General features: G+C 42.8%; 5 protein-coding genes and 1 pseudogene across 5 annotated transcripts in view; 3 read left to right on the top strand and 3 right to left on the bottom strand.

The window, feature by feature from the left end:
• LOC117393399 (rho guanine nucleotide exchange factor 2-like) overlaps positions 1–13,309 on the bottom strand; it is a 64,310-nt gene extending 51,001 nt beyond the window's left edge. Inside the window, exons 1-2 of the mRNA XM_033991522.2 lie at positions 13,163–13,309; positions 10,936–11,095 (exon numbers count right to left, since the gene is read on the bottom strand). Coding sequence (XP_033847413.1) covers positions 10,936–11,095; positions 13,163–13,225 — 223 coding nt within the window. The 5' untranslated portion in view covers positions 13,226–13,309. The remainder of the gene's footprint in view (positions 1–10,935; positions 11,096–13,162) is intronic.
• A 21,817-nt stretch (positions 13,310–35,126) lies between these two features.
• On the top strand, positions 35,127–36,040 carry LOC117393370 (uncharacterized; annotated as a pseudogene).
• Positions 36,041–73,755: 37,715 nt separating this feature from the next.
• bet1 (Bet1 golgi vesicular membrane trafficking protein) lies at positions 73,756–80,305 on the top strand. The gene is made up of 4 exons (XM_033991535.2): positions 73,756–73,974; positions 77,559–77,665; positions 77,754–77,810; positions 80,136–80,305. Exons 1-4 carry the CDS (start codon positions 73,956–73,958, stop codon positions 80,289–80,291), a joined length of 339 nt encoding a protein of 112 aa, XP_033847426.1. The 5' UTR covers positions 73,756–73,955; the 3' UTR covers positions 80,292–80,305.
• Positions 80,306–82,226: 1,921 nt separating this feature from the next.
• zgc:85777 (uncharacterized protein LOC405871 homolog) lies at positions 82,227–117,024 on the bottom strand. Its single transcript, XM_033991529.2, has 9 exons — positions 116,780–117,024; positions 112,406–112,526; positions 103,338–103,467; positions 102,627–102,733; positions 98,008–98,175; positions 91,352–91,525; positions 90,382–90,543; positions 85,894–86,044; positions 82,227–85,291 (listed from the first exon to the last, which is right to left on the bottom strand). Exons 1-9 carry the CDS (start codon positions 116,984–116,986, stop codon positions 85,201–85,203), a joined length of 1,311 nt encoding a protein of 436 aa, XP_033847420.1. The 5' UTR covers positions 116,987–117,024; the 3' UTR covers positions 82,227–85,200.
• A 7,968-nt stretch (positions 117,025–124,992) lies between these two features.
• On the bottom strand, positions 124,993–125,827 carry gngt1 (guanine nucleotide binding protein (G protein), gamma transducing activity polypeptide 1). Its single transcript, XM_033991539.2, has 2 exons — positions 125,732–125,827; positions 124,993–125,120 (listed from the first exon to the last, which is right to left on the bottom strand). The coding sequence occupies exons 1-2, from the start codon at positions 125,825–125,827 to the stop codon at positions 124,995–124,997; spliced, it is 222 nt and encodes a 73-aa protein (XP_033847430.1). The 3' UTR covers positions 124,993–124,994.
• A 7,666-nt stretch (positions 125,828–133,493) lies between these two features.
• Positions 133,494–143,161, top strand: tfpi2 (tissue factor pathway inhibitor 2). The gene is made up of 5 exons (XM_033991533.2): positions 133,494–133,718; positions 133,989–134,165; positions 135,762–135,941; positions 139,973–140,155; positions 141,426–143,161. The coding sequence occupies exons 1-5, from the start codon at positions 133,646–133,648 to the stop codon at positions 141,515–141,517; spliced, it is 705 nt and encodes a 234-aa protein (XP_033847424.1). The 5' UTR covers positions 133,494–133,645; the 3' UTR covers positions 141,518–143,161.
• The last annotated feature ends 1,018 nt before the right edge of the window (positions 143,162–144,179 follow it).

The raw sequence follows: 144,179 nt of genomic DNA, 5'->3' as shown, positions 1-144,179 counted from the left end.
TCTCTCAGTACCACCTTTCCAGTGATGCATTGCATTGGGTAAAATCATACCTCTCTGACCGGGTACAGTATGTAAGAATAAACAATTCAATGTCGTCTTTGCAGCCCTGCACAACAGGGGTCCCACAAGGGTCCATTTTGGGGCCCCTGTTGTTCAGCCTTTATATCAATGACCTCCCAGACGTGTGCAAAGATGTAGACATCATCATGTATGCAGATGATGCTGTCATCTACGTACATGGAAGGGATGCGCAGAAAGTGGCCACCACATTATCCTCAGCTATGGACAAAATCGATAATTGGCTCCAATCTTCATGTCTGACATTAAATATTAATAAAACAGTTGGTATGTATTTTTTCAAAACTAATAGAATTAAAGACAGGCCTAACATCTTTGTTAACGGAATAAAACTAAACATTGTAACAGAGACAAAGTATCTGGGGGTTCATTTGGACCAGACTTTGTCTTTCAAAAAGCATATAAAAAAAGTACGCAATTCAATCCGCTACAACATCTCTTCCCTTAGACACATGAGGAACAGCCTGACAGTAGAGGCCACTTTTACATATTTTAATGCCATGATTATTCCACACCTGACCTACTGTGTCTCCTGCTGGTTTCAGGCCAATGAGAGCGCTTTAAAATCTCTCAGATCCACCTATAATCAGGCAGTAAAGGCACTCGATAAAAAAAACCTCCATTATCACCACTGTAACGTCTTAAGTAAATATAAAATGTTCAGTTTCAGTAATTTAATTTTGTATTCAAATCTAAGAAAATTATTCAAAATTATTAATAATGAAGCTTCACCTACATTAAAAAAATTTACTATCCTTTGTTCTGAACAAACTACCCGATTCACTCGTTCCTCCGTAAACCGAAATTGCATAGTTCCAAAAAGATCCTCGGCCTTTGCTCAATCGGCTTTTTCTTATCAAACCATTAGGCAGTGGAATCAGCTTCCAGACAGTCTGAAATTGTCTGTGGATTTTAATAGTTTTACTAGAAATTTGAAAAAGTACATTTTAAATAATCAAACGTGTCCACATCAGTCTAGTTAGTTGGTGCTGCTCTGTGCTCACTGTCTAAACCTGCACATAATGATTTTTATATTAGTTTGGACTGGGGGGGACATATGTATGGCAGATCGGTAGTCGTATATTGTAATTGTCAATTGATATGTGTTTTTTAATGTGTGTTCACCTGCTCAGGGACTGCAGATGGAAAGTAGCAGTAGCTAAATCTGGTGCAAATCATCTTTTCTTTGTAAGATTAATGAATTTGTACATGGTCCCTGTCAAATAAAGAATAAAGAAAGAAAGACATCTGTGGATGTATCTGTGCAAACCCTCAGTCGTCCTGGTCTGATCCAGAGCAAAAGAAATCTATCAACTGGACAAATCTTGTAGGAGTGAAGACGTTTTGCTGCTCATCCAAGCAGCTTCTTCAGTTCTGGTCAGAATGCAGGTGGCCCCTGCCTTATATCTATCTGAGGGGAGGGGCTAACCACACTGAAAAGGTAAACATCTATTATCGCCAGTTTCAGCTGAAACTACCCTATTCAGCCCTTAACGACCCTGCTATTGTTCTCATTGTTCTGGGTCTGAGGATGGAGTTGTAGATGGGGGAGAGATTATGTCTCAGGCCCCCATTTCTGTTTAAGGAAGGATTCTCTTTCCTAACAAAAATAGCTTCTTTAACTCCTCTCTCAAACCATGTCTTTTCTCTGGCTAAGATCTGAACTTCACTATCTTCAAAGGAGTGGTTAGTGTCTTTGAGATGGAGATGTACGGCAGGCTGGGGTCCAGAGGAACTCTCCCGCCGGTGTTGGTACATCCTCTTATGGAGTAGCTGTTTAGTTTCTCCAATGTAACGCTCACTGCACTCTTCACTACACTGAATGGAGTAGACTACATGACTTTGTTTATGGCTCAGGGTTTTGTCCTTAGGGTGAACCAGTTTTTGTAGGTTTGAAAAAGACTCATCTCATACTGTGTTTTTCAGACACACCCGCAGTGTTAGTAACACCTTTCCTTCTGGGTTCAGATTCTCTGTTGTTCTGTTTTTTAGCTCTTAGATCTATTGAAGGCCCTCTTTGGTGTCGTAATGTTAGGCACGAGGGACCAAAAAGACAGATTTTGGGGAAGTTTTAACAGTGTTTATTTACAAAAGTGCAAAAAGGTAAGTGATGGCAGATCAGACTGTGCATCGGGCGCGAGGAGTTTGCCGTGGTCCAAGGGAAAAGCGTGAGTAGCTGAGTCAGAGACGGGGAGAACGGTACCAGTACAGGGAAGCAGGGTCGAAGACGGGAGAGCTGAGCTGGTCCAAGGAGCAGGATCTGGTGAGGAGCAAAAAGTATCCGGGAAATAAGGTAAAAAGCAGGAACAAACATGAACTGAGCCAAGCAAGGTGTATTCACATGAACACGCAAATGATCTGAGTCCTGACTCCTCTTATCCACCGCAAGTGCAGCTGATTGTGATTGTTTCCAGGTGTGCACGGGAGGAGCCAATATCTCCGCCCAGCTCCAGGCTCAGACATGTGAGGGAGGGGGAAAGGCCAACAGATAAGGCAGGACAGACAGGGATCGTGACAAGAGGGCTTTCTCCACATGTTGCTCCTCCTTCACTTTTCTCCAGAAGTGAAGAAGTGGCTTGGATGAGCAGCAAAACATCTTCACTCTTACAAAGATTTGTCCAGTTGATAGATTTATTTATTTATTTTTTTTATTTGATTGGGACAGTGCATGTTAATGAACATACATGACAAAAGCACGAATGTAAACACGCCGGATTGTAGCCATACGGCTAATATCCATCCGTAGTTCCACGGGTCAGGGTCACAGGGATCAAAAATACAACAACAATAAAATTTACATTAAACAATGATCAGGCCTTAAATACAATTTTCCAACCATACAATCTTACAATCTTAGTCACTTTGCACAAAACTCCATTAATATTCACTCAGCTCATTATCCAGACCCACATGCAGCATACAATACTAAAACGGTCCATAAAGGATACACAATATATAATAAACAGCCTGGCACTTAGTGTGTGCAAGTTTGGTTTGCCCAGAGCCAGTTTTTCAGTTGAGCCTTAAATGAATCATATGTTGGGCACTCCCTCAGAGTTAAAGGGAGGCTATTCCACAGGTTCCCACTTCGGACAGACAGGACCATCTGACCAAAGGTGGTACGTCTGTGGGGTATGACCATATCTCTTCTGGCGGAGGCTTGTGTGGTTCTTTGTGTGTTTTCTTTACTCTTGATAAATTCTTTTACTGGTGGAGGAGCGAGAGAGTGCAGAACTTTATAGACTTTATAGACATGCTGATTTTAGCTTGATCATGTTTTGAAAATGCAGTCATTTATATTTGTATAGAATATGGCAGTGGTGATGTGACAATGGTTTTTTGTCCAGTGTTTTTAAAGCTTTTTTGTAGAGGCGAGTGACCATGTAGTGAGACAGTAATCAATATATGAGATGATCATGGAGTAAAAATACATTTTAGCTGCTTGCAGTGTTAAGTTATTTCGAATACGGCGGAAATTTTGGAGATTAAATTTGATTACCTGTGCTACTTTTTTTATATGACTTTTAAAAGAAAATGTTGTTTCCAGAACTACTCCAAGGTATTTAAACTCTGAAACAAGTTTGAGCTCCTCACCATTCAGAAAATAAATAAATAAATAAATAAATAAATAAATAAATAAATAAATAAATAAATAAATAAATAAATAAATAAATAAATAAATAAATAAATAAATAAATAAATATTAATCTTCGTCTTTTGCTATGGACCAGACCTGACGACTGAGGGTTTACACAGACATCTACTCAAGAACTACGGGCCTACCACTGTCAAACTGGCAAGAGAGCTGGAAAATATTGCCAAAAAGTTAGCAGAGCATAAGAATCACTTATGAGTTAACCTCAAATGTCAGCAGAATCAGTTAACACCCAAGGTATTACAGAAGAAAGCACCTGAACCTTGGTCTTAGAATCAGCCGTCTACATTTTCTTATTGATAACTTGAAGTTTAAAACAGAAAGCTTAAAAAGGAGGGAAACCAGTTTAGTCCCAGAAGAAATAGCCCAGAGGATCTACAATTTCATAGCCATAGGGCAGTTGAAATGACACAAGGAAACCAAAGAATGTCACATTAGGAAGTTTATGCAACTACAACAACAAAGGAATCAAAGCGACAGGAGGAAAGAGGATGGACTCGGCCATTCTGGTAACAGGGAATACTGGGTGAAGAACTTGTCAGACCATGAGCTTACCCAGTCAGAGAGAGAGGTACTTTCCAAAGCACTGAACCTCCTTGTAACATCCAACCAGATCCCCACAGTGGACTACATTACGGCAGCAGAAACAGCTATTAGAAAGAATAATCTTACAGAGGCAGAAGCTGGTGACCTGAGACTGAAAGTAACAGCCGCACTGAGCAGCGCCAAACCTCCTCCCTCCAACATAACATCAGAGGAAAGGAAGGTTCTCAGTGCTCTAGAAAAGGTCTGCAGCATCAACATTTTGCCAGTTGACAAAGGGAGATGCACCGTGATCCTGAACTCAGCTGATTACGAGGCTAAAGTGAACAGCCTCCTCAGTGACACCGCCACCTATGAACTACTGAAATGAGACCCTACCAGTGGGTACAAGAAGAAAATCATAGACTGCTTACAGAAGCTGGAGAAGGAGGAAGTCATTGATAGACAGCTGTATTACAGACTCCATCCTGGTGATTCCATCCCTTGTATCTGTGGCCTCCCAAAGATCCTCAAAGAAGGAGTACCCCTCAGACCCATTGTATGTAGTGTGGATTCTATCACATACAATGTGGCCAAATATCTGAAGACCATCCTGGCTCCTTTGGTGGGCAACACGGAGCACCATATTGAGAACACAGTTGAATTTGTGAGCAAAATCAAGCATCTCCAATTTGATCCAGACCATGGTTTCATTTGATGTGACCTCTCTTTTCACTCTTTTCCCCACATTAGTAGCGGTGGAGGCAGCAAAGAGGAGGCTACTGCAGGATACTAAGCTAAAAGAGAGAACTAAACTGACACTGGACCAAATCTGCAAACTGCTGGAAACTTGTCTTAATACCACATGTTTCCAGTTTAGAGGAAACTTCTACAGGCAAATCCACGGCTGTGCCATGGGCTCACCTGTCTCTCCTATTATGGCTAACTTAAACATGGAACAATTTGAACAGGAGGCTTTGGCCTCATTTCCAAGTACTTCACCCACACATTGGTATCCATATGTGGATGACAACTGGACTAAAATCAAAATTCAGGATCTGGAGCTTTTTACTGCACATATAAATGCAGTGGATCCAAACATCAAGTTCACATGGGAAGAAGCCAAGGAGAACAAACTGGCCTTTTTAGATTGTGCAATAACAATAGGAGAGGACCGGCGACTCCAGGTAGAAGTCTTCAGGAAGCCCACTCACACTGACCAATACCTGCTGTTCACACCATCCACAACAGCACAAACTCGGAGTGATCAGGACACTACAACACAGAGCTCAAGTGGTGCCTACAAACACAGAGGGAAAAGTGAAGGAGGAGCAACATGTGGAGAAAGCCCTCTCTGCTTGTGGATATCCAAAATGGGCCTTCAATAGATCTAAGAGAGCTAAAAAAACAGGACAGCAGGGAATCTGAACCTAGAAGGAGAGGTGTTACTATCCCTTACACAGGGGGTGTGTCTGAGTGTCGGGAGGCCCAAGCAGGTATGGCGCAAGTCAAAGCTCCAAGTTCATCATATTTACAGAAAAAAAAATGCACATGTACAACCACAGTTTATGTAGAACAAGGCAAAGGTATTTTTCTGACATTATTGGAAGTTGCAGTAACAACTCTCGTGTCCTGTTTGCAACAGTAAACAGATTAACAAACCCTCCAGCTCCACTGCCGTTAGAACTAATTTCCACATCTAAGTGCAATAAGTTTGCAGTATTCTTTAATTACAAGGTTCAGGGCATTAAAAATGCCATAAATTCCATGATGCAAATAACAAGCCAGCACCACCTAGACTCTAAGAGCTGACTCACTTTGCACCTGTAACTGACAAAACTGTCCAAGAGATTGTCACCAGTCTGAGTTCATTTACATGCTGCCTCGATGTGTTACCCACTAAATTTCTAAAATCTGTGCTCAACAGTTTGCTGTCACCACTCACTTGCATAGTTAATATGTCACTTCAATCTGAAACAAGGTGAATATGGACCAGTGGATTCACTCTGCCACTGCATCCAACAGATCACTGTGTGGATGCAGAACAACTTTCTCCAGCTAAATTCAGACAAGACTCAAGTCATCATCTTTGGCCCACAAAAACATAGAGAAAGTGTTAGCAGTCACTTCCAGTCTTTCTCTCTAAAACCTTCAAATCAGGCTGGAAATCTAGGGGTAATAATGGACTCAGACTTGAACTTTAACAGCCACATCAAATCAGTATCTGCAGCTTCTAAAAATATTGCAAAAATCAAAGGTATACTGACAAAACCAGACGTAGAGAGACTTATCCATGCATTTGTTTCCAGTAGGTTAGGTAGGTTGGACTACTGTAACGGCCTGCTCACTGGCCTCAGTACATCTGCAACGCTGTTGCTCGGGTCTTGACTAGAACTAGGAAGTACTTCACATATGTGTCATGTGCTCAGGTCTCTACACTGGCTTCTGTAGCTCGAAGAATAGACTTTAAAGCAGCTCTGCTTGTGTATAAGTCTCTCCATGGCCTAGAACCAAAGTATATCTCTGACATGTTAGTGCCATATGAAGAATCTCACACTCTGAGGACTTCAGGGACTGGCCTCCTGCTGGTGCCCAGAGTCAGGACTAAACATGAAGATGTGAGACAGGCCTCTACTTTGACAATGTTTAAATCCAAACTCAAAACAGTTCTGTTCAGTCGTGCATATGCCTGAAAGGTTTTTATTCTGCACTTTTCTGTTTTAATGGTAATTTTATGATGATTATTTGTGATTATTTAAGTTTTGATCTGTGTGATTTTAATGCTTTCTTATTCTGTAAAGAACTTTGAATTAGCTTGTGTACAAATTGTGCTATACAAATAAACTTGCCTTGCCTGAAAAGACAGTATGAGATTCCTGTCTTTTTCAAACCTACAAACACTTTGAGAATAAAAATTGGTTCACCCTAAGGACAAAACCCTGAGCCATAAAAAAGTAATGTAGTCTACTCCATTACTAGTAAAGAGTGCAGTGAGCGTTACATTGGAGAAACTAAACAGCTACTCCATAAGAGGATGTACCAACACCGGCGGGAGAGTTCCTCTGGACCCCAGCCTGCCGTACATCTCCATCTCAAAGACACTAACCACTCCTTTGAAGATAGTGAAGTTCAGATCTTAGCCAGAGAAAAGAAATGGTTTGAGAGAGGAGTTAAAGAAGCTATTTTTGTTAGGAAAGAGAATCCTTCCTTAAACAGAAATGGGGGCCTGAGACATAATCTCTCCCCCATCTACAACTCCATCCTCAGACCCAGAACAATGAGAACAATAGCAGGGTCGTTAAGGGCTGAATAAGGTAGTTTCAGCTGAAACTGGAGACAATAGCTGTTTACAGCTTCAGTGTAGTTAGCCCCTCCCCTCAGATAGATATAAGGCAGGGGTCACCTGCATTCTGACCAGAACTGAAGAAGATGCTTGGATGAGCAGTGGAACGCCTTCACTCTTAAAACGATTTGTCCAGTTGATAGATTTAAACTCGTCTTTAGCTATCTGTGGATGTATTTAAAGGCACACCGGAAACACACTGCTTCTTTGTGTAACATCATGGGAAAGTAAAAAAAAACATCCGCCAAGATATCAGGAAGAGAATTGTGAACTTGCACAAGTCTTGTTCATCCTTGGTGCAATTTCCAGATGCCTGAAGGTGCCACATTTATCTGTTATACACAAGTATAAAGTCCATGGGAGTGTCCGGACATCATACCAGTCAGGAAGGAGACGGGTTCTGTGTCCCAGAGATGAACATGCTTTTGTCTGAAATGTGCATATCAACCCATGAACAAAACCAAAAGACCTTGTGTTGCTGAAGCTGGTAAAGGTTTGTCATTATCCACAATGAAACGAGTACTGTACCGACATGGGCTGAAAGGCCACTCTGCCAGGAAGAAGCCATTATTCCAAAAGAAACATGAAAAAGCCAGACTGCAGTTTGCAAATGCACACAGGGGCAAATACCTTCATTTTTGGATACATGTCCTATGGTCTGACAAAACTAAAATTGTACTGTTTGGCCATAATGAGCATTGCTACATTTGAAGAAAAATTGAGAGGCTTGTAAACCTGACAACACCATCCCAACTGTGAAATAGGGGGTTGGCAGCATAATGTTGTTTTACTGCAGGAGGGACTGGTGCACTTCACAAAATAGATACATCATGAGGAAAGAGCATTATGTGGAAATACTGAAGCAACATCTCGAAACATCAGTCAGGGAGTTAAAGCTTGGACACAAATGTGTCTTTCAAATGGACAATGACCCCAAGCATACTGCCAAACTGGCAGGGCCGGCCCATCCTATAAGCAGACTAAATAGCTGCTTAGGGCCCCGAGGCCACCAGAGGGCCCCCAAGAGTACATACATTTATGTTGAAAATAAGGACAGAGGACACGCCTCAGAGCGACAGAGGACACACCTCAGAGGGGACAGAGGACACACCTCAGAGGGACAGAGGACACACCTCTGAGGGACAGAGGACACACCTCTGAGGGACAGAGGACATGCCTCAGAGCGACAGAGGATACACCTCAGAGGGACAGAGGACACACCTCAGAGGGACAGAGGATATCCCTCACAGCGACAGAGGACGCGCCTCTGAGGGACAGAGGACACACCTCAGAGAGACAGAGGATACACCTCAGAGGGACAGAGGATACACCTCAGAGAGACAGAGGACACACCTCAGAGGGACAGAGGACGCGCCTCAGAGCGACAGAGGATGCGCCTCAGAGGGACAGAGGACACGCCTCAGAGGGACAGACGCGCCTCAGAGCAACAGAGGACGCGCCTCAGGACGCACCTCTGAGGGACAGAGGACACACCTCAGAGAGACAGAGGACACACCTTTGAGGGACAGAGGACACACCTGAGAGCGACAGAGGACACATCTCACAGCAACAGAGGACATCCCTCAGAGCAAGAGGAGGACAGCAGGTGCTTAAGTACATTGTTTGGCTTCTTTATGTCATAAAATGCAATTCTGCCTTGTATGACATAAAGAATTCATGAATGTAAGCCTACTTTAGTCAACTGGAACAAATTAAAATGCACCAGAAACCATGAAAAAAAATGTCCAGAATTTTAAAATTTCTTCGGCAGACCGCCCTTCCTTAAATGTTTTTATACTTTTTACTTGTGGTTATTGCTGTTGTGAGCCTCTAGAATTTGCAGTCTTTTTATGTAGTTGTGATGATGTCTTAATGTTATCAAATATGAATATGTGGCACTGAAGTGACACGGGCCCCCGAGAGCAAATTCACCTTAGGGCCCCCTAAAGGCTAGGGCTGGCCCTGCAAACTGGTGACAAAGTGGCTTAAGGATAACAAAGTCAATGTTTTGGAGCGGACATCAGGAAATGTCTGGGGTGAAGGAAGTCTGATGGTCCCTGCTAAGACTACTGCCCCTATGACCTGACCCCGAGAAGTGTAGTAAAATGGATGGATGTTACCTTTTATTGTTTATTTGGTGAAAATTATATATTTGCCAAAAACAATGCATTAACATGTTTTATAAATTTCAGTTTTGTTTCCCCTCCCTTTGCTCTCCATACTAAGTCACTCTCCCTTCAGAGCATTATCACTTTACATTCAGCACCCACTAATGAAACTACTGCACATTGCATCAGGTTTGTGAAGTTGTAGTGTATTTATTGTGGAAAACTGCAATGCGGGAGCATGGGTGACATAGACTCGAGGCTAGTGAGTACTGCTAACCATGAGAACATGGAGGGTTCAGTACCTGGGAGACATCATGCATGGATCACATCTAAAACCTCTTCAAGCATCTTTTTGATGAGGAAATGTTTTAACATGGTAGAAAGCTCAAAAACATAAGCCTTATACTCCCTTTTTAATTGTAGCAAGCAGCAGATTTTCATTTACATTTGTTTTATTGTTGGAAAATGGCAAGGTGATTTTTTTTAATTCAACATATATTGCATAACGTGAAGACTAAGTTAGAGGTTAAAAATATATATATGATGATATATGAGGTTAAAAATATATATATGATGTCCTCAAACATGAAACAATCCAAATACAACTCTGAGTATGTGGGGGTATTGTGCAAGATGTACTTTTTGGAGCCTTCTACCATGTTATAAAGTTGTTATCATGTTGTTGTCATCAAAAAACATGCCTGAAGAGGTTTTTCAAGTCATCCATGCATTTTGAAATATATTTTTTCTCCCGGGCAGTATTCAAGCCATCCTTAAAGTTAGCTGTAACTTTCTGTTCAATGCTCAGCCCACAAGCCTACATCATCAATGCTTCCACACGGCAATTCTCTATGATAAGATACAAAAGCAGGATCCAAAACAATAAATTACAACTTGACAAACCTGATGCTACGTGCAGAAGTTTCATTAGCGGGATGCACGCTGATTGTGCTGTGATCTCACTTTGAAGGAGAAACGTATTAAACATGTCAATACATTGTTTTAGGTTAATATAGCATTTTCAAAAACATTAAAAGGTAACATGGTGATCTAAATATGTTATGTGTTAGCAGTTAATACACCAATGAAGTGTAACACCCCCTCTTTAATGCTGAGAACAAGCCGTTATACCATGGTGAAAAGCCCATATGAGCTGATTTTGCAGAATACATGTAAAAAATATGGATTGAGTACATGTTACCAGAGATTGCATGAGAGGCAGGACTTACAGGCACAGTTGAGGGCCTCTTTGGCAGTGATGCGCTTGCTGCAGGCTGAACACATGGTGGTCCCTGAGACAGTCATGGAGGTGAAGAGGTGTGTACTGGCCCCCCGTGCTCTCCTGTCCCGGGACTCCTTCTCAGGCCGGGTCAGTTCTCTTTCTTTATGCTGCCACAAACAGGGAGATCATTCATGCTAAGTTTGACAATTGTGATCGTAACAGACAATAGTGTTGACTTGATACTAAAATTTCAAACTTGACTATGACAGAAGGAGAAGACAGACTTGATACTCAATACCGATTCCAATAACATGATGATAATGAAAAACATTCTTTATTTAAACAATAGAATGTGATTTTCAACACTGAATCGTAATACTTTCTTAAATGCCATCATGTGGCCTAATATCTGTGTAATCCCTCAGTCCTCTGATACAGCTAACGATCATTCTTAAGCTGTTCAGGAAAGTGCATTTCTGTCCTGTTAATGGGACTTTTTAGTATTGATACTTGCTCGACTGAGTATCTAATTTAGTTAGTATGTGATTTTCGATACTTTTGACAACCCTAGTCCACACAGCCCTAGAATGTATTGACTTTTTTCCCTCCAATTTTCCAATGACAAATGAGACTGTTGGTTTAGCATGTAGTTTAAAGCGGCACTATGTAACTTTTCTGAAGGGAGTTCATCATTTGCCTGTCTCCATGGAGATGTTATTGTTTTGCCCACATCTTCAATAGTATAACATTAAACATACTGATACTGTACTCATCAGATTCATGTGAAAAACATGAGCTGCTTGTCTCCATGGAGAACAAGCAGCTGGCAGACCCTTCACCAGAAAAGTTACATAATGTTCCTGTAAGGCAATTTCTCATAAGATCAGACCAAGTTCCACCACTGAAAACATAAAAATGACACCAAGACCAAATCAGATCATACCAAAATGTTTAACCTAAAGGGTTATTGTTGTTTCCCCCTTCAGAGCACTATCACAACACAATCAGTGTGGATCTTGATAATGAAACTACTGCACATCACATCAGGTTTGTCAAGTTGCAGTGTACATTTTTGTATCATGTTTTTGTATTATGTTGGAAGATGGCTGTGCGGGCTCATGGCTCACATAGGCTGAGCTTTGTATAGGATCATATTGCTAAACATCAGGATGGTTCAAAAAGGGCCGGGAGAGATTAGATTTTTAAAATGTACATTAACAATACTTTTTAGGAAATTATTCTGATTTATGTTTTGGTTTCAATATTATAGTTTATTGTCTATATTTGCTTCAGCAATATATCACATTTTACAATTTATTATCCTGACAGGCCTCCTCTTTAATCAAGAGTAAACTACATTTAAAATGGACTTAAACCAAAAACCAGGCTAAATCTAAACCAGGACGAGACCAGGACTACACCAATGCTTAATCATGTTTTTTATAAAGGATAAATGAAATTAAGAATGAAATAGAATCAATATAAAGAGGAGAGGAGTTTGTGTAGGCCTACCCACCAGAGAAGATCCACAGCAGTGTGTGCACCACAGTTTGAGAAGCACTCCTATACACAGCGGCACAATAGGGCATTTGAGGAAGTGACTACACGGAGCTCATAGGAACTTCACTTTGTATTCTCCCCAGTGTCATTGTGACTGTATTTACACAAGAGATCCAAATATCACATGCTGCCATTTCTATGGTAACAGTTGAGTCAGATGTTCAGTGAGCAAACTGCCAACTAGCCAACACAGAACATGACAGCCGCCCACGGAGTGCAGTCCCACTTCTGCAACAGCTCCAACTGTGCGCTAGTATAATACTGCTAATACAGAGGTTATCTAATCTGCTCCAAAGGCTGATCCAGGGGCTGTACAGTGGGGTGGGTGATCCAGAAGCTGATCCAGGGGCCAATCCAGGGGCCAATCCAGAGGCTGATCCAGAGACAGGTACTGTGGGATAGTGAGCACTTTGTGGACGCATACACCTCTTGATACTTTTTCGCAATCCATTAAAAATGTTGTAAAACATGCCTGTAAATATCTTGGTGTGGGTAAAAAAGTGGACTGTAAAGTTGAACACAAAAGTGCAGAAATATCACCGATACACTTTTCTCAAAGTATCTAAACTTGACATTTAAATTGTGCAAATCTTAAAACAACTACTGCAGCAGTATACAACAATATACAAGCACCATCCTCCAACACATCTCACGTACACTGTCATGTCACTTACTTGGAGACTCATTTCTCTGGGCTTCTCCTGTTGTGTTTCAGTCAGAGAGATGGCTTTAGACATTGAGATATTCCCGGGACAAAAAAGGCACGGTGAAGCAGACTCCAGCTGAAGCGTAGAGTGCACTTGTTCTGGTGCAGCCGTGTTCCTGTGAGCTGTGAGTAATGCCGCCCCCGGATGTGCACGCAGGCGGAGCACATGCGTGGTACACTTTCCACTCTTAAGACAAACTGCTCTGGCTGTTTCTATGGGGTTGGAGCACAGAATGACTATGACTGTGATGTTGGTGGGATCATGCACAGTGCATGTTAAAGGGACTATATGTAGCCATTGCTTGTACTGTTTTTAAAAAAAGGAACTCCAATCACAACTGAACCTGAGTTGGATATAGAGGACACACACAAGTTTGTCTCATTCTCAGTATATGGACAGGCATCATGTGAAAGATCAGAATCCCTAGAATTCACTCTCTGAGCTGCAGAGGCTGCAGTAGCATTGAGACGTGACGGCTGCAGGTGCTGGGATTTAAGTTGTGACCATTCAGATCAGAGAGTCATTTTAGAATAATCATCTTGAGAATCAAAACACCACATAAATAAATGGGACATCAGTGGCAATGATTTTGTAATGAAGAAATCAGCATTAGAATTGCTAACAGTTACAGGCCTAGACTACTTGATTTGAACATGTTTACCTCAGACAGGTCAAGTCTGTGAAATGAAACAAAATGTCATATCCTTTAAAGGGGAGGTTGAAGAGTATTCAGATGCATAAACTCAAATGAAAAAAAAACAAAAAAAAACAAAAAAACAAAACATGGCTGGGCTACTAGTCTACTAAAGACTTCATGCCCAGGAGTGGACACAGATCATGGACAAAGGCAAAAGGTTTTGGCCCAAAATCCTCCAGAGGAGCACATCCAAACAAACATTGTGCTAAACCAGACCAACTATGCACGGTGTGCCCTCTGCTGGATTAACGGTGTTATGTTGTCCCATTTCCCAGTCTCTCAACAAAATAAAAATAAAAGTAAACCCTGAAAATATTTAGTTTTTTCCTAATTTTGAAAGCCAAATTTGGAAACCAAAAAACGAGTAGTTAAAATCACTATTTAATTCCACATAATCCATGTATCATATATGCTAGATGCTTTTATTTATTTATTTTTTTTAGCTCACCCACATTCTCCTCGTAGTGCGACCCTAAAAGCCCATGGCGAATGCCCAGCAAAGCCCACTCACAGAAAGATTTTCCTCACTTTTTCTTTTCTTTAAACAGTGAAGACGACTGAACAAATACATACGTAATAGGCCACTGTGGAACATTCCAGGGACTGCGATGGGGCACAGCCTGTAACTGGACTAAGCAACTGCTTAGGGCCCCGAGACCCCCAGAGGGCACCCAAGAGCCCATACATTTATATTGAAAATACATCATATAACATGTAAAGTTTTATTGGAAGCAGGATTCATGTGTTTACATCAGTCTAAATATCTCTCTCATACGATTACATTTTTTAAAATAAAGGACTCGTGTGTTTACAGCAGTCTAGATATCTCTCTCATAAGATTACATTTTTTTAAATAACATATCTGCTGCCTACACTTGTGGCTGAGCTGGCCATAGGTGTGGGCAACTATGTGTGACTTGAAATAGCCTATTACTTAGCTCTTACTCTAATGGACATGACATAGCAAGGGAAAACTATCTATTAGTGGTTCCTAGAGTGTCCAAAAGTACAGTGGGAGGGAGAGCATTCAGTTACCAAGCTCCTGTGCTATGGAATCAACTCCCTGCTGATGTTAAACAGGACCCCACAGTCTCTGTATTTAAGACCAGGCTTAAAACCTTCCTCTTCGGTATAGACCAGGTTACATAGTGAGGGAGTTAGGGACATTAAAACCCGGGATAAGATAGGCTGCAGTAGGAGTAACTAGCTGGGGGAAGTATGGCAACCTGAGCACTATCCTCTGCTTCCTCCTATTTTCTCATCAGCAATGCTATTCACATGTTGTCCCCTGTCCCACTCCCCCTGTGGAGTGTAACTCTTTCAGATGCCCCGATGACAGCTGGACCCTCTCCTCCTCACCTGGCTCTCCTCCTCCTCGCCCGGCTCTCCTTCTCCTCGCCTGGTCTTCCTCCTCCGCCCCCCTCCCTCCTCCTCGCCTGGCTCTCATCCTCCTCGCCTGGCTCTCCTTCTCCTCGCCTAGTCTTCCTCCTCCTCGCCTGGTCTTCCTCCTCCTCGCCTGGTCTTCCTCCTCCTCGCCTGGCCCTCCTCCGCCCCCCCCTCCCTCCTCCTCGCCTGGCCGATTTTTTTTGGTTTTGTCTGATTTTTCCTGTTGTTTGATTTTCCTGTTTGTTTCTGTGTGTAGGCAGCACGGTGGCTGACTGGCAACACTCATGCCTCACAGCAAGAGGGTTTGGTTCGATCCCGGGTCGCCCAGGCCTTTCTGTGTGGAGTTTTTCATGTTTCTCCCTGTGTCTGGATGGGTTTCCTCCGGGTATTCCGATTTCCCCCATCAACCAAAACATGAACGCCCTTTGAGACAACTGTTGTCGTGATTTTGGGTGTTACAAAAATAAAATGAATTGAATTGAATAAAACTGTGAAGCTGGACATTTATATAATACAAAAGATCTATATCTGAGCAACATCACCTCATGGTCAGTCAGGTTATTTCTTTCCCAATAAGCCATCAGCTAGACTTCTGTGAATGCTTAGGCTATCTCAGGTTGCTCCTGTTATCAAATAAGTAATGCTAATAAACCACTGTTACATTTACTGGACGACTGAATGACCTGTGAATGATTCTGACTCCATCCATCCATATATTTTCTTCCGCTTATCCGGGGCCGGGTTGCAGGGGCAGCAGTCTAAGCAGGGACTCCCAGACTTCACTCACCCCAGACACGTCCTCCAGCTCCTCCGTTGGGACCCCAAGGCGTTCCTAGGCCAGCCGAGAGACATCACTGCAGATGCTGCACCGATCACTCTGTCAATCTCACGCTCCATCCTTCCTTCACTTGTGAACAAGACCCTGAGATACTTGAGCACCTCCACTTGAGGCAGAGACTCACCACCCATCCTAAGAGGGCATCCACCTTTTTCCGATAGAGAACCATGGCCTCGAATTTGGAGGAGCTGATTCTCATCTCAGTCGCTTCACACTCGGCTGCAAACCGCCCCAGTGCTGCAGGTCCTGGCTCAAAGAAGGCATCAGGACAACATTCTCTGCAAACAGCAGAGATGAGATCCTGTGGTTCCCAAACCAGACCCCCTCCAGCCCCTGGCTGCACCTAGAAATTATGTCCACAAATATAATTTATTAATTTTTTTATTTATTTATTTATCTTTATTTATACAGGGGGGACCCAATGAGAGCACTTGGGCTCTCTTTTTCATGGGTGCCCTGTTTAAAATACAACACAAACCGAAAAAACAATCAAAACAAATAAGTCCCTAAAAAACATCAATAACAAGTGCAGGTGTGTGTATAAAAGTTTGTTATCAGATCATTAAATTGCAATTGTGTCACCAATGTGTCCAGTTTTGCTTTTCCTTGGAGCATATTCCATTTCTGTGACGCAAAACAGCTAAAAGCCCTCTTTCCCATCTCAGTTCTGGTGTGGCTCGTCCTTAGCCTTATGCAGTCATGTGATCTGGTGTTAAATGTTCCGGTATCAATAATTAACAAGCAGGTGAGGTATTCTGGCAGTTTTTGAAGTAGTCCCTTATAGATAAACTTAATGCAGTGCTGCTCTCTTCTAACAGACAGTGATGGCCAACCTACTTTTTCATAGAGAAAACAGTGATGAGTTACAAGTCCATCACCTGTGTGATGTGCTATATAAATAAACTTGAACCTGTAACAAAGCGAAGGGCGGAGTGAAATAGTGGATCCAATGGTTTCAAAGCAGAGGCTGAAGTCTGCATATACACCACATCCCCATAATCCAGCACAGATAGGAAGGTTGCTTGCACTATTTCTTTTCTGTAACTCATTGGGATACAATATTTGTTTCTGTAATAAAATGATAATTTAGATTTTAAACTGTTACATAATTCTGAGATATGTTTTTTAAAGGACAAGTTTTCATCAAGCCAAAACCCAAGATATTTATAAGTTTTGACTCTTTCAATGGATGTACCATTTAGTGTGTAAAGGTTTGTAGCTTGCATGTTACTGAAATGTTTTTTAGAAAAAATCATATACTTAGTTTTACTTGCATTCAAAAACAGCTTAAGATTTATGAGGGAGTTTGGGATTTCATTAAAATCTTGCTGCAGTTTTAAAAGTGCCTGATCAGCAGAAGGAGCAGTTGCATACAAAACAGCATCATCTGCATATAAATGTATGTGGCTTTCTTTTAAATTGTGACCAATAGAATTAATAAAAATAGTAAAAAGTAGGGGGCCCAAAATTAATGAACAGAACCGGTGACAAAGGGCAGCCCTGGCGGAGTCCAACATGCACCGGGAACAGGTCTGACTTACTGCTGGCAATGCGAACACAGCTCCTCCTCTGATCATACAGGGACCGGACAGCCCTTAGCAAAGAGCCCCAGAACCCATACTCCCAGAGCACCCCCCAAAGGAGACCACAAGGGACATGGTCGACCGCCCTCTCCAGATCCACAAAACACATGTGGACTGGTTGGGAAGCATGAACCCTTGACAGCGTGAGTGTAAAGCTGGTCCAGTGTTCAGCAACGGGGACAAAAACCACACTGCCATTACTGAATCCGAGGTTTGACTATTGGACAGATTCTCCTCTCCAGTACCCTGGAATAGACCTTACCCAGAAGGCTGAGTAGTGTGATTGCCCTGTAATTGGAACACACCCTCCAGTCCTTCTTCTTATAGAGAGGGACCACCAACCTGGTCTGCCCATCCAGAGGCACCATTCCCAAAACACCATGCGATGTTGCAGAGACGTGTCAGACTTGAGGTACTCGGGACGGATCTCATCCACCCCCGGAGCCCCCCAGGAGCCTTGCCACCTCGGTGACTTCAGCCAGGGTGATGGGCGAGTCCCCCTCTGGGTCCTCAGTCTCTGCTTCCTCTTTGGAAGACATGACAGTGGGATTGAGGAGACCCTCAAAGTATTCCTGAAGTGTGTCTGAATCTCTTTGAGGCCATCTGATAGTCCTCCTCTATGCCCTCCCCGAACTCCTCCTAACCTAGAGATTTTTCCTCCATGACCACATGAGGCACGACACGCTTGGCCTGCCCGTACTCGTCAGCTGCCTCAGGAGTCCCATGAGCCAACAAGGCTCGATAGGACTCCTTCTTCAGCCTGACGACATGCCTTACTTTTCCTGTCCACCACTGGGTTCGGGGGTTGCCGCTGCAACAAGCACTACAGACCTTACGACCACAGCTACGAGCAGCCACATCGACAATAGAGGTGGAGAACATGGCCCACTCGGAGTCCTTGTCCCCAGCCTCCCCCGGGATCAGGAAGAAGCTCTCCCAGAGGTGCTAGTTGAAGACCTCCCTTGACAGAGAGCTCCGCCCGATGTTCCCAGCAGACCCTCATGATACGTTTGGGCCTGTCCGGCTTCCTCCTCCACCAACAGATCCAACTCACCACCAGGTGATAATCGGTTGACAGCTCTGCCGGGATCAACTCCCAACACGTGTTGGCTGAGCTGTGGGGCAATGAGCAAGCCCACTCCAGCTCACCGCCGCCCCCTGCGGGCAATGCCAGAGGAATGAGGAGTCCAGGCCCTCTCAAGGACTTGGGTTCCAGAGCCCAAGCTGTGCGTGGAAGTGAGGCCAACTATACATTCCATGTCCCCAGAGCCAGTCTCCATGTCGGAAGATCCGACTGTCGAGGCCACCCACAGATCTCTTCGCACCCGCCCCTCAAGGGTCCTCCCGCAGGTCGTGGGTCCACGTGAAGACAGCCCCACATCACTCCTCCACATATTAATGAACCCATACAATACGACTCGTGAAGGCATATTGTATAGGCTTATTAATATGTGCATTTACGCAATTGTCTGCTAATTATGTATGCAAATTTACGCTGTCATTCAACTTCTGACTGTGGTCATAATATAGTGACCACTTTTTGTCAGAGGTGGATAGTATTCAGTTACTCTAGTAAGCTACATTTACTCAAGTAACCCTTATTAAAAGAAAGTGTTATAGTGTTCTGACACCATACATTTACTCTTACTTGAGTAAAGGTTTTTGTTGAAGCACCACTTTCTATTTCTATGTGAGTAGCCAATATTACTTTGAAGTGTACTACTACTTGAGTACAACATTTGGCTTCTGCTCTACCCGCCTCTGCATTTTATAATGTAAATGTAAGCCCACTATAGCCAACTGAAACACATTCAAATCCACCAGAAAACAGGAAAAAATGTCTATAGTTTCAAAAATCTGGCTATAGAAGTTGTGAAAGGCTGGATGTTTTCAGTCTGATGTTGGTATAGTATTATATATAAATCCAAATACAGTTGGTGAGGTGATGAGAGCATAGTCATATTTATATCAAATTTGAATCACCAATAGCTGAGCCAGGGTACATCCACTGCAGGGAGCCCCAGTGACAAATTTAGCTAAGGGTCCCCTGAAGGCTGTGCGGCCCTGAGTAACAGTGCTTGGAATTGGGCCAAACAGCGCTCAGATCACGTATATTTGTACGAATGGACGCTGCACAGCTGCAGTTGTCTGAGGAAGGACTTTGGATCAACTAAAAACCAGCCACAGCATCCTCTTGCTTCTGTCTACGCAGGTAAGCATGGTCCTATCTGTCGTTCAAAATGCATTTTCTCCTCCACCAGCAGCACCCACAGTCCTCAGTGTATTTAGTCACAGGTGAACGAGAAGACTACTGCGTACAGTGGAAGCGAGCACGTATTCACGGGGCTCTGTCTCTTGAAGCGCATTATCATAGAAATAAGTTCGGCGATCAGCTGATGCGTAGTGCATATGAACAAAGCCTACCCAAAAGTAAAATATCTAGAACTAAATCTAGTTCGCACTGGGGTCACTCCACAGAGGATGGGTGAAAATGACTTAAAATAAAGAACACCTCCATGTCTTAACTGGTGCGTGTTGAGGCGCTCATTGGACATTTTGCCACTTGCAGGAGCAAGTGGCAAAACACTTTACTGCACCAGTAACTTCAGAAACATTATACAAAAAATATGACATCCATCCATTTTCTTCCGCTTATCCGGGGCCGGGTCGCGGGGGCAGCAGTCTAAGCAGGGACTCCCAGACTTCCCTCACCCCGGACACGTCCTCCAGCTCCTCCGGTGGGACCCCAAGGCGTTCCCAGGCCAGCCGAGAGACATAGTCCCTCCAGCGCGTCCTGGGTCTTCCCCGGGGCCTCCTCCCGGTGGGACATGCCCAGAACACCTCCCTAGGGAGGCGTCCAGGAGGCATCCTGAGCAGATGCCCGAGCCACCTCAGCTGGTTCCTCTCAACGTGTAGGAGCAGCAGCTCTACTCCGAGCTCCTCCCGTGTGACCGAGCTCCTCACCCTATCCCTAAGGGTGCGCCCGGCCACTCTGCGGAGGAAGCCCATTTCAGCCGCTTGTATCCGCGATCTTGTCCTTTCGGTCATTACCCAAAGCTCATGACCATAGGTGAGGGTAGGAACGTAGATTGACCAGTAAATCGAGAGCTTCGCCTTCCGGCTCAGCTCCTTCTTTACCACAACGGACCGATACAGCGACCGCATCACTGCAGACGCTGCACCGATCCGCCTGTCAATCTCACGCTCCATCCTTCCCTCACTCGTGAACAAGACCCCGAGATACTTGAACTCCTCCACTTGGGGCAGAGACTCACCACCCACCCGGAGAGAGCAAACCACCTTTTTCCGGTCGAGAACCATGGCCTCGGATTTGGAGGAGCTGATTCTCATCCCAGCCGCTTCACACTCGGCTGCAAACCGCCCCAGTGCCTGCTGCAGGTCCTGGCTCGAAGAAGCCATCAGGACAACATCATCTGCAAACAGCAGAGATGAAATCCTGTGGTTCCCAAACCAGGCCCCCTCCGGCCCCTGGCTGCGCCTAGAAATTCTGTCCATAAATATAATGAACAGAACCGGTGACAAAGGGCAGCCCTGGCGGAGTCCAACATGCACCGGGAACAGGTCTGACTTACTGCCGGCAATGCGAACACAGGTCCTGCTCCGGTCATACAGGGACCGGACAGCCCTTAGCAAAGAGCCCCGGACCCCATACTCCCAGAGCACCCCCCAAAGGACACCACGAGGGACACGGTCGAATGCCTTCTCCAGATCCACAAAACACATGTGGACTGGTTGGGCATACTCCCATGAGCCCTCGAGGACCCGATGGAGAGTATAGAGCTGGTCCAGTGTTCCACGACCAGGGCGAAAACCACACTGCTCCTCCTGAATCCGAGGTTCGACTATCGGTCGGATTCTCCTCTGCAGCACCCTGGAATAGACCTTACCGGGAAGGCTGAGGAGTGTGATTCCCCTGTAATTGGAACACACCCTCCGGTCCCCCTTCTTATACAGAGGGACCACCACCCCGGTCTGCCATTCCACAGGTACTGTCCCCGACCGCCACGCGATGTTGCAGAGACGTGTCAGCCAAGACAGTCCCACAACATCCAGAGACTTGAGGTACTCAGGACGGATCTCATCCACCCCCGGAGCCTTGCCACCGAGGAGCTTGCCAACCACCTCAGTGACTTCAGCCAGGGTGATGGACGAGTCCGCCCCTGGGTCCCCAGTTTCTGCTTCCTCCTCGGAAAACGTGACAGTGGGATTGAGGAGATCCTCAAAGTATTCCTTCCACCGCCCGACAACATCCCCAGTCGAGGTCAGCAGCTCTCCACCCACACTGTAAACAGTGTTGGTGAAGCACTGCTTTCCCCTCCTGAGGCGTCGGATGGTTTGCCAGAATCTCTTTGAGGCCGTCCGATAGTCCTCCTCCATGGCCTCCCCGAACTCCTCCCAACCCCGAGTTTTTGCCTCTGTGACTGCCCGATCCGCGGCACGCTTGGCCTGCCGGTACTCATCAGCTGCCTCAGGAGTCCCACGAGCCAACAAGGCTCGATAGGACTCCTTCTTCAGCTTGACGGCATCCCTTACTTCCGGTGTCCACCACCGGGTTCGGGGATTGCCGCCGCGACAAGCACCACAGACCTTACGACCACAGCTACGAGCAGCCGCATCAACAATAGAGGTGGAGAATATGGCCCACTCGGAGTCCATGTCTCCAACCTCCCCCGGGATCAGGGAGAAGCTCTCCCGGAGGTGGGAGTTGAAGACCCCCCTGACAGAGGGCTCCGCCAGACGTTCCCAGCAGACCCTCACAATACGCTTGGGCCTGCCAGGTCTGTCCGGCTTCCTCCTCCGCCAGCGGATCCAACTCACCACCAGGTGGTGATCAGTTGACAGCTCAGCCTCTCTCTTCACCCGAGTGTCCAAGACACGCGGTCGGAGGTCAGATGACACGACAACAAAGTCGATCATCGACCTCCGACCTAGAGTGTCCTGGTGCCATGTGCACCGATGGACACCCAGAAGTCCAATAACAAAACACCGCTCGGGTTCAGATCGGGGAGGCCGTTCCTCCCAATCACGCCCCTCCAAGTGTCACTGTCGTTACCCACATGGGCGTTGAAGTCCCCCAGGAGAACAACGGAGTCCCCGGTTGGTGCACTGTCTAGTACCCCTCCCAGGGACTCCAAGAAGGCCGGGTACTCTGCACTGCTGTTTGGCCCGTAGGCCGACACAACAGTGAGAGACCTGTCCCCGACCCGAAGGCGCAGGGACGCGACACTCTCGTTCACCGGAGTGAACCCCAACACGCAGCGGCTGAGCTGTGGGGCAATGAGCAAGCCCACACCAGCTCGCCGCCGCTCCCCGCGGGCAACGCCAGAGAAATGGAGAGTCCAACCCCTCTCAAGAAGTTGGGTTCCAGAGCCCAAGCTGTGCGTGGAGGTGAGGCCGACTATATCTAGCCGGTAACGCTCAACCTCCCGCACAAGCTCAGGCTCCTTCCCCCCCAGCGAGGTGACATTCCACGTCCCCAGAGCTAGTCTCCATGTCCGGAGATCCGGTCGTCGAGGTCCCCGCCTTCGACTGCTACCCGGCTCTCTCCGCACCCGCCCCTCATGGCTCCTCCCGCAGGTGGTGGGTCCACGGGAGGACGGCCCCACGTCGTTTCTTCGGGCTGGGCCCGACCGGGCCCCGTGGGGAAAGGCCCGGCCACCAGGCGCTCGCTGCCGAGCACCCACCCCAGGCCAGGCTCCAGGGTGGGGCCCCGGTAACGCCAGTCCGGGCGACGTAACTGGCCTTGATCTTTTACAAAATATGACATAAAACAGCTTATTAAAATAAACAAAAAATGACTAAAATAAAATAAAAAAATCTAACTTTAGAACATTTCATAATTATATCCATATACATATTATATACAATAAGTTGATTGAAAGCTGTCTACAGACCTTTCTATGAAAAGCCAATTTGCGTATTAGGCATTGAGCTAATTTCCTGTTCAGCAAAATACACAAAATACACAAAGACACAATTGTTCTAAATCAGAGGTGCCCATTCAGAGGGGCCATTCTTTTTATCAATGGCCACATCTCAAAATATATTCAAAGCGGAGGGCCACAGATCAGTGATCAGTGCAGTGCGGTTTGAGGTTTGAAACTCATTCATTTTAGGTCTATATCACAATTCAATATGATGTTTGAGGTTATAGTGGTAGAAATAGTTTAATTTGCTGTTAAAAGTACTGATTGTGATCAATTGGGCCAGTTCAGCAGGAGGCCTCCACTGGATTAAGATCAAGTGCAGTATCTGTTATTATTGGTTTGGTATCTGATAAGACCCCTACCTGTATATTATATTTGACTAATGATACAATTTAATGTGATTTGCATTTGAAGGGGCTGTAAAGCGTTGCGTAAAAAAGGTCTAGCACGCAGCAGTGTAGTTCAAAAGCCGATCCCTCATCCCAATCTCAGCTGCATAATTTCTGGTAGTGGGGGACTGGGTGTGCACTCTGATTTTGTGCCCAAGGAAGTGTACAACTTCTCCCGTGAAGTTTAGCCTGGATGCCTCTGTGTTTGGTTTGCCTGCCTGCCTCTGTGTGTGTGCCCGTTTTTTAATGGTAATCCCACACCTTCACTTCTGTGCAGCACATGCTCTCCACCCCTGCATCTGAGCAAAGTTGCTGGCTGCATACAGGTGCTGCTGTAACCATCAGTGGGAGGGTGTGTGGGGGCGAAGCCCACAGCTCTGTGGAGCTGTGTTAGCGAAATCGCTTATTGGTCTTTTGGCTAAGATCAAGTGTACAGTCCCTGACAAAAGTCTTGTCGCTTATCCATTTTGTAGAAACAAAAGCTTATAACCTGACTTTAAATTAATCGATTGGTCTTAAAAATGTTTCATATGAAGCTAAAACCCTCCCAAATTATGCTCAATATACTAAAATAAATTTGCTTCACTGAAGAAAGATTGATCATTTAATGAACACAGAAAGGAAAAATGTTTTATCGGCTACAGAAAATTGAACAAATAATTTACTTCAAATACAAAAATATGTTGCATAATGTCAGTGAATTAAGTAGTGGTGCTGTGAGATCCATATTTAATATCTTGTATGACTTATCTCCGAGTGGGCCATGTTCTCCGCCTCTATTGTCGATGTGGCTGCTCGTAGTTGTGGTCGTAAGGTCTGTGGTGCTTGTCGCGGCGGCAATCCCCGAACCCGGTGGTGGACACCGGAAGTAAGGGATGCCGTCAAGCTGAAGAAGGAGTCCTATCGAGCCTTGTTGGCTCGTGGGACTACTGAGGCAGCTGATGAGTACCGGCAGGCCAAGCGTGCCACGGCTCGGGCAGTCACAGAGGCAAAAACTCGGGGGTTGGGAGGAGTTCGGGGAGGCCATGGAGGAGGACTATCGGACGGCCTCAAAGAGATTCTGGCAAACCGTCCGACGCCTCAGGAGGGGGAAGCAGTGCTTCACCAACACTGTTTACAGTGCGGGTGGAGAGCTGCTGACCTCGACTGGGGATGTTGTCGGGCGGTGGAAAGAATACTTTGAGGATCTCCTCAATCCCACTGTCACATCTTCTGAGGAGGAAGCAGAAACTGGGGACCCAGAGGCGGACTCGTCCATCACCCTGGCTGAAGTCACCGAGGTGGTTGGCAAGCTCCTCGGTGGCAAGGCTCCGGGGGTGGACGAGATCTGTCCTGAGTACCTCAAGTCTCTGGATGTTGTGGGGCTGTCTTGGCTGACACGTCTCTGCAACATCGCGTGGCGGTCGGGGACAGTACCTGTGGAATGGCAGACCGGGGTGGTGGTACCTTTGTATAAGAAGGGGGACCGGAGGGTGTGTTCCAATTACAGGGGAATCACACTCCTCAGCCTTCCCGGTAAGGTCTATTCCAGGGTACTGGAGAGGAGAATCCGACCGATAGTCGAACCTCGGATTCAGGAGGAGCAGTGTGGTTTTCGTCCTGGTCATGGAAAACTGGACCAGCTCTATACTCTCCATCGGGTCCTCGAGGGCTCATGGGAGTATGCCCAACCAGTCCACATGTGTTTTGTGGATCTGGAGAAGGCATTCGACCGTGTCCCTCGTGGTGTCCTTTGGGGGGTGCTCTGGGAGTATGGGGTCCGGGGCTCTTTGCTAAGGGCTGTCCGGTCCCTGTATGACCGGAGCAGGAGCTGTGTTCGCATTGCCGGCAGTAAGTCAGACCTGTTCCCAGTGCATGTTGGACTCCGCCAGGGCTGCCCTTTGTCACCGGTTCTGTTCATTATATTTATGGACAGAATTTCTAGGCGCAGCCAGGGGCCGGAGGGGGCCTGGTTTGGGAACCACAGGATTTCATCTCTGCTGTTTGCAGATGATGTTGTCCTGATGGCTTCTTCGAGCCAGGACCTGCAACAGGGACTGGGGCGGTTTGCAGCCGAGTGTGAAGCGGCTGGGATGAGAATCAACTCCTCCAAATCCGAGGCCATGGTTCTCGACCGGAAAAAGGTGGTTTGCTCTCTCCGGGTGGGTGGTGAGTCTCTGCTCCAAGTGGAGGAGTTCAAGTATCTCGGGGTCTTGTTCACGAGTGAGGGAAGGATGGAGCGTGAGATTGACAGGCGGCTCGGTGCAGCGTTTGCAGTGATGCGGTCGCTGTATTGGTCCGTTGTGGTAAAGAAGGAGCTGAGCCCAAAGCCGAAGCTCTCGATTTACCGGTCAATCTACGTTCCTACCCTCACCTATGGTCATGAGCTCTGGGTAATGACCGAAAGGACAAGGTCGCGGATACAAGCGGTTGAAATGGGCTTCCTCCTCAGAGTGGCCGGGTGCACCCTTAGGGATAGGGTGAGGAGCTCGGTCACACGGGAGGAGCTCAGAGTAGAGCCGCTGCTCCTACACGTTGAGAGGAACCAGTTGAGGTGGCTCGGGCATCTGCTCAGGATGCCTCCTGGACGCCTCCCTAGGGAGATGTTCTGGGCATGTCCCAACAGGAGGAGGCAGGACACGCTGGAGGGACTATGTCTCTCGGCTGGCCTGGGAACACCTTGGGGTCCCACTGGAGGAGCTGGAGGACGTGTCCGGGGTGAGGGAAGTCTGGGAGCCCCTGCTTAGACTGCTGCCCCCGCAACCCGCCCCGGATAAGCGGAAGAAAATGGATGGATGGATGGATGGATGGATGGAATTTACTTCAAATACAAAAATATGTTGCATAATGACAGTGAATTAAGTAGTGGTGCTGTGAGATCCATATTTAATATCTTGTACGACTTCCATGAGCTTGAAGGACTGCATCCATGCAGTTCGACAATGATTCATACAATTTGTTGATGAAGTCATCAGGAATAGCAAAGAAAGCAGTCTTACATGCCTCCCAAAGTTCATCAAGATTCTTTGGTTTTGCCTTCCATTGTTTCTCTTTCATTCTACCCCAGACATGCTCAATGATGTTCATGTCTGGTGACTGGGCCAGCCAGTCCTGTAGCACCTTGATCTTCTTCTCCTTGAGGAACTTTGATGTAGAGATAGAAGTATGCGATGGAGCACCATCCTGCTGCAAAATTTGACCCCTTTTATGGTTGGGAATGTAAGAGGTAGCTAATACTTCTTGATATTTTAGGCTATTGATATTGCCTTCCACCCTGCAAATGTCTCACACACCCCCATACTGGATGTAACCTCAGACCATGATTTTTCCACCACCAAACTTAACTGTTTTCTGGGTGAATCTTGGATCCATGCGGGCTCCAGTAGGTCTCTCCTGCAATATTTGCGGCTGTGATTCAACCGAGGATTCATCTGAGAAATCCACCTTCTGCCACTTTTCCAGTGTCCATCCTTTTAGCAGGCTGTGGGCCTTGGCAAATGCCACACGTTTTTTTAATTGCCTTTTGTTTAGTGCTGGTTTCTGTGTCTGGGGTAAGGGAAGTCTGGGAGTCCCTGCTTAGACTGCTGCCCCTGGGACCCGGCCAGATAAGTGGAAGAAAATGGATGGATGGATGGGTTTGTAAATATATATTTATTTTGACCCATACCACTTGTTTTGACTATATTTCATATATAAATATACATTTTATATTGTGTTTTGATATGATATGTAAATGTACAGTAATAGAGCAGCTGGGTGTGCAGATACAGATTGCTCTGAGTGTGAGTTTTCAGTAGAGCCCTCACTGATGTCTGTGGGTTGAAGTATTAAAAGGTTATTGCATTTCTTCTTCTTCTTTCTCCAAATGTCTTCATTTAGGTTTGGAGAGGCCTGGACTTACTCATGATAAAATGATTGTAAAACTCTCATTTTTATAGGTATTGACCTCAAATTTGAAATGTAAGTGGTCAACAAGATTTTCAGTTGAGATATAGTGTATTTTTGTCCTCAGCTCCTAGACTTCAGCTTCTGACTCCTGTGGGTAAAACTATAGGGTGTTACCTTTACAAAGACCCCAAACTTGTGTATTTACGACTGAAGGTTCAATAATGGCGATTATTTGAATTTGGAGAGGTCAGAACAAAGGCAATTTCACCAAAATGACCCGGAATGCTAAGGGGTTAATGGAAAATTTCCACAGTTTTCCCGGCTGGACTTTTCTAGAAATCTCATCCAGAAAGCTCTGAAATTCAAGCCCGATGACCTGAATTGTATTTTGTCTCTGCCCTTCAACAAATGGTTTGATGTGAGCTTTCGCTCACTGATTCTGTTAAATGAGTTTAGGACGAGGTATAAAATGATGGAGCCCCAGTTTTCAGCTTTTACTGTGGAGAATCTGACTGACAATTCACTGAAACATGCGATTGTCAGAATGTTCAGTGAAACTGTGAGTGCTGAAGATATTTGTTTATGACTGGGCAGATATTGATAAGGGCCAGGCTATCAGGGTCAGAAATGTGGATGACATTTGGACTGGCAGCTGGAGGGTCCCTATCCAACAATGGCAGGACCCCCAGGGCTACAAAGCCCTGAAGCACCTGCCCAGTGTGGTAGTCCTGGGAGACAACCGTGGCTACATACACTACCAAGGACAACCCAAGCTCTGCTGGAGATGTGGGGAACATGGGCACTTAGTGGAGGCTTGCACTCAAGTGGTCTGCGGTTAGTGTAGAGAAATTGGGCACACTTTCGATGAGTGCACCAATGGCACCAATGGCAACCTCTGTGGTGACTTGGGTCACCTTTTCAGGGATTGCCCTAAATCTTTTGCCAACAAATTGAAGACTGGGAAGAAAGGCGGACAAGATGGCGGACCACACAAAATGGTGGAAGAGTTGATTGGAGAGGAGGGGCTGGGAGTTTTGAATCTCCCACCAAAAATCCTGACTGGAGGAGAGGAGCAGGGTGAGGCGGGGGTGTGAGATTAATATATTTGGTGACCCCCGACGTGATACTGTGAATCCTGGAGGCACAGGTGAATCATCTCCTCCGCAGAACGCCAAAGAAAGACATTGCAAAACAAACACATGTTCCTGAAAAAGTTGGGACGCAGAAGCCTTTTTTCTTAGAATTTCTGTCACTTGATTTAATGCTAAATTAATGTGATGTTCTCTTGGGACGTTGTGTGAATAATTAAGTTATAATTTTAAACTATATAAAATAAGTAATTAGAACAGGTTTATGCTTTTAGTAAGTAAAGAAAGCAACTGGAATTAATTATAATAAGTAGCAAGTTTAGACTTTGATCAGATAAAGTGTGATTAGAAACAAAGTTAATCATTTCTGTGTTTATGACTTAGCACGAAGAGAGAAAAAAAGCAAGTTTTATGAAAAATACACTTAGTGGTTAAACTTTACACTAAAAATAAAACAAAACTTTTAATCAAGTTTATATAAAATGTGGTACCCAAAAAACTATGTGTAAAGCTAGCAACAATTTTCATAAAAACAAAATAGAGAAGACAGTTCAGAGGATTAACTAACTTATCTAATTGGATAACATCTTTTAGTGGCTTTATCTTGTTTGGCCAGATGGGGTATAGTTATTATAGAGTGTTATTCATAGTCGTATAAAGTATAAGGTGTATATATAGTATAAAGAGGTATATATATAGTATAAATAAATTGACTAAATAAATAAGAATTTAGAAAACAGTTGATATCATTAGATGCTATTAGAAGATATGGATAAATGCTTAATAAATGTGAAATAAAACTGTTATTAAGAAAATACTAAGCTTGCTAAATGTATAAAATAAATAATAATGAATAAATAAAATTAAGAAAATATTAAGATTGTTAATAAAAAACAATTAAACAAATAAAATAAATAATCTCAATTAAGAACTATAATAAGGCAATGCTGGCTCCTAGATAGATTTCGCACACTATTTAAGTAAACTGTTTATTAAATAGTGACTTACTCTATAAAAATCATAGACTTCCATCCATCCATCCATTTTCTTCCGCTTATCCGGGGCCGGGGCCAGGTCACGGGGGCAGCAGTCTCCCTAGGGAGGCGTCCAGGAGGCATCCTGAGCAGATGCCCGAGCCACCTCAACTGGTTCCTCTCAACGTGTAGGAGCAGCGGCTCTACTCTGAGCTTCTCCCGTGTGACCAAGCTCCTCACCCTATCCCTAAGGGTGCGCCCGGCCACTCTGAGGAGGAAACCCATTTCAGCCGCTTGTATCCGCGACCTTGTCCTTTCGGTCATTACCCAGAGCTCATGACCATAGGTGAGGGTAGGAACGTAGATTGACCGGTAAATCGAGAGCTTTGCCTTTGGGCTCAGCTCCTTCTTTACCACAACGGACCGATACAGCGACCGCATCACTGCAGATGCTGCACCGATCCACCTGTCAATCTCACGCTCCATCCTTCCCTCACTCGTGAACAAGACCCCGAGATACTTGAACTCCTCCACTTGGAGCAGAGACTCACCACCCACCCGGAGAGGGCAAGCCACCTTTTTCCGGTCGAGAACCATGGCCTCGGATTTGGAGGAGCTGATTCTCATCCCAGCCGCTTCACACTCAGCTGCAAACCGCCCCAGTGCCTGCTGCAGGTCCTGGCTCGATGAAGCCATCAGGACAACATCATCTGCAACAGCAGAGATGAAATCCTGTGGTTCCCAAACCAGACCCCCTCCGACCCCTGGCTGGGCCTAGAAATTCTGTCCATAAATATAATGAAAAGAACTGGTGACAAAGGGCAGCTCTGGTGGAGTCCAACATGCACCGGGAACAGGTCTGACTTACTGCTGGCAATGCAAACACAGCTCCTGCTCTGGTCATACAGGGACCGGACAGCCCTTAGCAAAGAGCCCCGGACCCCATACTCCCAGAGAACCTCCAAAGGATGCCGCGAGGGACATGGTCGAATGCCTTTTCCAAATCCACAAAACACATGTGGACTGGTTGGGCAAACTCCCATGAACCCTTAAGGACCCGATGGAGAGTATAGAGCTGGTCCAGTGTTCCAAGACCAGGACGAAAACCACACTGCTCCTCCTGAATCCAAGGTTCGACTATCGGTCGGATTCTCCTCTCCAGTACCCTGGAATAGACCTTACTGGGAAGGCTGAGGAGTGTGATTCCCCTGTAATTGGAACACACCCTCCGGTCCCCCTTCTTATACAGAGGGACCACCACCCTGGTCTGCCATTCCACAGGTACTGTCCCTGACCGCCACGCGATGTTGCAGAGACGTGTCAGCCAAGACAGCCCCACAACATCCAGAGACTTGAGGTACTCAGGACGGATTTCATCCACCCCCAGAGCCTTGCCACCGAGGAGCTTGCCAACCACCTCGGTGACTTCAGCCAGGGTGATGGACGAGTCCACCTCTGGGTCCCCAGTTTCTGCTTCCTCCTCGGAAGATGTGACAGTGGGATTGAGGTGATCCACAAAGTATTCCTTCCACCGCCCGACAACATCCCCAGTCGAGATCAGCAGCTCTCCACCTGCACTGTAAACAGTGTTGGTGAAGCACTGCTTCCCCCTCCTGAGGCGTCGGACGGTTTGCCAGAATTTCTTTGAGGCCGTCCGATAGTCCTTCTCTCTATGGCCTCCCCGAACTCCTCCCAACCCCAAGTTTTTGCCTCTGTGACTGCACAAGCCGCGGCACGCTTGGCCTGCACTCATCGGCTGCCTCAGGAGTCCCACGAGCCAACAAGGCTCGATAGGACTCCTTCTTCAGCTTGACGGCATCCCTTACTTCCGGTGTCCACCACCGGGTTCGGGGATTGCCGCCGCGACAAGCACCACAGACCTTACGACCACAACTACGAGCAGCCGCATCGACAATAGAGGTGGAGAACATGGCCCACTCAGAGTCCATGTCCCCAGCCTCCCCCGGGATCAAGGAGAAGCTCTCCCGGAGGTGGGAGTTGAAGACCCCTCTGACAGAGGGCTCCGCCAGATGTTCCCAGCAGACCCTCACGATGCGTTTGGGCCTGCCAGGTCTGTTCGGCTTTCTCCTCCGCCAGCGGATCCAACTCACCACCAGGTGGTGATCAGTTGACAGCTCAGCCCCTCTCTTCACCCGAGTGTCCAAGACACGTGGTCGGAGGTCAGATGACACGACAACAAAGTCGATCATCTACCTCCGACGTAGAGTGTCCTGGTGCCACGTGCACCGATGGACACCCTTGTGCTCGAACATGGTGTTTGTTATGGACAAACTGTGACTAGCACAGAAGTCCAATAACAAAACACCACTCGGGTTCAGATCAGGGAGGCCGTTCCTCCCAATCACGCCCCTCCAAGTGTCACTGTCATTACCCACATGGGCATTGGGCATTGAAGTCCCCCAGGAGAACAACGCAGTTGGTGCACTGTCTAGTACCCCTCCCAGGGACTCCAAGAAGGCCGGGTACTCTGCACTGCTGTTTGGCCCTGTTGAAGGATCCCAGCAGGGGTCGCCAAAGGGTGCGTGAACGTGACGTCACACTGCCCTGATAATGTTTAAGGTAACTAATTAGAATGTTGTGCAAGGGTTATGAAGTAAATATGACTGATTTACCGATCTACTCATACCAACCTGCTAAATTTAGGCTCATCTGTTAAATGTGTATTTGATCAGCTTTGCTTTATTCTTTTATTTAATACGCTTATGATATTATGATTATTAAAGGTGCCTAAGTTACTCAATTGGTTAAAAGAATGTTTTGACTAAAAGGACCTTATGTATGTGCTAATGTTGCTAGTTTATGAAGTTGCTTTATTGTATCTTTAGGACTGCATTTATAGCTTGTTTTGATTTTATGATGCATTTAAGTAGCAATTTGATGCTAAATGATTTAATGGTACATTATAGTATAACCAAAGTGCCTTTTGTTTTATTTTTACTTTTATACTTTTAAACTTTTTATACTTTTATACTTATTAAAATTTTGCTTATGCTTGTAATAACAAAGTGATGATTGTAAGATCAATGTTTGACAGTATGAACTGGGCTGGGTATAACTGACATTGAATTAAAAGCTTAAATTTGCTCTAAATTAAAGTTAAAACAAAGTTCAAAAGTTCAGTTGAGTTTAAGACAAGTTCAAGGCACATCTGCGCAAGTGCAACTTTACAGTTCGCTGAGTGCACAGGAACAGACCATATTTGTAATAAGGGGAAGTACCTCGTGGTCAGGCCATGCTTGCTGTCAAACACTGATTGGTTCTTGAGATTTGGAAAGTCCCTTGTAACTGTATATAAGCTGTGCTCAGTCTGCAAGCTACGGAGATCTCTCTGACGTGGAGACATTACGTTTCTCACTCACTGATGCTTCTCTGAGGTCTTTTTGACGTGGAGACAATACGTCTCTCACCCATCTTGTCACCTCACGTGCTTGCCACCGATTGGGTGTAGGCCGTTCAATTTTTGGAAACCTGGAGTAGAGGTTGGACCCGCCTGTCTACCATTGAGACAGTTGCTAAAATCTCTCACCAATCCAGGACCATATTGAATGTGTACCTCAATTTGTACCCTCGACTGAATGGGTGTAGGTCGTTCGATACCTGACAAGTCTGGACTAGAAGTGGGACCCGCCTGTCTACCATTGAGACAGTAGCTAAAATCTCTCACTGATCCAGGTCACATTGAACGTACCTCAATTTGAACCCTCTGTTGAATTTTGCTTGGCAATAAACACACAAAAAAGGCATTTACTGACTACACCTCATTTTTGTCTCCACACTTGATCTCCTCTACTTTTAACTAGATCAAAAAGTTTAGTAGTTGATAGCTCGACTCGCAGGAGACCGGATCTTTGTAAGGTAGGTCTTCACACTCTTGTACACTTTTCTGGGCTGGTCCTGGTCCAACCTTGGGAGGTAAAAGGGTTTTAAAGGGGTTATCAATACGGGTCATCGGGTGTCTCTCCCTCAGGTAAAAGTTGTTAAAGTTGCTCTACCACTGCGGTGATTTGACAGGCCCGTAGGCCGACACAACAGTGAGAGACCTGTCCCCGACCCGGAGGCCCAGGGACGTGACCCTCTCGTCCACCGGGGTGAACTCCAACACGTGGCGGCTGAGCTGTGGGGCAATGAGCAAGCCCGCACCAGCTCACCGCCGCTCCCCGCGGGCAACGCCAGAGAAATGGAGAGTCCAACCCCTCTCAAGAATTTGGGTTCCAGAGCCCAAGCTGTGCGTGGAGGTGAGGCCGACTATATCTAGCTGGTAACGCTCAACCTCCCGCACAAGCTCAGGCTCCTTCCCCCCAGCGAGGTGACATTCCATGTCCCCAGAGCTAGTCTCCATGTCCGGAGATCTGGTCGTCGAGGTCTGCCGCCCAGATCTCTCTGCACCCGCCTCTCATGGCTCCTCTCGCAGGTGGTGGGTCCACGGGAGGACGGCCCCACGTCGTTTCTTCGGGCTGGGCCCGACCGGGCCCCGTGGGGAAAGGCCCAGTCACCAGGCGCTCGCTGCCGAGCACCCACCCCAGGCCTGGCTCCAGGGTGGGGCCCCGGTAACGCCAGTCCGGGCGACGTAACTGGCCTTGTTGTTCTTTTCTTCAATCATAGACTTGACGTCTTGAATACAATCAAAGCAATATCCAAATTTTTATACAGCAGCTGAGAAGGTAATTTAACAAAATACTAAAATATCACAATGTCCCAATTAAATCACATTAAACCAATTAGTAGAGTTCTGGAAAAATAAGGCACTTCACGAAGAAACAGATCCAAAGAAGGCTCGAGAAAACCAGTCCATCATTCAATCACACATAATCAAGAAATGATTACTACTACAAGGAGAAGGGGGTGATCTTAAAGGAAGAACTTCTGAGAGAACCTGCTGTGGGAATATATCCAACTCTTGAAGAAATAACTAGCAGTAAAACATCAAAGAAAAGCAAAGGTCACGAAGCTGGATTAAAGACAACACAGATGCTGATGTTGACATCCTGGTACTGTGTTCCACTCCCAAAGACAGTGATAGGATGACTCTTCAGGTGGCCTACAACATGGAGGCCCCAAAGCTATGCTGTTTGAGTTCAAGTCCCCCACTGTCCTGTCCTCTCTGTAAAGCTTCACTGATAACAACCTACTGATAAGCAATATGCTGGAGTGGAGAGACACTATTGTGGCCAGAATCAATGAGGCCTACAACACTGCCAACAACTACTACGTCCAGCTCAGCCAGCTCTCCATCTTTTTCCGCAACTTCATTGTTGAGTTCCAGACAAATGTCCAAGCTTTCCTGGATGCTGCCATCAAAGTGCTCAGGGAGACCCAGTTCCGTCTTCCTGGCTCTGAGGAGACGACCACCCTGCCTGTTGTTCTGAAGGATCTGACCACCAGCATTGCTAATGTTCTTCGCACCACCATCCAAGTTGTCTATGACAGCATGGAGTACTACTACAATGTTTTTGTGGACACCTTTAGCACCATGGAGCTGCGCATGCCAATCGGACATGTGATGACCGTTGGTCAAATCATCGACAATGTCAAAACAACTGGCAAAGGCATCTCTGACTAAATGTGGACTTCGTGAACAACATGGAGAGCCTGGATACTACGCTGGTCAAGATCAGCGAGACCCTGAAAGCGGTTGTAGACAAAACTCAAGAGTTTGTCGATTCCATCAAGTCTGGCTATCTGGATGGTCTTTTGGCCAATGTGAACGCAGCATACAGATGAGTGGTGACCGCTGTGAAGGACATTGCAGACCGAGTGTCCACCCTGGATATGGAACAGCTGAACCCTGTCTTTGAGTCTGTTGTAGATATGTTTATTTACGTCATCGACCAGTTCAATGTGACCGTGCACAGCACTGTGCAACAAGTGTCCGAGGAGGCTCAGAGATATGTGAAAGCCAGCAATGGCCGCCTGGAGATTTAGCTGCCCTTCCCTTGCTTCAGTGAGGAGCCCAAACAAACATTACCACCACCTCCCACAAAGAAGGAGACTGAAGAACAGAAAAAAGTTGGGACTAGCTACTGTGAAGTTGCAATTGCAGAAATACCAAACTGAACTTAAAGAAGAAAGCAGTCAAACACCTAACTGCTGATGTTTTTCCACGATTTGGGATTCCACAAGGCATAAGTCAAGGAGTTGTGATTGAGTAAATGCTACTGTCAAGAGAAAACTTGCGAAGGATGAAGAAAGTTTATCAAATCCGGACATCACTGGACACGGTGACCCTGAGGAGCAACCCCGACCACCTGCTACCACTGGGGCTCCGGAGAAGGAGGAGAAAAAAGGGAGAAGAAGACGAAGGAAAAGAGAAGAAGACGAAGGAAAAGGAGAGTATAGGCCATATTTTTTGAAAAATGTTTCCATGTGTATTCTTGATTATGCTAATAATGCTCATTTCTATTGTTCTAGAGTGTTGGTACATTCCCCTTATCCATGTAGTATTGAGAATGGCCTCGGACAGCCAACAATCAAAATGACAAGCCTCGATAAAACCAAGTTGGCAAACCAATAATACAGGTAAGAGACAATGGGCACTGAAAAGAGTAAACAGAGGGACACCAAAACTTGTAAAATATTGTTATAAGGGACAAACTTGCAACATACTGTTTGATGTAGGCGGGATGTACCTGCTATAGATCATGCATTAAATGTACAAATTGTCTGTAAGGACACATGTCTGACCAAAAATAATGTTTACGATGATAAAGTTATAGAGATCGCCAGAGTTATAACCAGCACCAATGGACAATATAATAAAGAGAAAGGTACTTTTGAAATTGACTTACAACAGAGAATTACTTTAACAAAAAATTAGGAAAATTATGCTTATCAAGCGAACCTAAAACATTGTAGAGGGTGCAAATCAATTACTAATTAATAAATGATGTAATCCTTTAATATTATCTATTAAAAATCCAACATTTTATGACTCTGCAATATAGTTCGCGATAATATAGTTTCTGTACCATGCAATAGAAAATAAAGTTACATTTTGAAGGCTACATCTAAACAACAATTTTGAAACCTATAAACCTGCTCCAGAAAATGATTTAATCAAAGCAATAAACATTGAAACAAATTAAAACAAACAAAATTGAAACATGAAATGAATGAAAATACTTGGCTAAAATGGTTACAGTATACTGCTCATACCTTAACCACGGAAGATTGCATATGTTCTGCAGTTAGACTACAATTAAAAACTACATCAATACCATATTCTAATGAAAAGGACCTGACCTGTATACTTAAACTCTTCACTAAAAATCATTTGATAAAACTGATGAATGCTATCACTTACATAATAAATTACCCGTAGTAGCTTTAAAAGATGTACCTATGTGTATGTACCATCTTGGACTATGGGAATGGCTACTTGTTTCCTTAAAGATGCAGTTATACATATAGACACAAGAAGTAATGATAAAAATGAAATAGAAAGTTTTACTAACAATTTCTGTTATTAGACTTTATCTTCTGATAATTATGAAGAATTTGCTTTTAACTGAACACACTACCACTCGTGCAGATATTTGGTGGTTGCAATGTGCAAATTTACGTTTGTATGCCATTCTATCAAAAACATGGTCAGGTGTTTGTACAATAATTATGTTAATTATTCTATTCACTATAAGGTGTAGCAAATTCACTAAATTTAAAACAAATTAAATTCATACAGAGTTAACTCAAGAAACAATCATGCATTTAAGAGGTCATTGTCTTATCAATCTAAACCCAAACCCAAAGGATTGCTCTAGATATGTTGCTTGCCAAAGAAACATAAATATGTAGCAAGTTTGAAGCAGAATGCTGTACTTATATGCTAAATAATACCTCTCCTGATGGGAGTATTACTAAGGCTCTAAACCACCTTAAGTCTTTGTCCATGGAATTAGCTAAAAATGTGAAAGTAGTGTCTTGCTCTTTAATTTTGGTTTTGTGTTCACATGTGAGATGTGATCAAAAGGGGGAATTGTGAGATTAATATATATGATATATTATACTTTGACCTGTATGTTTTCGTGGGTGCCAGTGTGGCACGATTATGTCATAATGTACTTGGAACATACATGGACGTGGAAGTGTTATACTATGTACATTTTGTACCAAGACGTGCAAGACGTGTGTTTCTTAAGAAAGACCAGATCAGAATGCTGACTTTGTCTTCATTGAACCCAGATAACATGTTCATGTCTGTATATTCCAAGCTAATTATTAAGAGAATGTGACGTGTGCTACTAGTATATAGAGCCCATTCTGGAGATGTAAAATCTGGAGATGTAAAATCAGGAGATTGTGTTGAATCAGTTTGAATGATGCCTGTGCCGAAATAAAGAACCTGGTTTATGGATCTACTTGAGCCTACTGGATTTTTATTTGCTGTGTGCCTCCGGGAAAAGCTGACAGGGACCTGCAGAGGCTCCTCCCATAGAGAGCCAGGAGGGAGAGCAGGGGCGTGAGATAGTCCTGCCCACTCCAGAGGAGGAGGTGAAGCAGGAACCCTTGCAGAAGAACCCAAACAGAACCCAAGCAGGAGGGGGAGGTCCTCCCCCCGGAGGTCAAAACTGAGATGGAAACAGTGGAGGCAAAGGGGAGAGGCGGCCCCCTGGACCCCCTAAACAAATGCCTGGACAACCTCCTCAACCACGCCCAGTACCCCAAGAGGCCCTTGTCAGAGTCGTCTTCTGAGAGTAACCTACTCTCAGAGAAGAGGGGGGAAGTTGGGATTCTCTCAGACAGTGACTCTGTGGAGGAGCCCAGAATCTTCCCCTCCGACTGACCCAAAGAGGTCCCATTTTTCTCAATTGCATTGCAATCAACCCCACGAACTATGCCTCTCAGAGGCCAAGGAGGAACAAGGCTAAAGCCCCTTCTCACTCACCCCTGAGAGAGAAGGCAAAGCCAAGTTCACAAGGTCCAGAATAATTGCCTTTTGTAACTGTATTTTACATGTGTTTTACTCTGTTTTATTGTTAGTATTTTAGTCTTTTAAATGTCATACCCTTCTTTAACCATACTCATGACAATCACACTCTCTACCAATGTGAGGATTGCGAAGTCTAGAGCTAGAGCTTAAAGTATTTTATCCTATCTCAACTCTTTTAACTCAGATTTTATTGCAAGAGTGTTCTCTGCTGTTTTTAAATCACTACAAGGATTGGGAGGAGATGTGGCCACACCCGTCTGTATGGAGCGGGTCAAATGACAGTAAAGGGCAGCACTGTGGTGAGAGACGGGCACTTTTAATACACCTGAGTTTGACCGGACAGGATTTTAAGATCCTAAATATTTATAGCTTTAATGACAAACACGAGTGGTATTTTTTAAAAGACCTGCAGTCCCACATGCTAGCCAGAATTCCTTTTATTTTAGCAAGTGATTTTAATTGCATTTTCATTTAAAAAAAGACAGGAATAGAGCAGGGGATTTTAAACTGGACAAAACATCAGTTTTATTGCAGGGTTTATGTAGGGGTTTTAAACTACAGGACTGTTTTAAAGCCATGAATCCTAGAGAGGAGGGCATCACCTGGATCAGTGGTGATGGCACCAGAGCCTCTCGCACTGACTACGTTTTTACCAGGGACTGCCCACCCACTGATACTAGACTGACCCCTGTTTTCTTTTACGATCTGATGCATTCCTGCATCCTTTCACCCTCATTGGGTGTGAGCGATAGCATCCATGTAGACAACACGGACTCTCCAGGAATGAGTGCACCGCATACAAAGACGGTGAGTTAAGGAGGCCTGATGCACAGAACACAGCCTATAGACCTTAAAGGAAGCATGGATTTTACCCCCGGATGCTGATCAGTTTGTAGGTCTACTTACTTGGGAAAAAATGCTGACATGGCTCTTGTTTCACTTTTGATAAAACAGTGTTGTAGGAATGTTGAAATTACAATACTTTGTTACTTTTCAACACTGGGTACATATTTGTATTAATTCACAAAATAATAAGTACCGTACAGTACTTTACTTTTAAGTACAAATTTTAGGCATTTGTACTTCACTTAAGTACATTTTTAAAGTAGATGCTTTTTACTTCTACTTCACTACATTTGAGAGGAAATATCTGTACTTTTTACTCCAGTACATTTTTTAACAGGAATTAAATATTGTTATTGTTTTGTTTTTCTTATTATGCGACACCTGAAAATGTGTTTATCATTAACGTTCATAATTTGAGCAAACAAAATATACAAATAAAAACAGCTAGAAAAAAAACTTGTTTCTGTTGAACAAGATTCAGTACAAAAAGTATCAAAATTTAACATTGTATTTGCCTTTGTCAAGTTAGGAGATAAACGCTTCAAATGTGGGAATTACAAAGCACTGCCTTTTTTCGCACATCAGATGGCGCTGTGGCTCTTTTTATTGAGCCACTTCAGTTCTTGCTGGTTTTCAGATTTTCCTCCCTCAGTTCTTCTTGATGAGATTCAGATCCAGAGGTATACAGACTCCTACCATTTTCCACAATGGTGGTCGGATCCAGTAGGAGCAGCAATAATAATAATAATAATAATAATAATAATAATAATAATAATAATAATAATAAGTATTATTATTATTATATTATTATTATTATTATTATTATTATAAATTCTATTTATAATGCACTCTTCATTAAACAAAATCCCAGAAGAAGATTAAAGTACTAATTGCTAAAAATAAAAACATCAGCAGTAAGCTTTTCTAAATAAAAAGTTCTTTAACTTTAAAAAAGTCCAGGCTCTGTGCGGCTCTCAGCTGGGCAGGGAGCCAATTCCACAGTTGTGGTGCAGCTGAAGAGAAGACTCGGTCCCCCATTGTACGGGGCCTGGTGGGGGGGACCTGGAGGAGCTGCCTGTAGATCTGAGGGTGTGGAATACTGCACCAGCTCTATACTCTCCATCGGGTCCTCGAGGGCTCATAGAAGTTTGCCCAACCAGTCCACATGTGTTTTGTGGACCTGGAAAAGGCATTCGACCGTGTCCCTCGTGGTGTCCTTTGGGGGGTGCTCTGGGAGTATGGGGTCCGGGGCTCTTTGCTAAGGGCTGTCCGGTCCCTGTATGACCGGAGCAGGAGCTGTGTTCATTGCCGGCAGTAAGCCAGACCTGTTCCCAGTGCATGTTGGACTCCGCCAGGGCTGCCCTTTGTCACCGGTTCTGTTCATTATATTTATGGACAGAATTTCTAGGCGCAGCCAGGGGCCGGAGGGGGCCTGGTTTGGGAACCACAGGATTTCATCTCTGCTGTTTGCAGATGATGTTGTCCTGATGCTTCTTCGAGCCAGGACCTGCAGCAGGCACTGGGGCGGTTTGCAGCCGAGTGTGAAGCGGCTGGGATGAGAATCAGCTCCTTCAAATCCGAGGTTATGGTTCTCAACCAGAAAAAGGTGGTTTGTCCTCTCCGAGTGGGTGGAGAGCCTTTGCCCCAAGTGGAGGAGTTCAAGTATCTCGGGGTCTTGTTCACGACTGAGGGAAGGATGGAGCGTGAGATTGACAGGCGGATCAGTGCAGCGTCTGCAGTGATGCGGTCGCTGTATTGGTCCGTTGTGGTGAAGAAGGAGCTGAGTCCAAAGGCAAAGCTCTCGATTTACCAGTCAATCTACATTCCTACCCTCACCTATGGTCCTTAGCTTTGGGTAATGACCGACAGGACAAGGTCGCGGATACAAGTGGCCGAAATGGGCTTCCTCCGCAGAGTGGCCGGGCGCACCCTTAGGGATAGGGTGAGGAGCTCAGTCACACAGGAGGAGCTCGGAGTAGAGCCGCTGCTCCTACATGTCGAGAGGAGCCAGCTGAGGTGGCTCGGGCATCTGCTCAGGATGCCTCCTGGACGCCTCCCAGATGCTTCTCTGGGAAGGTGTTCTGGGCATGTCCCACCAGGAGGAGGCCCCGGGGAAGACCCAGGAGGAACTATGTCTCTCGGCTGGCCTGGGAACGCCTTCAGGTCCCACCGGAGGAGCTGGAGGATGTGTCTGGGGTGAGGGAAGTCTGGGATTCTCTGCTTAGACTGCTGCCCCTGCGACTCAGCCCCGGATAAGCAGAAGAAAATGGATGGATGGAAGCTAACGCTGAGAAATGTGCAGGACATTCATTAATGTGAGCTCAAGAATAGCTGGCTACAGTGGTGTCATGATACCAGTGTGTTTGAGAAACAGAGTGGGTGGCACAGCATTATCTATTTTATATTAGGGTTAAATCACTGTAACAATGGCCATCATTTGTTTTCTTTGCCCTGGTGGTGGTTTTAGAAAGCACAGCCAATACTTGGTAGATGAAAAAAGTACTGTCTAGGTTATTGAATAATGTTAAGCTGCCAGAACTGTTTCTGTATTTTCAGAGTAGGCGACTGGTTCCTCCAAGTCTCTTGTATGTTTCAGTTTCTGTTTTGTAGGTTAGGTCTATTGAGCTAATATGCTAATAGGTGTGAAAGCACCCATTACGGGCCTGAATGAATGTGCTCAGTATGTCTCAGGCAGAGTGCACGCTTGTAGCTCAACAGACCTAGCCTACAAACAGAAACCGTAAACAATAGCTGTTTCCGATTTCAATATAGTTGGTTCCTCCCTTCAGATGTATATAAGGCACTGTCCACCAGCAATCTGACCAGAACTGAAGAAACTGCTTGGATGAACAGCAAAAAGTCTTCACTCCTACAACTTTTTGTCCAGTTGACAGATTTAACTCTGGCTTTTACTATAAACTCTTCAGTTGTTCTGCACCTGCCCCTGACCTCTCCAGGTTTAATGCCTCTGACTGCTCCTGCTCAGGTATAGTCAGTCAGTGTACCTGCTTTTGAGGACACTTATGACATCTTTAGTCACAACACTTTTGAACTTATGAACCCAAACTACAGAGATCACACTCATACTGTGCTTGTGTTGTTAATTGAGTAATCTGCCAATGCCAAACTGTATAATATGTCAGGATTTTCATACTTTTTTCCAATGCAATGGACACTTTAGATCTCTCCTGCATGATCTTTAACCAACTACAGTTGGTTCAGGATCATTGCTGCCCATGTCAAAAGGCTTAAAAATAATGTAATTTGTTCATTTCATGCAATTCTCTGGAATAATTTGTGTATTTAGGTATAAACACACTTCCGGCGCTGGCGAGAGCAGCAGCTGGTTTGTATCGCGCTCCTCTATTTTCCAACTTTTTTCTACTTTTTTTACTCTTTACCCTCTTTGTTTCTTTGGCACTTTTTGTAAATAGTGTGTGTTTACTCCAGAGAACAGCTGATGGCACTACGCGCGTCTGTCGTGCTCCCGCAGGATCGACATGACATCCCAGCGGAGCTGCTACGGAGAACGCGGAGGGGCAGACGAGCGGGATGTAAACTCCGGGAAAAGAAGAGACGCTTCAGACCTGTGCTCCCCTCTGTCATCGCGGGAAACGTGCGGTCTATTTCGAACAAGACGGACGAACTAGCGGCGCTCACGCGATATCAGCGGGAATACAGAGACAGCAGCAGAGAGCGCCAAGAGGAAAGGAGGAGGTTTGGCTCTGTTTGTGAATGAGAAGTGGTGCAAACCTGGACACTGTACAGTGAAGACGCAGCTGTGTAACAAACACATTGAGCTGCTGGCTGTTAGCATGAGGCCATACTATCTGCCCCAGGAGTTCTCACATGTGATTGTGATCGCTGTGTATGTTCCCCCCTCTGCTAATGCTGAGACGGCCTGTGACACGCTGCACTCCTGCACCAGCACACTCCAAACAAAGCACCCACAGGCTCTCTTCCTGATCTCTGGAGACTTCAATCATGCATCTCCTGCACCTGTCCTGCCCACATACACCCAGTATGTCATCTGCCACACAAGAGACAATAAAACATTGGACAACGCCAAGGAGGCTTATTCTTCATCCCCACTGCCTCCCCTGGGTAGAGCTGACCACAACATTCTCTATCTGGAGCCTGTGTACCAGCCCATTGTGCACAGACAGCCTGTGGTGTCCCGTGTGGTGAAGAAGTGGACTGCTGAGAGTGAGGATTCTCTGAGACTGCTTTGACACCACAGTGTGGACAGAGCTCTGTGACCCACATGGAGAGGACATCGACGCAATGACTGATTGCATCACGGACTACATAAACTTCTGTTTTGAAAACATCGTTCCCTCCCAGGCGGTGCGGTGTTTTCCGAACAACAAACCGTGGATCAACCCTGACATAAAAGCTCTGCTGAAAGAGAAGAAGAGAGTTTTTAGGTCAGGGACCAAGGAGGAGCTGAAGGCTGTACAGAGGAAGCTGAGGAGGAAAATCAGGACAAGCCAAGCCATAAGAGAAGGATGGAACGACAGCTACAGGAGAAGAACATCCAGGGGGTGTGGAGAAGTCTAAAGACTATCTCAGGCTTCAAAGCACCTCCTGCCCAGACGGAGGGGGACCTGCTGTGGGTGAACAACCTCAATTCTCACTTCCTGAGATTTGATCAATCACCCACCCCTCCCCCCACCCAGCTGCCTGCTCTCCCCTTCCCGGCTGGACAATGGGGAACTCCTGCACCTCTTCACACCTCTGCCTCTGCTCTTCAGCCCACCAATACACATGGACTCACCCATCCTCCCAGCCTGCCACTGTCATTTTTTACAGCCCAGGTGAGACTGGAGCTCAAGAAGATCAGACCCAGGAAGGCAGCAGGACCAGACGGCATAAGCTCCAGGCTCCTTAAGTCCTGTGCAGATGAACTGTGTGGAGTTATGGAGCATGTCTTGAACATGAGCCTAAAGCTGAGGGTGGTACGACAACTCTGGAAGACCTCCTGTGTGGTACTGTTGCCCAAGACGCTACAGGCCAAGGAGCTCAGCAGCTTCAGGCCGGTGGCTCTAACATCTCACCTGATGAAGACACTGGAGAGACTGGTCTTTGGCCACCTCCGCTCCACCGTGAGCTCAGCGAAGGATCCGCTGCAGTTCGCGTACCGGCCTGGCATCGCAGTGGAGGACGCCGTCATCTACCTGCTGCACCGCTCACTGTCTGACCTGGAGAACCCCGGCAGCACTGTGAGGATTCTCTTCTTTGAATTCTCCAGTGCTTTCAACACCATCCAGCCACTGCTCCTGAGGGACAAGCTGGAGTCCGCCGGGGTGGACTGTGACCTGGCAGCCTGGATCCTGGACCATCTCACAAACCGGCCCCAGTTTGTGAGAGCCAAGAACTCAGTGTCTGATCTCATGACCTGCAGTGTGGGGGCGCCCCAGGGCACTGTCCTCGCGCCCTTTCTTTTCACCCTCTACACTGCAGACTTTGGACACAACATGGACAGCTGCATCCTGCAGAAGTTCTCTGATGACTCTACCATCATTGGCCCCATCAAGGATGATGACGATGTGGAGTACAGAGGACTAACACAGGACTTTGTGAACTGGTGTCAGCAGAACCACCTCATCATCAATGCAGAGAAGACCAAGGAGATGGTGGTGGACTTCCGCAGACGCCACTCTACTGCCCCCTCAGTGAACATCCAGGGAAGGGACATTGAGAGAGTGGACTCATACAAGTACCTGGGTGTTCATCTGAACAACAAACTGGACTGGACTCACAACACAGACGCACTGTACAGGAAGGACCAGAGCAGGCTCTATCTCCTGAGGAGACTCAGGTCTTTTGGAGTGAGAGGGCCACTCCTGAAGACCTTCTGTGACTCTGTGGTGGCATCAGCCATCCTGTACGGTGTGGTCTGCTGGAACAGCAGCATCACAGAGAGGGAGAGGAAGAAGCTGGACAAGGTCATCAAGAAGTCCAGCTCGGTCCTGGGCTGTCCTCTGGAGGTGGGGGACAGGAGGGTCCTGGCTAAGGTCATTTCTATGCTGGGCCATGAGTCTCACCCCCTGCAGGACACTCTGTCTGCCCTGGAGAGCAGCTTCAGTGACAGACTGATTCACCCTCGCTGTGTGAAGGAGAGGTTTCACAGGTCTTTCCTTCCTGCTGCTGTCAGACTGTACAATGAACACTGTTAACACTGAGCATGTGTCATTCAACCACACCTATGTGCAATACTCAAGTCACTTTACGAAGATGTTATATTAGAGTCTATTTTTTTAAATTATTTTTAGATATTTATCTATTATCTTGTTTTATTGCATGTACCATTTTCCTTCTGTTCTTTAACTGTGTGGTGCAATACTGGAATTTCCCCACTGTGGGACTAATAAAGGCATGTCTTATCTTAAACAGGTAAAATTTCTTAATTTTACCTGTATATAATGTGTAAAAACAACAAAATCTTTTCATTTTAACACATCTTATCATTTAACAAAATCAATGTGTTAAATGTCCCAACATTGGGACTGTATTAAATGTCCCAATGCTATGACTGTGTTAAAAACAACACAGGTTGTGCTGTCCTTAACTAGACATACGGGTGTGTTAAAAATAGCATGTTTTGTGTTGTTTTCAACACATGTGTTTTAAGAGTATAGATTCTTAATGACATCATCAAAACTATGAATTACATATATGAAATGTTGTAAACTAATAATAAACTCCAAACTTGTTTTGGGAGAAAAAAACAAAAACACTTTGCCTTGATAACTGCATCGCATTTTCAGATTTTCAGGATGCTTCACCATGAAGCTCATTGAGAGAAGGCCAAGAGTTTGCAGTACCATCATTTTTTTGCCTTTACTGCATAATTCCATCCATCTTGCTTCATACATTTTCTGTTTTCTGTATGTATCTAAAATGTAGAATGTAGTAAACAAATGTAGTAAACAGAAAAGAAAAAAAACAACACTATATTTATCCACCTTTTGACTGGTGGTGTCAGATGCCCTTCTAGTGAGCAGGCTTAACATTCAGCCCCAGTCATGTGTGCAAGTCTCATTCATATCCTGCACACACTAACTGTACTCATCTGTAAACGCTGTCTCGTGTGTGTTGAGCTCATATCCCAGGCCTCAGCAGCATTACACACAATCAATATGACCGATCTAATGCTAACAATGGGGGTGGCTTTAGCAAGGGGCTTTATCAGACCCCCTCACCCCCTCAGCACCTCACACATGTAGTGCTAAATGAAGACATGCACCCCATCAGCTGACAGTGCGTTCTGTTGTGAGAGTAATAGTGTTGTGAATGAGGAGTGACAGGAGGACCCCCCTTCACAGGAGATGGCTTCACCCTCTGTGACCCCTGTGCGGACATGTAAGGTCTGCTGTGCTCACAATGTCTGCAGTCAATTCACTAAACTAGAGTTGTCATTAATGTTCTGTCACATCTAAACCGAGGGGGACAAAGCAGGCAAAAAATGTACACAAGTAACGGTGCTTCAAAATAATATTCCCCAAGGAGAAGTACAAAGCAAGTAGTGGTCTAAGAAGTTCATAAAGAGCAAAAAGTACTACTTACTATTAAGTAAGAGTAACTGTTGTCATCAACATCTGATTTATAATTTGAAGTGAATGTAATTGGAAAAACAAAACATTAAAAAGGGAGTATTTTACTTCTATGGAGTATTAACTAGTAACACATAAAATATTTAGATCACCATGTTTCCTTTAATTGTTTTAAGAATATTTGTAGAAAACAATGTATGAACATATTTTATAGGTCTCATTTTCATTTTTGCCCTCTGAGTCTCTCCTTCCTTTGCTCTGCACACTAAATTGAGTGCTAACACAACACATTCAGCGTTCATTCCACTAATGAAACTACTGCACATCAAACCCGGTTTGCTGCTGTGCAGTTTTGTATCATGTTTTTGTATATTTATGGTGAGTTGTCGGGTGGGAGCATGGGTGATGTAGGCTTGTGGATGGAGCATTGTACAGAATCTTACAGCTAACCGTACGGAGGGTTCAAATACGGTCCTGGGAGAGATCACTAAAATACTCAAACTATGACGCCGGTAAACTGGACTCAAATGCAACACAAAGAGTACAGTCAAACTTCCTAGTCTAGTATTTACAACAGAAAGTGTCCTTCAAACAATGAAGGGCATTAATATGACAAATCAGGCAATAAACAACTGAGGAATGAATGTCTTATTTAAAATCAAATAAAATCTCTTCCTCTTTGAGGAATCAATATGGGAAACAGGCTGGGAAAATAAACTCAGAAAGAGGTCCTTCAAACAGGGATTAATGCAGATTCAGAATTGCAGAGATGTTCAAATACAGAGCTTGAGTGTCTCTCTTGACTGAGCAACAATGTAGCAAGGACTGAATGAACAGAGGGAGTATATATAGGCTACCCTGACCTGATTAGTAAATGAATGGCAACTGCAGGGAAAACAAGGAGATGGCAAAACAAGGACCAGAACAGGCTGGGAAACGGAACTGGACTGGGGATAAACATGAAAACAGGCAGAACTGTGACACAAACATGCATGGATGACATCTAAGACCTCTTCAGGCATGTTTTTAATGAGGGAACAATGTTATAATATGGTAGAGAGCTAAAACCCTCTTTTTAAATAATATACAAAATCTGGTATTTTCAAAGAATACCCATGGATGAGACAAACTAAATCATATTGGATTGAGTGGTGCATCCATCCATTTTCTTCCGCTTATCCGGAGCCGGGTCGCGGTGGCAGCAGTCTAAGCAGGGACTCCCAAACTTCCCTCACCCCAGACACGTCCCTCCAGCTCCTCCGGTGGGATCCCAAGGCGTTCCCAGACCAGCCGAGAGACATAGTCCCCCCAGCATGTCCTGGGTCTTCCCCGGGGCCTCCTCCCGGTGGGACATGCCCAGAACACCTCCCTAGGGAGGCGTCCAGGAAACATCCTGAGCAGATGCCCGAGCCACCTCAGCTGGCTCCTCTCAATGTGTAGGAGCAGCGGCTCAACTCCGAGCTCCTCCCATGTGACTGAGCTCCTCACCCTATCCCTAAGGGTGCGCCCACCACTCTGCGGAGGAAACCCATTTCAGCCACTTGTATCCGCGATCTTGTCCTTTCGGTCATTACCCAGAGCTCATGACCATAGGTGAGGGTAGGAACGTAGATTGAGGTAAATCGAGAGCTTCGCCTTCTGGCTCATCTCCTTCTTCACCACAACGGACCGATACAGCGACCGCATCACTGCAGACGCTGCACCGATCCGCCTGTCAATCTCACGCTCCATCCTTCCCTCACTCGTGAACAAGACCCCGAGATACTTGAACTCCTCCACTTGGGGCAGAGACTCACCACCCACCCGGAGAGAGCAAACCACCTTTTTCCGGTCGAGAACCATGGCCTCGGATTTGGAGGAGCTGATTCTCATCCCAGCCACTTCACACTTGGCTGCAAACCGCCCCAGTGCCTGCTGCAGGTCCTGGCTCGAAGAAGCATCAGGACAACATCATCTGCAAACAGCAGAGATGAAATCCTGTGGTTCCCAAATCAGACCCCCTCCGGCCCCTGGCTGCGCCTAGAAATTCTGTGCATAAATATAATGAACAGAACCGGTGACAAAGGGCAGCCCTGGCGGAGTCCAACATGCACCGGGAACAGGTCTGGCTTACTGCCGGCAATGCGAACACAGCTCCTGCTCCGGTCATACAGGGACCGGACAGCCCTTAGCAAAGGGCCCCGGATCCCATACTCCCGGAGCACCCCCCAAAGGACACCACGAGGGACACGGTCGAATGTCTTCTCCAAATCCACAAAGCACATGTGGACTGGTTGGGCAAACTCCCATGAACCCTCGAGGACCCGATGGAGAGTATAAAGCTGGTCCACTGTTCCACGACCGGGACGAAAACCACACCGCTCCTCCTGAATCTGAGGTTCAACTATCGGTCAGATTCTCCTCTCCAGTACCCTGGAGTAGACCTTATCGGGAAGGCTGAGGAGTGTGATTCCCCTGTAATTGGAACACACCCTCCGGTCCCCCTTCTTATACAGAGGGACCACCACCCCGGTCTGCCATTCCACAGGTACTGTCCCCGACCGCCACGCGATGTTGCAGAGACGTGTCAGCCAAGACAGCCCCACAACATCCAGAGACTTGAGGTACTCAGGACGGATCTCGTCCACCCCCGGAGCCACCGAGGAGCTTGCTAACCACCTCGGTGACTTCAGCCAGGGTGATGGACGAGTCCGCCTCCGGGTCCCCAGTCTCTGCGTCCTCGTCGGAAGACATGACGGGGGGATTGAGGAGATCCTCAAAGTATTCCTTCCACCGCCCGACAACATCCCCAGTCGAGGTCAGCAGCTCTCCACCTGCACTGTAAACAGTGTTGGTGAAGCACTGCTTCCCCCTCCTGAGGCGCCTGACGATTTGCCAGAATTTCTTTGAGGCCGTCCGATAGTCCTTCTCCATGGCCTCCCCGAACTCCTCCCAACCCCAAGTTTTTGCCTCTGTGACTGCACGAGCCGCGGCACGCTCATCGGCTGCCTCAGGAGTCCCACGAGCCAACAAGGCTCGATAGGACTCCTTCTTCAGCTTGACGGCATCCCTTACTTCCGGTGTCCACCACCGGGTTCGGGGATTGCCGCCGCGACAAGCACCACAGACCTTACGACCACAGCTACAAGCGGCCGCATTGACAATAGAGGTGGAGAACATGGCCCACTCGGAGTCCATGTCTCCAGCCTCCCCCGGGATCAGGGAGAAGTTCTCCCGGAGGTGTGAGTTGAAGACCCCTCTGACAGAGGGCTCTGCCAGGCATTCCCAACAGACCCTTACTATACGCTTGGGCCTGCCAGGTCTGTCCGGCTTCCTCCTCCGCCAGCGGATCCAACTCACCACCAGGTGGTGATCGGTTGACAGCTCAGCCCCTCTCTTCACCCGAGTGTCCAAGACACGTGGTCGGAGGTCAGATGACACGACAACAAAGTCGATCATCGACCTCCAACCTAGAGTGTCCTGGTGCCACGTGCACCGATGGACACTCTTGTGCTCGAACATGGTGTTTGTTATGGACAAACTGTGATTAGCACAGAAGTCCAACAACAAAACACCACTCGGGTTCAGATCAGGGAGGCCGTTCTTCCCAATCACGCCCCTCCAGGTGTCACTGTCGTTACCCACATGGGCGTTGAAGTCCCCCAGGAGAACAACGGAGTCCCCGGTTGGTGCACTGTCTAGTACCCCTCCCAGTGACTCCAAGAAGGCCGGGTACTCCGCACTGCTGTTTGGCCCGTAGGCCGACAGAACAGTGAGAGACCTGTCCCCGACCCGGAGGCGCAGGGACACGACCCTCTCGTTCACCTGAGTGAACCCCAACATGAAGCGGCTGAGCTGTGGGGCAATGAGCAAGCCCACACCAGCTCGCCGCCTCTCCCCGCGGGCAACGCCAGAGAAATGGAGAGTCCAGCCCCTCTCAAGGAGTTGGGTTCCAGAGCCCAAACTGTGCGTGGAGGTGAGGCTGACTATGTCTAGTCTTCTTGCACCACTCTAGTTACCGACTAGAGTGGTGCAAGAAGCACAAATGTTCATTGTAAAGCTTTTGTCGCATTTACACTTATTACAGCAACAGTAACCACAACTTGAACTCAAGTAAGAGTAATATTACATTAACAAAAATATTACTCAAGTAGGAGTAAAAATATGCTTCTAGAAAAGTACTTTTTTATTTTTTTAAGTTATAGTATGTAACTGAGTACTGCCCACTTCTGCATCTGAATAACCTTTCAAAGCTGGGGCAGTTTACTAGGTTTGTTGAAACTGGGAAAAGAGGAGGTATTTTAATTCAAAATCTTTTCCAAACATTGGTAGCCTCTTTACGCACACGCGTCTTTTTGTCACATGCCCATCCTAAAGGCGCCGTGTTTTACTGTCTTAAACCAGTGACAAACAGAGTTCATTTTAAAAGAAATGCAGTGACCCAGAGTTATTTCTCATCTGCTTTCTGCTTCTGAAGAGTGCGGACACAGGCCTTGCTTGCTCCTGCTGCTTCCTTCTTTATTTTGCTTTTTAACCATTGTTATGCAACTATATTATTGAGTCGTCATGTAATGGCCAGAATGGGCTTACATGAGCAAGTTGTTTCAGCCCATTCCTTTTTGGTTACAACAAATGCAATTAAAAATGTATTTTTATTTTTTATTTTTCCAAAATATATGAACAACCAAATGAAACAGTTCTGTCCTTGAACCCTTTGGACAGACTCAACATGTCAGTGAGCCCACCCACAACAGAGGACACACTCTGGACCTGCTCATTACAAAAGGAGTAAATATTTCAAATGTCAATGTGGTGGATGTTGCTCTGTCTGATCATTTCAGTGTCTTCTTTGTTATTCCCAAACCAGCGGCTGGTCCTGCATTATTTAGAAGGAAACACATAAATGATAAAACAGGTGCACTGTTCATGGAAATGATCCACTTTGAAAATGCCTCATGTTCTAATGTTGATGATTTGTTGAACTCTGTAGCTTCAAGTGTTTTAAATGTTCTGGACACCATTGCCCCCGATGAAGGTTCAAATGGTTAAAGATAAGCAGAAAGCGCCATGGAGGAATGATGACTCAGTCAGGGCACAGAAAAGGGAGTGCCGGAGGGCCAAACGGGAATGGAGCAAGTCAAAGCTCCAGGTTTATTATGATATTTTAATACATTTGAAGACTTATAAAATATAAGTAAGGAAGAAAACCATTGAATGAGAGGATGTGTCCAAACTTTTGACTGGTAGTGTATTTTAAAATTTTCTTGCAACTGTAAAAGTCATATTCAGTCATTTTTGGAATATTGAAGGACGTATTGCCATTTTTAGTATGTTTTTTACATTCCATAGTGTTTTTCTTTTTTGCCTGTTTACTAGAAGAAATTGAATATTGGCAGATTTTGTACTTCAGAAAGTCCCATTTTTGGGTAGATGACAGTAAGGACTGTTTTTTAATGATATGTATAAGATCTTATATAATAATAACCTTAGAATTCAATTCCCAGTGCACATTTTTCCTGAAGGTTTGTGGGAGAGATATTACAAATATTTCCATGCAGCAGTGAGGGGCAATGGTAGTATTAACAGTTTGTTAAAAAACAGAAATTATGACAAATAAATTATGACATCAAATAAAAGTTAAAGCAACTGTAGGTGTTATGCACTGACACAATTTGATCTGAAATAAGCTTTAGCGTGGTCTGTCTCAGTTCAGGGAAGCTGCATGAGCTAGGTCTCGGGTACTGTACTGTGGTCAGAGGTGGGTAGTATTCAGTTACATTTACTTAAGCACCTTTTGAAGAAATTGTACTTTTAAGAGCAGTTTTTATGTTACCTCCTACATAAGTAATATTTTTTTATTGAGATAACAGTACTCTTAAGTAAACGTTTTGGTGACTCTTGCCACTGTGAGTAAGTCTACAAGTGACAAAAGCTTTATATAGTACACAATATCACATGATCTGAACATTTGTGTTCACTCCTTCAGATATGATTTAGTTTGTGTCATTTTTGTGTGACATTTTTTTAGGGGACAGTAAAGCTTCTTGAGTATGCTGTGCTCCTCAGCGGGACAGATCTGATGGCCCCACACTGCCACAGGCCCTGGGGACACTAGGAGCACCCAGAGGTCATGCCCTGTCTGGGTCTCTGTGTCCGACCATGAGCCGCACCTCCAAACAGCACCAGGGAGGTGAGAGCTCCAGTCCAATCTGTTTAGAGCACATCACATCAGGAGAGATGTGGAGGGAGAAGCTATTCTCATCTCCTGTATCAGATTATACATGTGTGCGTGTGTGAGGCCATCAGACTGCACAAATGTGTTCAAATTCATTAACAATATTGAATTTGTAAAGGGCCACTTTGACCTCTTCACCTCAATCTTGTTTTGTGCAGTTTGGAATGGTTTAGATAAGTAAACCTTTTCTCTATATAATACACAGCCACTTTACAGATGTATATAAAAGTATGGCAGATCTTGACAGATTATTACAGCTGGAACCAGAAGTTCACTTACAGATGTATATGCTTTTTTGTCTCATTGTTTGACATGAAATCAGACTAAACCTTTCCTGTTTTAGGTCAAATAGGATTACCAAAATAATTTATCTGTGCTAAATGCCAGAATAATGAGAGAATGATTTTTTTTTTTTTTGTTTACATACATCATGATGATATCATGCCTTTGGCAGCTTCTGATAAGTTCATTGACAACATCTGAGTCAATTAGAGACACATCTATGGATGTATTTGAAGGCACACCTCAACCACACAGCTTCTTTGTGTAACATCATGGGTGTTATGGAGGTTACTGCTGCTGTCTGGTTCAGCAGTTGTGATCACGGAGTGTGCTTGATGAATCTTTACTTTTCGTTATTGAATATTTCTTTATTTTATACTTTGAGCGTGTGTGGGTGTGTAGTTCTGCAAACAAAGCAAACAAACACAACTATTAGAAATAACAATGATGATAGCATACACAATGATATAATAATAGAATATAGACTCACACTCTTATTGTATGTTAAGGGTTTTGCCTAAGGACCCACACTGGCTGTTGGTAAATGCTCATTGCACCCTAGGGGAGAGATTCGAACCTCCCATTGTAGAGAGGGAATGCAAGTGTATTTGTATAGCATAATTCATACACAAAGTAATTCAAAGTGTTTTACAGAATAAGAAAGCATTAAAATCACAATACAAGAAATCAAAACATAAATAATCACAAATAATTATCATAAAATTAACATTAAAGGAGAAAAGGGCAGAATAAGAGACCTTTTAGTCATCTGCACAGCTAAACAGAACTGTTTTCAGAATGGATTTAAACATTGTCAAAGTAGAGTTTAGGTTTAGGTGCATAAAACTTAAACGCTGATTCCCCATGTTTAGTCCTGACTCTGGGCACCAGCAGGAGGCCGATCCCTGAAGTCCTCAGTGTGAGATGGTTCATATGGCACTAACATGTCGGAGATGTACTTTGGTTCTAGGCCATGGAAAGACTTATATATAAGCAGAGTTGTTATAAAGTCTATTCTTTGAGCTACAGGAAGCCAGTGCAGAGACCTGAGCACAGGACTTATGTGCTCGTACTTCCTGGTTTTAGTCAGGACTTGTAAGGTATTTTCTAGCAGTGCAGCACTACTCCAAACTGACATCTTGATTTACTGATGCTAACGTAAATAACATGTGCCCAACTGTGGATATGGAATGCATGGAGGATCACCAGGACGCTATGGAGACCAGTGTGGGAGATTACAAGGATCTGTGGATAATAAGATAACAGCTATGTTCTGATCATTCTGGTTAAAGGCTTATCTCAGGAACGTGTGACCCCCACTTTGAGAGGGTCATAAAACAGTCACCTTGTTCGACGTTGCCTAAAGTTTCTTACTGTATAACACCATGCTGATAAGAAGAGGACCCGCCTCACAAACACAAACATTCGGAGACCCTAATAAAAGCTGTCAACAGGCAAATATCAGGGCTCTCCACTTATCCTTTCTGGACAGTCTGTTACTTCATTGTTCACTTTACCTGGGTAGAACTCATTAAACTCTTCTGACTTTGTTTCTGTCTCTTTGTCTTCTTTGACGCTTACACCAGAAACAAACAATTCTTACAAATTGGTGACCCCGATGTGATGGTGTGGAGTGATCTGGAGGACCTTTGGGCATTTTGAGGTGGAGTTGATGACTGTGTCAGTGACAACCAGGGTACCCACACAATGAGGTAAGCAGAAAACCTTTTTTACAAAAAATTCTGCATAGCGTAGTTTGTTTTAAGGTTGTCACTGTCACATGAATCTGTAATTCTCTGTCTTGCAAATTTAGAAAATAGTTTAATTTGGGTGGTCTATCTAGTCCAGTGTGTTCTTACACATGTTAAGTTGCATTAAGCACATTTACTAACACATATGGACTGATCAATGAGCCGGTGGTAGAAATCCTGGATAGACCAGGTGGCGCTAGGTCAAGGGACTAGGTTCTATTGGACCGCCAGGGTTGACCCTGAGGGCGGCTTGTTAAATTCTTAATTAAATTAATCAATCAATCAATCAACATTTATTTATAGAGCAGGTCCACCAAGCCAAGGACCGATCCCTGGTTAAATGACACTACTCATGCTCTTAGGCAGCGTTGCAGACAGGCAGAACGACGGTGGAAAAAGGACAATTTACATGTTTCTCTGGACATACTGAGGGACAATATTGCTCATTATCAGAGAGCTGTGAAAGAGGCTAAGTCCCAGTATCTGTCTGATATTATATCTAGTAATGGTCATTCTCCCCGAGTGCTGTTCAGTACAATTGATTCTGTAGTGAATCCAGGCACTTTTCCTTTGACTGACGCCTCAGTTTCCACTTGTGAAGATTTTCTTTGCTTTTTTGTTAACAAAGTGGTGTCTGTTCGACAGCTAACTAGCTGCAGCATTAGCTTAGACCTACCTATTGTTGCCGCTCATTCTGCTGTGTTTGACCATTTTGAATCAATCTCACTTTCATTTCTCACTGATGTAGTTAAACATATGAGCACAACAAACTGTCTGCTGGATCTTGTACCAACCAAGTTGCTAAAGAAGGTGTTCAGCACTGTTGGGCCTTCCCTCTTGGTTTTAGTCAACATTTGTCTTAGTTCAGGATGTGTCCCAAGTGCTTTTAAACATGCCATAGTTAGGCCTCTTCTTAAAAAACCTAATTTGGATTCTTCAGTTTTATCTAATTTTAGACCTGTTTCTAACTTGTCTTTTATTTCAAAAATTCTTGAAAAAATTGTTTTTATACAATTGCAGTCATTTTTAGACGAAAACTCTATTCTAGAGAAATTCCAGTCCGGGTTCAGGTCACGCCACAGCACGGAGTCTGCATTGCTGAATGTTCACAATGACATTGCCCTTTCTGTTGATGCCAAATGTCCTGTTGTATTAGTGCTGCTAGATCTAACAGCTGCTTTTGATACAGTGGACCATTCAGTCCTTCTGTCCCGCCTAAACCACCATGTTGGCGTTCGCGGTGCAGCACTTGAGTGGTTCACCTCATACCTGACCAATAAGACCTTCTCAATACAGATAGGTGAACTATAATCCTCCACTGCTTCCCTGTTTTGTGGAGTACCCCAGGGTTCCATTCTTGGGCCTGTCCTGTTTTCACTCTATATGCTGCCCCTGGGGTCAATTATAGCCAAGTACAAGCTTGCGTTCCACTGCTACGCAGATGATATTCAAATATATTTACCTGTAATGTCAAGGAAACATGACGCGCTTGAATCGTTGTTCAATTGTATTGCAGATATCAAGCTGTAGTTAGGACAAAATTTTCTGCATTTAAATGAAGAAAAAACAGAATATATTTTGTTTGGTGATTCTGCCCCTTAAATCTTGGCTCACTGACCTCAAGGCTCAGACCAACTGTTAAAAATCTCAGGGTCATTGTTGACAACGCTTTTAAATTTGACAAACAAATTGACAGTGTGGTCAGAGCAAGATTTTTTCAGCTACGTCTTTTAACAAATTTAAGCCATTTTTAAATCGCAATGACCTTGAGAAAATGATTCATGCTTTTATCAGCTCTAGAATAGATTATTGTAATTCACTTTATGTTGGTGTCTCTCAGTCGTCCCTGAGTCGCCTCCAACTTGTGCAAAATGCTGAAGCACGATTTTTAACCAACACATCCAGACGCCAACACATCAGCCCAGTCCTTTATTCACTCCATTGGCTTCCTGTTACTTTTAGAGTTGATTTTAAAATTTTACGTTTTGTTTTTAAAGTTCTTAATGGCCTCGCCCCGCCCTACCTGGCTGAACTGCTGGTGGTCTGAAATCCAAACCGGGCCTTGAGGTCATCGAATCAACTCCTTTTGGAAGTTCCAAAAACTAAATCCAAACACTGGGGTGATCTTCTCTGTTGCTGGGCCCAAACTCTGGAACAAACTGCCTCCTGATGTGCGCATCATTACTGACTTCGGTCTTTTTAAATCCAGGCTTAAAACATATTTATTCAGACTGGCTTTCAACACTTAGTAATGTTGTGACACATTATCATTATTTATAATTTGTTGTATTAATGTATTTTATTCTATTTTATTCTCCTATTTTACTGTTTTGTTTTTTTTACTGTTAAATTAACTCTTGGAATCGATTCTGATGAGGGTCTATTGAATGTAGTCACTGCTAAGAAACATAGACGCCCTATAACCAAGACGGTTGGACTGTGGTAGGGTAAATCCTGGTTGGACCAGATGACATTAGGCCCGGTCGACTGACAATAGACTAGGTTCTATTGTTGGCCAGAGTTAGACTCTGAGGGTGTGAAAACATCCTATGGCTAAGACGGCTAGGCTGTGCGGCTAGGCCCTAGGTCTAGGACCCACTCAGTTGAGAAATATTTGGATAAACCGGCAGGGACAGAACTTCTTCTTCTTTTGAGGTCACTGTGGGTGGCTTGGGTCCTGACTTCTCATTTTTAGCCTTTACCGTATGGAGTATTGGCTGGAGCACAGACTGCATAGGCTGCATTTGTGGATGGATAAAATTAAAGGCAAAAGCCTGGGGTCTAGGAGTGTTGGGTCTTTAAAACTGAAATCACATACATCCCGCCAGAAACCCCACCCTGCACAGATGCCTCGGCCTCTGTGTAGAAGCTTGGGTGGACAAGGTCAGATCTGGTGGGATCTCTGTCTGGTGAAAGGTTTAGATGCACACATTATGTTTACACATACAGTTTATATTGACATTTTCATTCCCAATTGTTCAAATTACAGGTGTGTAACACAGACTTAGAGACAGACAGAACTGCATTGGTGGAAAGAGCAGAATTTTTACTCAATTACTATTTTGGCTATTTCTCCTCAATTAGGTACTTAGCACCATTCTTACTGTGAGTCTTATCACCCCCCTGTCATACTAAATCTTCTCTGCCCCTCACCCCTCCCTCACCTTGTCCTCCTCTGCTCACTGTCAGAGGCTTATCACCTCTGCCCCACTGTCTAATATCAACATTTGCTTTTTCCCCCTCACCTGAAGAACAAATGACTTACATAGTGATTCCATTTCTTTTTCTTGAACAGTGGTCACTTTGGGTTTTAATTTTTTGTGAAAATTAGATTTTTGGCCTCACATATTGTTGTATAATGTTGGCTCAGAAAATGTTGATTAATTGTGGTTTTAGTTTGCTTTATTGGTTTTTAATTGCAATAATATTGTAGCTCCTCCACCACTGCAAAATGGACAACTTAAAAACATAATCAAAGTTGGAAAGTGACGAGAAAGTTTTTAGACTTTACAAGAATGTTTTGAAAGAGTGTGAGAGAGAGTTTTTAAAGTGTGCAAGAAAGTGGCTGAGAGAGTTGCAGATTGATCGTTTGTTGGGGCAAGATATTATTATATTAGTATATTGTTATATTGTTATATTATTATATTATGTCATGATGAAATTCTACCTAAAATAAGTTTAGTAATTTTTTTGTAATTTTATTTTAGCATTTAAATAAACCTTAGATGATTTTATGTTCAATATCATGCTGAAATTTAAAGAAAACAATGCAAACTTTATCTTTTTCATTATTTAATATTCCTCACTTTAAATTTGGGATATTTTAAATATAGATACAGATTTCTTATGCAGAACTGTTTACATATTTTGAGGTGAAAACAAACAACTTGTCCATGCAAGTTGAAATAGATTTTGAATAGATTTTAGTTTTTACTGAAGTGGATTTGAGATGGGTCTTCGGCCTGTTGTGTCTGGGTGGGCGTGGCCTGAGTGCAGTGGCTCTGGGTGCAACTCTCCAGCTCTGAACTGAAAGGTCACATGACCTGGACTGGCTCTGCTCTGCTGTTGTCTAAAGACTGTCTGAACATGGCTGCTGCGTCACTGAGAAACATGAACTGAACTAAAACCAAAGAAAGTCCTGCAGGGTCTGACACTCGTCTGTGGACTGGGCTCCTCCACTACTGGTCACATAGGGCTTCTAGCCCTACTGTAAAAACATCTTGGAGTCCTATTTGATCAAAATCTCTCATTCACAGCCCATGTAAACCTAGCTTGTAAAACCGCATACTTTCACATGCGAAATATAACTAAAATTAGAAATATTTTACCTAAAAACGATGCTGAAAAACTCATCCATGCATTTGTTACTTCCAGACTTGATTACTGTAATTCCCTGCTTGCCGCCTGCCCCAAAAGTACTATAAGGAGCCTCCAGTTGGTCCAAAATGCAGCGGCCAGAGTCCTAACAGGAACTAAAAGAAGAGACCACATCAGTCCTGTACTAAAATATCTGCACTGGCTTCCTGTCGAGCTTAGAATCAAATTCAAAGTCCTCCTCCTGACATACAAAGCCCTAAACGGTATGGCCCCATCCTATCTGCAAGATGCTATTGTCCCGTACCAGCCAAACAGAGCACTCCGCTCTCAGAATGCAGGACTATTAGTGGTTCCTAGAGTGTCCAAAAGTACAGTGGGAGGGAGAGCATTCAGTTACCAAGCTCCTGTGCTATGGAATCAACTCCCTGCTGATGTTAAACAGGCCCCCACAGTCTCTGTATTTAAGACCAGGCTTAAAACCTTCCTCTTCGGTATAGACCAGGTTACATAGTGAGGGAGTTAGGGTTATTAAAACCCGGGATAAGATAAGCTGCAGTAGGAGTAACTAGCTGGGGGAAGTATGGCAACCTGAGCACTATCCTCTGCTTTGTCCTATTTTCTCATCAGCAATGCTATTCACATGTTGTCCCCTGTCCCACTCCCCCTGTGGAGTGTATCTCTTTCAGATGCCCCGATGACAGTTGGACCTCCTCCTTGCCTGGCTCTCCTCCTCCTCGCCCGGCTCTCCTCCTCCTCGTCTGGTCTCCTGGCCGATTTCTTATGTTGTCTGATTTTTCCTGTTGTGTCTGATTTTTCCTGTTGTGTCTGATTTTTCCTGTTGTGTCTGATTTTTCCTGTTGTTTTGTTTTTTGTGTCTTGGCGGCACGGTGACTGAGTGGCTTCACTCATGTCTCACAGCAAGAAGGTTGGTTCGATCCCCGGGTCACCAGGCCTTTCTGTGTGGAGTTTTTCATGTTTCTCCCCGTGTCTGGATGGGTTTCCTCCGGGTACTCCGGTTTCCCCCATCAACCAAAACATGAACGCCCTTCGAGACAACTGTTGTTGTGATTTTGGGCGTTACAAAAATAAATGAATTAAATGAATGACAAATGAATGAACCGAATCAAAAGCTTCAAGTGCTCTGCTGCTTCTCTAAAGACCCATAAAACTGTCTCTGCTGCGGGAGACACGTGGGGAGGCGCTGAGATGTAGACGTGTTTCTTGCGAGCTCCGTGCAGGTCCACTATTTTTCATTTTAATTTGGTTCTATCTTTTGATTTCTGTTTCTTTTTTTTATCAATGTTGCACGAGGTTATATATTTTTTGAAAGAATAGTTCGAAAATGGCAACTCCAGTGACCCGAAACCAGTCAAATAAACACCGCGGCTGCTCCCAAGCTAGCTCCGCGTTAGCCGCTACAGCACCGGAGGACGCGGAGGCTGAGAACGCGCTAACGACTACAGTGTTCACTGAATCCCTGAAGAGTCTGAGGGAATCCATATGTGAGAAGATTGGACAAGATATAAGGGGCTTGAAAATTGATCTGAACAAGAGCATTGAGTCTGTGAGGGCTGAATTGACGGCATCAGTTACCAATATACAAGCCACGCTCTCATCACATGATACTCGTATCAAGGATCTGGAATGTTCCGCGTCCTTCACTGGGGACACTGTAACTAGCCTTGACTCTGCCACGGCACAACTCCAAAAAGAGATGAAGGAGTTACGCGCTAAATGTGAAGATCTTGAGGGCAGGTCCAGGCGTAATAATCTGAGGCTGGTCGGGGTTGAGGAGGGCGCGGAGCGCGGTCAACCAACAAAGTTTGTGTCTGAACTTTTGAAAGAAATCTTGGGATTAGATGCTGCTCCTCTTCTGGACAGAGCACACCGGTCCAGTCAAGAAAAAACAAATCGTTATCGTTACTGTTACTTTCATTTTTATTTTTACTTCCTTCCTGTTTTTGGGTTTATCTCAGTCTGTTCTCATTCCGATGTTTCTCTTCACATGCTTTATTTATATTGGAACTCTGATTTACGTGCTTCGGGCCGATCTTGGCACGTTAAATGCCGTGGTGTCACCACTTTTAGTTTAAAATACTTATATGTCATCATCTATTGGTTCTAGTGTAACATTTGCGAGCTGGAATGTCAGGGGGTTAGGAAAGCCATCAAAGATCAATAAGGTTCTTTCTCATCTTGCTAGTCTAGGGGTCAAGGTTGCCTATCTACAAGAAACTCATTTTAATCATCATCTGACCATATGAAGATTCGCAGAAGCTGGGTTGGTCAATCTTATCACTCTCTTTTCAATGGAAGAGCCAGAGGCACAGCCATTCTGATTCACAAATCATTACAATTTACAGCATCAGATGTCATTGCAGACTCTGGAGGTCGTTACATAGTTGTTACAGGCCATATTGCAAATATACCATTAATTTTGGCAAATATATATGCACCAAATTGGGACAGTGACAAATTCTTTTCAGATTTTCTTTATAATTTGCCAAACTTAGACACTCATCGCCTGGTTTTGGGCGGCGACTTTAATTGCTGTCTCAACCCGTTATTGGATAGATCTTCCTCATCTGCATCCAAATTAACTAGATCTGCACATGTAATCAATGCATTTATAAATGACTATAGTATGATAGATTTATGGCGAAGTCTCAACCCAACTGGACGAGCATACTCATTTTTCTCGCCAGTGCATCAAACATTTTCTCGGATTGATTATTTTCTTGTTGATAGTAGGCTGCTCCAATCAGTAGAGACTTGCTCATATAATGCCATTATTATTTCTGACCACTCGCCTCTCACTGCTACCTTCAGACTTGCATTCCAAGCTCCGAGACCACCATGGAGGCTTGGCATAACTGCCTTGTCCCAGGATGAGGATGTCCAATACATTGCCTCTCAGATTGATTTATATTTTGAAACAAATGCATCCACTGAAATTTCATACGGAACATTATGGGAGGCCCTCAAAGCTTTCGTCAGGGGACAAATAATTTCGTACAGGGCTCATAAAAATAGAGAGGCTAACAAAGAAAGATCAGATATGATTAATTGTATCTCACAACTCCAAGCAACATTTGCTTCTGCCCCTACATCTGATTTGTTGAAAGAGCTGCTCCTCGCAAAAAACAAGATGGATATCCTGTTGTCCACTGAGGCTGAAAAATTTTTTATTAAGTCCCGCCATCTTTACTACGAATTTGGAGATAAAGCAAGCAAGATACTTGCTCATCAACTGAAACAGACTTCAGCCTCAAGGCTCATTACTAAAATTGATACACCACAAGGTTCTACACATGATGTCAAAAAAATTAATGACAGTTTTAAGGATTTTTACTTGTCTCTCTACACCTCTGAGCATAATACGCAGCCTGACTTTGACTGTTTTTTCTCCCATTTAAATCTACCCCAACTCAGTGAAGAATCTCAAAATAATCTTGAAGCTCCAATAACAGCTGAGGAATTGGGAATTGCCATTAAGTCCTTACAGTCTGGTAAGAGTCCTGGACCAGATGGGTTTCCACCTGAATTTTTTAAAAAGTTTTCCCATCAATTAATTCCACACCTCTTGAACATGTACAATGAGTCTTTTGATGTGGGTATTCTTCCCCAGACATTAAGAATGGCATCTATATCTCTCATTGCAAAAAAGGGTAAGGATCCAACAAAATGTGCATCTTACCGCCCCATATCGCTACTGAACGTTGACGTTAAAATTTTAGCTAAGGTCTTGGCCTTACGCTTAGAACATGTTCTACCACACCTAGTCTCTGCTGACCAAACAGGATTTATAAGAAACAGATACTCTTTTTTCAATATTCGCAGATTATTCAACATTATTTATGGCTCACCCAGTTCCTCAACCCCAGAATTACTACTGCTGATGGATGCTGAAAAAGCTTTTGACAGGCTTGAATGGGATTACCTTCTTTACTCAATGACAAAATTCAACTTTGGCCCTCATTTTATAAATTGGATTACACTACTCTACACCACTCCCTTAGCATCGGTTTGCACAAATGGGTTATACTCTGAAGCATTCCCCATCTCGCGTGGGTCAAGACAAGGGTGTCCCCTCTCACCCCTATTGTTTGCCCTGGCTCTAGAGCCTCTGGCAATTGCGATTAGAAAAAATACGGCAATAAGAGGCATATTTCGGGAAGGTCTCGAACAAAAAGTATCTTTATATGCAGACGATATGATCTTGTACATCTCGGATCTGAATACTTCAATCCCTGCTGTCCTTTCAACTCTCGATGCATTTGGCAGTATCTCAGGATATAAAATAAATATTCAGAAGAGCGAAGTTTTCCCTGTTAACTCTAAGGCTCAGACATACCCTCTGGATCAGTTACCCTTTAAGGTTACCAGAGACAAGTTCACTTATCTTGGTGTCCGCATAACAAACAAGGCCGATAATCTTTTTAAAGAAAATTTTCTCCCTCTGATTAATGACCTGGAAGAAAACATAAAGCGCTGGTCTTCTCTAAATCTTTCAATTGCTGGTAAAATAAACACCATCAAGATGAATGTACTCCCCAGATTTAGCTATTTTTTTCAGTGTATCCCAATCTTTATCCCCACCTCTTTCTTCAAAAAATTGGATAACGTCATCTCTGGCTTTATTTGGGATCAAAAGCCACCACGCGTGAGTAAAGTCTATCTTCAACGACCAAAAGAACTAGGTGGTATGGCCCTTCCAAATTTCCAGGTGTATTACTGGGCAGCAAACATCCGTCCAATTGTTCATTGGTTATATGAAGATCCAGGCGCCGACGCCCCCTCGTGGTGTATTTTGGAAGCACGATCATGCAGTCCAACCTCGCTAGCTGCCCTGGTGTACTCCTCACTTTCTGCTGACTCCTATCGCTTCACAAAGAATAAACAGGTGTCTGCCACACTTAAAATTTGGAAACAGCTTAGGAAACGTCATGGGTGGCACTCCCTCTCATTTCAAGCCCCTATTCATGTGAATCATATGTTCCCCCCCTCTCTTGAGAGCAATGCTTTTTTAATCTGGCAGAATAAGGGACTCAAAACTCTCCAGTGTCTTTTTAAAAATGGACAATTTATTTCATTCCAACAACTGTGTGATGATTTTGATACCCCACGCACACATTTTTTCCGCTATCTACAGATCCGCGACTTTGTTAGGAAGCAGTACACCCTATTCCCCATCTTTCCTCCTCAACTGGACATTGATAATTTGTTGACAACTTTCAAGACTTTTAAAGGGATGATATCAATTCTTTACAACATGTTATCCTCCTTGCATACTACATCTCTGGATATTATTAAAAACAGATGGCAACAGGATTTGGGAGGAGACTTGCCAGCTGAAGATTGGGACAAAATTCTGAAACGGGTCCACACTTCATCAATCTGCGCCAGGCATGGCCTGTTACAATGTAAAATAGTACACCGAGCCCATTGGTCAAAAGACAAACTAGCGAGGAGGTTCCCCAACACCGATCCAACTTGTGACCGGTGTAAAATAACAGAAGGTACATACTTTCACACCCTCTGGAGCTGTACCAAACTGGTCCCCTTCTGGACTCAAGTGTTTAAGACGTTGTCAGGCACTTTAAGGCTTCCCTTAGACCTTCATCCAGTGACAGCTCTCTTTGGAGTCATGTTGAATCCTTATCACCTGACTAAATACCAACAAGACTTTGTGGCCTACTGTACACTCCTCGCTCGTAGACTAGTCTTATTAAACTGGAAAAATGCATTGCCTCCATCGCATTCACAGTGGATTAAAGACATACTATATTTTATGAAAATGGAAAAGATCAGACATACCCTTAATGGACACTCCAATAGGTTTTTTTGAAATCTGGCAACCCTTTCTTAAATATGTAAAAGAAAAATTGGATATAATAATTTGATACAAGCCCTTTGTTATTATAGTTTCTCATTACATTGTAGCTCTTTTGTTTTACAGCTGGGGATGTGTCGAATTCATGTTATTACTATAAACCTACTTTGTTTCTTTTTATTGCTTTATTGTTTGTTTGTTTGTTGTTGTTTTTTTTTTTTTTTTTTTACTCCTTATTTTACTTTCACTTGCTTCCTGTTTAGTTTTATTTTGTCTTTGTGTGACTTTTGGGGTTTTCTGTGTGGGAGGGTTGGGTTCTATGCTGTGTTCATGTATGACTGTTGTCATAATGCTTCTTTGTTTAAAACAAAAATCTTTATAAATAAAGTTTAAAAAAAAAAAAAAAAACTGTCTCTGCTGCTGCGTTTGGGCTGTGTTTGCCTGGGCACTCATGACTGGAGTCTGTTCTTAGATCCATACAGTTAAATGTTTTGTTTTTAACCAAATTCAAAATTTTGACGTGTATTAATTTATTTTAAACATTTTTGCTCCATTCCTGAAAACAGCCATTTACAAATGTAGCACTATTTGGGCTATTTCTTTTCATTGTACATCAGCGCCGTTACACTGGGGCTGAAACATACTGTATATGCAACTCATCTGAAATGGCATTTAGAATGGCCACAATTAAAATTAGAAACTGAAGTTTTTAAGCATTATAACTTCCAGTGCAAACAACATATCTAGCTTTATTATGTATGAAACTCGAGACCCGCTTGGTTCTCAATTGCTTTAGTCTGTTGTAAATGTTTAGTTGACATACTATGATACTTTATATTAAGTCAAAATGTCAATACTCCTGAATGTGTTTAACATTTGTATCTCAAACTAAATCATATTATTAGAACATAAAACATTGGCTTTTTAATGCTTGTAAAAATAATTCTTCACAATGACCCGGAAGATGTAGACTCCTAGACAAGTGTCCTCCCTGTGTAGATGAAATGAGGTGAGACAGAGCTGAGGGCCCATTGTTTCTCAATAGTAACAATTATAAGGATTCTTTCTAATAACAACTAAATAATGTAGTCAGAATAAAGTCATTTAAAAGCATCTGAAACATGAAAAACAAAACAGCAGTATAAATATAACTAAAGTTTAACTTAATGATACTTAAACACTAGGAAGTTGGGAAGAAATGAGTTCCAATCCAATCCCAATCAAAACCCAGTTTTAAATTGTTTTAGATATTTGCAAATAGAATGAATAATTTCTATGAATGGTTTAAATTATATGAATGCCGATCAGACAAAACAAACTTTGTGTTGTTAAAAGGGGAGGTTGCAGTTAATATAACTTAGAGCTAAACTGGACAACACTGACAAAGGACAGTTATGGTTAAGGCAGTAATTACGACATCTAATACATGTTGATGCCTCTTAATAGATACAGAAGGAATTCATAACCAGCACTGCATAAAAAACCCAAGTGGAAATACTTTGAAAGAAAAAAAAAGAAAAATACAAAAAACTCTGGTCATGGACATTCACTGATAGACACTGGCAGGTTATTGACCCTCTGTGAGTTCAGTGTTTATTTCACAGAATACCTCAGTACTTGAGCAAACGAGGAAGTAAATCATGTACTTTACCAGAATGATGTGGTTGGATGCCCTGCCATTAGCGCTGATGGCAACATAATCCACAGCCAGCATACTTGATTTCTCTCTACATGAGATCTTAATTAAGAGAAGGATGGACACTCCTTTCCAACCTGAAACAAGTGTCCTTAGAAATCTTCAAAATCATGAAATCTCTATTACAAAGCACTGACTAACTTAAGTCTATTGTTCTCTGCCAACAGGTCCAGAATCTCTAGAAACCTCCTGGTGACTGATAATGGTAATCTAACCTAAACTAAATGAAACAGATTCTTAGGTCCAAACAAAAGTTACTTAATAGTCACCAAAAACTGTTAAGGTTAAACAGACAAACAAAAAGTGGCAATACCAATTAGATCATCATTATCAATTGCATCAGGGCTTAACTTTCTGAATGCTCATTGAAACAGATTAGAATGTATCTGGCCCTGCTTTTTTCTTTATCATAGCTGTGTTATTGTCTGGGTACTCTCAAAGAAATACTGCATTGACTTTATTGTTGTTTATCATAGTAATTGCTTCACCTATTATCTGGTATTTTGAATCAGGTCAACCCACCAGCCCTCTACATTCTAGTAATGGGTCAAATAATAGGACCAAAAGAAGGGTTTAGGTCCTGTTATCATTGACTTGGAATGCCATAAAATTTCTTAGTGGTGCCACAAAAACAATAGTGTAATTGGTTCTCCTCCAGTGCTAATTTCTCCCAGGACAGCCCTGCCTGGCATGTGTACCCGTTTATCCAAAACCAATCTATTTAGTTCCCATACCCTGCTCTTATATTTCTGATTATTACGATTTCTCATGCTCTCACATTGTGAGACACTATAACCACTAGCTAGCTTCTGTTGACTGTTCCTGGGGAACATGTGAGGCTGGTGGTCAATGTTCCATAAAAAGTACTGGGTGTACTAAAACTATTGCATGGAAAGTGGGCAGTCATTGTACTAACCTGTCTCCTAACCCCATGTCACCCACTGTATATCTTGCTTATATATCATCATCTCTTTTTGCCATGCCCAATGTCTGTCAACTCTATACACAGTGAACCCTGCAGCCATGCTCAATGACCATATATGCCTGCAAATATAAACCCATCTCACTTCTCCAAATTGCCAAAGTACTGCTAGAATGCATACAGAGAGCCCACACCTACCAGTCTACTTTTGTTAGAAATCTTACTGCAACCCTGTTCTCTTCTATCACTATAGTTAATTATATTCCCTCTGTTCCTTCCTTAAATTTTTTTTCTGTGTGTGCAGTTGATGGTTTAACACAAACATTGGGAGACCCTATAAAATCTGTCAACAGGCATATATCAGGACTCTCCACTTATCCTTTCTGGACAGTCTGTTGCTTCATTCACTTTACCTGTGTGGAACTCATTAAACTCTTCTGACTCTTTGTCCTCTTTGACACTTACACCAGAAACGAACAATTCTTACAGATCCGAGCAGCAGTGTTCTGGATGTACTGCAGCTGTGTTAAGGCTCGTTTGGAGAGGCCAGTGAGCAGGACGTTACAGTAGTCTAACCTACTGGAGACAAATACATGGATAAGTCTCTCCAAGTCTGGTTTTAACATTGATTTGTTTTTTGCAATGTTTTTTAGATGGTAAAAAGCTGCAGATGTTATTGATTTGATGTGGCTGTTAAAGTTCAAGTCTGAGTCCATTATTACCCCTAGATTTCTAGCCTGATTTGAAGGTTTTAGAGAGAGAGGCTGGAGGTGACTGCTGACACTTTCTCTATGTTTCTGTGGGCCAAAGATGATGACTTCAGTCTTGTCTAAGTTTAGCTGGAGAAAGTTGTTTTGCATCGACACACTGATCTGTTGGATACAGAAAATCAGATGACTTACGACTTGAGCTAACCAGTGAGCTGTGACCCCCAAACTGGAGGAGTGGCCACAGCAGATCCCAAGAAAAAACATCAGACATCTTAGTCCAGAAAAGTGCAGTACAGGAACAGCACTATATAATCTCCTCCTCACCCTCTATGGGTGGTCTCATCCCCTTTTCCATGCTCGGGACCTCTACCAGAGGCCTGGGAGCTTGAGGGTTCTGTGTAGTATCTTCACCCATGCACTCATCGTTGCGGAAGCAATAGGCCCTACGCCCTGTATGGGCTCGGGCCTAAAACTATGCCCTGTATGGGCTCGGGCCTAAAAAAAAAATAATATTTTTAGCAAAAACAATATATTCGATAACATTATAATGACATATTATACGTTTTTTGAAAGCTCTTGATCTTCCCCACATCACCGTGGGGTCCATTGGGGTCCACTATTGACCTCCCATTGACTTCCATTCATTTTAGCAATAATAAATATGGCCCATGCCTGCGGCATGGGGGCTTGGATAGGGCTCGTTGCCAGGAGTGTGTTTGGGGACATGAGCACTTTGCACTGCCTGCGTCAACATTAAGTCAGTGGGTGAAGCCCATTGACTCAATGTTGACGCTGACATGCTAGCAAGAACAAATATGCATGCATGGTTGCTAGGATACAGGAGTCTGTGCAGGGGGCAACGAGGCCATGAAGTTGTGCGCTTCGTGCACAACTTCGTGAAGACAGTCTACGCACTCATCGTTGCGGAAGCAATAGGCCCTACGCCCTGTATGGGCTCGGGCCTAAATAAATTCACTTTTCTGAGCATGTTTAGGCCAGTAGAGAAGGCCTTACTGGCCCTGATGGCCCACCACTGATTAATAGCCTAATCATTTTAAAATACATCTGGCACAGACCAGGCAGTTTTTTCCCCCCTCTTTTCTTTTCTGATGAATTTTAACACTGAGGCTGGTATGAGCAAAAAACATCCTCATGTCTGACATGAAATCAGACTAAACTTTTCCTGTTTTAGGTTAGTTAGGATTACCAAAATAATTTCTATTGCTGAATGCCAAAATAATGAGAGAAGGATTTACATACATTTCATTAGTATTTAGTACCACTGCCAAATCCAAATGTTTTGGATATCCTTCCACAAGTTTCTCACAATAGTTGTTAGGAATTTTGGTCCATTCCTCCAGACAGAACTGGTGTAACAATAAAAGTTGTTGAGAATATTTCTGTTTACATTAAAAGAGTTCAGTTTTCTCAACAGATAGATTCTTTGCTGCCCTCGTTTAACAATGCTTTCAGTGTTTAGATCAAATCTCAATCTGTTGTCTATCACGGTGCCTAAATCTGCTCGACAATTTGACAACATCTCCATGTATGACACTAACACTATGAGAAGGTGCACGTCTAAAATCAATAACCATATCCTTCGTTTTGGCGACATTCAAATCCAGGTAGTTGTCCTCACACCACTGGACAAACTGCCTCAGCGCAGGGCCATGATTTATCTCAGATCCTGCAAGTAGCGACACCAGGACCGTGTCATCCGAAAATTTAATGAGGAATCTGTTTTCCTCTGAGGATCTGCAGCTGTCCATGTACAGAATAAAAAGGAGAGGTGACGACTGGATTCGGTCAATTCAAATCTCAAAAGTTTTCCCTGACAGTTACAATCTAATACAGTACCCGGGGTCAAATGACCTATCCCTCGAATGTGCAGCAGTCGCTCTGTCTGCCTTTCCCTGGCCCCGAAACAGAAAAATGCAACATGCAACATGAATATGCAAATATTATGTTGAGCAGGTTGACGCCTTGGTTCCTCCTTCCGGCCTCGTTCACCTCTCAGGGCTGCACCGGTCTGTTTTTCGGACTTGAGTCTACTCCGGCAGCCTTATCTCTGTAAAGGAGTTTCTACACAACCCTAACAGTTTCCCATAATTCATATCACACAATGTTGCCTTTAAAGAGAGGCTGTTATAATGAGTGAATAGTTTCAGTGTTAGAATATAGTGCTTGTTAGATTATTTTCAAAAGGATACATTAATGAATAGTTTCAGTGTTATAGTATCAAACCAGTTCTCAAACTTTAGTATAAAAATAGTGCTTGTTAGACAACCTTCAAAAGGATACAGCATTCAAAGAATATATGAATTCAGTATAAAAATGGTGTGTACATGACAATATTCAAAGGATATATGAATTATTATGTTTTGATATATATGAATTATATAATGCATCTAAGCTTTATTCAAACTAATATGCATTCAATATTTTGATATATGTCTATGTGATGCAACTAAGAAGCTTTATTACTTAGCATAGCCTTCAGCAGGTTACAGTTAGATTTAATTTTATGTATTTTCTTGCTGTCTTACTTGCTTAAATAGACCATCACGGCAGGACAGTTACAGCTCGTCTTTATTCAACAACTTAACTCATCTCATCTTGTGCGCGCCCTGTGTGCGTTCACTCTTGTTACATTTTTACCTGTGCGCTCCTCAAATGCACTGTACCACGACACTAAGTAGAAACCAATATTGTTATGAAGAAAGTAAATAATATTCATTGTTAATAAAATAAGTACAAAGCACTAAACAAAATACTAATGACCCAAATAAATGTCAATACATACAATAATATACATCAAATAAATCAAAGGTTATATAAATTTGGCTGAACACATTCTGTACTCTACAGGAGATGGAGGAGACTGACTGACAATGGTCTACAGTCCCTTAGCCAGTCAGGAAGCAGAACACAATGTACGTTCATACATAAAAAAAGCATGTAAAAACTGAACTAAAAAATATCCACGAAACATCGAGACCACGAAAAGAGAACTGTGTTATAGCAACGGACCACTGTATACATCTTGCGGTTGTCAGTGGCCACAGAGCTGATTACCCCTGAGGAAGTTTGCAAACTTTTTCCTGAAAATCTATGGGAAAAATGAAAAAGAAATGTATTTCCGGAACCATGGGGTGCATGATCTCTGTTGAGCTTCATTATTAATAATGGAATAATAATTTTTGAAGCCAGGCAAGTTATGAAATGCAAAAAGGTTTATTCTTTGTTGCAACATATATGGACATGACAGGGCCCCGGCCTGTCCTTGCTACAGGCGTCCCAAGTAAATCTCAGGGCTCCATATTGGGACCATTGCTGTTTAGTCCGTTTATAAATTAATTACCTTTGATCTGCCCAGGTGTCCGCTGCCAACTTTATGCGGATGACGCAGTTTTTTATGCACCCGCCAAGACACCAGAGCAGGCTGCGGATGTTTTGTCCGCATGCATGGCTGAGGTTAGTCAGTGGCTAACTCAAAATAAGCTGACTCTAAATTTTGCAAAAACTGCTTCTAAGTGTTTTTCTATTACAAAAATAAATGTAGACCAAAGATTTCAAATAAATTTGCAAAATGATAAAATACAAGTAGTTAACGATTTTGAATATCTTGGGTTGGTCCTAGACCCCCAACTAAAATTAGATAAGCATGTTAAGAGTATAGCCAAAACAATACAAAGAAATCTAAATTGTTTTAAATTGATAAGGCAATATATTCCAAATCAGGCAGCCCTGCTGTACATCCATGGTATGATTTTTTCTCATATCTCCTACTGCATGACAGCATGGGCCCAGGCAGCTCCCTCAGCCACAAAGCGCATTGGTTCTTTGTACAACCAATCAAAATTATGGATCGAAAGCCAATCCGTTTTCATCATTGTCACATCCTTAAAAAATATAATCTATTAAGTTTCGAAAGTTTTACTAGTTTATGTTTTCTTAAATTATGTTTTAAGTGTATTTATAACTTGGCCCTAGAACCACTTAGTGCATTTATACAAAGACTAAACAGCACTAGAGTGACAAGAGGCACCGTAAACAAGAACTGTAAAATCCCACAACGTAGAACCTCTTTTGGACAGTCTACCTTTTCATACCAGATCTGCAAACTGTGGAACTCACTGCCCACTGAAATAAAGAACATTTCTGAGTTGAAAATGTTCACCTCTAGGGTTAAGAACTGGGTGAAAATGAGTCAAAACTGTACCCACTTGTAAATAGGCAGTATGACAGTTGGTGAGTGAGAGAAAGTGTGAGTGTTGAATGTATTTTTGGGCACTGATGTATCTATTTTAAGGGACAGGTGTTTTAATATATTTTGCATATTGGTGAATTGTGGAGAAGCCCAACCAGGGACGGGAGTTGAGAATTAGCTTTTGCTATAAACTCTATATGCATCACATCAGCTGCAATGTTCATGTTGTAACTATGTCAGATTGCATTGTCCCTGTCAAATAAATATATAAATAAATAAAATAAAAAATCTCTTCTTGTGTCAGTATTTATACCACAAAAAAAGTACATACTAAAGCAGAGTGACTTTGTTTCACAGCCATGTGTTGATCACCTTTTACACTTAGACAGATAAAACAACATAAAAATTATTGTGCAATGGGGACATAGCCTTCACACATGTGACTGTCTGCTCCAGATCTGACAGACTAACACAGATCAAATGTATTCGCAAAATTCTCTTCGCTTGTAAAAATCGTGTGGAATGGTCCTTGGCGGCCACCGTTTGATGTCGTGGCGTTGCTACGCTGTCAGCTGTGCGCCCAGAGTCCACTCTTTGCTCTCTTTAGCCGCACATCAACTGTACATCAGCCGCACTTAAGCGCAAATAACCCCGCTCCCGTGGATCAGCGCCGTGTACCGAGGAGAGCCGCTGCGTGAGACCGGACATGAGGCGCGCCAATCTCGGTACGGACCTGTTAGCAAACATTAGCTAGCGTTAGCAAACATTAGCTAGCGTTAGCCGCTTAGCCTGTCATGGAGCTGTCAAGGAGCTGTGCTCTCAGCTGTAAACGGGAGTTATCTGCGCGCTCTAGGCCAGGCCCATGTGTGCACTTTTGTCCACGGGCTCGTCGCAGTCTGGATTTGAACCCTTAAAGCACTGAGCACATTATAGACCGTTATAGCGAGACTTTTTTCTTTTTAAAGTCAGAAAAAAATATGTTAAAATATGTTAAAGCATGTATCAGCATGTACTTGCATCCTTATTTTCCCTTTGATGCATCAAATAAGTGTCTAATACCAGTTTAAATAGAAGGAAAAATATAAAAACAAATGTAATTTTGAGTAACTTTTATGCAAGCAAACAATGAAAAAACCTATGGCCAGCTCAGAACTCTATGCCAGGTCATAGTTTTTGTAATGTATATTAATAACGCCACCTTAGTTAATAATTGTGACTAATGTAACGTAAAAAACTGGATTATGTTTTAAATTCCGAATCACAATCCTGTCTTGTCTTTTAGTCTAAAGCGGTGGGTGAGTAGCACTTCACAGTATCAGTATCATAATGTGTAACACATATTTGCTGTTGTAATATAGAGGGTTATAGGTGAGCCTGTCACGAGAACACATTTTGAAGCACGATATATGGCTACAGGTAAATATTGTGATAAATGATAACATTGAAACTATTTTATGCTACTGATACAAAAACACTAAACCAGGAAAATCCCAGTAAACCGTTTTTAACTACACTGTGTCATTAAAGGCTAGAATGAACCAATAATGAGCTATAGAAGACCCTCTACTGCTCACATTGGGTCATATTACAACGAAAATAACCTAAATTATTCTAAAGAAATTGTACACATGATAAATGTCATGTAATCAATAGTGATACAATCTGAAAAGCACCAATGACCAAATGCTGTTGTAGTTTAGTCTTTATCACAAGGGAAATAATTTTGGCTTTTACTAGAACACCATCAACCCGTAATTCTTTGATCAATTAGTCTATTCAAGGAAGATATAGAATCAATTTGAACATGTTTAAACAATCTTGACATTTACACCAATCAGTTGTAGAATGTAACAAAGTGAAAGTAGTGAAGTACTGTACTTAAGTACAAATTTTAGGCATCTGTACTTCAGCTTTCAAATTTAAAGTGGACACTTTTTACTTTTACTTCACCCTTTTGAACAGGACTGAACAGTAAAAGGGCTTTTAAAAAAATATTATTTCAGAGGGTCCTCGAGGCTCATGGGAGTTTGCCCAACCAGTCCACATGTGTTTTGTGGATCTGGAGAAGGCATTCGACCGTGTCCCTCGTGGTGTCCTTTGGGGGGTGCTCTGGGAGTATGGGGTCCGGGGCTCTTTGCTAAGGGCTGTCCGGTCCCTGTATGACCGGAGCAGGAGCTGTGTTCGCATTGCCGGCAGTAAGCCAGACCTGTTCCCAGTGCATGTTGGACTCCGCCAGGGCTGCCCTTTGTCACCGGTTCTGTTCATTATATTTATGGACAGAATTTCTAGGCGCAGCCAGGGGCCGGAGGGGGCCTGGTTTGGGAACCACAGGATTTCATCTCTGCTGTTTGCGGATGATGTTGTCCTGATGGCTTCTTCGAGCCAGGACCTGCAGCAGGCACTGGGGCGGTTTGCAGCCGAGTGTGAAGCGGCTGGGATGAGAATCAGCTCCTCCAAATCCGAGGCCATGGTTCTCGACCGGAAAAAGGTGGTTTGCTCTCTCCGGGTGGGTGGTGAGTCTCTGCCCCAAGTGGAGGAGTTCAAGTATCTCGGGGTCTTGTTCACGAGTGAGGGAAGGATGGAGCGGGAGATTGACAGGCGGATCGGTGCAGCGTCTGCAGTGATGCGGTCGCTGTATCGGTCCGTTGTGGTAAAGAAGGAGCTGAGCCGGAAGGTGAAGCTCTCGATTTACCGGTCAATCTACGTTCCTACCCTCACCTATGGTCATGAGCTCTGGGTAATGACCGAAAGGACAAGATCGCGGATACAAGCGGCTGAAATGGGTTTCCTCCGCAGAGTGGCTGGGCGCACCCTTAGGGATAGGGTGAGGAGCTCGGTCACACAGGAGGAGCTCGGAGTAGAGCCGCTGCTCCTACACGTTGAGAGGAGCCAGCTGAGGTGGCTCGGGCATCTGCTCAGGATGCCTCCTGGACGCCCCCCTAGGGAGGTGTTCTGGGCATGTCCCACCGGGAGGAGGCCCCGGGGAAGACCCAGGACACACTGGAGGGACTATGTCTCTCGGCTGGCCTGGGAACACCTTGAGGTCCCACCGGAGGAGCTGGAGGACGTGTCCGGGGTGAGGGAAGTCTGGGAGTCCCTGCTTAGACTGCTGCCCCCGCGACCCGGCTCCGGATAAGCAGAAGAAAATGGATGGATGGATGGATTATTTCAGAGGGTTTGAGCAAAACAACGAGGAAAAAAAAAAAACTACAACTGCTTTGTCGAACAAAATTCAGCACAAATCTTTATCAAAATCACTGCATTTGAAGCTTTATTAGATCTCACAATCTGCGTGAAATACTTTTACTTAATAGATTTTTTTTCATATGTTACTTTTATTTTTACTTAAATATTTTTTTGCTGGCCGCCTCCCTAAGGAGGTGTTCCGGGCATGTCCCACTGGGAGGAGGCCCCGGGGAAGACCCAGGACATCCTGGAGGGACTATGTCTCTCGGCTGGCCTGGGAACGCCTTGGGGTGCCACCAGAGGAGCCAGGGTGAGGGAAGTCTGGGAGTCCCTGCTTAGACTGCTGCCCCCTTGGCCCGGCCCTGGATAAGCGGAAGAAAATGGATGGATGGATAGACTTTTTTTTGCTTCTGTATCTGTATTTTTACTTAAGTAACAGTACTTCCGCTGCCACCAATATAGGTTAGAAATGACTTAAGATTTATGAGAGGGATTATCGTGGGTTTTGGTGTGTCACAAAAGGTTTTACTGAAGATCATTTTAAAAACACAAAGGACACACAGGGCTGTAGCCCTTCAGTCATTTAGTTGATTAAGTGGTCAATGGGGTTTTGACTCTTTATCAACCAAAAATTGTATTAGTCAACTAATCATTTTATTTAGATAAGGATTTATATGGGACAACAGCAGAAAGGAGTGAGCGAGCTGAAGACCAGGGAGCCAAACATACATCTGCCTTTTTACCTATATGTGTACATTTTTCCTAGTAATTTTCTTGTTTTACAGCAGTAGTACTTTGAGTGCAGTTTGAGTGAGATCATAGATAGGCCTACCGAACAGGTTGAAGAACTTTTGACATGCCCCCTTTTTAGTCAACTAATTGATCAGCAGGACATGTCTTTAGCCAACTACAGCCCTAGGGCACACGAACAAAATGCTATTATTAATTGTGCTGAAAAACTTCTGGTCCTGTCTTTTTGGACCCAATCTCTGGTCTCATGTGGGTTTTTTGTCACGTATTTGTGGCTAGTTGGAACCATAACTGGTAACAAAGCATTAGTGAGTGTGACTGCTAGCCTCAGCCCATCCCTCGGCCATGCTCACTGTGTGTCTGTGATATGTAGGGGACAGCGGCTCAGGGCACTATGTGGCCAGTGGCTACAGCGTGTATGAAGAGGAGAACGAGCAGCTTCAGGAGGGACTGAGAGCCAAAGTCAGTGCCCTCAAAAGTGTAAGTGCTCCAGACTCACACTGGTCCTGCTATAGGGCAGGACATCTCAGCATCCACTCTATCTGACCACTGTTCCATCTCTCCATAGCTGACCATCGACATAGGCACTGAAGTCAAGTACCAAAACAAGATGCTGGAGGACATGGTGAGTGTCTGCTTATTAGGCCTGGGGCAATTGCCCTTGTATGATAGTGTTAAAGGTACACTTGGTAACTTTTTTCTGGTGACGGGCTCTGATGCCTGCTGTCTCCATGAAGATGTTATTACTTTGACTGGAATGTTCCACAGTATGGGATTAAAGTTATTTATCATGCATTTATTCTATGACTGGTGCTTTTTGTTGTCCAAACAAAACATTCTTCAGATCTGACCTGTAACTTGGCCTGGTAGCATCTGCTTGTCTCCATCGGGATAGACAAACAGACTGTGGATCATTCAACACATGAATAAAACAAAGTTGCCATAACTGGAAATACGGCATCAAAATACTCACTTTAAACAGTGGAGACAATTGCAGACCATACCAATACAGTCCAAAGCAAAACAGTGGAAATGAGGCTCTAGTGCACCTTTTTAAAGACCACTTTAAAACCCTAAAGCTGGATCATTTCAGTCAATCATTTTTGTAAACCGTATTGTTTAAGGTGTAGTCAGGCCAGACAAGTATGCTTTATGTGATCATTACAAAATATATATATATATATAACAACAAAGATACCATTTCCCAGATGAATACTTTAAAAAATATTGTCCAGTGTGCCTTTCTGCCCTGTGGCTTATGCTAAAGGCGAGGGTAGCATGGCTGAGTAGAGATGCACAATGTTGGGAAATATTGTGATATGAAATATGGCTGTTAACAACTCTTGTATTGGTATTACAGTGGTCCGTCTTTTATCGCGGGAGTTGCGTTCTAAAAATAACCTGCAATCAGTTCCTCTGACTGTGCTTCTTCATCCTGCCACCGCGCCGCTGTAGTATCGATCCAACATTTATGTAAATGTGTCTGAACACATTCTGTACTGTACAGGAGACACAGCACGGAGGAGATTGATTGACAATGGTCTACAGTCCAACAGCCAATCAGGACGCAGAAAACAATTCATGTTCATACACTGTAAAAAAGCATGCAAAATTGCACACAAAAAAATCCGCCAAACAGTGAGGCCATGAAAGGTGACCCGCAATATAACGAGCGACAACTGTATTGCTATAATTAATGTACTTTTATAAAACAATAGTTAATAATAATAATAAATTTTCTACATCAGTGGTCCCCAACCACTGGGCCGTGGACCGGTACCGGTCCGTGGATCAATTGGTACCAGCCCACCGGTCGTCCAAGAAATAATTTATTATTTCTATTGTATTTATTATCTGAGTCTGAACAATCATTTATTTTGAAAAACCGGATTCTCTCGGTTACATTTCCGTCACTTGAGCGCCGACAACTTAACCCACAAATTCGCAAAATGCGAAAAGAAACTTTCCAAAGACGCCCCCAAAGATAAAGTCGAAGCCAGAAAAAGTCGTAATATTACAAGAAAAAAGTCGTAATATTATGAGAAAATTTTTTTATTTTTATGAGAATATAGGCTGCTGTCTGGTTCCTCCAACTAAACAAACTCAAATGCTGCAGTGTCCCTTCAAAGTACTTATACTAATGATAGTGTGGTGATGGTGGGCTAAAAGACACAGTATTTCATCGTGCATAAACCCCAGTTGAAAGTTTATCTGAACAAAATGCTCCAAATTCTCCGTAACGCATAACGCACTATTCATTCACTCACAGCAGCCTATATTCTCATAAAATTACTACTTTATTCTCGTAATATTACGACTTTTTTTCTCGTAGCACCCGCATAATTTTTATTTAAGTGACCATTATACTCCGTCGTAGTTTTTGATTCCTGTTAGTCAATATTGTGACATCTGTGTAATCCCTCTGTCGTCCAGGTCCGACTCATAGCCAAAGCTGAAAGTAAATTCTGTCAACTGGACAAAAAGTTATAGGAGTTCCTTTTCATCCAAGCATTTCAGAAATGTAGAAGCAGCTCGGTTGAGCGTCTTCACTCCTACGTTTTGTCCAGTTGACAGAATTTATTTTGATTTTGCCATCAATATTGCAATACTGACACATGTGCAATGTATATGCAGCCCTGATAACATATTGACTCGCGTACATTGCTAAAAAGAAAACAGTAAAAATCAGTGCAATATAAGGGTATGTGCAATACAGCGGAATATGATTCTAAATTTGTGTCACCCTCTTGTTTAACATGCTACTGTTAAATGTCTGTTCTAAGCCTCTTGTCCAGCTCTACATAGTCTGTGTAAATAGTATGTGTATGTTGTATTGTCTTAAATATCAACCTGCAGGGGGGTCTGGTATATTCACATTGGCTAAATGTTCATTTATTATGCATTAAAATGTGAGTTTGCTGTGTTGTGCTGACTGTGTGCCTTTGTACAGGACTCAGACTTTGACTCAACGGGGGGGCTCCTGGGGTCCACCATTGGCCGGGTCAAGCAGCTGTCGAGGGGGAGCCAGAGCAAACTGCTGTGCTACATGCTGCTCTTCTGCCTCTTCGTCTTTTTTGTGCTCTACTGGTTTATCCGGCTCAGATGACCAGCCCCGCGGACATTACGGCCTGACCGGATGTCTGACCGGAGCACTGAGGGACTTGTGTGTGGAGAGGCTCTGGAGAAGGAGCCTTTTACACAGAAATCCACAGAAAAGACCGTATTAGATTAAAACAAGTGGATCATTACTGGAAACACCATTTTATAATAGAAAACAACATTTAAAGGTGCACTGTGTCACATTTCTGGTGGAGGGTACACCACCTGCATCTCTCCATGGAGATGTCCTCACTTTGCCTGGAATGCTTCACAGTATAGCATAAAAAAATATTTATTTCCATGGAGAAAAGTTCATTACAGGTCAGATGTGTTGTAGAGGCAACCCTAGTCACAGTAATAATGCATGTTTTTCATGGTCCTTTTGAGCAGCAATAACATCTCCATACAGATAAGCAGGTGCCACCAGAAAAGGTGCACAGTGCTCCTTATCATATAAATGGGTTCTAAGTATAGCCCAGACAAGTGCTGCATACTTAAAGGGCCCCATATTACACTATTTTCTGATCTGCTATATTTTTGATGAGGAAACATTAAATGTGGTTTGTTTTGTTTCATTCATACATGTTTAACACACAAACTATGCATATTTAGGGTGTTAGTTTACTAGAATCATTTTGATAATTCCAGCCCTAGAATTTTCATTCTCTACTGAACTACAGGTAAAAGGTTTTTGAGCTTTGGAGATGTAAATAGATGAATAAAGGGTTACTCAAACGTGTAAATGAAACAAAACACCACTCAGAAATATGTTTATCACATACCATGGCTTAAAGCTCACAAGAGTCAATTTTGTGTAATATGGGACCTTTTAAATTATGCTATTGTCTCCTCTTCAGAGACTAGTTTCTTATAGGACAGGCCCAAAGCTAGGCTCGGGTCTACAGGGATGCAAAAGGGTGCATTGCAAATGTTTGCAGCCTCATTTCAGTAATGTCACGTAATGGAAGTGTATTATGTTCGCACTATTTGAAATTCAAATGCACCAGTTTGGTCTGCACCCAGGGGGCAAACATAGGTAAAGAATGTAAAGCTCCTGATAGTGCTGTCTTTATGCTACATGTTTGTGGACATGCTCTGCTGCTGGAGAGGAGAGGCAAACCTCAGAAAGCAACCGGTCTTTTTCAGTGTTCATCCAAACAGTTAATACAGATAGAAATTGCTCAAATAAACATTGTTCAAATTAGGGGCGCACCAATCGGGCATTTTCTGTTCAGACTTTTGCTATCTGTCATTGCCCAATGTCCATAGAGGTACTGAAAAAGGCATTTTTTATCCACCGTCTTTGTAATTTCAAACATTATGAAACAATCTATGCCAACATTTGCAAGTTAAAAAAAATCCAAATCCATCTAACTTTCCAAAATATTCCGCACCAATATCAGTATCACTGCATCCATAGTTAAAATGCACATTTGTTGTAATATCGTGAGTTCCGGGGTCTAGTTTAGTTTAGTTTGTTTATTTGAAGGGCCAGTGTGCAAAAAAACATTAATAGATGCTTTGCACCAGATTATAGCCGAAGCTAGACTCTAATAGAGATTTTAGATACAGAATTTATATAAGAATAATGTCATCAACAGGACAATTAGGCTCCTGCCCCCTGGTGGGTGTATGACATCATTCCATTCTAAAATCTGAAAATCACCGATGTTGGCGTTCTATATTTCAGACTGCAGGATATTTCTTCCAGAATAAATCTTTTTTTAAAGAAGATTTCCTGGCATCGTGGTGCAGGGGGTGAACAGACGTGCCCAGTACCCACGCAGCTGCCACCTCAGCTTTACTTCTTTCTACTACTTTTGTGTACCAGAGTTTGGACTTTTCACAAACTTAGAGGTGTAATTGGAATAGAACCACTAACTCGATGGTTAAAATATACCTAGTGATGTGCACATGTCTTATGTTTATGACCATTAAATCTTTATTTTACAAACATGCTGTATTGTATAGATCTGTATTGAAGTGCGATATATCACTGAAGTAAATCTAGACAATAATAATATTGAGACCAAATCATAAAGTAGAAATATCCCCAAAAAGTATTCTTAATGTACAAAATTGTTAAAAAAACAAAAACAACCCAAGCTGCAGTAAATAAATGACAGGATGCACCACTTACGTAGTTTGTATCTATAATGAGCCAAGGCTATAGTTCAAATCTCTTAGTAGCACAGTAAAATTACCTACACATGTGAACAAATTTGTTGGTACCCTTCGGTTAATGAAAGAAAAACTCACAATGGTCACAGAAATAACTTGAATTTGACAAATATTTTAAAAAAATTCTATGAAATTTAACCAATGAAAGTTAGACATTGCTTTTCAACCATGCTTCAACAGAATTATAAAAAAATAAACTCATGGCCTGGACAAAAATGATGGTACCCATAGAAAAGACTGAAAATAATCAGTCCACTAATCAGCATCATAGGTGTCTACAATCTTGTAATCATTCAGTGGGCTACAGGTCCTCACTGTGCTGTTTGATATGGTGTGTACCACACTCAACATGGAAAAGAGTCCAGAAAAACGTCTAAAGGTGAACTTCAAGCTCAAGGAACATCAGTGTCAGATCACACCATCTGTCATTGTTTGAGCCAAAGTGGACTTAATGGGAGACGACCAAGGAGGACACCATTGTTTAAAACAAATCATAAAAAAGCCAGATTGAAATTTGCCAAACTACATGTTGACAAGCCACAAAGCTTCTGGGAGAATGTCCTATGGACAGATGAGACAAAAATGGTACTTTTTGCCAAGGGACATCAGCTCTATGTTCACAGACGGAAAAATGAAGCATATCAAGAAAAGAACACTGTCCCTACTGTGAAACATGGAGGAGGCTCTGTTATGTTCTGGGGCTGCTTTGCTGCATCTGGCACAGGGTGTCTTGAATCTGTGCAGAGTACAATGAAATCTCAAGACTATCAAAGGATTCTAGAGAGAAATGTGCTGGTCAGTGTCAGAGAGCTTGGTCTCAGTCACAGGTCATGGGTCTTGCAACAGGACAATGATCCAAAACACACAGATCAGAACACCCATGAAGGGCTAAGAGGAAAACACTGGACTATTCAAAAGTGGCCTTCTATGAGCCCTGAGCTAAATCCTATTGAGCATCTTTGGAAGGAGCCAAAACATGCCGTCTGGAAAAGGCACCCTTCAAACCTGAGACAACTGGAGCAGTTTGCTCATGAGGAGTGGGACAAAATACCTGCTGAGAGGTGCAGAAGTCTCATTGACAGTTACAGGAATCGTTTGATTGCAGTGATTGCCTCAAAAGGTTGTGCAACTAAATATTAAGTTAAGGGTACCGTAATTTTTTTTCCAGGCCTGTTTTATGAGTTTATTTTTTAATAATAATTCAGTTGAAGCATGGCTGAAAAGTAATTTCTGACTTTCACTGGTTAACTTTCATAAAATTTGTATTTATTATTACTTTTGTCAGATTCAAGTTATTTCTGTGACCATTGTGAGTTTTTCTTTCATTAACCGAAGGGTACCAACAATTTTGTCCATGTGTGTAAATGTTTCCACTAGTACAGGGTAAAAGTTCCCACGATAAATACTGACCCTAAAAAAAGTATTACTCCATCTGTCATGTACTGAATGATAAGTCATGCAAGGTTGTGCAGTAGGGCTGCAACTAATGGCTATTTTAGCAGTTGACTAGCCAAAAGAAAAAAATATTTCTATTGTACATTGAACATTGGACCTTTTAAGTACATTATCACCCAAATGAAGTGTGAAAATGAAGGCTTCTATGTAGAGAATATTTACAAATGAAGGAGATTCATAACACAGACAGTAACATTATTAAATAGAAATGTTTCTAATAGGTCTTTTCATATGTGATTTAGAGTCTGCATACTACAATTGTTTTGATAGTGAATACATGGTTTCAGCCCTGCTGCAAACTTAATAAACATGTTGTAGAGGTCTGAACTATATGGTTAGCAGCTTTTACATAGAATAAGACACGGACATTTCAGAGCATACTTGTAGAGGTCTTTTTTACGTTTTCACTTTTGCATGTTCTTTAATATAATGAACAGAACCGGTGACAAAGGGCAGCCCTGGCGGAGTCCAACATGCACCAGGAACAGGTCTGACTTACTGCCGGCAATGCGAACACAGCTCCTGCTCCGGTCAGACAGGGACCGGACAGCCCTTAGCAAAGGGCCCCGGACCCTATACTCCCGGAGCACCCCCCAAAGGACACCACAAGGGACACGGTCGAATGCCTTCTCCAAATCCACAAAACACATGTGGACTGGTTCGGCATACTCCCATGAGCCTCGAGGACCCGATGGAGAGTATAAAGCTGGTCCAGTGTTCCACGACCAGGACGAAAACCACAGAATTTCCTAGGGAGGTGTTCTGGGCATGTCCCACCGGGAGGAGGCCCCGGGGAAGACCCAGGATACGCTGGAGGGACTATGTCTCTCTGGCCTGGGAACACCTTGGGGTCCCACCGGAGGAGCTGGAGGACGTGTCCGGGGTGAGGGAAGTTTGGGAGTCCCTGCTTAGACTGCTGCCCCCGTGACCCGGCTCCGGATAAGCAGAAGAAAATGGATGGATGTTCTTTAATACAAACCAGGTTAAGAACACACGGTGAACTTCAATAATTGGACAAGTTCAGACTTAAGAGACTTTTGTGTATTTTTAATAGGATCAAATCTGCATTGTATAATATGCAGGAAAAATGTCAGATATATTTTGTGAGTGGCTTGATAACCATTTCAAAAAGATTACCCTGCCCTTTTAATGACCAGTCTAAGGTTTTAGCAAATATGAATTATACAACAGCTCCAGGGTTAGAGTCTTAAAAATCAGTAAATAAAAATGTATCAGGACAAAGTGCACTTGAGTTGGCAGCTAACCCTAGGCTGACCTGGTCACTTCTTGGGTAGAGTGTCCATGTACTTGCAGATGATTCCCAACATGACCTCATCAGCTCCTCCTCCTATGGACATCAGTCGGGCATCTCTGTGGAGCAAAAAACAAATCTCTCAATAGGTTTGGAAACATTTTCTAACAAGTATTGCAATTACATAGTCAAAGTACAGTTCAGTGAACATTTTTCCCTAAATGTTAGCATTAATGTTTGAAAGAAAATTTAAGTCTGACCTATTAAACTAATCCAAGAACCCCACGCATTTCACAACATTTTGTGGATGTGTCGAAACTAGAGTTTGCCATTTTTACACAGAATAAGTCCCCATAAAGACACAGGGAGGGCATCTGACACAGGGACATATCAGAACATGTTTGTAGAGGCCTGAACTACAGGATTAGTCATGATTTTCCCAAAGTTCAGCCTTTTTGGTCTTTTTTTGTGGCACAGTTTACTAATAAATCAGTCATTAACATTTTTGTTGTAATTAAAGCGACAGTATATAACTAAGAGCAATCTGGTCCCGACCCAGGATACTTTCTTAAAAACTGTCACCATGGTTGCTTGCCCTTCCCCCACAAAGGTCGACAACATCATGCGCTGCTCAGTCTCTGCCATTTTGGAGGATTTTATAGGAACCTGACCTGTAGACTGACCAGGGCGTCAGCGGTGCATTCCCACTGCAGACACTGACCTGTAGAAGCGACTGACTAAGACGTCGCTGGTGTAGCCCATCCCTCCCCAGAACTGCAGGCAGCTGTCGGCCACTTCTCGAGCCAGCCGCCCCCCCTTCAGCTTAGCCATGGACGCCAGCTTGGTCACGTCGTTGCCCTTCAGGTACAGAGCTGTGGAGAGCAAACAATAGGTATAGATCAATATAATGTAATGACACATTCACGTTCTTTTGAAAGAAATAAACAACCAAAAAGTCCACCTTATCTACCTAATTTGCCATATTAAAGCTTAAGTAGTCGATTTTGACATTTTAAATGGTTTGCAGTGGTCCAGAGTAATTCCTCACTTACCTTATGCATTGTGAGCATCCTAATTATTCACCATGATGAATTTCTAAGCGATTTTCACAACTGAACTGAGTTTTGCTGTCAGCAACTAGCATGCTAACACACAACTGACGATTATCAATAAATGCAGGCAATAGGCATATTTTGACCTCAGCTGTTTATACAATATATCTGTGCTGGGGTAAGACAACAACCATGCTTATATGTTTGAATCATTTTACCACTTTTTAGTAAAAAAGTATATTTTTCTTAATTGATTTATCTTATGCAGTAACATTACTCTTATTCAAGTAGAAGTTTAAAAACAAAAACGACTACACAGTTAAAGGCATATTGTCCTGTATCCTGTCTCCATAATTTCCGGGGGTGTGACTGACAGGCATAACGTGTGTCAAAGATACGACAGCCTATCACTAAACTCTAAATCTGAGATAACGTTTTGTTCTATATGTTTTGAGTGTATTCAATAAAGGAGTCAGCAACCAGTGGCTCTGGAGCCACATGCGGAATCTATTGACGGGAAAAGTTTTACTTCATAGTGGATATGAAAAGTAACTTAAACACGCTGAATAAAAATCTCCAAGGAAAGCCCTGCAGATGCTGGAGTTTTGGCATTTGAGCTCAAGATGACAGTGTTTGCCAGAGATGTACAGAAAGGTACGCTCTCTCACTTCCCTGAACAATCACATAAATTATGATTATTTCCATCCATGGTGCCATTATTGCAATGCAAGTGGCATCTGGAGAAAGATTCAGTGAGTTCAAAAAGGAAAAAAAAACAAAACTCTCTCCTTCCCTGCCTCACCCCTGGACATCAACCCATCTCTGCTGAACACATCCGTATTCATGTAAGAAAGTAAGCCCAATCTACAAACTGGCCCACATAGTGGATTGCATTGCATGCATTTGGAGTCCTGTCCATCTTTGGCTCAACATACTTATGCAAGCAAGTTTTCTCAAGCATGAACTTCATAAAGTCCAAATACAAAGTCACATTTTACAGCCCCGCCAGGGAAGATGCAGCGAACTTCAGAAAAAGAAGTCACATTAAGCAGGTGAGAACAGCAGCATTTAACAGGTTATTATATTTCAGACCCAGAGCGGATGTAGGGTTTTTTATGTTCAGATGCTTCAGCTGATTGCTGGCTGAGAATAAAAATCTGAAGACGATGGGAGCACAATGAAATGGACTTGTCTCAAACGTTCCTAATTTTATGTTTACTTTTTTTACTGCAGCTAAATGTTTTATTTATATTAAATTTATATTTTTTATTTTAATTTTACACAACTATAGGAAGGACTCAAATAGGCCATATAATTCTTTGTCTAATATTTCAAAGTAGGCCGATATGGACACTGCACTTGTTGTGTTCCATGGTTATAAAAAGATTTAAACTTTGAAAAGTTTATAAGCTTTGTTGTTTTTTTGCGACTCCAGATTATTTTACTTTCGCAGAAGAGGGGGCAGAATGGCTCTTTTGAGTTGCAGAGCCCTGCAATATATTATGTCTTGACATTTGAGAGGTATGGGCTACATAAGTGGCTCTCCCGCATTCAAACAGACCAAAGAAATCATTAAGCAAGAGCAGTAGTGTCTCTAAATACTTTTAGTACCTCTCAAAAGATCCTGCACACATTTTTTCCATGTATTTCAGCAAAATGTGTCTTGCCCCAATACAAATATATTGTTATATTATACTATAAAGCGATAGAATCAGGAAGTGTGTGTTAGCATGCTAGTTGTTGTTAGCATTATTGTGACTGCAGAACTTCACACTGGGCTTTGAAAGTTGTGAAAAGTGTTTATACACTCCATCCATCCATTTTCTTCCACTTTATCCGGGGCCGGGCCGCAGAGGCAGCAGTTTCAGCAGGGAGGCCCAGACATCCCTCTCCACAAACATTAGGAACGTAGCTTGACCGGTAAATCGAGAGCTTTGCCTTTGGACTCAGCTCCTTCTTTACCAAAACAATCCGATACAGTGTCTGCATCACTGCAGACGCTGCACCGATCCGCCTGTCAATCTCACGCTCCATCCTTCCCTCACTCGTGAACAAGACCCCGAGATACTTGAACTCCTCCACTTGGGGCTCACCACCCACCCGGAGAGGGCAAGCCACCTTTTTCTGGTCAAGAACTATGGCCTCTGATTTGGAGCTGATTCTCATCCCAGCCGCTTCACACCCGGTTGCAAACCGCCCCAGTGCCTGTTGCAGGTCCTGGCTCGATTAAGCCATCAGGACAACATCTGCAAACAGCAGAGATGAGATCCTGTGGTCCCCAAACCGGACATCCTCCAGCCCCTGACTGCGCCTAGAAATCCTGTCCCTAAAAACAATGAACAGAGCTGATGACAAAAGGGCAGCCCTGGCAGAGTCCAACATGCACTGGGAACAGGTCTGACTTACTGCCGACAATGTGAACACAGCTCCTGCTCTGGTCGTACATGCACCGCACCCTGTACTCATGGAGCACCCCCGACAGGAAACCACAAGGGACTTGGTCAAATGCCTTTTCCAGATCCACAAAGCACACGTGGACTGGTTGGGTAAACTCCCATGAGCCCTCGAGTACCCGATAGAGAGTAGTCCAGTGTTGGTCCAGTGTTCCGCGACCAGGATGAAAACCCCTGTAGTTGGAACACACCCTCCAGTCCCTCTTCTTAAACAGAAGGGCCATCACCCCGGTCTGCCATTCCACAGGTATTGTCCCCGACCGCCACACGATGTTGCAGAGGTGTGTCAGCCAAGACAGCCCCACAACATCCAGAGATTTAAGGTACTCAGGATGGATCTCATCCACTCCCAAAGTCTTGCCACCAAGCAAATTGCCAACCACCTCAGTGACTTCAGCCAGGGTGATGGGTGAGGCGTGAGTTGAAGACCCTGCTGCCAGAGGGCTCTACCAGATGTTCCCAAAAGACCCTCATGATATGTTTAGGTCTGCCATGTCTGTTCTGCTTTCTCCTCCACCAGTGGCTCCAACTCACAACCAGGTGGTGATTGATTGACAGCTCTGCCCCTCTCTTCACCCAAGTGCCCGAGTCATGACAAGACAACAAAGGCGATCAATGACCTAGGGTTCGACCTAGGGTGTCCTAGTGCCATGTCCACTGATGGACACCCTTGTGCTTGAACATGGTGTTTGTTATGGACAAACTGTAGCTAGCACAGTCCAATAACAGAACACCGCTCGGGTTTAGGTCAGGGAGGCCATCCCCATCACCCCCCTACAGGTGCCACTGTCGTTACCCTTGTGGCCGTAGGAGTCCCCCAGTAGAACGGAGTCCCGGTCAGTGCACTGTCTAGTACCCCTCTTAGGGACTCCAAGAAGGCTGGGTACTCTGTATTGCTGTTTGACCCATAGACCGACGCAACAGTGAGACCTACCACGACCTGAAGGCGCAGGGACGTGACCCTCTCGTTCAGCGGGATGAACTACGACACGTGGCAGCTGAGCTGTGGGGCAATTGGCAAGCCCACACCAGGTCATCACCTCTCCCCGCAGGCAACGCCAGAAAAATGGAGGGTCCAAGGGTACCAGAGCCCAAGGTGTGTGTGGAGGTGAGCCAGTACTTCTCAACATCCTGCATGAGCTCAGCCCCCCCAGCAAAGTGAAATTCCACATCACTACAGCCAAGTGCTGTGTCTATGGACTGGGTCACCAAGACAGCCATCCTCGACTGCTGCCCAATCCTCCTCGCACCCGACACCTGTGAAACCCTCATCCTTGCGTGGTGAGCCCACAGGAAGGCAGACCCATGTCATCCTTTTGAATTGATCCCGGCCACCAGACGCTTGCATTTGAGCCCCAACCCCAGGCCTGGGTGGGGCCCCAGCTACGCCATACCTGTCGACATCATGGTCCTTGTTTTATTACTGTTCATTATAAACTCATTGTGGTGAATAATTAAGATGTTCAGAATGCATAAGGTAAATGAGGAATAACATTGGAACTTTGCCAACGGTTTAAAATTAATTAGTCGCTGTACCTGATTTTTACTGTCCTAAAAACAGAACTAATTACTTGAATTACGGGTTTGTACTTCTACTTGATTAATAATGTTTTGAAGTTATGATACCCTTACTTGAGTACACATTTATGCTACTCTCCCCACCTCTGCTGACCAGTGTGTGTCATGTGCCTGAGGGAATCATACCCACAGCTCTGTAGAAGAGGGAACGCAGCAGCTCAACCTCGGTCTGCAGCTCAGCCAGCCTGAAGTGCACAGCTTGATGGGAGAGCACGGGCTGGCCAAACACTTTCCTCTGCCGCGTATACTCCACTGTCTCCTGGATGATGGTATCCATTGTGGTCATGACTGGAACAGGAGAACAGGGAGAGCACCAACATCAGTGTGTTGTACTACTGCAAACTCATTCATTCTGCCTCCCAAAACAGCAGTAGCCTGCGATCATATTTTGAAATCCGGATGAGAAACTAAAGAGCCGATCAGGAGAAAGGTAGCTGAAGGTACATGAATGAAGTAAATTGGAACCTAAACTCAAGGGAACCACTTCGCGCCCATGCTCACGCCCTATTTGGAAAGCTACTAGTGTGTTAGCTATGTCTATTTATATTTACAGTCTGAGACCCTGTAAGATCTCCTTAGAAACAAGCAAGTGGCAAACCCTCCATTTGAGAAGTGACAGAAATTGTCTGCTAGTGTTCAGCACTTAGCAGCCTTTTCAGCCTGATTTAAACTACATAATGTATGTTTTCTATGTAAAAGAAAAATTCTAATCTGTCAACTGGACAAAAAGTTGTAAGAGTGAAGACATCTAGCTGCTCATCCAGCTTCTTTAGTTCTGAGTGGCTTAGATGAGCAGTGAAATGTCTTCACTTTTACAACTTTTTGTCCAGATGACAGATTAGAATTTTTCTTTTACTACAGATCAAACTTGGACGATTTAGGGATTACACACACATTATCCTATGGCGAGGAATGTCAAGCTTAATTCACTGTAAATCACTGGTATAATAAAAAAAAAACATTTTGGAAGCAACAGCAAAGTTAATTCAAATTTACCTTTTTTTCACCCAGCTAAATAATCTTCAACAATTATTATGGCCTAAACCCAGTCTGCATTTGTTAAGGACAGTCTCACTGCAAAGCCCAAAGAACTTACTGTTGGCCACAGCCCAGAGGCGCTCCTCCTGAAACTGGAGCATCTGATAGGAGAACCCCATGCCCTCCTGACCAATCACGTTAGAGCAGGGCACACGGACGTCATCGAAAAACACCTCTGCTGTGTCCGAGGACCACATGCCCATTTTACTGATGGAGCGGGCGATGTGTACTCCTGCAACACAATATATGAACAGTTACACATATGTATACACATATGCACTTTTACAGACATGCCCCATCAGTCTCTTACCATTAACTCGTAAAATATTGTAAAGGGTTGTGTCTGATCAAATAAAAAAAAAAAAAAATTCTAACAAACGGATTACTCATAGATTTTCAGCATGCCTATTCACCTTATTCTGGAAGTTGCCGTGGGAGTTGGGATTGTATTATTTTGCATGGGGATGACGATCTTGACAGCAAAGTTCTATATGGACTACAAGGCCATTTTAAAGCCTACCTGAGAATCTGAATTGTTGACTTGTTGGTCACATGAACATTGAACATTTTACATAAATTGTGTCCTTTTCAATGAAACCCTAAGAAATGGCTCCTCCTCAAGAGAAGGTGGTTTTATGAAGACAAAATCAGATATGCATAATCACTAAAACTTCAGAACAAAGTTTGGAAGAGATCAACCGTCATATCCATTAATTCATGCACAGCACAAGAAATTTAAAGAGACAGGGACAGTGTTGGATAGAAATAGAAGTGGGTAACCAAGAACCTCTGAGGTGCCTGTATATAAGTGTATTACATTAGGTAAAAAAAAAAAAAATGGAAACGTCTGAGTACAATAGAACAAGTTTGATTAAGTCCTTAACCCTATTGCGGCAGATGCTATAGCTGCCGATAGATTCACGGATGCAGAATTTTCATTACTGTAAAACTCTGCAAACAATTCAATTATCATGTAAATTCAAATCTTACAATATATTATGTTACTGTCTTATGTTGTCCCTCGAAGATGACCAATCAGAGCGCAGGTGCCACGGGGATTCTCCCAGGCAATGCTAGGGGCATCACTCTGGGGACGCTCGCAGTAGCAGTGAAAGTTTGTTAGTTTATCAAAGTTTTTGGGATAATTTACATCATTTAAACATTGGGAAGGTAGTCTGTTATTTGAACATGTTTTCAAAACAAAAATGGGTGAAGAAGGAGGCGGACTTTGTGCCAGACGGTGACGAGGAAGAGGCTAGGCTGGTGGGCGAAGGAGATGAAGCTGGGCAGCAGTCCTCTCACTCCAGATAAGTGACGTCAAAGACTACATTTCATTGTCTAAATGATAACAGCTAGCGTGCAAAGAAGACTTGTATGTTACAGTAAATCTGCTATCTTTGTAAAGTAGTGCACAGTACAGTACTGGCGTTCTATAGTAGACACTACGTCCGCAAATCTTTATTTTGCGGGAGTAAAGCTACTTGGCGCGGCTTAAAGTTTTTGGAGCACCAAAAATAATAACCTTTACTATATTGCAAATAAAATACTAATCTAGTGTATGCATATGTAAAGCCATTAGACATATAAGCTCTAAATTATGAATGCATTGTGGACAAATTCAATGATAAAATAGAAGCACCAAATAAAATCTGCTGTTAGTCATTCAGAGACAGTGCGTGTTCTGCCTCCATGTTCTACAGGCTGCATGCATGTACAAAACACATTCATTAATAACTACTTGATATAATTTATATAACAGTTGCAATAACATTGTTATTGCAACTCTCAGACAACTAAAACATGTTTTGATGGTTTTTTTTTTTTTACAAAAAGCCCTGTCATGGAACCTTCAAGAGGTCGCTGTAAGCACCGGGGGCATAAGAGAGGAGGTGAGAGGAGAAGGTCACCCCTAGTCCAGCTTCTAGGACAGGAGGAGTAAAGCAGGATTGTTTGAGGAGGTCAACATGGCTACCCAAGACACCACACTGCCTCATAGAGGAGGGTGTCTCCATGGAGGTGGACAGTGTTGAGGAGAATGAGTGAGCGGAGGGGAGACTATCCCACCACATTCACCTGAATAAGTAATAATCTGAAGCAAATCTGTCTTTTTATCACAATGTTATCATACAATTATCACACAAAAATTATTTTTGTTATTGTTTTCTTTTTTTCCCCAGTATGAATTTGAGAGATGGGCCATCTGGTGGCCACAGTCGTGGCCATTGTATTCACAGAGGGGGCACTTTCAGAAGCCGCTCACCACCTAGTCCCACTTCCAGGGCATAGAGGACAGATGAGGATCCTGATGTGGCACCACCAAACGGACGTTTGTTCCCAGGCGGACACCAGGAATCCAAGCTCCTCTAAATAGTGGGACACAAACTCCTCTCGACATTTTCTTCAGTTGTTTTTTTTTTGATGCAGAGGTGTTGAGGGTACTATGCTCCAACTCAAACAAAAGTGCTGCTTGATACCAGGAGAGAGGGAGAAAGAGTCAGTGGACGGATATAACCCCTGAGGAGCTGAAGAAATTCCTTGGCCTTCTGCTGTACATGGGAGTGATGAATCTCCCTAAAATGACAGACTACTTGAGAAAGCAGACCATCTCTGAAGTGCCCTTCCTTGCTACTGTCATGCCACAGGACAGGTTGAAGAGCATTTTGTTGTTTTTCCACATCAGGGTCCCTGAAGATGTCCAAAATGACCTGACCAGGGGAACCGAGGACTATGACCTCCTTCACCGTGTTTACGATCCTCGCCATTTCAGTGGATGAACGGATGGTAGCCACCAAAGAAAGGCTGTCCTTCAAGCAGTACATGAGGGACAAGCCTACAAAAATGGGGCCTGAATTTTTTTGTGTTGGCAGAGAAGAATGGCTACACGCACAACTACCAGCTGTACACTGGAAAGTCAAAATCCCAAGGCTCAGTGAATGGACTTTCATTTGATTTTGTTTTCTTGTTTTCTCCCATGTCAACAAGGACTACTTGGGAAGTTGGTATATTGTTCATTGTGACAATTTTTACACGAACCCACAACTATTCTGCCACCTGGGTTGGCAAGGGTTTGGAGCCTGTGGAATGTACAAGCAGGAGACGATCGGAGTTCCCACGACACAGGTGAACGGCCTAACAAAGAGATCGCCATGAGGGTCCATTTGTTGGTTGAGGGATGGGGACCTTTTTATTTGTTAAATGGATGGACACAAGGGAGGTGTCCATGTGTACAAATGTCCACTCAGTGTGCGCTGGAGAAGTGGTGCTGCGATGGAGGAAAAAGGCAGATGGCACGTATGAACGGGTGTCTATCCCCAGGCCCACAGCGGTGGGTGAGTACAATGGCTACATGGAGTGGACATATCTGACCAGCTGCTGGGCACCAACACAGTCCACAGGAAAACGAGGAGGTTGTACATCACTGGTTTCCAGCAGATGTTGGACATTGCTGTCACCAACAGCTTTATCATTTCAAAAGAGCTGTCGACCCTGCGTGGCGAAAGACCCCCCACTAGGCAGGATTTTCAGGAGAAGGTCACAGCACAACTTTTAGGAGTTCCCCTCAAAACACAGCCCAAAGTGCCCACACCCAACCACCCTGTCCCCACCAGCTCTGAACAGTTAACGAGACAAAAGGCTAGAATTGAATGGCACCAGTGTGTCCTCTGCAGACACTGCACTCCCTGGCAGTGTCAGGATGCATGCAGCTGGACAGGACCTGTTTCAGGATGTACCACACTATGCCTGAATCAGAGCTGTAAAAGACATTGAAAGCTCTTCATTTTGTAAATTATTGTAAATAATGTTGCACAGTTCATTTTTATATTTCAATTGATTTGGTAAATTATTGTATATAATGTTGCACAGTTCATTTTTATATTTCAATTGATTTTGTAAATTATTGTATATAATGTTGCACAGTTCATGTTTATTTTTCAGTTAATTTTGTAAATGTATATAATATTGCACTGTTGATCTATTTTTCTATTTCCTCTTCATTGAAAGAATAAAAGATAATTTCAGATTTTCTTATTGTTTTTCTTTTTTCACTTGTTATTGTATAAGCACTGATTTTAAACTATTGCAAAATTTTCCAGAAAGGATATTTGACTAAAGATTGCAAACTCATAAGCTGCAGAACTTCAGATATTCTTTAATAAACATTCAAAAAAATATGACCTGGCAAAATCGATGTCTTGACATTTTTTTTTATAGGAAGGGCTGTAAAAACCTAACCCTAAGTACAATATGCATATCTCTATAATCTCTTCTATAAATATTGATTATTGTTCAAATATGTATTCTAAAGTGTTTCTGAGCTAGAGCTCTGAGCCAGATAGTTTTTTCATTGTTTGCTTACATAAAAGTGACTCAAAAGTACATTTGTTTTTATATTTTTCTTCTACTTAAATTGGTATTACACACTTATTTGATGTATCAAAGGAAAAATAAGGCTGGATATGTAAAATGGAGGTAGTTGTGTGAAAAAGGGCAAAAGTACATGCTGATACGTCCTTTAACATGACATGATTTTTGTGGCTAAAAAAAGAAAAAAAAGTCTAGGCGAGCTATAATGGTCTATAATGTGTTCAGTCCTTAAGGTGTCTTCTCAATTGCCTTTGAAATACATTGTTTAAACTGTAAAAGAGACTTTATGGACCCTGTATATTGAAGCAGTAATGTTAGACTTCTCTGAGGCTTTGGATATCATAAATTATCAAATACTCCTGGACAAAATACAGGGTTATAGATTTGAAATCTCATCAAAACAATGACTGCAAAGTTATTGTCATGATGCCTGTTTTTCCTGTCCTCCTGTGTTCTCTCCCCCTCCCCTACCTGTCTGCCTGGAGCTGGGCGGAGTTCCTGAATCCTCCCACACGCACTTGGAGCGCATCAGCGCAATTACCTGCACCTACTGCCGAGTATATGAGGGCTCGGCAGAAGACACTCGGGGCCAGACCGTCCGCGTGTCAATGTGAATGCTCTAGCCTAGTTTTTCTATTTTGTTACCTGTCCGCCTGTTTGCTCATTGGAGTTTTTGCCACTTTCCAGATTCCTGCTCTTGCTCGTTCCCGCTCCTGCCTCTGCGCTCCAGCTCCGGTACAGTCGACACTCTGCTTTGCCTCCTGCCCTGTCTTGGTCTCCGGCTTGCTTCCTGTCTCCTGCTCTGGCTCCCGCTCTCTGGATCACTCCTGCTCAGTCTTCCCTGGTCCTGTCCCTGGTCTCGTCGTGCTCCGGTCCTGGCAGTCTCCGCTCCCGCTCCGGTCCTGGTTTTCCTGCTCCTGCCCTACCCCCATCTGGTCTGCCTCCCGCTACCTACGTCCTGTGTGTGATAAATGAACTATCTGAACTGTCTTTTGCACAAACTGTAAATAAACACTGTCAACTTGCCCGGAGTCTGCACTCCTTGGTCTGCACCTGCACTAGCTGTTACGACATATTTAAAAAAGGAGAACTCAGTGTTTTTAGCGTTTCTGAAATCAGAAGTGGCTTGTGGGGTCTCCTATGGCAGCTATTTAGGTCCATTATTATACTGTATGTTTACTAATGATCTGCCATTGTACTTGAAAAAGCTATACCTGTTTTGTATGCATATGATTCAACTTGGTAAAGTTTTGCATCAACTGCTGAAGAGCTGAATACAGTGTTCAATAAGGAGCTCCAGTCTGTTGCAAACTAGGTGCAGCACAATCATTTGGTGTTGAATGTAGCCTAGACTAATTGTATTGTAATAAGTTTGAGAGTTAAATTCAATGAGAAATCATGAGTCCATGAAACAAGTGCAGAAAGTCTATTATGCCTGCTTAGCATCACAATAGATAATAGACTGACATGGAAACAACATAAAAATAAGAACAAAATTAGTGGTGTATTATCTTTCATTAATAGATGCACACCTTTTTTAAACCAACACTCACTAAAGCAGATCACTTGAGCGGTGCTGTTTTAACTTGGATTATTGTCCCACAGTTTGGTCAAATACAAAAGCAGATCTGATAGAAAAACTACACAAGATCCAGAAAAGAGTAGCATGCGAAGTACTGAGAAGGAATTAAAGAGCAAAGACTTCGGAGGTTATTTGTGAAGGATCAGCTGCTAGATTCTTTGTTTACTTTAGTTAGAAATGTTTCTGAAACAGAACCTCCAATTCATGCTATATAAACATCATGAATTTATTAATGACAAAGATATGTATGACACCAGGCATGCAATGAGAAGGAACTTACCAAAAGTGAATGCAAATGGTTTGAACAGTCATTTATAGAGGCATGCACAAGTAGAGTAAGTGATGAGAAGGATGTGATGTGGAAGGACTGCTCTACATTTTAAGTAACTGCTCAACTGTGCTGGGATGAAATAAAATTGCATGTTATTTATAATATATATTTTATGACGAAATTAAATGTAGATCTATTTTTAAAATAAGTCTTCAGGAAGAACAGCAGCAGCTCGCTGCAGCTAATGGGGGTCCGAATAATAAATAAACACAATGTACTTGAGTGTACACTGCCTGTATGCATAGTGCGGGTTGTGTGTGTTTCCGCGGGAACGCTCATGAAACGGCGTCACTTTTGTCAAATATGCACTGCAGTTATCGGAGCTGCCTTGCAGTGAGGACAAACCCAGCGTAAGGCTCCATCCACCAAGTAATCGACTAAACAACTAAAGGCCTACTGCCCTAGCTGACAGAGTACCTTACAGCACACCAATTACCTGGCAGGTTCATGGGCAGGCAGATGAGTGACTTGTTCTTATGGGGCAGCCCGTCGCTGGTGTTGACGAGCAGACACATCCAGTCTGCCTGGGTGCCGTTGGTGGTCCACATTTTGCCTCCGTTGATTACGTACTCATCTCCTTTTCTCACGGCCTTCGTCCTGATGCCTGCAACATACTCAGGTGAGTCTCTCTGTAGGATTTATCTCTTTACACGTTCAAAGAAAAGTGTTGTCTGATGAAAATACTGTCTTAACCACTTGACCTTACACTTTACAGCAATGTACGTGTATTTCTGTGTCACCCACACAAACAATCTACACATCAAATGAAAGCTACGGCACTCATCTTTCTGAATATGTTAACTATTTACACCTGTAATCACCACAGTGCTGACAGGAGAGCGTTTTTTACAGAAAAGTCAGAAATGTGGATTTGGACTTCACTTACATTTGAGCGCTCTGGTTCTGTCAAACATCAACATATTCACACAAAGTTGGTTTCTTTTGTTCCGTAAAGGTCCAGAGAATATAATGCAGTCAAGAAATTATGTCCACAAAGGAAGTTAGATCCTCCATGTCCAATCTGCTGCAGGAAAGTGAAATCTGCTCCATCACTTTTTTGCATTTCTTTTGTCGATTTCAAGCATAATAAACTTCTGACAGCGCCAACTTTGTTCCTCAGTGCAAATCAATCTTGTTAGCTTATGACTGACACCAAAGTTGGCCAATAAGGTGGGGTTGTGGGTTACTGGAGCCCCGGAGAGTAATGAGTGCTACAGATGACTGAAAGAGTACGCCCCACTCTCCCCCTTCAAGCAGTTACATTACACATGTTTAGTGATGTTTTCCCCTTAAAGCCAATGAGCAGTGGAACATGACGATGCATGACATGCAATGGTTTCCCGTAAACAGACGGAGTTTGCTGCGCGCGTAAAAGGAGGAGACTGGATGCAAAGATCCGCATGTGTAATCGCGTAGTTTTACGCAGCAGTTTTGCGTTTTAAACATGATGAAACAAACAAAACTAAGGAAGTACGCGACCGAGGACACTGTGGATGTTTGTACAAGTTAAACTAGAGGCATCTCGGACCCGGAGCGGTTCGTGGAACCGAGTGAAGATCTCATGGTGGACTCAGGAGTAGAGGATCTTAGCTTATTTGATGGACTGGATGCTGTTCCTGATCGGTAAGTGTGGTTTATTCTGCTATTGACTTAATTGTGGGTCAAATATGTATTATGTGTAATTATTAGCATTAGCTAATGCCAATCTGCACACCCCGACCCTGATCATTCACGCACCACTTGGGTCTTGCCTAAGAACATAATGACAGAACTAAGGACACAATGACAGAAATTCGTCCGAGTGGGACTCGATCCTCCAACCTTCGGGTTGGGGGACCAAATCTCTAACCACTGAGCCACTGTCACAGAATGACTGTCACACTGTACATGAGTGTACAGTGTGTTCTTAGTTTCCAGTGTGTGTTTGTTTACATTTTGAGGTGTGCGTTTGTTCACTGTTTGCAGTGTGTGGTTTGTAAATATATATTTATTTTGACCCATAGCACTTGTTTTGACTGTATTTTATATACAAATATACATTTTATATTGTATTTTGATATATAAATGTACAGTAATAGAGCAGATACAGATACAGATTCCTCTCAGTGTGAGTTTTCAGTTGAGCCTCACTGATGTCTGTGGGTTGAAACATTCAAAAGTTATTGCATTTTTTCCCAAACGTTCTCCAAATGTCTTCATTCGAATAGGTTTGGAGAGGCCTGGACTTACTCATGATAAAATGATTGTAAAACTCTCATTTTTTTAGATATTGACCTCAAATTTGAAATGTAAGTGGTCAACAATCTTGTCAGTTGAGATATGGTGTATTTTTGTCCCCAGCTCCTACTGCAGCTTTCAATACCTTAATTTTCACAAAAAAAATGTAGGCGAGGATGAGAATTTTTTTTTATTTTTTTATGTGTGTTCCAAAGTGTATAAATGCTCAGAAGACAGACTTACAGTGATTCTGACACCTGTGGGTAAAACTATAGGGTGTTACTTTTACAAAGACCCTAAACTTGTTTATTTATGACTGAGGGTTCAATAATGGTGATCATTTTAATTTGGAGAGGTCAGAACAAAGGCAGTTTCACCAAAATGACCTGGAATGCTAAGGGGTTTTAAAGAACACATTAGGTATACTTCTTGTGGCTTTAATTCCAACATGCTTTTAGTCATGTTGGGATTAGTATTTCACATTTTCTAATTTAAAATAATGTCTACATTTGTAAAATGTACTTTCATAAACTTCACCTCTGTTTCCAATCAGACATTTATCCATCGGTGCACCCTCTGCTGTCAGCAACAGGAATGAACAGTTGGAGAGTAAACAAATCCCCTGTGAATGCTACGCTAATCGAGCAATGCGTTACTTGTGAACACAAACTCATTGCAGAATGAGTCCAGTGAAATAAAGTAATCCATGGTTTTCACTCATTCCTATTGAAACCATTTTGTTCCACCAAGAAACCAAGAATGTTCCACAATTTGGCATTAAGCCTATGAAGGATATTTTAAGTAATAAAGTTTCTTAGTTGCATCATACTTCTATGTAAAAACACTATATAATATATAACACTATATAACACCTATCTATCTCAAAGGTAGAGGTTAGATCAGTGGAGAGGTAACATCACTCATTGCAAGAATATATCTTTAAGGTATTTTTGCAATTAAAATATTTTATGAATATTATTATTACATGTATTAAATGTTTAGCTGAAATTTTCCATTGTATAGTACTAAAGTCATAACATCACCATGGAGACAAGCAGGATGTGGACCCTCCACCAGAAAAGTTACACAGTGCACCTTTAAGATCGATAAGTTAAAATCAAATGTAACTATTTTACCTGATATAATTACTGAAGCAGGACTCACACAGTTATGTCTTGTTGAATGTCTTGTTGTCAGTAAGTGTTGTTCTCCATCATTTGAGTTATTGTTAAAGGTCCTATTATGCAAATTGACTCTTGTGATCTTTAAGCCATGTTAGAATGTTGTTACCTCATCAAAAACATAAATGAAGCTGTGCTTTGTTTCAATCACGTTTGAGTAATCCTTTATTATTAGTTTACCGACATCTCCAAAGCTCAAAATGCTCTGTTCCACCTTGTGATGTCATGAAGTGGCAATTAACAGCTAAGTTTTACCTTTTATTCAGTAAACATTGGAAATTCCAGGACTGAAATCATCCAAATGATTCTAGTGAAGGTGTATGCAGTTTAAAAACACAGTGGAGCACTTCCTGTATTACCACATGACATCACAAGGTGGAACAGAGTGTTTTCAGTTTGAGAAAAGAACTCAGCCTAAATATGCAGGGTTTTTGTGTTAAACGTGTGAATTAAACAAAGAAAACTCTAGGTATGTTTCTGATAAGCAAACAACTTTATAACACAGATCAGGGCCTTTTAAAGAACATATTATGCAAAAATGCATTTTTGTGTTTTTTACCATGTTATACTGTTTAAATTAAAAACATACTGGTCTTTAATAAACACTCAAAAAATGCTAATTCAGTTCTTCAAAATACACAAAAGCTGGGTTCGTCCAGATCTGACAATTTTTGCAAGAGTTTTTGAAGCTTTCAAAATGGCTGCTTTGTTAAGAGTTCATTATGACCACACCCTGAGACTTATGTAAATTATTTTAACCCTAAAGTGTCGGATGCTGTCGTTGCCAATAGAGCACGGTTGTGGACTTTCCAGTACCGTAACTCCGCAACCAGTTGTGCTCTCATGTAAATTCAAACGCCGTCTCAAAGCGGAGGCACGGGGCTATTTAAATATTTTACCGACATTACGGTAATCTGCTTATGTTGTCCCTCGAAGGTGACGAATGAGAGCGCGGGGCTGCTGGGATTTTCCCAGTCACTTATTCGATGCATAAAAGAAAAGATACGGATGGATGTGTAAAATAGAGGTGGTTGTGTGAAAAAATGCAGTAAATTCTGATACTTCCATTAACATGATTTTTATGGCTAAAAAAAGAATAAAAGTCTACGTGAGCTATACGAGTCTATAGTGTGCTCAGTCCTTAAAGGGTTTTTAAAACTTTTGACCCCAGGTATGTCCTAATGATGCTGCCTCAGTTTGGAGTCTGTCAGATAAAAACCCTCCATTGTTGCTGTGCCTGAGTCTTTCAGAAACATGCTCTTTAAGAAGAGAAACATTCAGTTCCACTGAACGTCTGAACTAAAGTCTGCATCAGTGCATGTCTGCAGTGTCCCTGTTGTTTAACTAATTGTTAATGGGTTTTCTGTTTTCTTGTTTTAAATGTCAGGTACAAAATAAATATTTAGCAGAGTTGCAGACTTCTATTTGGTATAAAGCTATAGCAGCTCTTTCACATTTTCACACTAGATGTGTTTTGATCTTTACAGGAGAAAATGTCATTACAATGCCATTGACACTCATAATAATGCCACTCATTCTAAAAGTTCAGAATGCTGTGGTGTCATCTGCATAACCTCTATAGCCACAAGAATGCACCATATGTGCTCTTTAAACTGTCAAATGCTAATGTGTTACAATTAAAACATGTAAGACGTACTGGAGACATCGGAGCCAGCTCCCCCCTCGCTCACGCCCAGGCATGCCACCTTCTCCCCCAGGATAGATGGAAGCAAGAACTCCTTCTTCAGGGCCTCAGAGCCAAACCTGATCACAGACACAGGCGAAAGAGGGAGAGGGGACATGTGTTCAGATGAGGGAGGGGTAGAGAGGGAGACTTGATACTCAATACCGATTCCGATACCACAATGATGATTAAAAAAAACCCAAAAAAACCCAAAACAAAAACACTCCTTGTTTAGGAGTTTAGAATGTCATTTTCAACATTAAATCATAGTACTTTCCATATACTTTATATTACCATTCCCATGTGGCCTTATGTCTGTGTAATCCCTCTGTGTCCAGTAGGTTTCATAGTGGTCCATGGGTGTATACTAGTCTATGTGTCTTATACTTGTTCTGATGCAGCTCAACATCATTCTAAAGATATTCAGAAAATGTTACTTTCTGTCCTGTGAATGTGACTTTTTTAGTATTGATAATGGTCAAATTTGTATCTAGTGTCAATACTAGGTTTAGTAGAAATTAGTATCAGATTTTCTTAATTAACTCACAAATACAGAAGGTAACGTTCTTAACACTGAGCAAAATCTCTATGTTTCAGGGAGGCAAAATTTTATAAAACTATTTAAGTGTGATTTTCGGACAGACACTGAGATTAGGATTAGGTGGCCGATTTTTACAGACACACCTGGCCAGGGCAGGCGTGGCCATGTCGGTCTGCACTCCAATCGCCATGGGAACGCCTCCACAGCGGATGTGTCCCAGCTCCTCTGACACGGCCATGCTGTAGCTGAAGTCTAGCCCCAGCCCTCCGTACTCTGCACACAGGTCAACACAACAGGTAGACAACACACACACGAGAAAATGCTAAAATGAAGGTTAAGATTTATTTATTTATTTATCTTTATTTATACAGGGGGACCCAATGAGAACGCTTGGGCTCTCTCTTTCATGGGCGCCCTGTTTAAAATACAATAATCAAAACAAATAAGTCCATATTAAACATCAAAAACAAGTGCATGTGTGTGTATAAAAGTTTGTTATCAGATTATTAAACTGCAATTGTGTCACCAACATGTCCAGGTTTGCTTTTCCTTGGAGCATATTCCATTTTTGTAAAGCAGAAACGCTAAAAGCCCTCTTTCCCATTTCAGTTCTGGTGCGGCTCGTCCTTAGCTTTATGCAGTCATGTGATCTGGTATAAAACATTTCGCTATCAATAATTAACAAGCAGGTGAGGTATTCTGGCAGTTTTTGAAGTAATCCCTTATAGATAAACTTAATGCAGTGCTGTTCTCTTCTAACAGACAGTGATGGCAAACCCACTTTTTCATAGAGAAAACAGTGATGAGTTACAAATCCATCACCTGTGATAAAACGAAGGGCAGAGTGAAAGAGCAGATCTATTGGTTTCAAAGCAGAGGCTGAAGTCTGGACGTACCACATCCACATAATCCAATACGGAGAGGAAGGAAGGTTGCTTGCACTATTTCTTTTCTGTAACTCATTGGGATACAATATTTGTTTCTGTAATAAAATTATCATTTAGATTTTAAACTGTTACATAATTCTGAGATATGTTTTTAAAAGGATAATATACATGACATGCCTAAAGCCAGGCTCAAGAGCAGAGGTGACAGAGACAGAATAGACTCTTCACCCTGGCATTTAATACTAGCTATACAGGACAGCTTGGTGTTTTATTGTACTTGTAGTATTGTATGACCTTTATATTTGTTTTTTGTTTGTTTTGTGTAAAGCACTGGTTAGCTGTTTTAATTTACAGACATAATAGTGAAATAAAAACGATCGGGGTAATGTGAAGATTTTAAAATCAAAATGACAATCCTGAGAGCATCATTTATGGACAGAGGGGCAACAGTCTATGGACAATGCTCACTTCCTATTTGGAACTCGACAACTAGCAAGTTAGCTATGTATATGCATATTCACGGCCCTCAATCAACTAATCAGATTAAAGATCATAATTGGTTAGGACACACAGCTGTTTAACTGAAATTAGCTACTTACTTGATAAATGAACTAAATACAGTAGCGTAAAGCTGAAGGTTTGGACATTGGTTGATTGTGGGAAGCTAGTTGGCGCAGACGGGCCATTTTCAATTCAATTCATTTTATTTTTGTAACGCCCAAAATCACAACAACAGTTGTCTCGAAGGGCGTTCATGTTTTAGTTGATGGAGGAAACCGGAGTACCCGGAGGAAACCCATCCGGACACGGGGAGAAACATGCAAAACTCCACACAGAAAGGCCTGAGCAACCTGGGGATCGAACCAAACCTTCTTGCTGTGAGGCATGAGTGTTGCCACTCAGCCACCGTGCTGCCTACACACAAAAACAAAACAACCATTTTCCTGTTGTGGAGAAGATCTGAAGTGGATTAAAACAACAGCATTACTCAAAGTGCTTGGGCCGCAGCTGACTGTTCCTAATGGGCTGTAACAGGTGTGAATGTCGTTTCAACAAATCATTTCTTTTCATCTCTTTGTTTCCTTGGCTTTTATCTAAATGACACTTCAGCTGTCGGTTTGAGAAAAGTAGCCAATAAAATGCCACATTTCACCTCACACGAGTCACTAGGGCCTTTGATGAACAAATTGTGACTCCAAATGCAACTCACATTTATATAACACAGTCACTAGGCATATTTCATGCTCACTTCCCTGACAGTTGTGCACATGTGCACACACACGAGCACGTACACGCACACACGAGCACGCACGGGCACGCACGTACGAGTGCACGCATGCCCGTACACACGCATGCACGCACACGCATGCACGCACGCACGCGCACACATGCGCGCACACACACACACACACACACGTTGGGTTTTCATGCTTCTTGGGGACCTTATATTGACTTCCATTCACTGATCCTAACTTTAACCATACCCACCATAACATCTGCCCAAAGACTACAGGTGGAAATTACCACTAGTGCTGGACATAATCTATAAAAAAAAATCTGGAAATCACATTGTATGATTTTTAAAATAATTTATTTATATGTTACTGCTGCAAATAAGTATTTGAACACATGTTTATCAGATAGAATTCTGACCCTCAAAGACCTGTTAGTCCACCTTTAAAAAGTCCACCTCCACTCCACTTATTATCCTAAATTAGAAGCACCTGTTTGAGGTCGTTAGCTGCATAAAGACACCTGTCCGCTCCATACAATCAGTAAGACTCCAACTACTAACATGACCAAGAGCAAAGAACTGTCAAAATGCACAAGAGACAAAACTGTAGACCTCCACAAAGCTGGAAAGGGCTACGGGGCAATTGCCAAGCATCTTGGTGAAAAAAGATCCACTGTTGGAGCAATTATTAGAAAATGGAAGAAGCTAAACATGACTGTCAATCTCCCTTGGACTGGGGCTCCATGCAAGATCTCACCTCGTGGAGTCTCAATCATCCTAAGAAAGGTGAGTAATCAAACCAGAACTACACGGGAGGAGCTGGTCAATGAAAAGAGCTGGGACCACTGTTTCCAAGGTTACGGTTAGTAATACACTAAGACGTCATGGTTTAAAATCATGCATGGCACGGAAGGTTCCCCTGCTTAAACCAGCACATGTCCAGGCCCGTCTTAAGTTTGACAGTGACCATTTGGATGATCCAGAGGAGTCATGGGAGTCATGTGGTCAGATGAGACCAAAATAGAACTTTCTGGTCTTAATTCCACTCGCCGTGTTTGGAGGAAGAAGAATGATGAGTACCATCCAAAGAACACCATCCCTACTGTGAAGCATGGGGGTGGAAACATCATGCTTTGGGGGTGTTTTTCTGCACATGGGACAGGACGACTGCACTGTATTAAGGAGAGGATGACCGGGGCCATGTATTGCGAGATTTTGGGGAACCAAGGAGTGGCACTGTAAGAAGCATATCAAGGTTCTGGAGTGGCCTAGCCAGTCTCCGACCTTTAAAAGTAGTGAAGCTGGGGGAGTCTCTAACTGCAGGTGGTAAACTGTTCCACAGAACACTGCTAAACTAGGGATGCACCGATCCAGCTTTTTCAGTTCAAATACCGATTCCAATATTATAGCTTTAAGCTGATACCCAATATCAACTGATACCAGTGCAGAGACTGAAAACGGCATGTATTTCCTTTAAACTAAAAGAAAAGAAGGCAAAACTCATCCACATTTTTCAGTATCAAGGCCACTAATTGATACCAGTATTGGATCAGTGCATCTCTAATTTAAACCATGTTGTTGTCCCCATGATGCGAGTGTGTACATATTTTGGTCCTCACAATGTGAGAAATACATGTCCACACCTGGTCCGTACTCTCTGCCCACACACAAAGCGATGATGCAGACGGCTGGTTATCACAGGGAGCTCCACAGGCTGTGTCAGTCTGTGTCAGGCTGCTGCAGAGAGGGGTGACCACAGCTTAGGTTCAGATGTCAAAAAACAGCTGTCCTGCTGTTGGCCCCACCGATGGAGAGATACAGCAGATTTTTATTTTTTTTTTTGCATTTTCACCAAAATGACTATGCAGCGCTACCAAATCTGACGTGTATCACCGAAAATAAAACTGGAAAACAAAGTACATCACAGTGGGCATGTACCGGGGACGGTGAAAACAGAGCAGATCTGAGCAATGACGTCATGAATACAGGAGAAGAGCGATTACCCGGGAGAGATCGCTTAAATACTTAAACATGCATGGTGACTTCTTAAATGCTCAAACATGCATATCAGGTAGTGTATTGGTCACAGTTTTTATGTTTATTCTTCAATTTGTCTAGTGCTATCCAAGTATTTATTTGTCAATTGTTATAATTATATTTGAATTTTCCTGATATTTATTTGTGTGCACTGCTGTCATTATCATGCTATTAAGCTCTGTGTAAAGGGGAAAAAAAACAAAACAAAAAAACCCAAAATACAGTGAAATAAACAAAGAGCAAATTGTGTAGGAAATGTTTAAGTGCAGTCGTACAGATTCAGGTGGTGTCAGCTGGTGTGCAGTCAACATGGATTCAGACGGTAAGTTTTTCCATTGTGAGATGTTAATATTGCTCTTTGATTTCCAGTTGAGAAGTATGGTTTTCTTCGCAATAGTTTGTGATAAGGGAACAACATTATAACATGGTAGAAAGTTCCAAATAGTTGATTTTGATTAATTACCCCCCTTTAAGATTCACCTAAATGAAGTTGCACATTTACATCACTTTTGAGTGAATGAAAGCTAATTATAGAATCATAATGTTTTTATCATGACTGCAATAATCACAAATAATCACAAAATCACAATGATACTTCTGACAATAATCATACATTTAAAATCACTCTACATCCATTCCACTGACCCACTGCTCTCCCTTCACACTTGAGACTGGGTGGGAGAAGGTTTCACGTTGGATCTTTATTCAGAGCGCCTCTCATTTCGACCCAGAGGAGGTGCTCCCCTGGCAGGCCTAGTGTTTGAGCTGACAGGGCGGAGAGGCTTAATCCTGCCACTAATACCACAGTCAAGTGAGCATGATAATCCTGCACCTTACACCCTCCGCCCTCCACCCTCTGCTCTGACCTCCACACTCATGACTGCACATCTGAAAACAAGCCGCTACTTACACTACAACCAACTACTTCAATCTGACAATTAGTACTGCAGACAAACTTTAAAGGACCTATATTACACAAAGTTTTTTGACATATGTTATTATACTATAAAAAGACCTGGACTTCTGTTTTGTTTCATTCACACAAATAACACACAAACCCTGCATATCTAGAACGAGTTCTTCTCGCAAACTGAAAACACTTGGTTTCACCTTGTGATGAAAACAACTGGTAATAGAGGAAGCACATCACTTTGTTTTTAAATGCCATACACCTTCATTTGAATCATCTGAATAAATTGCTAACCTTGAATTGACAACCTTTGGAGGTGCAGCTATTGTTTTAACCTCATTGAAACTGTACAAAAAGATTAAAAAAACAATATTTAAAAATAAGCACTCAAACATGTGAAACATTTCCTACAACATTCATATGAAAGTCCTCAAAGCAGGGCTCAAATTCAAGTCATCTCTGTGACATAAGTCATGCATTCAGTCGTTTCTCATTTATTTTTATACATACAATACAATGCAGCTAAAGTAGTCCTGACCAAGGCACTACAGGGACATTAAAGTGTTCTTAAACTTACTGTAACAACATCTTATGGGCATGTACTTGGATAACAGCACTAGCAAAACCGCTGACAAACCTGCTGACACTTCACTGTCTCCAGCTGTAAAGAGACTGACCTAACCCTAGTGCTACATTCACAGTCCTGGTCAAATCCGATTTTTACCCATATGTGACCTGAACTATTATACCATTTTTTCATGTCAGTGTGAACAGCTCAATTCCGATTTTTTCAAATCCGACCCAGGCCACATTTATATGTTGTCATAAATCCGATATGTATGTATGTGACTGCAGTCTGAACACTTCTGTCGCATTCATGCCATCATGTTTTGCTGTGCAAGAGCTGGGAAATCACGTACCTAGCTGTGAAATCACGTACATAGACAAATGTTCTCCTGCTCATCCGACAGGTTTTAAAGCAGTCTGTGTCAGTGAAGCGGCTCACATCAGTGTCCCAAAGCCCCGATACCTCTTCCATACGCTCCTCCAAATGGAAATGGCAGAAAGTCGCCACAGACTAACCAAAATCCTTGCCCTCTTCCCTCTTGATATGCTTTGTGAAATTACTCGATTAAGTCAATGTTGGCTCAGTGCCAGGACTGAGACGAATCAGGGTCAAGTTCACTTCCGCAAATACAAAGCACTGCGTGTGTCCTGTGACGTTGTGTGACATTGTGTGACGTTGTGTGATGTTGTGTGACGGCGTGTGACGGCGTGTGACGGCGTGTGACGGCGTGTGACGGCGTGTGACGGCGTGTGACGCTGCTTGACTAAGTGTGCGTGTGGGTTGTTTTGTCGACTATATTTAAAAAAAAAAAAAAAAATCATCTTGACAACCAAAACACCAAAAATAAACGAGACATCATGTTCAATATTTTTGTAACAAAACACCAGAATTGGGCCACATAAGCTGCAGTGTGAGCCCAACCTATGTGATCAGGTTCCCCCAAATACAACGCTATTACTGAAAGAAGAAGGTGACATACAGACATGCGTGTGCATCAGGATGCAACAGTGCTCATTTTGCATTAAGCTGCAACACTGAAACACATTAAAGTACACAGAATAACACAAAGTCCAGAGAACCAGACTTGAATGTGCTATTTTGGTACACCATAAAGCAGCACTAAAATAGCACTAAAACAGCACTAAAGTGCACATGTTTCTGGCAATGATTTCAAGTATCTCTGCAATACAGTCTTTGCAACTGTACTCAAATAGGTTCTCAATGTACAATACAATGAGGTTTACAGTGTACTAAAATCCTTGTATTTACTCCAAGAGCACCATTCAGTGCCTTAAAAAAACTGCTTTTAGTGATAACAATGGTGTTGCTAATATATTCTTAATTACAAAAACATTGAACATGATGTCTCGTTTATTTTTGGTGTTTTGGTTGTCAAGATGTTTATCCAATCAGAAAGCAGAATGAGCCTCAAATGAGTCTTTCATTTGGGTTGCCAGTTTTTAAAGCAGGTCTATTCTACAAAATTGACTTTTCAGAGCTTTTAACCATGTTATAGTGGTTTCCTTTCTCATTTACCCTCTGAAGTTGTTTTTGGAGTGAGTCGTGCATGTTTGAGCAATCTTTAATCACTTATTTACAAGATGGCATTTTGCCAATCAACTCCCGTTTTCACCACCACTGGTTTATGTCCCCTGCTCTGTACTTACTTCATTCTCCAATTTTATTTTCTTAACTTCTTCTTTGGTACAAATTTAAAAAAAAATCAGCAGTTCACTAACGTGATGTGCAAATATCTATTGGAGATGCAGACAGCTCCACTGATCTTTGTTCTGATGACGTTTACAGCAACGTTGGCTCTCATTGAGAGTGCATTTTTCTAAAGCAGAAGTCAGCAGAGTTAATTCTTTTATTAAGTTGTTTTAGATCAGGCATGCCCAAACTGTGGCCTGGGGGTCAAATGCGGCCCTCAGACCAATTTTTCTTGGCCCTCAAGCTTCCAAGTGAATTGGCCCATGTTACCTTAAACAGTACTTTTAACTGTATATTTCTGAAAATCTACTTACTGCCCTGTCAAATATTAAATGTGTCCCCTTAAGGATGTATATGTGGCCCTTAATGAGAACAGATTGGACATCCCTGTTTTAGATGAATATTGAGATTTAAAATGGCCCATTTATAATGAGCCATGGTATAGCAGACAAAGGCACAATAATGTCATCTTTAAAGTTCCTTTAAAAGCACACTAACAATGATTTTCTGCCCCCAGTGCCACAGTATACAGTATATAGTACACAGTATATAGCATTATTCATCTAAATGACAACATGTACAAACTACATGTGTCCTTTGGATTTAATTACACATTCAAATATATTCCACCTCTGTTAGGACCAGATGCCTCTCTCCCACATACTGTACTTCTCATTTAAATAAGGCACAGATGAAGTCGACTCATCAGGCACTGCCAACACAAGGTCAAGGCAAGCAAACCCAGTCTCAAGTGAAGGCTGAAAGTGCAGTGTTGTGACACCAGCACGTCTTCAGATTAGCCACAAGGGGACACCAAATGAAACGAGGCAAATAAACTGTCTAGTACTGTGTGCAAAGTAATGACATGTAAACTGTAAAGGAACTGTACGTAATCTGTGCTCTTACTGTTGAGATACAACAATGTAAGATTGTCAAAAGTATTGAAAAGCAAATACTGATTGAAACAAGACACTCATTTGAGCAGGTATCGATCCTGAAAAAGTCACATTCACAGAACAGAAATTTATCTTTCCTGAAAAGATTTAGAATGATGAGCTGTTTCAGAACAAGCATAAGACACATAGACTTGTATATTCCCATGGACCACTATGGAACCCACTAGGAGAGATTACACAGATATAACACCACATGGGAATAGAAAAGAAGGCATTACTATTTACTGTTGAAAATCATACTCTATTGTCTAAACAGAGTGTTTTTTTATTATGGTCATAGTATTGAAATCTGTATTGAGTATCAAAATCAAGTTCGAAATGTTTGCATTGTGACAACACTACTACAATCACAACTGAACCTGTGTTGCCAGTGCCTTAACCTGCAGATAGAAGACACATACATGTTTTTCACAGTGTATGAACAGGCCATGCCTCATGTGGAAGCTCAGAACCTGCAGAATTCACTCAGGTTTACATTGAAACTGGCAACTTAAATGAGAGACTCCTGTGAGGTTCATTCTCTTTTCCAAATGGATAACTGTCTTGAGAACCAAAACAACAGGACATGAAGCCTGAGTTTTTGTAATTAAGAATAAATCAGCATAAGCATATGCAGCATATGATTTGAACCTGTCTGTCTTGTATTTTGGATAACCGGGTCAAGTTTATGACATATAAATTCTAAATCTTACCTACAGTTCCTTTAATTTCTACAACAGACGTAATGCATAACCATACTTGGGGAATCATCCTAAAACACTCCAATATATGAGATATCACTCAGCTAGCTTCAAATTTAACTAAAATTCAACTCAAGTGTAAGAGCCTGTATGACCTTAAGATGAATTACTATGTTCTGAAATCCCTAATCCCAATGGCAAAGTGGTGTGTTCAAACGTTTCCTCTTACCCACTGGCTTGTTCACTCCTAGGAAGCCGGCATTCCCCAGAATCTTGAAGATTTTATGGGCTGGAAAAATGCCTTCTGCCTCCCACTGGTCCACATAAGGGTTGATCTCCTGGTCTATGATCTGGACACATTACAAGAAGAAAGAAATGACAGCCAAATACAGGTCTAATGCATATAGTTTTGTGATGACAGAAACCCTTCGTACCAGGGTGGAGGGATTACATTTCAATTAATAGAAATCTGAAGAGCGTGCTTATAAAAACAATGACAGTATACACTTATAACCATAACATAAAGCCCACAATCATACTGCAGCTGACAGCTGTGCAATAGCATATGCTAAAAATGGGACTTTCGGCTCTTATGGGATCTGAATCATTTGAATCGATTCAATCTAAAAGAGCTGTTCAAAAGACTCTTTCTCTATTTATTTATATGACAGAAGCTAATGTGAGAACTCATTTTATGGTAAATGGTCACATTTTTAGTCAGCGCTTTTCCACCTTCAAAACCCCTCAAAGCATTACATCAAGGAACCACTCACCCATTCACACACACATACACCAGTGTATGTAGACACTGGGAACAGGGTGGATTAGGTGTCTTGCCCAAGGACACAACAACAGTTATCTGTGGGAGCTGGAATCGCACCATCAACCTTAAGATCAGCGGATCTCACTGCTCTACCAACTGAGCTACTGTGGCCCTAGAAACAAATCACAGAACAAAATAACCAAATGTGTTTAAAATGGTACAAACTGATAGTGGAGAGTGTTACCCTTTGACATTATGCAGATTCTAAATAAAACGTTGGACTACAATAATGAAAAAAATGCTGTTCTTTGTTTCCTAATCTGCTTCTCTGTTGATTCTTGCATTGGTTCAGCATTAATCAGTGTAAAATGCACAAAAATGAGAAAGAAAAGAATTTGGTTCTTTTACAACATGAGATCCGGCTCCAACCGCTAACATGAAGGAACTGTTCAAAAGAGCCAACTTGTTCATGAACGTCAGATCACTAGCATCAGCCATCTCCGTGCAGTGTGTACTGGAATATTAGACAAGGACATGCTTTTGCCTAAACTGATTGTGAATAGGGTCGCCAAAAGTATCAAAAATCAGATACTAATCATTAACAAAACTAGTATTGAAAAAATGTCCCAGTCACAGAACAGAAATGATCCTTTCTTGAATACCTTTAGAATGATCTTGAGCTGCATCAGAACAAGTGTGTGTAAGGCATTTGGTTTCTTTAATAAATAAGTTTGTATGTTTTAAAATGGACTAAAATGCTAAAAAGTGTTCGGCAATAATTTAGAAGTATTTTGCATAAGTATTTCCTGATTAATTGTGGTTTGGATAAAAAAAAAAATAAAAAAAAATCGCAGAATAATTCTACTTCAGGCTTTACCGTGCTGCTTTCGGTTTTCATGGTAAACAAGACGCATATGAGATGTGACATGGCGTCTGTCGCCGTCTGTCACCATCCACCTTGAGGCACATTCAAGGAAATGCCATAAGTTTGTGAATATAATAATGTGTTACATTCAGCTCCGTTTTCTACGAGTACGTTATTGTATTCTTACAGTTTTCACCATCTGGAGAGCGAAATAAAAGCAACAAAACGTCCCCTGCAATCCTGGTTCTTCTCGAGTGGTACTGCTCAGTGTTATATTGATGACATTAGAATGTATAAAACACAGACTAGTACTGTTAAATCCCGGATCGAATACAAAATTCTTTCGTTGACACATAAATGCATCACCGGTCAGGCGCCACTGTATTTGCAAGACCTGATCATTGCACAATCCTCATTCTGCACCCTCAGATCTACAGGCAGCATGCTCCCCCCCACCAGGCTCTGTACAATGGGGGACCATGGAACTGTGGAATTGCCTCCCCGCCCAGCCGAGAGCCGCACAGAGCCTGTACTTTTTTAAAGCTAATTTAAAGAACTTTTTTATTTAGAAAAGCTTACTGCTGATGTTTTGTTTTTTTTTTGTTTTTTTAGCAATTAGTACTTTAATGTTCTTTTATTGTAGCACTCTGGGATTTTGTTTAATGAAGAGTGTATTATAAATACAATGTATTATTTGTATTGTATAATGCATTATGTATGTATTTTTTTGTGAAATCAGACAAAACTTCCTGTTTCAGGTCACTTAGAATGACCAAAATTAAATTTGCTAAATGCCAGAATAATGAAGATTTTTAGACTAGTTTTACACCGTGTTTACATCCATTTATTTTGTATTTGGTACCATTGCCTTTAAATGTGTTGGATTTCCTTCCATAAGCTTCTCACAATAGTTGGCAGGAATTCTGGCCCATTCCTCCAGACAGAACTGGTGTAACTGAAGGAAGTTTGTGGCCGCCTTTCTCACATGCCTTTTCAGGTCTGCACATACATTTTGAATAGGATTGAGATGAGGGCTTTGTGATGGCCACTCCAAAACATTGACTTTGTTACCCTTAAGCCACTTTGTAACCAGTTTGACAGTATGCTTCAGGTCATGGTTCATTTGAAAGACCCATTTGGATCCAAGCTTTAACTTCCTGACTGATGTCTTGAGATGTTACAATATTTCCACATAATGTTCTTTCCTCATGATGCATCTATTTGGTGAAGTACACCAGTTCTCCCAGTTGATCAGCACATTTTGGACCAAAGCACGTTCACGATGGCTGGACATTCCCATGGTCTTTATACTTGTGTATAATTGTTTGAACAGATGAACGTGGCACCTTCAGGCATCTGGAAATTGTACCAAACATGAACCAGACTTGTGCAAGTCCACAATTCTCTTCCTGATATTTTGGCTGATTTCTTTTGACTTTGTCAGTTTTTTGTTCTGTTGCATGAAGAACAGACACAGAGGCACAGGAATCGTTCTGTAGATCTTTATTGTCGGTTACAGCAATACAGCTGGGTTAAAGGCAGGGTCCAGTAAAAAAAAGAGTCAAGTGAGTCTAAAGACTGTCTAAAGTGGTGTCTAACAGGGTGAGATTACACAAGTGTGTTATGCTTCTCCCAGAGTGGAGTTTACACATTATATAAAAATATGAAATGTAAAGTCAAACAAGGTGAGTGTTTTATACCCCTCCCAGAGTGGGGGTCCCACATTCCTGAGATGAGAGGGTCAACAGAGAAGAAATGTGGCTTTGACATGACATCACCATCTGGGTTTCCTTAAATTGTTTAAAGTTATAGTAATCTTACTGTATGTAAACTTCTGACTTTGAAGAAAGTAATGAAACATTGTCTAAAAAAATTCCTCTCTCATTATTCTGGCAAATAGCAAATATTAATAATTCTGGTAATCCTAAATTTAGTCTGATTTCATGTCAGACAGTGAGAAAGTGTCTTTATATATGTAAACTTCAACTTTCAACTGTTTATGTAAAAAGGCAGATTAAACTCATGATTCACAAGTTTAATCTGTCTTTAAATAAATACAATGTTTCCTCGTACTTTTTTCTGCATAAATCTGTTTTAGGTTTTTGTGTGTAGTCTCGTGCAGGTGTAGTCTTGTGGGAGCAGTTTGGGTTAGACACATGATCATACATTATTGTTCTGAGAGCTTTTGCCACAGCCCCTTTTTAGTACTACTTTAGTGGACTACAACCCTACTCTAAAGAAGTCCACACAGATGGGATGGGCTTGCACACTTGTTCATGATGGCTGCACTGAAACAGAGCTATGGATGGAGCTATGGACCATAAACTCCTCATAATGCCACAGTAATAGAAGCTGCAGTTAGATGGAACAGTCCACACTTCACACAGTATTCAGAGGGTGGTTTGGTCACACTATGTAGCCTATGATATACAGTAGGCTGTTTCAATGCAACAAGGAATAGACAATGAACAACAATGAAAATATTAAACGTTTGTGGGACATTTTACATAATCGTGATAATCACCAGATAATCGTCATATTACCAGAATATCCAGAAGAAAGCTACTTCTTCATCATAAACACTTTTAGTTCAATGCTGTTTTCACTTTCACTGTTTAAATATGGAACCTGACTAGGAGGAGAGCAGGTATGTGGATAACACTCTTCCTCAGTGTGACAAAATGCGCTCAGACACTCCGCTCCAGACCCACCTAGGCCAGATGTTCATGCTCACAAACATTTGTGATAAATGGGCGTACTTTGTTCATGGACGCACAGCGGACGAACACTTATGGGTCAGCTGAGGCTCACTGACCTCTCACCTACTAAGCAACTGCATGTTTCAGAGGGGACACGAGGACACAACAGTCTCTCACACGGACATTTGTCGCTGTGGACATACTATGTAGGACACACTGTAAGACACACTGTGTAGGACACACGGTGTAGTGCACACACACAGACTGTCCCTGTACCTTACGGAGAGACTGCTTGAGAGCCAGGTGCTCGTGTGTGTAGATGAGATGGTCCCCCACGGTCTCCGGGTTCCCGGCGGATGGTGCGCCTTTACCGGACGCTTGTTCGGACAGCAGGCGGCTCGAGGCTGGGGAGTACCCACAAAAGAGCCGCGATCTGGATAGCAGACTGGAGCAGAAGCGCTGGGACCGAGTGTGGAGCGCCATTTCCGCGACAACAAACCCCGCGCATGCGCATTTACAAATTCTCCGTACAGCGCGTGTGCACGCGTCCTCACGGGGCTCAGAGGGTGTGCGTGCGCGTGTGCACAGTTCTGTAATCAGCTGATGGTCTGTCACGTGGTGCGTGCTGTTTATGAACAAGGCCGATCCAAATATCAAATACACAGAGGTAAATGTAGTGCGCTCTGGGGTCGCTCCACAGACCCACTGACACGTGTGACAACGACCTGAAACACATTTATGTCTTTATTTGGTACGATAACATTATGGAGGAGAAACATTTTACTTTGGTGACTTTGTCCGTCTGTTCAGTCCTGACACTTTATGTAACCTGTGCTGTTACTGTTTAATAAAAGGTATCTAGGCTCACTACAATCACAATTAAACCTGCTGCTGATGGAGGACACATACACTGTTTTGTTTGTTTTTTTCGTTCTCAGTATGGAGTATACCTCATGGGAAAGCTCAGAATCTCCAGAATTCATTTACTGAGCTGCAGAAGCTGCATTAGCACTGATCAAGGATGACTGCAGGTGCTGGGGTTTAGGTAGTGACTATCCAGAAAGAATTAAAGACAAAGTTATATCTCTCACTAGGACAAAAAGTTGTAGGAGTGAATACACACATTATACACACATGTATAAACACTGTTTATACACACATGATACACACATGTATAAATACATTTTATACACATTATACACACATGTATGGAGGAAAATTAAACAACAGGAAAAATCAGAGAAAACAAGAAAAATCGGCCAGGCGAGGAGGAGAGAGGGGGGCGGAGGAGGGCCAGGCGAGGAGGAGGAGAGCCGGGCGAGGAGGAGAGCAAGGCGAGGAGGAGAGCAAGGCGAGGAGGAGAGCCAGGCGGGTGGAGGAGAGCCAGGCGGGTGGAGGAGAGCCAGGCGGGTGGAGGAGAGCCAGGCGGGTGGAGGAGGGCCAGGCGGGGAGGAGGAGAGGGTCCAGCTGTCATCCGGGCATCTGAAAGAGTTACACTCCACAGGGGGAGTGGGACAGGGGACAACATATGAATAGCATTGCTGATGAGAGAATAGGACAAAGCAGAGGATAGTGCTCAGGTTGCCATACTTCCCCCAGCTAGTTATCTCCTACTGCAGCCTGTTTTATCCCGGGTTTTAATGTCACTCCCAGCCAATCTGGTCATAGTTAGTTCGGAGTGACACTAAACTAAGTAACCTGGTCATAAGCTATACCGAAGAGGAAGGTTTTAAGCCTGGTCTTAAATACAGAGACTGTGGGGGCCTGTTTAACATCAGCAGGGAGTTGATTCCATAGCACAGGAGCTTGGTAACTGAATGCTCTCCCTCCCACTGTACTTTTGGACACTCTAGGAACCACTAATAGTCCTGCATTCTGAGAGCGGAGTGCTCTGTTTGGCTGGTACGGGACAATAGCATCTTGCAGATAGGATGGGGCCATACCGTTTAGGGCTTTGTATGTCAGGAGGAGGACTTTGAATTTGATTCTAAGCTCGACAGGAAGCCAGTGCAGATATTTTAGTACAGGACTGATGTGGTCTCTTCTTTGAGTTCCTGTTAGGACTCTGGCCGCTGCATTTTGGACCAACTGGAGGCTCCTTATAGTACTTTTGGGGCAGGCGGCAAGCAGAGAATTACAGTAATCAAGTCTGGAAGTAACAAATGCATGGATGAGTTTTTCAGCATCGTTTTTAGGTAAAATATTTCTAATTTTAGTTATATTTCGCAGGTGAAAGTATGCGGTTTTACAAGCTAGGTTTACATGGGCTGTGAATGAGAGATTTTGATCAAATAGGACTCCAAGATTTTTTACAGTAGGGCTAGAAGCTATATTCACATTGTCGAGTGAGATTATCTGGTCTGACAGAGAATCTCTTTGACCTTTGGGACCAACGACAATGACCTCTGTTTTTTCAGGATTTAAGAGCAGGTAATTCAAGGTCATCCAGGTTTTGATGTCCTTCACACAGGCACTGAGTTTATCTATTTGATCAGTCTGATTTGGTTTCATTGATAAGTACAGCTGAGTGTCATCTGCATAGCAGTGAAAATTAATGCCATGTTTTCTGATAATGTTACCCAATGGCAACATATACAGAGTAAATAGGATTGGACCAAGCACAGATCCTTGTGGAACACCACAGGCTACTTTAGAACAGGGAGAGGTGCTCTGGTTTATACTAACAAACTGGTACCTATCTGATAGATAGGATTTAAATCATTTGAGGGCGGTCCCTCTGATTCCAATGTCACATTCTAACCTCTGCAGTAGAATGTTGTGATCAATGGTGTCAAACGCTGCACTGAGGTCCAGTAGGACCAGGACTGAAGCCAGCCCGTTATCAGCAGCTAGTAGTAAATCATTTGTTACTTTAAGCAGTGCAGTCTCTGTGCTGTGGTGAGCTCTGAATCCAGATTGAAATTTTTCAAATATATTATTGTCCTGCAGGTGGCGGCAGAGCTGTTTCACCACCACTCGTTCTAGAATTTTTGAGAGGAGGGGAAGATTAGAGAGAGGTCTATAGTTGGCTAGTTCATCAGGATTTAGGTTAGGTTTTTTCAAAAGGGGTTTAATCACAGCATACTTAAAGGACTGAGGAACGTGGCCATTTTCTAACGACATATTTATTATGTTATGGATGGAATCTATTATTAGGGGGAGGGCTTCTTTGAGGAGTCTGATTGGAATAGGGTCGAGCAAACAGGTTGATGGTTTGGACGACATGATGGCTGAGGTAATCTCCACCTCATCAACAGGAGTAAATTTATCTAATATTATTAGAGGATCCATGTGGGATATTGGTATTACAGACTGGATTAGCTCAGAGCTGATTTTTGGAGTAGCTTTGTTGATTTTGTCTCTAATGGTTGTAATTTTGTAATCGAAGAATTGAAGAAAGTCAGCCTGGCTACAGTGCTGAACAAAAATCTGGGGTTATTTTTGTTTACTTCTATTAGATTTGAATAGTATCTGGTTCGGGCTTTCCGCAGAGCGGCCTTATAAGTGAGCAGGCAGAGCTTCCATGCCTTCAGAGACTGCTCAGAGCGCGAGCGGCGCCAAAGCTTCTCTGTGCGTCTTACATGTTGTTTGAGTGTCCTGAGCTGTAACGTGTACCATGGAGCCGGAGGTCTTGGTTTAATGCTTTTCTGTTTTAGCGGAGCTACAACATCGAGAGCAGATTTTAAGGTGAGCATTGTTGTCAACCAATTGATCAGTGACAATTGGATTAAAATTATTTTCATTGTCACATGACATATCTTTTAGTAATGGTTCAATAATTTCTTTAAACTCTGTAACCGATTTATCTGATAATGTTCTTTTCATTATAGTTTTTTTCTGTGGGGCTGGATAGTCTTTTAGTATGAATTGAAAGGTAATTAAGAAATGGTCAGAGAGTATAGGGTTTTGAGGAAGGACAATTAGATCATTAATCTCAATACCGTAGGTTAGAACGAGATCTAGAGTGTGATTGTGACAGTGAGTCGGCTTATTCACACTCTGGGTGAAACTGATCCCATCCAGGAGTGCGCCAAAAGCATTACTGAGGCAATCACTGCCGTTATCTACATGTATGTTGAAATCTCCAACTATAACAATCCTTTCCCAATTCAAAACTAAACTTGAAATGAAATCAGAAAACTCTGTCAGGAAGTCGGCATATGGACCAGGAGGTCGATAAATTATTATAAATATAACAGCTTTTTGTTTTTTCCAATTGGGGCACGTAATGGAGAGTGCGAGGCTTTCAAAGGAGAGGTAAGTATAGTTGGGTTTGGGGCTGAGAATTAGATTAGAATGAGAGATGACGGCCACACCACCACCTCCACCTGTGCTCCGGGCACTCTGAAAGTTCATGTGACTTGATGGTGTAGATTCGTTTAGTCTAACATAGTCATTTTCCCGAAGCCATGTTTCAGTTAGTATTATAAAGGGCACCAATTAGTTCATTTATTAAAAGAGATTTGGAGGAAAGAGACCTGATGTTTAGCAGTCCACATTTTACACACTTATCATTTTGTTTATTTGCGGCACATTTATTTATTTTTATTAAGTTATGAGATCTGACAGCTTCCTTGTCAGAGTTTAGAGGTGTTTTTTTTGTGCTTTTTGTACGTGGGGCACGTGGGGCACACACAGTCTCTGTCTGTTTGGAGCTGTTCCATATGACTGAGCTGTGCTTCACTGGTCTAAACTGCTCCCTAACGTCACTATCACTGTGCTTCCCTGAGCTATTCTGCGTGCTAGTCTTACCTGGTCAATCTAGACTAGCAATCATATTCTGAGCTAACAGGGCGGAGCCAGCCTGCGTGGGATGGATGCCGTCTCTACGTATAAGCCTAGGCTTCCCCTCAAATGTCCTCCAATTATCTATGAAGACGACACCATTCTGCGGGCACCAATTGGTCAACCACTGGTTGACTGCTGAAAAGCGGCTGTACATTTCACAATTGGTGTAGGTTGGGAGGGGGCCAGAGAAGTACACGGACTCCGACATCGACTTAGCCAATTGACAGACTGCAGCTATCTGTAACTTAACCACCTCTGACTGACCGCGCCGAGTATCGTTACCCCCCGCGTGTATAACGATCCGGCGGTACCTATTCTTACTTTTCTTTAAGAGCCTAAGATTCCCCTCGATGTCACCCAGTCTGGCTCCAGGATAACACCACGTGGAAGCTGCAGGCAGTTCCACGTCCCTGACTATGGAGCTCCCTATGACTAGAGTGTCCCGGGTCCAGCTCAGGGGAGCAAACCTGTTCTGGATGGTAAGCTCTCTACTCTCAACCCTGTGTCCCTGGTCTGCTACACAAAACCACACTGCTGTTTGGCCCGTAGGCCGACATGACAGTGAGAGACCTGTCCACGACATGACCCTCTCGTTCACTGGGGTGAACTCTAACACGCGTCAGCTGAGCTGTGGGCAATGAGCAAACTCACACCAGCTCGCCGCCACTCCTCTTGGGCAACTCCAGAGAAATGGAGAGTCCAGCCCCTCTCAAGGAGTTGGGTTCCAGAGCCCAAGCTGTGCGTGGAGGTGAGGCCGACTATATCTAGCCGGTAACGCTCAACCTCCGCACAAGCTCAGGCTCCTTTTCCCCCAGCGAGGTGACATTCCATGTCCCCAGAGCTAGTCTCCATGTCTGGAGATCCGGTCGTTGAGGCCTTCGACCACTGCCTAGATCTCTCTGCACCCGCCCCTCATGGCTCCTCCCGCAGGTGGTGGGTCCACGGGAGGACGGCCCCACGTCACTACTTCGGGCTGGGTACAGCCGGGCCCCCTGGTGGGCCTGGCCACCAGGCGCACGCTGCCCAAGCACCTACCCCAAGCTTGGCTCCAGGGTGGGGCCCCGATAATGCCAATCCGGGCGAAGTAGCTGGCCTTGTTGTATTTCTCATCAGTTTGTTAACTGTTTATTCAGACATTATGCACACATGTATAAATACTGTTTATACACACATTATACACACATGTATAAATACTGTTTATACACACATTATACACACATGTATAAATACTGTTTATACACACATTATACACACATGTATAAATACTGTTTATACACACATTATACACACATGTATAAATACTGTTTATACACACATTATACACACATGTATAAATACTGTTTATAGACAGATTATACACACATGTATAAATACTGTTTATACACACATGTATAAATACGGTTTATACACACATTATACACACATGTATAAATACTGTTTATACACACATTATACACACATGTATAAATACTGTTTATACACACATTATACACACATGCATAAATACTGTTTATACACACATTATACACACATGTATAAATACGGTTTATAGACAGATTATACACACATGTATAAATACTGTTTATACACACATGTATAAATACGGTTTATACACACATTATACACACATGTATAAATACTGTTTATACACACATTATACGCACATGTATAAATACTGTTTATACACACATGTATAAATACTGTTTATACACACATGTATAAATACTGTTTATACACACATTATACACACATGCATAAATACGGTTTATAGACAGATTATACACACATGTATAAATACTGTTTATACACACATGTATAAATACGGTTTATACACACATTATACACACATGTATAAATACTGTTTATACACACATTATACACACATGTATAAATACTGTTTATACACACATTATACACACATGTATAAATACTGTTTATACACACATTATACACACATGTATAAATACTGTTTATAGACAGATTATACACACATGTATAAATACTGTTTATACACACATGTATAAATACGGTTTATACACACATTATACACACATGTATAAATACTGTTTATACACACATTATACGCGCATGTATAAATACTGTTTATACACACATGTATAAATACTGTTTATACACACATGTATAAATACTGTTTATACACACATTATACACACATGTATAAATACGGTTTATAGACAGATTATACACACATGTATAAATACTGTTTATACACACATTATACGCACATGTATAAATACTGTTTATACACACATGTATAAATACTGTTTATACACACATGTATAAATACGGTTTATACACACATTATACACACATGTATAAATACTGTTTATACACACATTATACACACATGTATAAATACTGTTTATACACACATTATACACACATGTATAAATACTGTTTATACACACATTATACACACATGTATAAATACTGTTTATACACACATGTATAAATACTGTTTATACACACATGTATAAATACTGTTTATACACACATTATACACACATGTATAAATACGGTTTATAGATAGATTATACACACATGTATAATTACTCTTTTTATACATATTATACACACATATAAATACTCTTCATACAGACATTATGCACACATGTATAAATACTGATCATACACACATTACACACAAATATATAAAAATGTTTATACTCTACACACATGTATAGATACTGTTTATACACACATTATACACACATGTTTGAATACTTTTTATGCACACATTATACTCACACGTATAAATACTATTTATACACACATTATACACACATGTATGAACACTGTTTATATACAGATGTGTAAATGCTGTTTATAAACACAATATACACACATGTATAAATATTGTTTGTACACACATTATACACACATGTATAGATACGGTTTAAACATAAATTATACACACCTGTATAATAATAATAATAATAATGGTTTGCATCTGTAATAGCACTCTGAGATTTCTTAGCACTCTGAGATTTCTTTGAAATGTAAAGTGCAATACAAATAAAATGTATTATTGTTATTATTATTATTATTATTATTATGTGCTTTACAGGCTTGTCAAAGCCTCTCAAAGCTCTACACTATAGTCATTATTCATTCATTTCCACACTTGGTGATGGTAAGCTACTATTGTAGCCACAGCTGCCCAATCTGCGCCATCGACCCTCTGACCACCACCAATCATTCGCTCACGCACTACGTTCATACTAGGAAATGTGGATGAAGTGTCTTGCCTAAGGACACAACGACAGAACTTGGTCCGAGTGGGACTTGATCCTCTGACCTTTGGGTTGGGGGACCAACACTAACTAACTTTTGTTCATACACACATTATACACACATGTATAAATACTGTTTATACACAAATGTATAAATTATTTTTTATACACACTGTTATACAACCATGTTTAAATACTGTTTGTATACACATTATAGACATATGTATAAATACTGTTCATACACACATTATACACACATGTATAAATACTGTTTATACATATGTATATATACTGTTTATACACACATGTATAAATATAGTTTATACGCACATGTATAAATACTGTTTATACATATTATACACATATGTATAAATACTGTTTATACACACATTATACACACATGTATTGACTGTACACACATGTAGAAAAAACACTCTGATGAAATGTCTTCAGCAGATGATGCAGCCGCCCTTCTCCTTGAAGGGGTTCTTCTCCTCGGAGATCCCTTTCACCAGCGTGTCCTCGTCCACCAGAGCCTGGATATAGTCACGCATCTCCTCACAACATTTGGACGTCTGCAGTACAAAGAAGGTTAGGTAGTACCTCAGAGAGGGTTAAGGAGTACCTTTCAGTAGAGGGTTGGGGAGTACCTCACAGCAGAGGGGGTTGGGGAGTACCTCACAACAGAGAGGGTTAGGGAGTACCTCACAGAAGAGAGTTGGGGAGTACCTCACAGCAGAGAGGGTTACTCTACACACAGGGACCACAGTTACTGCTTTTTGATTGTGTAAAAATGACAGAAAAAGGCTTTTGAGGGGAAAGGGACTAAAGGGGCTCTGTAGTGAGGTGGAGTTTTATATAAGATGCCCTGCCACAACCAGCCACAGGTGACTGTTCTATTGGCCAATGTTATTTAATACAGACGGGGCAGTTAAGGTTTATGTTAAAGGACTGGGCACATTTACACATTTTAAACACACCAGAAACATTTACATTTGAGACAATATGCCAATCTGAATTAATGTGACAATTTCAAACATTTCAGAACAAATTTGTTGCCAATTTGACCATTTGGATGTAAATGTATCCTAAGCAAAAACACATATGGGATACAAACTGGTGACCCTGTGGTTTCCAGGCAGTCATATACCACTGCACCACCACCATCTCTATGCTCCACACTGACCTTCCACCTCTCCAGCTTCACCTCTGTTTTCAGCTGGTTCACCTCCATCAGAGCTTTGTCCTTATCGGTCAGGTCCTCCACGTTTATCACTGGCATCTTCTGAAACCAAAGAGACAAGTCAGAGGAGCAGAGCCAGAGGAGCAGAGTCAGAGGAGCAGAGCCAGAGGAGCAGAGTCAGAGCAGCAGAGCCAGAGGAGCAGAGACAGACAAGCAGAGCCAGAGGAGCAGAGTCAGACAAGCAGAGCCAGAGGAGCAGAGACAGACAAGCAGAGCCAGAGGAGCAGAGACAGAGGAGCAGAGACAGAGGAGCAGAGCCAGAGGAGCAGAGCCAGAGGAGCAGAGCCAGAGGAGCAGAGCCAGAGGAGCAGAGCCAGAGGAACAGAGCCAGAGGAGCAGAGACAGACAAGCAGAGCCAGAGGAGCAGAGCCAGAGGAGCAGAGCCAGAGGAGCAGAACCAGAGGAAGAGAGAGGAGCAGAGCCAGACAAGAAGAGCCATACGAGCAAGGTCAGGGGAGTAGAGAGTAGTAGAGCCAGAGGAGCAGAGCCAGAGGAGCAGAGCCAGAGGAGCAGAGCCAGAGGAGCAGAGCCAGAGGAACAGAGCCAGAGGAGCAGAGACAGACAAGCAGAGCCAGAGGAGCAGAGCCAGAGGAGCAGAGCCAGAGGAGCAGAACCAGAGGAAGAGAGAGGAGCAGAGCCAGACAAGAAGAGCCATACGAGCAAGGTCAGGGGAGTAGAGAGTAGTAGAGCCAGAGGAGCAGAGCCAGAGGAGCAGAGCCAGAGGAGCAGAGCCAGAGGAGCAGAACCAGAGGAAGAGAGAGGAGCAGAGCCAGAGGAGCAGAACCAGAGGAGGAGAGAGGAGCAGAGCCAGAGGAGCAGAACCAGAGGAGGAGAGAGGAGCAGAGCAAGAGGAGCAGAGCCAGAGGAGCAGAGAGGAGCACCTGTACTCACAGTGGCTGGGTTCACACGTAGCTGTGTTGAGGATCCCTCTGTTGTCCTTTATATAAACACTTGTAATCCCATAATCTGATTAAAACAAGCTCCAAATGTTTGTGCACAGCAACTTTCATCTTGAATAAAAAAACAGAAATGAGCGATGATGTGTGGATACCCCACTGCTGCCACACACAGGAGGGTGTGTGTGGCAAGAGGTGTGTGAGGTACTCTGACCTCCAGCCAGGTGCTCAGAGACAGAACAGAGCAAGATACAGCACCTAACAAGAGCTTAGTGTGAAGGTCACCCAGTGTCATGAGCATTAGCAGAACCACTGCATCAGCAAACAGCACTAATGTACTCACATTTACTCCAGTGAGGCTTTTAAAGGAGACATGTTGTGTGGTGGCATTTTACATCTTGCCATAGGGACTGCAGTTGGAAACTAGCTGTATAGCTAATACTGGCGCATTTACAGAAATGTTGATTAATGTGCATTGTCCCTATTCAAATAAAGTAATAAATAAATAAATGTTATGCAAGATCAATGCAAATAATATATTTGCCAAAATACTGCATTTTAAGTTTCATTTTAATTTTTTGAGTCTCCTTTGGCTCACAGTGCTTATTCACTTCTCCTTCAGATCATTGTCACAACAGAACCAGCGTGCATCCCATTCATGAAACTACTGTACATCGCATCATGTTTGTGGCTATATTTATGGAAAATCGCCATGGGGCACCGTGGGAGACAGAATAATCTGATAATCACAAGGAGGATTGGAATATAGCCCAGGAGAGATCACAAGATTACTCATACATACATGGATGACATCTAAAACCCCATCAGGTATATTTTTGATGAGGGAACAATGTTATAACGAAAGCTTCAAAAAGTCAATTTTGCATAATATCCCCTCTTTAAAGGAGCTGTCCGTAGCCTGTGCTATTAAAGGTACAACAATCACATCTGAACCTGGGCTGTCAGTGCCTTAACCTGCAGATAGAGGTTTGTCTCATTCTCAGTATGTGGACAGAACAGGCCTCATAACCTCCATAATTCACTCTCTGACCTGCAGAGGCTGTACTAGCACTGGTGCTGGGGTTTAGGGAGTAACAGATTCAGATCAGAAAGAGTGATGCAAACATGTTTACCTTGTACCTGGGGACACAGACAGGTCATGTTTATGAAATGTAAAATCTAAATCTTGAATAAACGTATACTCATTTATCTAATTAAAGTTGTATTAGATTGGTTCATGCATGTTTGTGTTGTCTTGTATTGTCCTGTATTCGAGGCTTGACTGCTCATAAAATTCCTATTTTCACCCACCCTCTATCTACGCTCATTGCCCTCTACTTAGTTGCTATTATTTGGAAACTTAAGTCTCCCCCTGTGTGAAAAACTTTACATAGAGAGGTATTCAGTTAAAATTTCAGATATTATAATTTAGTATGACCTGTTGTCATTTGGAGTGACCAGATGCATTGTCTTACTTTAGGTTTCTACATTTGATTTCTATTTGATTGTATGACTATTTGCATAACACATGACTAGAACATTGTACATTTTATAAATGATTTGAAGACGTGGCTTAAATGAGTGTGACGTCACCCACATTCACCTCCAGTCAAATGAAGCTCATCGAGGCTAGCAGTTATAGGGGTCAATTTGGAGCAGAGTTCCATATTTGTAATTCCTACCACCAGTATCATAGCAACCAAAGAGCCAATCTGGAGCGAGGTTGTTGAAGGTAACACCCATCATCAACACGCATCACCCTGCCCTCAAAGTTGGGAGCGGGCGCTTAGCAGTGCTGTCAATCAAACCTGTTGCTAATGCTAGCGGGAACGACATCGGAAAGAATGTTCATATCTTGATGTATTAGCATAATCGTGAAATAAAAAAACAGGATTATGTAGAGCGGGTTAATACGAACATTTATGACACAAAATGACGAGTCTGACAGAAGCAGTCATGAAGAGAGGGGCCACAGTTTTTCAATAGAAAGTAAATTGGAACCAGAACTGATAAAGGCAGAAGCGCGCCCATGATCACTTCATATTTGGAATGCAGCGGCTAGCAGGTTAGCTATGTGCATACAGTGAGGCAAAAAAGTATTTAGTCAGCCACCAACTGTGCAAGTTCTCCCACTTAAAAAGATGAGAGAGGCCTGTAACTTTTATCATAGTTTCACTTCAACTATGAAAGACAAAATGGAGGGAAAGAATACAGGAAAAACATTATAGGATTTTTTATGAATTAATTGATAATTTCTTCAGGAAAATAAATATTTGGTCAAGCAAGATTTCTGGCTCTGGACCTGGAACTTCTTCTCTAAGAGGCTCCTCTGTCCTCCACTCATTACCTGTATTAAAAGCACCTGTTTGAACTCATTATCAGTATAAAAGACACCTGTCCACAGCCCCAAACAGTCAGACTCCAAACTCCACTATGGCCAAGACCAAAGAGCTGTCAAAGGAACACCAAAATTGTAGACCTGCACCAGGCTGGGAAGACTGAATCTGCAATAGTTAAGCAGCTTGGTGTGAAGAAATCAACTGTGGGAGCAATTATTAGAAAATGGAAGACATACAAGACCACTTATTATCTCCCTCGATCTGGAGCTCCACGCAAGATCTCAACCTGTGGGGTCACAAGAATGGTGAGCAAAAATCCAGAAACCACACAGGAGGACGAGCAAATGACCTGCAGAAAGCTGGGATCAAAGTAACAAAGGCTACCACCAATAACAGACTATGCCACCAGGGACTCAATTCCTGCAGTACCACATCTGTCCCCCTGCTAAAGCCAGTACATGCCCAGGCCCTTCTGAAGTTTGCTATAAGCATTTGGATGATCCAGAAGAGGACTGGGAGAATGTCATATGGTCAGATGAAACCAAAATAGAACTTTTTGGTAAAAACTCAACTTGTCAAGTTTGGAGGAGAAAGAATGCTGAGTTGCACTGTGCATGTATCGTGAGATTTTGAGTGAAAACCTCCTTTCATCAGCAAGGGCAATGAAGATGAAATGTGGCTGGGTTTTTGAGCACGACAGTGACCCCAAACACACCGTCTGGGCAATGAAGGAGTGGCTGGATTTTTTTTTTCTCATTTTGTCTCTTAGAAATGAAGTGTACCTATGATCAAAATTACAGGCCTCTCTCATCTTTTTAAGTGGGAGAGCTTGCACAATTGGTGGCTGACTAAATACTTCTTTGCCTCACTGTATATAAACAGTCTATTATCCACTATCTGTGTGTGTCTGTAGAGATGTTTTTTTCTTTGCCTTGAATGCTCCACAGACATTAAACATATATTTTTCCATTGTAAGCCAAGTTACAGGTGAGTTCTGTGGAAAGAAACATTAAGAATGTTTTTTTTGTTTTTTTTTTTAGCGATAATAACATAAGCTTAATGCTATACTGTGGAGCATTCCAGGAAGAGTAGTAGCCTCTATAGAGACATGCAGGTACCCTCCACTAAGACAGAGATCACTTTTAATAAATGTAGCATGAGTTATTACCAGAACCTGAAACATGTCCAGTAACCGAGACCTAAGCTCCTCCCCCCTCCCAGTTTCCGGTCAGGACACCACAATGCCCAGTCCTGTCAGACATGTGGAGACAGGAATGGCATCCTGCTCTAAAAACAGCAGTCAAACAATGGGAGTTAGATTTGGCTGTGAAATATGGAATAGTTAAAACAATCGCAGTGAATCACAGTGTGAGAGGTGTTTATTTTTAGCATGTTCATATTGACATCCTGCCAAAAGCTTTGGATCATACTAAATATCATTCAGTTATTCAAAAACTGACCCCTTTTGTTAAATCCAGTTGAGTGAAAAGCACAGACATCTTCCCTGTGCACAAATGCACACAAAAGTGCTTCCCTCTACACATTAGTATTTTTGCTAAAACAGGTTGAAATATCTCTGTTGGTGTCACTGACTGGCAGCTGAGCCCTGACACATCAGCGAGAGCTCAGTGAAATATAAGTGAATGGCCTGAATTTTTATATATTTTTATATATTTTCACACACATATATATATATATATATATATATATATATATATATATATATATATATATATATATATATATATATATATATATATATATATATATATATATATATATATATATATATATATATATATATATATATGGCAATAGTTTGAGATGCCTGGCCACTGACCACCCAGTGATAACTGGACCCTAGATGCCCTCCTGTGCCCTGATCCTGTTCTGTGGACCCTCACTCCCCCACTGACCCCCACCCTACCATGGATAACCCTCAGTTGAGTGGCTCTGGCTCTACAGATTTGAAGTCTATCTACAAATGGCTGCATTAGTCCTGCATTAGATGGGAATCTGCTCCTGTCTGTAGGACATCTCCCCGCCAGGGGAGTTACAGTCAGGTAGCAGCAGTAGGGACTGTGGACCGCAGTAGCTTTAGCGTAGCTAGCGAGACTAGCCCCCCAGCGCAACCCGTGCAGCCGGGATCAGACCAGGACAGGTTTGTGACAGTTAGAAAAAAGCGTAGGACTAAGACAGGACAGGCACATAGGGCTGAAAATAGGACTGTAGAAGACCAGGGACATTGGGTTGAGAGTAGAGAGCTTCCCATCCAGAACAGGTTTGCTCCCCTGAGCTGGACCCGGGACACTTTAGTCATAGGGAGCTCCATAGTCAGGGACGTGGAACTGCCTGCAGCTTCCACGTGGTGTTACCCTGGAGCCAGACTGGGTGACATCGAGGGGAATCTTAGGCTCTTAAAGAAAAGTAAGAATAGGTACCGCCGGATCGTTATACACGCGGGGGGTAACGATACTCGGCGCGGTCAGTCAGAGGTGGTTAAGTTACAGATAGCTGCAGTCTGTCAATTGGCTAAGTCGATGTCGGAGTCCATGTACTTCTCTGGCCCCCTCCCAACCTACACCAATTGTGAAATGTACAGCCGCTTTTCAGCAGTCAACCAGTGGTTGACCAATTGGTGCCCGCAGAATGGTGTCGTCTTCATAGATAATTGGAGGGCATTTGAGGGGAAGCCTAGGCTTATACGTAGAGACGGCATCCATCCCACGCAGGCTGGCTCCGCCCTGTTAGCTCAGAATATGATTGCTAGTCTAGATTGACCAGGTAAGACTAGCACGCAGAATAGCTCAGGGAAGCACAGTGATAGTGACGTTAGGGAGCAGTTTAGACCAGTGAAGTACAGCTCAGTCAGAGGGAACAGCTCCAAACAGACAGAGACTGTGTGTGCCCCACGTGCCCCACGTACAAAAAGCACAAATAAAACACCCCTAAACTCTGACAAGGAAGCTGTCAGATTTCATAACTTAATAGAAATAAATAAATGTGCTGCAAATAAACAAAATGATAAGTGTGTAAAATGTGGACTGCTAAACATCAGGTCTCTTTCCTCCAAATCCCTTTTAATAAATGAACTAATTGGCGACCTTAATATTGATCTGTTAGCCCTAACAGAAACATGGCTTCGGGAAAATGATTATGTTAGACTAAATGAATCTACACCATCAAGTCACATGAACTTTCAGAGTGCCCGGAGCACAGGTCGAGGTGGTGGTGTGGCCGTCATCTTTGATTCCAGTCTAATTCTCAGCCCCAAACCCAACTATACATACCTCGAACTCTCCATTATGTGCCCCAATTGGAAAAACCAAAAAGCTGTTATATTTATAATAATTTAATTCAATTCAATTCATTTATTTTTGTAACGCCCAAAATCACAACAACAGTTGTCTCGAAGGGCGTTCATGTTTTGGTTGATGGGGGAAACCGGAGTACCCGGAGGAAACCCATCCAGACACAGGGAGAAACATGCAAAACTCCACACAGAAAGGCCTGGCGACCCGGGGATCAAACCAAACCCTCTTGCTGTGAGGCATGAGTGTTGCCACTCAGCCACCGTGCTGCCTACACACAAAAACAAAACAACAGGAAAAATCAGACAAAACAAGAAAAATCAGCCAGGCGAGGAGGAGGAAGACCAGACGAGGAGGAGGAGAGCCGGGCGAGGAGGAGGGCCAGGCGGGGAGGAGGAGAGGGTCCAGCTGTCATCGGGGCATCTGAAAGAGTTACACTCCACAGGGGGAGTGGGACAGGGGACAACATGTGAATAGCATTGCTGATGAGAGAATAGGACAAAGCAGAGGATAGTGCTCAGGTTGCCATACTTCCCCCAGCTAGTTACTCATACTGCAGCCTGTCTTATCCCGGGTTTTAATGTCCCTAACTCCCTCACTATGTAACCTGGTCCGAAACATGAACGCCCTTCGAGACAACTGTTGTTGTGATTTTGGGTGTTACAAAAATAAAATGAATTGAATCTCTCCTCCACTATGGTTCTCCTCAAGGCTAATCTTTCCCAGTTTTTTTTTATTTTTTTTATTTATTTTTGTTTATATTTTTTTGCCAAGAAGGAGGGTCTAAGGACATTGAGCGCCCTGGGACAGTTCTCCATTTGTTTGTTTTGTGTTCATTAATTTGCTTGCCAATGTCTGTTTCATTGTTGATTTTCTAACTTTGCGTTGGTTACATCAGTTCTAAAGTCCAGCCCTAAGAGGCGACTGCTGTTGTGATTTTGGGCTTTACAAAAATAAATTGAATTGAATTATACACATATCATTTTGGCTGCCTGGTAACGGTGTATTTTGGATTCCCAGGCAATTATATCAGTTTAGACTGCGTTCATGTGACGTCACGAGTTCAAAAGGTTATCTTAGGTGTTGAGTGATCCATGTGCGTAAAGTGGTCTCCTTGGCTCCGGTGCGCCCTTCATTAAACTCTGTTACGCATTTACGCACTTATGAGAGCGTAGCGCGCGGTGATGTCACGCTCTGTCCCGTAATCTGCGTACACTAGAGTCTGTGATTCACAGCCGGCCCCGCCTCGCTCTTCCTCGGGAAACTCTCGGCTTTAAGTTACGGGGTTCACAGCTTTGGCCAGTGGTCAGGATGCTGCGCTGGTTAGAAGTGTCCATAATGATCCTGTCTGCACTGGGCAGCGTGCGTCCTCTGCGCCAAAAAGGTAGGCCTAATCCACTGACCTCATAGAACTAAATTCTGGTTTTGTTCTGGATTGAACTTGTTTTAATGTAGTTCATGACTTTGTTTAGACATGTTTAGCTCTGCATTTAATCCCTGTTTAGATCGACTCAGTCCTGGTTTAGTGCAGTGTAAACCTAGATTGGCATGGTTATGTAGTAATCCTAAATCATTGTTGATGTTTTACGCACAAAGTGCGTGGTTTGTCACTGCAGTATCCCGGTTTAAGTTATCATTTTGTCTGGGTGCGCAGCCGTAGCCGTGTGCCTGTTGCGCGCGGAGGAGGGGCCGTGTCGAGCGGACATCCAGCGTTTCTACTACAACACTTTGACCCAGAAGTGCGAGCACTTCTCCTACGGGGGCTGTCAGGGCAACGCCAACAACTTCCGCACGTACCTGGAGTGCCACAAGACCTGCTTCCGAATCCCAAGTGAGTTCTGTTGGCGGTTTTCAGATTCTCACAAATGGAAGCAAGAGCGAGATGTCCTTGTTCACTACACTGTACTTTGTCATGAATTATCCAAAAGGTCATTAAAAGTAAGAATAAAAAGGTATTTGGGAAAAGTACTATTCGAGTAAGAGTACCTTAAAAAGTAAACAGGGCTTAACATGGTAAATGGTTATATTTTTAAACAGCATTTTCAAGGCACTCAGAAGATTTACAACAAGGAGACACTCACACATTCATAAACACACACACACACACACACACCCACATTCATAAACACACACACACCCCTACACAAACACACACACAGACACACCCCCACAGACAAACATACACAAAGAGAGAGAGAGACACACACACATGCAGACACACACACCGACACACCCCCACAGACACAGACACACACAGACAATGCAATTGTCAGTGCAATACACATAGCACTTTAGAACTTGTCCGATACACTTAGCACTTTAGAACTCATGCAATACACACAGCACTTTAGAACTCATGCAATACACACAGCACTTTAGAACTCATGCAATACACACAGCAATTTAGAACTCATGCAATACACACAACACTTTAGAACTTATGCAATACACACAGCACTTTAGGACCTGTGCAATACACACTGCACTTTAGAACTTATGCAATACACACAGCACTTTAGGACCTGTGCAATACACACTGCACTTTAGAACTTATGCAATACACACTGCACTTTAGAACTTATGCAATACACACAGCACTTTAGGACCTGTGCAATACACACTGCACTTTAGAACTTATGCAATACACACTGCACTTTAGAACTTATGCAATACACACTGCACTTTAGAACTTATGCAATACACACAGCACTTTAGGACCTGTGCAATACACACTGCACTTTAGAACTTATGCAATACACACTGCACTTTAGGACCTGTGCAATACACACAGCACTTTAAAAGTTGTAGTAACCCTCCTGAGTTTATGTTTTTGACTTGGCTTCTGTCCTGCCCTGTGTATTTGACTGTATTTTGTTTATCTGGTATTTTATGTCAAGTGTGACCATCAACCTGTCCAGGGACAACAGATGGAAACAGCCTGTGGCTAAAATCTGGCATATTTACATATGTATCTTATGTTCATTAATATGCACTGTCCCTTTTCTAAATAAATAAAAAATAAATAAATAAATAAACACAGACACACACAGACAGACACCCACACACAAGGAGAGACAGACACACACAGATAGACACACACAGACAGACACACACAGACAGACACAAAGAGAGACAGACACAAACAGACACACACACACACCCACCCCGGCAGACATACACACACACAGACAAACACACACACCCACACACAAAACAGTTTTAGCTTTACAAAACATCACAACACTTTATTTTTAAGTTTGCATCTATAATGGCTCATAGATGTTATTGATTTATCCTTCTATGGCTCACACATGATAAATATTCACTCCAAAAATATTGTTCCATCTAACATATACTGAACGATAAGTCGATATAGTAATTATCGTCACATGCATTTGAATCCTTTTAACCCGTATCTATGACCCAGAGGTCCCTGTGATGTGCCGCCTGCCCCAGGAGTCGGGCCCCTGTCGCGCCATGCTCTGGAGGTACTTCTTCAACATGAGCTCTCTACAGTGTGAGCCCTTCTACTATGGAGGCTGCCACGGCAATGCCAACCGCTTTCTCAGCCTGGCTTCCTGCTCCGACCTCTGCAGCCCCACCAAAGGTCAGTCCTCCGTCACATCAGTGCTCAGACCTGTTTATGTCTATTTTACATTATTTCTACATATCTGTATATGTTTATGTCAGGCACGTTTGAGTAATCTTTAATTGCTTATTTTCAAGGTTTCATTTTGCCCCCATTTTCACCATCACAGTACACTCCCACTGCTCCTGACTTACTTACTCTCCAATATTATTTTTTATTCAGCAGCGTTGTGTAGTCATTTTGGTACAAATGAAAAAAATCTGCTGATGATGACCAAATTTTATTTATTTTAGTTGTTTGAGAGGAATATTGCAAATTTGCTGATTATATTATAATGCTCCGGGGTTGTCAAAGTTTATAACTGTATCGCAGGCTCAAGCACGATATGTCTGCTTCAAAGTTTAAACATTTTCTAAGAGAACTCTCCACAAGATTCACAATGCATTTTTATGCAGCCAAATGCCTTAAATATTGCCACACCGGCTTGTCAAAGCCTGATTTGAGTGTTAGCAGTGGTCAGAGGGGCCAATGGTGCAGTTTGGCAGCCTTGCTTCTGTCAATCTGCCCCAAGGCAGCTGTGGCTACAATAGTAGCTTACCACTACTGAGTATGAAGTAAAAGAATCATGCACTGTAATGGGCTCGACACACAGGGAGCGATGTCGCTCGCTCTCCTTTTATTTCCAATCGTACCTGTGCGACACTGAGAAAATTGCTAGTCTCTCTCCTCTCTCTCAAGCAAAAGTCGTGCACGTGATAACCTCGCGCTCGTGCACGTCGACGTGCACACACGGGCCTGCGATGCGATTAATGAAAGTTGAAAAATATTCTACTTTTATCGCTGTCGCCTGCACAACAGCCAATCAGTGAGAGTTTGATTGACGAGCCAATGCACTGTCCACTTCAGAAACATCATCGAGGAGAAAATCACCGTGTTGGATTTCCCAATTCTTTTTGACATATCTCAAAAAGACTACAGATATATATATCCAAAAAGCAGCTGCCTGGGAACTCGTTGGTGCCAGGGTGAATATGAGTGGTAAATTAACATGCGCAGATTTGTTAATCCAGATAACTTTATGGAGGCTAGTTACCAAATGTATTAAAGACTGATTCAACATTAAAAATATATTTATTTAGGCAAGGCAAATTTATTTGTATAGCACAATTCATACACAAAGTAATTCAAAGTGCTTTACAGAATAAGAAAGACATTAAAATCACACAAATCAAAACATAAATAATCACAAATAATCATCATAAATTTACAATTAAAAGAGAAGAGTGCAGAATCAAAATCTTTCAGTCGTATGCACAGCTGAACAGAACTGTTTTGAGCCTGGATTTAAACATTGTCAAATAGAGGCCTGTCTCACATCTTCAGGAAGATTGTTCCAGGTTTTAGCTGCATAAAACTTAAATGCTGATTCCCCATGTTTAGTCCTGACTCTGGGAACCAGCAGGAGGCCAGTCCCTGAAGTCCTCAGAGTGTGAGATGGTTCATATGGCACTAACATGTCGGAGATGTATTTGGACCTAGGCCATGGAGAGACTTATACACAAGCAGAGCTGCTTTAAAGTCTATTCTTTGAGCTACAGGAAGCCAGCGCAGAGACCTGAGCACAGGACTTATGTGCTCGTACTTCCTGGCTCTAGTCAGGACCTGAGCAGCAGCGTTCTAGATGTACTGCAGCTGTGTTAAGGCTCGTTTGGAGAGGCCAGTGAGCAGGACGTTACAGTAGTCTAACCTACTGGAGACAAATGCATGGATAAGTCTCTCTAAGTCTGGCTTTGACAGTATACCTTTGATTTTTGCAACGTTCTTTAAGTGGCAAAAAACTGCAGATGTTATTGATTTGATGTGGCTGTTAAAGTTCAAGTCTGAGTCCATTATTACCCCTAGATTTCTAGCCTGATTTGAAGGTTTTTGAGAGAGAGACTGGAGGTGACTGCTGACACTTTCTCTATGTTTCTGTGGGCCAAAGATGATGACTTCAGTCTTGTCTGAGTTTAGCTGGAGAAAGTTGTTTTGCATCCACACACTGATCTGTTGGATGCAGTGGCAGAGTGAATCCACTGGTCCATATTCACCTGGTGCCAGTGAGACATAGATCTGAGTGTCATCTGCCGCTGTCAAAGGCAGCACTCAGATCTAACAGGATCAAGACTGAGACTTTGCATCAGTGTTCAGGCGGATGTCATTTGTCACCTTGATAAGAGCAGTCTCAGTGCTGTGGTGGGTCTAAAACCTGATTGGAAGACATCAAAGGAGTTGTTAATTTTGAGGAAGTTAATAAGCTGTTGGTAAACAACTTTTTCAAGGACTTTGCCTAAAAACGGCAGATTTGAGATTGGTCGGTAATTGTTCAATATTGTGGCATCAAGACTGCTCTTCTTTAGGAGAGGCTTGATAACCGCAGTTTTCAAAGCACTTGGGAATGTTCCAGATTGAAGTGACATATTAACTATGAGAGTGAGTAGTGATAGCAAACTGTTGAGCACTTTAGAAATTTAGTGGGTAACACATCGAGGCAGCATGTAAATGAACTCAGACTGGTGATGATCTCTTTGACAGTTTTGTCAGTTACAGGTGCAAAGTGAGTCAGCTCTAAGTGTCTAAGTGTTATTTGCATTGTGGAATTTATGGCATTTTTAATGCCCTGAACCTTGTCATTAAAGAATACTGCAAACTCATTGCACTTAGATGTGGAAATTAGTTCTAATGGCAGTGGAGCTGGGGGGTTTGTTAATCTGTTTACTGTTGCAAACACGACACGAGAGTTGTTACTACAACTTCCAATAATGTCAGAAAAATAGCTTTGCCTTGTTCTACGTAAACTGTGGTTGTACATGTGCATTTTTTCTCTGTAAATCTCATAATGAACTTGCGCCATTCCTGCTCGACCCTCCGGCACTCCCTTTTCTGTGCCCTGACCGAGTCATCATTCCCCCATGGCGCTTTCTGCTGATCTTTAACCATTTTAATCTTCATCGGGGCAATGATGTCCAGAATATTCAAAACACTCAAAGTTACAGAGTTCAACAAATCATCAACATTAGAACATGAGGCATTTTCAAAGTGTATCATTTCCATGAACAGTGCACCTGTTTTATCATTTATGTGTCTCCTTCGAACAACTGCAGGACCAGCCGCTGGTTTGGGAATAACAGACAGGTCAAAGAAGACACAGAAATGATCAGACAGAGCAACATCCACCACATTAACATTTAAGGTTTTTACATTAAACAAAATCAACATATGGGGGAAAAACATAATATAAATGCATGTTTGTTTTTTTTCATTTTAGCGTCTTTTTCCCATCTACTGCTATTGCAACCTCAAAATTCCCTCCAAATAAACAGCCAATCAGATGTGTAGGAGGTTCGCAATCCGCTCTGGAACAGAGTGCGACGTGACAAGCTGCCGCTAGTCGCTGCAGTTTGTTGCTGCTCGTGTATTCGATTTTAAAGCCCATGCAATTGTTGCTGCACGCTGTCGTTAGTCACTCCCCGTGTGTCGAGCCCATTAAGCGCTTTGCATGTCATGAAAGATGCTATATAAATCTAATGATTAATTAGTTCAATGAAAATGAGAGCTGCGCCTAATTCACCATCTACAAACACTACTTATTTACATTTCATGTTGAGGCCAGTACAGTGTGGCTCATATGGAGAGTCCTGGGACATGCTGAGGCTGTCACTGTAGATCATATGTAGTCTCAGTCTGTCCTGAGACAGGCTCATTCTACAATGACCTGGTATCATTTATATATTACCAACGTGATATTCAAGTCATAGGAATTTGACTGTCTGTTATATTTACATAATTATACCAATTAATATTAGAGACCAAAACAGTGGGCATGTACGGGAGTTGATCAGTAAAATGGTGCCTTGAAAATAAGTGAAGACATGCACAAATTTCTCTGAATACAACTTCGGGGGAGTAAATGGTGAGGGGAAACAGCTAAGACTACATTTGTTATTACAGTAGGTCTGCTTTAACAATACTTGTGCAGCTATTGTCACTTGTCTGTCTTCTCTCTGCAGATGTCCCTGTCCTATGTCGAGACCCTCTGGACAAAGGGACATGTTCGGCATCCATCCCTCGCTTCTACTACAACCCCAAGTCACAGATGTGTGAACAGTTCCTCTACTCAGGCTGTGGGGGCAGCAGCAACAACTTTGTGTCCAGGCAGAGCTGTATGGACGTGTGTGTCCCAGCAAAGGCAGGTAGGCCTACAAGGCACATTAGAACTGGACTGAAATATGGTACTAGAGCCTGTTCTAAGTCCCGTCCAAAGTCCAGTCCAAAGTCCAGTTCTAAGTCCAGTCCAAAGTCCAGTCCAAAGTCCTGTCCAAGATCAGAATCAGAATCAGAATCAGAAGACTTTTATTGCCATAGTCTGTGAACACAGTTCACAAACTAGGAACTTGATTCGGTGAAAAAGTGCAACATAAACACACTGAATAAATACAAATAAAAATAAGGGCATGCACAAAGTTAAAAAGATATGCTTAAAAAATCAAATGAAATACTTAAAGGGAGAAAATATGTACAACAGCAGCATCAGAACAACAGTGCAAAGTGGCTTATTAAAGTGACCGGTGTTATTAAGTGTCCAGTTTAGTGCAGATATTATAAAGTGTTCATGAGACAAACAGCAGAGGGGAAGAAACTGTTCTTATGGCGAGAGGTTCTGGTCCCAATGGACCGTAGCCTCCTGCCAGAGGGAAGTGGCTCAAATAGTCCATGTCCAGGGTGAGAAGTGTCAGCTGCTATACGGCCTGCTCGCCCCTGAGTCCTGGAGACGTACAGGTCCTGTATAGATGGAAGGCTGCAACCAATCACCTTCTCAGCAGAGCGCACAATGCGCTGCAGTCTCTGTCTGTCCCTGGCAGTGGCCCCAGCGAAACACACAGTGATGGAGGAGGTGAGGATGGACTCAATGATGGAAGTGTAAAACTGCACCATCATCTGAACTGGCAGCTTGAGTTTCCTCAGCTGCCGCAGGTGGAACATCCTCTGCTGGGCTTTCTTGATGAGGGAGCTGATGGTCGGCTCCCACTTGAGATCCTGGGTGATGCAGGTGCCCAGGAAGCGGAAAGAGTCCACAGTGGTGATGGGGGAGTTCGTCAGGGTGAGGGGAGGCAGGGGGGCTGTCCAGTCCAATGTCCAGTCCAAAGTCCAGTCCTTGGTCCAAGCTTAAGTCCAGTCACAGGTTGAGTACCTGTCCTCGGTTCAGCCCTAGCTCCTCTTTCAATGTGTTATCTGACCCTCTACTCTGCTCCTCTGCTCCCTCTGACCCTTTCTTCTGCATCCTCTGCTCCTCTGACCCTCTCCTCTGCTCTGTCTGACCGTCACCTACACATGACCTTTTGCTCCTCATACTTTAATACTTAAATACCAAGACTCACTTTTGACTCACATTTGAGCAGTGACACAGTTGGATGCTGGTTTGCACCTGATTTTCTCTTTTATTCATCCACATTCTTTTTACAGGACACAAAAAGCACTTAGTCCAGAGGAAAGTGCGGCGCATGGGACACAGCAAGAAGCAGTGGAAATTCCGAACCCCTTCTGAGCCCTTCTGACCCCTTGTGACCCGCTCGAAGGCTTCATAATGTATCTGACAAATGTGTACTCTGGATCCCGGGCAAAGTGCTGTCCATGGAGTGTTCAACTTCATCTACAAACATTTTTTACTGACAAAAACACTCGGGTTGTTGGAGTCACTTGCTTGTCTCCATGGCAATTGTTAAGATTTATACAATTCTGTGGAACATTACAGGCAAAACCACATCTCCCTGGAGAATAAAAGGTTTCAAGGTCTCGTCCTATAACACACAGACTTCCACAGTTTCCAGCGGAGTCAGTCTCTAACTCATGGATTTGTTGGAACTTGACTATATATATATGCATACTTACATTTTTAATGTATTTAATGTGATAAACCAAAATGAGGTTGTATAAAAATTTTAAAGTGAAAGCAAAGAACAAAAACAAACAGCCTAAAAATTCATATGTTTCTATGGTGAAAGAAAGGCCAAGATTACAACATGAATGTATTTCTATCAGGCAGAGGTGGGTAGAGTACTTACTTCAAGAGTTACTTCAAAGTAATTTTACTCAAAGAGATGTACAAAGTAGTGATCCATAAAATGACCCAAGTAAGAGTAAAAAAGTATTTGGTGAAACTACTACTCAAATAAGAGTAACTTTAGATTAACTGATGGGTTGTAACATCTGATTTATAATTTTAAGTGAAATGGAAGAACAAAACATTCAATAATGCCCTAAAACATTCAATAATGCCCTAAAAATGAGACAAACTAAATCATATCTGAAGAAGTGCTGCAAGAAACACAAATGTGCAAATCATTTCATATCATTACATAAAGCACCTGTACACTTACTCACTTGTAGACTTACAGTGGGAAGAGTAATCAAAACTTTTACTCAGGTATGAGTACTGTTACACTGTACAGAATATTACGGAAGTAGGAGTAGTAGTAGAAGTATAGGATCTGAAAACTACTCAGAAGTAGCAAAAGCCGAAGTTAAATCTGTCAACTGGACAAAACATAGGAGTGAAGATGTTTGACTGTTCATCCAAGCTGCTTCTTCAGTTCTGGTCAGATTACAGGTGGACAGTGCTTTATATCTATCAGAAGGAATAGATTTTCTATGGAGAAGAATTGTGGCTTTAACCAAAATGACCAGAACATAGCTGTTATCTTCCCTTATTGTGATATATGACCACTGCTGCATGGTGGGAAACAGAACATTTTGCAGCAAAGTAAGCAATGTATTACATTTGTATATTGTCCACATTACTCAAGTAAATGAAAATGAGTACTACTCACCTCTGTTATATGATTATCACTGAGCTGTTTCCAACTGTTGCACTGACTGTATTTTGTATTATGCACTGTTCACCGTGTGATATTTGTAGTCATTGTTACTATGTTATATGTCTTTTGTATAAGCACTTATTTGATGTGGAGGTCTGTTTCCTCCATGTATTGTGTTCTACTGTGTACTTGAGAATGATGATTGTTTTGAATGAGATGACATGGAGAGACAAGTTTGACTTTGTTATACATGTTTGAGTGTGGCAGTAGAAGTGTGTAAAAACTCATCTGCAAGTATCATTTCATACAAGATACAGGTGTCGTTATGTCTGTGTGAAAAACTAAATCAAATAAGTTATAAAAATATATATATCTCATCCTCACCCTCTGCCGGTGGTCTCATCCTCTTTTTCCACGCTCGGGACCTCTACCAGATGCTTGGGAGCTTGAAGGTGCAGTATCTTTGTTGTTCCTAGTACTGCACTTTTCTGGACTGACATGTCTGATGTTTTTCCTGGGATCTGCTGTAGCCACTCCTCCAGTTTGGGGGTCACTGCCCCTAGTGTTCCATTGACCATGGGCACCACTGACGCTTTTCATTCTCCACTACCTTTGGAGGTGTTTCCCACCTTGACCTTGGGGTCTCCTGTCCATACTCTGCACAGATGTTTCTGCACACTATGGCTCCACTTGGTTATGCCACTCCATGTATGCTTTCCCTGCAGCATCTTACACCCTGCAGCTATGTGCTGGATTGCTTCTCAACAATCCAGCATTGTTGAGGGGTGTGGTCGATCTGGGCCTCTATTGCTCAACTGCCTACAGATGAACAGTTCCTTTGCTAATAGACAGTGGGACTGTAAAGATTTCAGCACCTTCCTCCTTCTATGTCTTGTTTCCATCCTCCCTCCTGTTCATTTTTGTTTGTGTGGAGCTGAGCGGAGTCTTACCTGGAGCCTGCAGCCTGCTTAGCACCGCTGTAGATCATCGAGCCATTCATCACTTGCTCCAGTATTCACCTTATCCCAGAAGTTGCCGTGGGCACCACTGTTCTCATTCAGATTGTATAATTTTGCATAGAGCTCCTGATCTTTATAGGAAATAAGTTATATATGGACTACAAAGCCATTTTGAAGCCTCCTAGAGAATAGGTGCAGTTGTTGATTCATTGGTGCACATGAATATTGAACATTTTACACAATTGAACCTACTTTGAACCTATCATATTTTAGCAGCAATACTTTTCCCAATGTCTCTGTGGTGGAAATTTAAGTATATTCATGTTGTGTAAAAAGCATTTGTTCTATGTCAGTCTGTCAAACCCAGACCAGACATTTACATGTGTGAAGCTCTGTCTTCATCCCACAGGAAACTCGCTGTTGTTCTACCTCTGTAAGTGTAA

This window comes from Periophthalmus magnuspinnatus, chromosome 11 (assembly GCF_009829125.3).
Source record: "Periophthalmus magnuspinnatus isolate fPerMag1 chromosome 11, fPerMag1.2.pri, whole genome shotgun sequence".
Taxonomy (NCBI): domain Eukaryota; kingdom Metazoa; phylum Chordata; class Actinopteri; order Gobiiformes; family Gobiidae; genus Periophthalmus; species Periophthalmus magnuspinnatus.
Note: the sequence above shows the minus strand (reverse complement) of the source record. Positions and strands in the feature narration are given on the sequence as shown.

Coding starts and splice junctions, on each gene's coding strand:
- tfpi2 (XM_033991533.2), top strand. CDS start 133,646: ATGCTGCGCTGGTTAGAAGTGTCCATAATGATCCTGTCTGCACTGGGC. Junction 134,166..135,761: donor GACCTGCTTCCGAATCCCAA/GTGAGTTCTGTT, acceptor TCTATGACCCAG/AGGTCCCTGTGATGTGCCGC. Junction 135,942..139,972: donor CCTCTGCAGCCCCACCAAAG/GTCAGTCCTCCG, acceptor TTCTCTCTGCAG/ATGTCCCTGTCCTATGTCGA.
- bet1 (XM_033991535.2), top strand. Junction 77,666..77,753: donor AAGTCAGTGCCCTCAAAAGT/GTAAGTGCTCCA, acceptor ATCTCTCCATAG/CTGACCATCGACATAGGCAC. Junction 77,811..80,135: donor ACAAGATGCTGGAGGACATG/GTGAGTGTCTGC, acceptor GCCTTTGTACAG/GACTCAGACTTTGACTCAAC.
- gngt1 (XM_033991539.2), bottom strand. CDS start 125,827: ATGCCAGTGATAAACGTGGAGGACCTGACCGATAAGGACAAAGCTCTG. Junction 125,121..125,731: donor TGAAGCTGGAGAGGTGGAAG/GTCAGTGTGGAG, acceptor TTTGTACTGCAG/ACGTCCAAATGTTGTGAGGA.
- zgc:85777 (XM_033991529.2), bottom strand. CDS start 116,986: ATGGCGCTCCACACTCGGTCCCAGCGCTTCTGCTCCAGTCTGCTATCC. Junction 91,526..98,007: donor CCTGCCCATGAACCTGCCAG/GTAATTGGTGTG, acceptor ATTGTGTTGCAG/GAGTACACATCGCCCGCTCC. Junction 85,292..85,893: donor TTAGTCAGTCGCTTCTACAG/GTCAGTGTCTGC, acceptor TTTGCTCCACAG/AGATGCCCGACTGATGTCCA.